Source organism: Acyrthosiphon pisum, chromosome A2 (assembly GCF_005508785.2).
Source record: "Acyrthosiphon pisum isolate AL4f chromosome A2, pea_aphid_22Mar2018_4r6ur, whole genome shotgun sequence".
Classification (NCBI taxonomy): domain Eukaryota; kingdom Metazoa; phylum Arthropoda; class Insecta; order Hemiptera; family Aphididae; genus Acyrthosiphon; species Acyrthosiphon pisum.
In genome coordinates, this window is record NC_042495.1 from 45,978,133 (window position 1) to 46,120,127 (window position 141,995).

Genomic DNA, 141,995 nt, shown 5'->3' on the forward strand with positions numbered 1-141,995 from the left:
AGTAAATTATTTAAGTATAAGTATAGATTTGTTTGAAGAATCTGTTTTTTTTTGTGATTACTTGAGTACAAAATATTTTCTATGAATGGAAATACAGCGTAGAAGTTCATAATATTATTATACATAAATAATGTCTGTCTATAAGTTTTGTTCATAAATAATATTTCATCTTAAAAACTTCATAAATCTCGAAGAAAAAATATTGCATGCAAAATTGAACTAAATTAATTTTTAACACGTAACCTACTTAAACTTTCGTGGTATAATAATATTAATAGCTAGCTCATGGTCATTTTACTAAAATATATTAAAAATAATGAGAAAACTATATTATGGTCGTATACTCTTATGTAGTAAAATACAGTTTAGTTTTATTAGAACCCACTTAGTTTAAAACTTAAGTATAATTTAGTTTTTCAACAGCTTTATGGTTAAATTGTGTTATTAAAAACATTTTATAATTATTCATCAAGTACTAATAACACACGATATATTAGCACTTAAATTTCAAATTTCCAAATAACTATAATAGGTAATAGTATAACATTTAGGTATATAATATTATGTTATAATGAAAATTGATGATAAATAATAATATAATGGGAGTCAATAACAAATTGTTCGAGTGTTGATAGCATTTATTTAACCTACAGTTTTGACACCGTTATTACTTTTATCCTATACCATATTATATTATTGTGATCGTGAAAATGATTAAAATGTCGTTTTTAACAATTGTAAATTAACATTAAGCAATAAAAATATATCAATTGATTAAAGATTAAACAGTTTATGAATGTTTTTAATGGCATTAATATAGCATACTATAATGCATTTAAACAAATTAAAAATACACATTATTAGCAAATAACTCAACAACAAATCGATGTCGTATGTATAATTACAAAATAAATGCGCCATTTTATGTCTCGAATCATCTCTTTAATCAAACTTAAAAGTTTAAACAGTTTCAGAAGTAATCTACAAACTCTTTCCGTTCTTTTTTTTAAAACTTAAGCGGTTTTATTTTAAAAACGAATATTATAGCATAATAATAAATTATAAACCTACCTAATAAAAATAATAATAACAATAATAAACATAACCGATGTTAATAATATTAATAAATAAATAGAAACCTAGTTAAAATATAAAAATAATATGTTTTGTAGTCTCGATATCAGTATGAATCGTGTATGTACCATGAAAACGAAAGAAAATATAATATTTGAGAATAAATAGTAATTCTCTGGTATCGAATATTAATAATATTAAGTATTCATTAGGTACAGCATTTTTAATTTTACCAAGTTATACATTTATAATTTATTATATAAAAATTTTTATAGAATTTCTATCAGTGTTAAATTATTTGTTACTGAATATTTCCCTAAATATTTCCCTGAATATATTATGATTTATCGTAATTGAAATTTCAGTTACTTTCATATTATTAATAATTACTTACCTAGTATACCTACAATTCATTATGCATTTACACATTCTTGTGTTAATGGAAAATTACTTTTTATGATTGAACTCTAAATAAGTTTAATTGCAAATTATATAAATGTCCTATAAATTATTTGTTATAGCGACGAAAAATGTATTTTGAATAACCAATTCTGATCTTATATCATTAATAGTCTCACAGTTTAATATCAATCACCTTGCAAATTATTCATACGCACGGGTCCTTACTCTTGACTCCGATAATATCCCTGATAATCCTTTGACAAAGTTTTGTAAAATAAGAAATTGATGTAGAGACTTAGCATTAAAAAAATAAAATAATATAAAATCACGTACGCCTAAACAGTGTTAATGGTGGATAATATTTTTTAAATCATCCTACGTGTTCGTATAAATTACCTACTTACATATTATATTTACTATAAATAGATACGGGTTTAAAAAAGTATTATTTAAAAATTGTACATATAGGTAGTATCAAATAAATGTTCAAAAAAAAAAATTCTTAAATACGTACGGTATCATTTTATATCCAATGTTATAGTTTATAATTTACGATTACGGGTAGATAATACCCGTCTATAAAGGGGAATGCCCTTAATAATACTAACAATAAAACAAATTATAGGAACCTATATTATATAATATATATATTCTTTAGAGCTATATAATATTTTATACTGTTATTTTTTTCATTCGTCCTAAACACAGCCATAATAACACAATATATATACAATAATAAGAACACGTAACAATTTTTTTAAAATGATATATTAAATACCGACTTTAATAAGAGGGCTTATTTGTACTTGATTTATTATTTCACATTGAAACTTTATATTATGTTATAATAATCCGATAACGCGTACATTTATTGCTCTTTAAACGGATACAACATTTATGTAGTAGGTATGAATAACGGGCGACTTAACACACATTATATAATTAACTCTGTTGACAGTTTAATTATATAAAAAAAAAAATTTTAATCAATATTCATAATTTACAAATTGAAGATAGCGTGTATACGATATAATATTATTGTAACTTGTAAGTAACATAAAATGTTTTGTTATTTTTATGAAAGTATGTTATATGTACCTATATTATGACGTACCCACTGAAGCTCTTGGTATACCGTTTACATATTATATTACGTTATTACCATTATTATTCATATATTATTATAATAACTATTAAGTCAAGTTTGGATAATATATTATTTATTTGCTTCGAATTGTGGTCGCTGTGAAAAGTTTTTTGTCAACCTAACTATACCTACCTATAGGTACAGTGCACGTATCCCAATACCTCATAATCCGTTGAATAATATTTTTATTTATTTCAAATAAATGTATTTAATAAAATATCAGTTAAAGACTAAAAAAATTGTACACGTTAAATGTTGATGTAGGTAAATTATTTATTTATTTATTTAATTTCATATTCATAAGAATACTGGGCCACAATGCGAAGACTCTTGACATTATATATCAACTACCTACTATAATGACATTATTGTATTAAGTAGTTACAACTTAATAAAAAATAATGATTGGATAATTAGATATCCTCAACTTCAAGTTAATTGACATACTTTTATCTCTAGTAATATCTTTGAAATAATTACAAATTAGTAATATATTACAATAATTGAATTATACCTGCATAATATACATATTATATGTAGGTACCTTTCTTTTAATTACAAAACCAATATCTATTTACAATGTGCATAACATTAAAACAATGAAATCATGCAGTAGTATTTCCGCATCAGAAATGTTTTGTAAATCTATAGGAAATTTGTCAACAATCGCACGCTGTTAATTAATAATATTTTATATTTATTTAAAACGAAATACGTAAATTGTTCTATTATTCAATTATAATTGGGAAATAATAATAATTAATAATCAACAATATGCATATTATTATAAAAACAATATAATTATATATATGTTTTCATGAACACAGATAATCACGTGGCAGTATTCTCCGTGAAACGCCACACTCACCCACACACATGTATGGCAGCACAAATTACATCGGATTCAGTTGTTTGCGGTATACCCCACTATTATAATCGGAATTGGAATTCAATTTCTGTCATCGACGAAATACTATCAAAAAAGTCAATAAGAATAATATAATCTAAGAATTGATACGTATTATAATTGCAGTGGTAATAATATAAAACTTAATTTTATATAAATTTTAATTGTTAACTGTTAAGTACTATGCAATTCTAATAATAAATGTTAAAATATGAAATATTACTTCTAATAAATGTACCTATAGGAAAATCATAAATATACGTATTTCTCAAGATACATCATTCGTTAATATTTTTTTTACCCGCAGATAATACAATAGTTGTAATTTAATGATGGACAAATACATTTTAAAGCTATAGGAAAAACAAAACATTATACGACGAGGGAATGAGGTAAATATTATAGTAACCATTTATGGATTTAAAATGCACATAAACTTCGGGGCAAAATAAACGTCGAAGCAAGTATTGGTATATTATTTTGAGAGAAAATTGTGTTGGTTTATTAATTAAGTTGTACGTAAAAGTTCTAAGTTTACTATAATATTATAATAATTTGTTTTTCAAACAAAATTTTAAGTAACTAAATGAATTTTTTTTTATCCTGTTTCTACTTTTATATAAATCAATAACTTTTAAATAAGTAAATAGCCGTGTACCTATATATTTAATTTTATTCAAATTTAGAGTTTTACCTATATGGACTTATTAAAGCTGGTGTTTGGTGCGAGGACGTCGGCAGGGAGACGACTTAATAATATTCAAATGTATTTGATGCTTCTGTGAGGAATGTATACGTAAACGTTTAGGGTAGGTGTGGACTGTGGACCAATTATTATTAAGTTTCACAGAGCCTGATATTGGCCATGTTAACAAAATCTATCGCTATTATCATTGGAGTAAAAATTGCAGGTACTTGTAATTTGTGCCCAAAAAGCTAATATTTTGAATTTCATGTATGTTATAATAAATACTAGGTATACATTGTTAATTATTATTATCAAATTAATTGAATACTGATGCTATTTATGTATTGTTTTTTATATATCTTATATTAATACATTTAGTAATTGAATACTATCGCGTTGATAAATTGCCCATGGTTTTATTTAATAATCATTCGTTTATAATTGTTCTTCGAATTAAATTCGTATTATTTTAATAATCATATCGAGTATGATTAAAAAAAAAGAAACTATGTGAATTGATTCGTGATGAGTTAGGTGTTAAAATATAGTAAAATTAAATTCCAATATTATTTTATAGCATTAAACATTAAGAATTATGTTGTCTGTAGGTACATTTTGTGAGTATCAATAAATATGGTATAATGCAGATTTAGTTACATTAATAGTTTAATAGAAAAAGTTGATTTTTATGTTGGTGTGACCACGCATTTAATAAAATGTTAACTTGATTAAAAATGTTGCTATTAAAAATTAAAGACACGATTCTCCGTTTTTATAAAGTCCATTTTATCGATATAAACCCAAAACAACGAAATATGATTCATTCGCGGTATTGGGTAGACGAAAATATAATATTCTCATTATTCTTTATTCAACTGGACGAGACTATAGGAAGATTGTGTACCTGAGTGTTATTCAGATACTCCGATACTTCTGCAGCAGATAGTGATTACAGATACAAAACTCCAGCACTTGGTGTGGCATGTATCACATGCATTTACTCCGGCCATCGGTAGCAACGTAGCAAATTATAATTTATTAAACACGTTTAACGTGTAACACATAAATCGCATTGCAATAATCGCCGCAGTCGGTGATCAGAGAGACTTGCACGGTGCGCTTTTATCGCCGCAGAGTTGGGCGAAAATGTCGTTTACACGAGCGCTGGATGCTCGCCGCCGCCCCGATTTCATAAGCCACATATATATATACGGCATAATATGCGCTATATTATTATATTAATAATCGTTTCGACCGCATTCTACGAGAATGTAATACAGTGTGTTTAATATTAGTATATGATGTGCCGGCCGCTGCTGCAGGTGAAGTGTAATATCTTATTATAGGTACGTTTTAAATTGTAATTATCGCGCTGTACGCGCTGCACAATCGACCATGTGTGTATGTATAGTTTTAATGATATTCATGACGTGTAATGGGCACCTATAAAGTCGCTGGTAAGCGTTGTGCAAAGTGAATGGATCCATAATACACTCGGTGGGTATAGATATATAACTTGCGGATTTACGCTGCAGCGAATAAATCGTCTCTCCGTTCGCTTTTATTATAATAATATATTACACGCATTCGATCGTGTCGAAATAATATCGTTTTACGGTGTGGCGTCACGAGTGCGGAGTGTATTTTATAATATTATATACGTTAATTAATAATATCAGCGTGGTCAGCAACTCGGTCATAGGCATACACAACTATTAAACTATCATCGAAACATGTGTGATGGAGAGAACTCTCATCGTGGGGGTAAGACACGCGTTTCGATGTTACGATTTGACAGTAGGTTCAAATTAAAATGTGCGCGTGTGTGTTTTTTGTATTGTAAATTTCTAAATGAACCGATTGTCTGCAGTATATAATACGAATCGAAACACAAATCCTTGTACAAATATTATAGTTTAATTTATTAGAACTATACCTACACGCATATATATCATTAATAATGGTCTTGGGAAAATAAAAGGGCCCGAAATCCTAACGATTGTTGATTAGAACGTTGCGACCGTACCCGCGGCTCGCATGTAATAAACGTCGCTGTGAACCCGTCGTCTGGAAAATGTTTAAATTTTTAGAGCAAACTGATTTTGAACTGCACTTCGAGTTCATTTGCAATTTAAAGTCTGAGCTAGCTATAAAAACCAAAAGTAAAAATGGCCACCATTAACAGCGTTATCGCCGAATTAATTGAAGAGATCATAATGAAGAGTGTTGACGAATGGATTACGACGATGGAAGAAGAAGATCCCAAACCAGAAGATAAAAATTTAGATCCAAAACTCGACGACGGTGATGACGAAGACGTTATATTATGTGACATTATTGTTACATTGATTGACGTCGTATGCATGACGGAGAAAGGCAGCGGTAGTACTGCAGGCGCCCTCCGAGACGCTTGGATCAACCGATCGCCCTGATGCACTGCAGAAACCGGCGACGACGTGCAGGTGCAAGACGAGGCAGACATGATACCATCTATGAGAATTGAAGAAGAGAGGGGCACTGCTATACTGGACAGGAATAAAGAACCGGAGATAACCACAGTTACAAGCAACACATACGTGGACGGACAAGGCGTTTTTTCGACACCACGTGGAAAGGCGCAAAGTACCTGCTACTGTGTGGTTGTCACCGAAGAACTTAAAACCCGCAGTGTAGTACCCCCACGTTTCATATGCCCACGAATGATATTTTTAAATTACAACAAAATAACTGAAAACGTTATTCTTGGACCTTGGTTTTAATACCTTTGAAATTTACTAAAAGGATGAATGTACGATGTCGTTGACGACAATCCTTACAACTGTTTATGAGAATATTTTTTTTAACCTTCCAATCCTTAGCTATAAAAATTGAACATCTTATAATTATTTAGTTACAATAATAAATTGATAATTTTTGAGATTTTGATAAATTTAGTCAAAATATAAACTTTAAATACTTATCAAAAAAATTTTACCTACGGATCTTTAATATTTATCAAATACTATTATAACAATTTTTAAGCAACCTTGATTCAATTTTCAAGATTTTTAACCCAACGAATAAAATTGTATTCACATTTATAGAACAGAAAAAGAGAAACAACTGGACACAAATTAAAAAAAAAAAACACATTGTAAAATTAATACGAATATGCGTGTGTGTGTTTTTTGGATTGTACATTTCAAAACGAACCGATTGTTATTGTAACAGTGTAATCATTTTTAAACGGACCTCGTTTAGGCTAATATATTCGTATACGATCCGTTGTATATCGGCGGGATTAATTTTCTCTATAATAACCTATACAATTACATTTAAATACTATTATCCGTATTCCGTTGTATTTATATAGAGAATAGACTACAACATCTAAATACGGTCTGCTACCGAAATTATTGTACTGATCATACCAATTAAGCAAAAAATATAAAACATATTATACAGTATAACCGGCTGAGAACAAAAATGATATCAGCAGATGTAGCTTTGAAGTGGAATAGCTTTAGTGAACAAAAAAGTTGAATAAAAGTTAATTTTTTTTTTATATTAAAAAAAAAATGTTTAAATTTGTTTGTAATTTGTTTGTAATTTTACGGAGAATAGGTATGGCACATATTTTCTGTAACGTTTAGGTATATTGAAGTAAATGAGAAAAAAACATAATTTATTTCTCATCAATTAGATACTATTATGATTATTAATATGTTGGCCGGTAAAACGTGTAAAGAGCGCATAATATGCGAGTGACGATTGTTTGAATAAAAATAGTTTCAAGAACGGCTCTTAAGAGCTTTTACATTTAAATAATTTACATATTATTATAATATTATACTCGAAGTCGGCAAATGTGCTCATTATTCACGTAGTATAATGAATGTTAAACGCGTACATATACAATATATAATATATAATATATCATCTACGTGGAGATACAGGTTAGAGCTAAGTATGGTCTCAAATGTTTTCACATTTTATTATAATTTGTTAATTAACTGTACAGTGACATATAAGACAATAAGTCGTCCGATCACCAAATGGTACGAGAACAAAGTTGTAAATCATACGGAATTTTTTTTGATTGGATAATTTTATTTGTTTAAAATACAGTTATCTTTATATACATAATTCTACTATTATACGTGTGTTGTGATCAGTGTTGAGCAGTATCTAGATAAATAAGATATTAGGTATCTGATCGTCATCAAGAATTCAACACTGTCCTAACTCCTAATATTATATCTATAACTTTAACTATACTATTACTATTACTATTATTACTGTATAAGAAATTTAATACATTATTACTGTATTTATCTATAGGAGCTCTGTATCCCAGATATGAGCTGAGCGCAGTTCGTATACGGTATACGTATCAGCTCTTAATAATATTATTATTGTATTATATTTGAATTATTCTGAATAAATAAAAAAAAAATCACTTGGAAATGATTTAAAGTGTAAATGTTGATAAAAATAATTCTTAAAAATAAAATCCAATATTTAGTTTTGAGTATTAAATGTATTATGTAGTACCTATGTACCCAATATAATAATACATAATATATATATATTTTTTTTTATATCTTACGCCCGGCATCTATGGCCATTAGCTGTATTGGTTCTGTACGTTTTAATGTCGGTAGGGGGGGGGGGCCCGTGTGTGTTAGGTTTGGCAGAATTTTTGATTGGGCATCCGTAGGTATCTGCCATGCTCGGGTGGCGGATGGCGGCACTTGTTCTCCGGACACCGTGACTTGCCCAAAGAAAAATGCCGCACGTGACCAAGGAATCGGGCCAGCGTCGGCTGCGTCGCAACCGACGCCTTAGACCGCTCGGCCACTCTGTCCCCCATATAATAATATAATTTATATCTATGTCTATGTGTCACATATTAAAATATATTTTTTGAACTTATAAATAGTTATAATTAATAATATTAATTATTAATTATTCATATTATTTAAATAATAATTTAATAAAAATGAAAAAATAATTTCCTGTAAGATATTATGTTTATATCTATAGAGAGTATATAGGTAGTAATATACTATAGTAAACAAGATTAATTGTAATATATAATTATGAGTTATACTGTTGTAGCTATCTATATGAGTTAAGTACAGTTTTACAAATATAATACCTACACAAAAACATTTGTCTTATATTGGAATAAAAATGTGTGTACGTTAATCTACAGACTAACATGGAAAAAAAGAGAAAATCATTTCATATTTTAAGTGATTTTTTTATTAGTTCTATCGCCTCAAAATCCTAATATTATAACTATATTTTATTCGTTAACAATTTGTAAAAAAAGTTTAAAACTGAGTTTTTAAATACATAGGTATTATTATATTTGAGATTAAAATTACTAAAAAAAAAAAGTAAATTTCCCATCAAATTAATGATGACTTTGTGCGGTTTAAGGACATTGTTTCTAACATGATAAGAAATCATATAATGGAAACAAATTGTAGTAGATTAAAAATACGTTAAGATATTATAGGGGAAAGGAAAGGGTTAATAATAAATAGTAAAAATAGTTAGAATTATATATTAAAAAGGGGAGTGTTATATTAAGGGTATACATATTATGTCATCGGTGTTCTGATATTATTTGACGTTAATTAGTGATTTTATATCTTTAGTTTAAAGGCTATACCTATACGTATAATTATTCTACTACTCTATTATATTTCGTATCTTATAATAATGTATATACATAAATGTATTATGAAATATTATAATTAGTTTACCTGAGTATGTAGTCGTATTCGTGGATACGGGGTTGAGTTCGATGCTCAAAGTAACTGCGGTGTATATATATATATATATGTATATTACGTGTCTTGATTTGTATGTTTAATACTTAGTATATTAAGAGATATTTTTTGTTGAGTTCTACGTATGATATTGATGTGATTCGAACACTAATATTATATGAATTTGTTATCTATGATTTGGGACGTAACTATTATCGTATGCCTTCAAAATCCCTACAACCGTAGCAAGAGTACATAATATATTAATATGTTACTATATTATAGTCAATTCGCCAACCGAATGCAATTTAAGTTAATGAGCACTTATTATTATACTTGTATTCTAAATAGGCAGTTTCATAACTGTATAATAATATTATAGCTGGACTATGATACGATGATAATCACAGAACTTTATATTATTGCAAAGAGTAAATATATAGGAGAATAAATAATTAACAAGGTGAATTTGTTCGATAATACAAAATAATTAATTTAGACAGTCATACCGAATGCTGGAATAACTCAATATACATACATAAATAAACCCACTCGCTTCGAATGGCAAGAATATTGTCGAAGTGCATACTGGCGTGGACGTTGTGCATCGGATCCTCTTGTTTGGAAGACAGACGTAGAAGTTGATTCTGTATGATCCTATTATATAGAGTGATTTTTGTGTAATCCTTTATTTTGATATGCATCGATTAATACATAATATTATTATATTTTTTTAGAAAATAAATCGAATTGGCTACAAACTTAATAGTTATGCGTTGTTTTCGTTGTCCAGGAAATATAATTCTATATTATTAGGTATGTAATATGTTTACACGTTTTTCCGATTGCGAATAAAATTTTCGTCTTCAGTATTGTTTTAATTTCGTACACATTATTTTCAAGTATAAAAAAAGTTATTTTAGTGACAATTTATAACAACTCAATTTGTGTATACATTTTTTTACAAAATTAAATTTTAAAATAATTTGAACGAGAAACCACGGTACTATTGATGTACTACGACGACTAGCTACAACTACGGATATCATGAATGTTCCATCATCTGCGGTAATTTCTCACAATTTATTGACATAGTATCATCGTTAAAACCAATAAATTAGACTTTTATATAGGAACGATGAATCTATTGGTTTTACAATGATTTGTGGTTTTTTAATTCTATTTTTTAGTTTTTAAATCAAAAAAATCAATAATTAAGAATTGTAGATATGTATTTTTTGAAAAAAGATTGAACAAACATAATGTTCAGGCGCGTTTCACCCCCACCTTAATAATTTTTAATGTATATAACGACTCATTGTCAACAAAATAGTAATGATCAACATTTTAATTTATCGATATACCTAAGTAGAAAAACTAATCACCTCAAAGATAATAATAATAATTATTATCTATGATAACCATTACAGTTTGGATAAAGATAATAAGTAATTGTACTTAATTATATTAAGAACACTAAAAATTAAACATTAAAGGTGAATTTATGAAACAATACTTTGTTACGTAAACTTATGTGTAATGTAGTCACTTTAAAAAAAAAAATAAAGTCAGTCAAATTGACTTAAGGTCGCCCAAACTATTAAAAAATACGCATAGGGTAATTTATTGATTTAAAAAATAGATTTGCCCCCCTCCTCTAGAAAACTGTCTGGGGACGTCCCTGATTAATTTCTTAATAATATTTTTAAATATATATACCTAGGTAACATTATAAAAGAAAAGTTTTCGTGGTGGGTATTAAGATAATTATAATATTAATTATACAATAATAGTTAAAATAAATAAACTTCGGTGCCAAATTTTTGTAGTCAGTATCTGTAGCCACAAAATCATTAAAAAAAATAAACGATAATATTATATTTTATGATGTATAATATGTACAGCAGGTAGATAATTATATTAATTATTCTATAATATTATACTGTATTAGCTCTCAATGTTGTACTGTTGTGTGAATTTGAAATTTCTTTAAAATATATAATGAAAAAATATGACCTATAAAATGTTTTATTGAAATTAAGTTTTTTGTTTATCATAATAAAAATAATATTAATATAATTATTTTGCTATTCAAATTATGTTGTTTTTTGTTTAAAGATTCCAATCAGAAGCAGTTCGTACCCAGGCGGATTTAAAATGTAATTAAAGATTAGCGCTAGGCATTGATAAAAATATTCTAAAAATGATTAAAATTAACATTTACCAAAAATACGTATTAGCCCCGTCAGTGGTATTGTTCAAATTAAAAAGTGTGAACATTTTAGAAATTGAGCAAAACTATTGAAATCTAATAATATGGGGTAGGTATACAGTAGGTAAAATCTATCTATTACGGAATCACTTGGGATTAAAAACTGTTTCCGTTATAAAGAGTTTTCCGTTATAGGGAGACCAAAATATACGGTACATATACAGGGTGTAACAGATAGACCTGACTTTTGGAATAACTTTTGTTTTGATCAATATTTAAAAATTTTTTTTTATATATATAATTTATAGCCACTTGCGCTACACGTGTAATAAAAAAAATTTTATTTTATTTTTTAATACCGAAAATGAAAAATTTTAAATTTGATTAAATTAATTTGGAACGCTATAACTTTTTTAAAAATATTATTTTTGGAAATTTACTAAAATGGCTATATTTCTAAAACTATTTACTAATCCTATAATGTTATCAATTTTTGTCATAAGTTTAAGTAGCATAATTTTTTTTTTTTTTTGGTCAGTTCTTTCTGTTACACTCTGTATATATATGTATAATATAATATTAGAATTTCAATTATTATACCTATATGTTATTCGAGAACGTTGTCATTTTCTGTTCTAGGGAGATTTCCGTCTTATAGAGTGTCCGTTATAAAGAGGTTTAACTGTATTATTTTGTATATTTGGAAATAATATAGACCGGCTACAACACTCGTACGCGTTCTTCGTTGTCCAGGAGACTTCATGTAATGTTTATTCTATGTTTATTATTTATTTTATTTTTGATTTTATCGACGGTATAGTCGGTATTTCTTATAATACAAAATTAGAGATCGATACGGGCTGTAGGAAGTCTTCTTCTTTCAGATAAAAGAATAGTAATCAAAATTCGACAAATCTACAAAGCATGAGAGTCATTTTTCGGAAAAGTCTTAAAAATGAGGTGGAAACTTAAATATAAAATTTAATTTTCAACTTTTCTAGAATTGTGGACAATTTGAAAACTGGCACACTTGCCCATACCATATGCCAAAGATATATTCGATATATTTAGATTAGTTTCAAGGCAATAATTGTTCAAACCATTCTACGGTGCGTCGGCACTGTCTTGAGTTAGTTGAGTAGATATAACAGCTATTTAAATTTTATGAAATAATTTCATGATTATAATTATCTTGTAATTGTGATTTTTTTAGCTTCGGTAAATCTCAAATTCGGCGAACCCAATTTAAAAAATGCAACGACAAAAACAAAATTTGTTTATTATATAAACGGATGCAATCCCGTGTGCATGGGCATGACATCGGGCGCGTCCCCGGGTTGCGGATGGGGGAACGTCCTGTAGATATACAGGGTAGCCGCGAAATAAGCCATACCTTTGGGATGGACGAATAAGCGGTCGCGGACAAGCTCACCACCGGGGGATTGATCGACCCCCGGTGTCCCGGTAGATCACACCGGAAGACGGTCATATGACGTGAGGCTGGAGACCAAGCCTACCTGAAGACGAAAATAAAGTACACAAACCAAACAGAGTAGTTGCCTCTTGAAGAGTGCAGGAAAACCAGATAATCGATCTGCTAGATCCCAGGAGCAAATATGGTTATACCAGGTCTCTGCTCCTGGTCGAGAAATTGTCTAGTTTCGCACCCATAGTGGGCAGTACTGGGCACTCAAAAATATATATCAGAGGTAATGATGAGTACTATGGTACGTAAGTATAAACATTTTACTTAATGCTTGAGAGGCGGAATATCTAATGATAGTAGAAAGATTTTCTTTAACACGTGCAGCGCACACGGGCCCCGAGGCTTATTACAGGGGCCCACCCTAGAGTTATATCTTAATATATTTGACTTCATCTTTTTTACAATTTTTAAATTTTAGCTAGTATATTATTACTTATTATGCATTAATGATTACATTTTAAAACGTATCTATAAGTTATTATTTTTCTACCTACTATTATTCATGTTTTATTAAAATTTTTATTAATCTTAATGTTTATCTTTTCTACTTATTATCTTAGTTTTTTTTTTCAACTTTTTTGAAATTTTTTAGTTTTAGTTAGTATGTAGTATTATTTATTATGCACATTATATTTTAAAACGTAAAAGTAATTATTTTTCTACCTATTATTATTCATGTTTTATTTAACTTTTTCATAATTTAATGTTAATCTTTTTTGTAAACTTATAACTAAGTTATTTTTCGTAGCTAATTATTATTTTATTTCAAAATATTAGTCTAGAAATTAATCTATTTATGAACAAATTCCAATAACCTGGAAACACGCTATTGTTATATATATCCCAGAACCCGAAAAATAAAAATGAATCACAGAAAAAAGCATTGATACTCGTGTGAGATGGTTTATCGATAAAATAAATTCTTTTTCTCTCTAACCTAACAAACTGGTTGTCGCAAACATCGAAGCACAAACAATTATACAAAAATATACACGTCATTCAAAATGAAAAATTTAAAAACCTCCCAAACCAAACCAGTTCTAGGGATAGTTTCCCCCGATATACCAAAAGCCCCGCTAAAAGCATTTAAGTATATTATTATGACACTACCTGGCGCCCTCTGTTCTACTGGATACCGTTTCTTTGCACCGAAATATCACAAATTGAAACTTAAGTAGCATTAGAGCCCAACTTGAAATTGCAAAAAATCTTAATGAAGAACTTAGAGTCTGAGTCCAGATCCAGACAACACCATTTTTTTTTTAATTAACTAAATTATACAAGCCAGTATCTTTAAAAAAATAAAATTTTCAAAATTCTTGAAAAAAGCATTGATATTCAGTTGAAATGGTTTCTCGATAAAATAAATTATTTTTCTCCCTAAAAAATTGGCTGTCACAAACATCGAAGAACATACTTACAAGTATATACAGCAATCTACATGACATTCAAAACAAAAATTTAAAAAACCTCCGAAACCAAACCAGTTCTAACTTCTAGGGCTAGTTTCCCTCAATGTACCAAAATCATTTAACCATATTATGACATTACCTAGCTCCCTCGAATACTATAATGGATATTGTTTCTCTGCACCAAAATATCACAAATTAAAACTTCAATATCATTAGAGTCCAGCTTGAAATCACAGAAAATATTGATGAAGCACTGAACGTCAGAGTCCAGATCCAGATAACACCAATTTTTTTTTTAAATTAACTAAATTGTATAAGCCAGTATCTTTTTAAAAATACAATGTTCAAAATTCTCGAAAAAAGCATTGATACCTGGTTGAGATGGTTCTCGATAAAATAAATTCTCATTCTCCCTAACAAACTGGTTGTCATCAACATCGAAGCACATACAAGTATACAACAACCTACACGTAGCTCAAAACGAAAATTTTAAAAACCTATTCGTAACCAAACCAGTTCTAAGGCTAGTATGCCTTGGTATACCAAAAGCATTTAACCATATTATGACACTACATGGCGCCCTCGGATACTACTGGATATCGTTTATCTGCACCAAAATATCACAAATTGAAACATCAGTAGCATTAGAAGCCGCTTGAAATCGCAGAAAATACTGATGAAGCACCAAGTCCAGATCCAGACAACAACAACATTTTTTTAAATATTTAAAATTAACTAAATTATACAAGCCAGTATGAGTATCTTTACTAAATAGGTACCTACAACGTTCAAAATTAACGAAAAAAGCATTGATACTCGATTGAGACGGTTTATCGATAAAATAAATTCATTTTCTTTCTAACAAACTGGTTGTCGCAAACATCGAAGCACATACATGTATACGTACAACAATATACACGTCATTCAAAACAAAATTTTTCAGAACAACCGAAACCAAATCAGTTTTAGGTTTAGTTTCCCTCGATATACCAAAACCATTTAACCATATTATGATTTATGAAACTACCTACCTGGCGCCCTCGAATACTACTATGGATACCGTTTCTCTGCACCAAAATATCACAAATTGAAACATCAGTATCATTAGAGCCTAGCTTGAAATCGCAGAAAATCTTGATAAAGCACTGAGTCCAGATCCAGACAATACCAACATTTTTTTAAATATATAAAATTAACTTAAATTGTACAACTTAATGTAACAGGTCAAATTGTATGTATCATAATCGTACTATAAATTATTGTTGTTGTTGTTATTGTCAATGTTGTTGTGGCTTAAATAAAAAAAATGTATGTATTTCGGTTTTTTTTTTGTTTAATTGTAACAGTTATAACTTATAAATTACAATATTGTATATAATAGCCGTCCATACAATATAATACAATTTATTTATTAAATAAATAATAAAATATAATTTATCGTGGCGATTCGTCCTGGGCAATGACGCCATGCCATATAATAGCAATATACCTAGTGTTTGAAGTATGAAATATTTCATGTGAAAATAATTATTTCACTATATGGTGAAGTATTTCACAAAAACGTGAAACATTGAAATTTTTTTTAGCATAAATAAATACACAATTTATCTTTTTTTTTAACGCAATGTTCAGTATTTCTAAATTCTAATGTGAGAATTCAGTAGGTATATAATATACATGTAAAATATTGTATACCTATTTGTATCATTTAAACATTAAAATATTTAAAAAATGTTGAATAACATTTTAAATGTATAATACCAAAGGTTGGGTATACATATAGGTACCATACAATTATGAAGATGATTTATGACAGTTATATGTAAATATACAACTTGTTTAAAAAATAAAATTTATTAAAATCCTGAAATATTTCAAGAAATATATCATTTTTTTAAATTTCATTACATTTTACGAAAACTGGGTACTCTCTATAATTCACTTTCCTGTCTAAATTACTCAGTACTAGATACCCTACACATATTTTAAAATTTTACTAGCAGAAGATAGTTTCATGTCCCGCAACAGAATTAAAAAATATATGTATAAGGTACAGTCTGTAGCAGTATACACATGGTTTAGTAGTAAGTATAGAATATATCAATATTATACTTGAACTAATTTAATGCACATAACTAGAATATATTCAAAAGAATTCTTATAAAAATATAAAATATATTAACATTATATTTTTCCTCCAACAATATTTTTTGTACAACAAAAAATCTGATAATAAAATGACAACGAATTAATTTTAGTCAAATTGTCGATTTTTCATTATTATTATTTTCTGGATAATAATATTATAATAGAATAAACTAAATGGGTTTATGTACATAGATATTATAAGTAATGAGTTCTCTGTAATTGTTTATGTTTTTCACTCAAAACTCAATGTTTGCTCAATATTACTACCTGAACAATTGTTGTGAACAAATTAGTGTAAATGTATTTTTAACTGTAAGAAGGAATTACATTACAATTTCATTCTTTTTGATCCAACAAATAAAATCTTCTTGATATTTATAGAAAAAAAAACTAAAAAAATTGAAAATTGAAAATGTCCGTAAACAAATCGAAACGAGTCAATACGCATTTTGAAAATGTTATCAAGTAATTTATAAAATAAACATATAATATAAATTTCAAGCGTGTTTATAATCATTTGTTTTTGAATATTACAATAAAATATAAAATCACTATTTGAGATATCGATGGAATATCCAATGTGAACTTCAAACGTTCTTATATTTATTTTGATTTTCTTATAGACATTTTTTATTTATTTTGAGGTCGTTAGATAACCTTGGAAGGAATCTTGTATTACATTTTAAATCCTTAGATACATTGATGAAACGAATAAATATATGTTGATATTTATAGAAAAAAATTAATTCGACCGATAGGAGCTCAAAACAAGTCGAAATGCGTACAGAAAATGCTAATGTAAACATTCAGTAAAAATTCTATGTATATTATGTCCTTACCAAAATTGATATTTCGTAAAAATGCCCGTTTTTCTTAATTTTAATTTTGTTTTTCCTTGCAATTTTGAAAACTATTAGGAATGATCTCTCCGATGCAACAATTAGATTCACTTTCCAATCTAACAAAATCGTGTTGAAGAAAATCGAAACAGTTTTATTGCCCCAAACGAAAATGACAGACATAAAAGTAAGAAATAAAAAAATGAGATAAAATTAAAAAAACACACGTCATTATAAAATCAATACATTCATCGCTTTGCTTAGAATCTAAAACAAAGTACAATTTATTTGTCAACAAATTCACAGCCATATAGTAAAATCACATTATTATCTATGTGTACCTACATGGCACATAGGTTATTTGGTTAAACATTTTTTTTAAAAATAATGTCAGTGGTGTAATAATTACTAATTTATTTCCTAGAGAACACATCATTAAATCATGGGCTTTAGTCAGGAATTCTGACATATTTATTCAAGACCTGACTGTTAATGATGTACACTACAATAACATACCTACCAGTGGTGTGTTTAGGAATTTGTGATGGGGAGGGTCCAGATCATTTTTAGAACACAGAGCCGTGGGAGCTTATAAGTCCATGTACAATTGTTGGGTTTTTAATCATCTAATATATAAAAATCTCGTATCACGGTGGTAGTGTACGAACTCCTCCGTAACGGCTCAACTGCTTTGGATAAAATGTTTACAAATTGAAGCGACAAAAAGTTTTTACAAATTCCTTTGTATCATATGATAAAACTTTTTTTTCTTAATCATTTAAAAACACAAAATTTAACATGTACAAGACACGAGTTAATGGGAGGGGTCCGGACCCCATGGGTCCCACCCCCCTGTAAATACGCCCTGATATCTTCATGTAAATGTCCAATGCAGATGCAAGTGGTATAATAATTAATAAAGAAAATCATGCAAATAGGGGACTTGTTGCAGTTTTTCCGTATAGTAACAATTATTAAAATATAGGCCATTAGTATATTTTGTATCCACTGTTATGAGTTATGAGTAACATATCAAAATCAAAAAACAAATGAGTAGTTATTGAATTCATTATTTTTGTGTTCATAGATCATATTATCCACGATAATGGGTTTGGAAGATATGGAGCCAATGGTGATTTTAAAATAATAGTAATTATTAATTAATAATAATCCATCAACATTTACAATTAGTAATAATTTCCTAGTGTAACATAATATACTAGATCCAATAAAACATCTATTCAAAATGTTTTTACAACTTTTTTATGAACTAATAATCGTTCATAATATGAATTATTATAGGTACCAATATTAACATTTTCAGAAAAATTATCCACTTAATAATTAAAAAATAACGAATGATCTCATTTGAAGAACAGAAATGATTATTATATATTAATTTCTTTTACTACTAGTAATACTGTTGGTTGGATTAATTATTGACGAAGACATTGTGTTTGAAAATGTTATTGTGTGTAAAAATTATGATATACTTTAAAAGTTTCAAGTATCTATAAATATTTTTTTTAAAATATTTTTAAGTGGGTACCACTCTGCTGTACAGTAGTTGTAACGGATGTGTTATATTTGAACACAATGATAAACCATTGTATACGAAAAACGATTCTGAGCGCTTAGCGTAGTCCTTAAAATATTATTATTTTTTATTCATTGCTTTGGGGATAAACAGATCGTTAGAAATTAAAATGTCATTTTTAACGGTTTTTCGTAATTTGTCGGTAGTTTTTCTTTACGCTTTCTAAAACTACTTGGGATTTTCAATTCCACCCAAGGAATTTGACTTGACCTCTTAAAAGTACTAACTAGGTTCACTTTTCTGTCTGAAAAGATGCTGATCTCAAAAATCGAAGCATGCTTATAAGTATACTATCCAAAATATTGCTGACAGACAGAAAAAAAACACACACATCACTGTAAAACCAATATATTATTTTGATCCGCTCAGAATCTAAAAATAACTAAAATCGTCAATCTCTAATTACCTCTTAAATTTCGTGAAATTGTAATATTATTTGTTATATGTTATATTTAATTAATAATTCGAAAATTATGGTTAGGTATACATTTGTTTAGCTATAGTTTTTGGTTCCAGTATTAACTACTTATGATAAACCTTGATTTAAATGTTCATTTCTTAGCAACAGATAATTAAAATACAAATAAATATACTAATACATTTTTAGCTAGATACAAATCACTATTTACAAATTTTCATTATAATTATGAAAATATAACAAAACCTTTTAATAAAACATTCAAAAACTAAAAAATAAATTAAGATACTAAAATATAATATAAGAAAACATGGTACTGGTCTAGTTGACCCCCGTCAATAAAATATTCCCCCCGCCACTTAGGTTTAGTCGACGCCCTGCACTTAAATCTCGAATCTTAAATCTGTATAAAAAACAAATATAATTTGCTTTGCTTATATTAATAGTATAAGTTATAAAGTAAGTATACCTATAGGCTATATTATACAAGTAATACGAACAAAAAAAAGATGGGAAAATGGGTACTGCTCTGCTGTACTCTAGGTATTACATGTGAGTCACTGACCACTGTAAAGGATATGTTAAATTTGAATTTAATGATATAAAATATGATACGAAATACGATTCTGAGTTAAGACGGCTTATTATTATCAGCCTATATATTACTAAATATAATGTATATTATTAAGTAGGTATATTATATTAGGTAAAGCAGTAATACCAGGTAAAGCAGTAATTTATTTTACTAACAGAAAAATAGTAGGTTGAATTTGTTTTTGCCGAAAAAATCTCATTTGTTGTAGGTAGATACTTCAAAAATTTCAAGTAGGTACCCACAAACAATATTTTTAAATTACAAAAAAAAATTACTAAGACTATTATTCTCCGTTTGAAAATATAATTTCGTCCAAATTTGAACTTAAAATATTATCTATTAAAAAACACTGTGTTTATATAATTTTTAGACTTTTTGGTTACAGTAATAAATACAATATGAGAAACATTGTTTCAATACACCAAAAAATAAAATTCCCATTAATTTCCTTCATTTTTTTTTTTTTGTTTGTTTTATCCGATGCTTTCGAAAACTACTTGGAGTTTTCAATTTTGAACTCCAGAATGCACCAACTAGAAAAACACTATAGCACCTGCCACTCGATATTTTTCTTCTATGAAACAAATAAATGTTTTTGTTAATAAGTAACCATGACAATGAAAACATTAGAAAAAATTGGTTAGAAAATAAAATATCTGTACCCAGCCTAAAAACATATTATATATAATGTTAAAAACACACACATACCATTGTAAATACGATATATTCATTCGCTACGCTCATAATCTAAAATAATACACATCATTATAAAGTCAATAAATTCATATCGCTTTGCTCAAATGTATATTACAATGTGGAAATTCGTACATAATATTTTATAATTTTTTACTCAGTAAAAACTATAAATCGTCAACAATCAATATTAGGTAAGTAAAATTAGAAACAAAATTAATTTATTATATACTCATGTTATAACCTCATGTTAATACTTAATAGTAAACTAGTTGATTAAAATTGAACTTTGGTGACTACTGACTATTATTCAATTGTTTTATTTCTTATCTCATTTTGGCGGCGCTTATATCAACCATCGGCGGACCGACCTACATATTATACTGCCCCGTGGATATACTTACCTGTAAGATTCGCTGTTAACAATAATAACATAGATAACAACAGGAATGTTATATTATTATAATTTGCATAATATGTTACAATACCAACAGCGGTAAATCTACAGAAAACCACCTGTGATACCTACAATCACATATTATAATTATAATAGGTAGTTGGTACCTAACAATAATAATAATAATATATAACGCCGCCGTAAGGGATTTGTTATCGTCATCGTTTCCGATGTACATATTAAAATAATCTGATAATCGATACGGTATAATAAAAAGTGTGTGTGTGTTACCAGTACGCGCGCGGGAAGTGAAACTTCTTTTTAACGCTACACGTGAGTGAGTGAAAAATAAAGAAAGGCATGGATAGACTAGGGAATGAGGATAATAAAGAAAGAAAAGAAAAAATATAAATTATATTTTTTAGATTATTTTTTTATTTTTTCATTCTAATGATCGATTATCATTTTTGCTCAATCGGTATAGTAGTTATGATTGGCATATGATAACTGAAATACGAAACGTACATTTGCGACTGAACATTATCGATATATCGTAAATAATTTTTTTCTCTTCATTAAATTATTTCATTTAATATAGTTATTTGAAAAACAAAAAAGCACTATATAAATCATAGCTCCTTAACAAATAGTTGAATAACGTTGATATCGGTTCCGATATCAGTGTATAGCCCTCTATAAGGCTCGACTACAAAAACGGCTCGACGTACCGAAAAAAAAGTGTCCGTGCAGAAACACTCCGAAAAACACAAATTTTGAACTTTCGGGGCCCCGGAAGACGGGGAAAAACGTCTCGTACAGTCTTGACACAAGATGCCGAATTTCATCACCGACCTACATACTATAAGAAAGCTTGAGTTTCAGAAACGTGGGACGACACCTCGAGATTTTCCGAAATAGCTTTGAGAGGGGGGGGGGGTCAAAAGTACACCGACTATGTGGAGGCTTTTCAGAGGGTCTAATGACAAAATTTTTCATGGTAAAACGGGGTACCCATGTTGAAACCGGACCGAGATATACTTAAATCAAAAAAAAAGGGGGGGGGGGGTAACTTTTGGTATGTTGTACACGTGGCCGCCCACAATCCATAGCCGTTTACAAAATATAGCTACGACAATCCGCGGCTGCGCACACGGACATGTACGCGTTCGCGTTCGTACGGCCGCCCGTTCGCTTTTTTTTCCTCACTACCCTGCGTAAAGAAGTTTAACTTCAATAATATTACGATATTATATCGTGTAGGTTTACCTACATAGAAAACGCGTCCATCTCGAATGACGGCGGCTAAACATAATAATAATATATTATTATGATTGACGCCGCCTGTCATTTATTGATTAATGTTCGAGAGACAAGTCACCGGTCGGACTCAACAGTAATAAGCCCTCGTAGGACATCGCAGGGCAATACGTAATAATAGATAAATCGCCCGATGACGGTGCCGGTGCAGCCGCGATGATTACTGGCCTCGAGATCTTAAAATACGAATAATTATTATTATACATGCACAGGCCACAGGGTACACATAATATTATATTATAATATATAGCGTAATGCTTATGTTCCGCGTCACGAGTCACCACATTGACTTACAAGTTACAATCGAAAGCATTTCTTCGATGACTCGACGCGTTTTCAAATCGTTAATAATATAGGTACACTCGAGTTCGCTGCTGTATAAAGGAGACCAATTACGCGTGTTTATCTGCTCGTGTACCTATATAATATAATTATTATTTTTTGTTATTATATATTATTATGTACAGTAATATAAACAAACGGTGTGACGGTCAAATACCATTTGATTGGAGAACGTTATCCCTACAACGACTGTTTTAATGATTTACCTATACCGTGTTACTACAGCGCTTTATATACCTATTATATATACCTAATCTATACAATATAATACACACATATACTCATAAATCCACTTGTCGCGTGAAATCGATTATTCATCGTTATACAATTATTGTTAGCACCAACTATTATACTTATATCTTAGTTGTATAGAAGTTATTTGTTTATAGTTTTTGAACATCACAATGCCATAAGGAATTATATAATACATTCCGGACCATCTGTATGACTAGCGGAGCCCGGGGCGAATAAAAAAATTGTTGGTTCCAAAATGGTAGATTAATACAGACAAAAACCTCGATGAGGTGTGGACCAAAAATTAAAATCTTGTATAGTTACCTAGATAGTATATATAATATAATATAACAGCAAAAATTTAACTTTTTATCGACATTTGAAAAGTAAACCTAATTATAATATAATAATAAAATAATAATATTGTATTATTATTATATTGCCACTACAAATTTATATATTTTTAAAGGATTTTAACGAATTTAAAGGGAAATTATATCATAGTATAATTTCTCCCATAGGATTTTCAGATGTTTTAGTTTTTAATCAAGTTATGTGCATTTTAAAATTGTTAATTTATGTTATAGTAATATTGGATGATTAATAGGCGTTTATAAGTGCTGTAGAATATGATTAGATAGTAATATAACGATTTGTGAGCATATAATTAAACCGCGTAGGTATCTATAAATATTAGTTAATAACTATAGTTATTAGTTAATATTTATTATCATAGGCAATGCAACTTTTTAAAATGTTTATTCGATATTCGGTTGTTACCGTTAAATCAATCTGTGACACGAGGTATTATCTAGTTCCTTTTAAATTATGTAATCAATAATCGGAAAAGATTTTTAAATTAATTATTAAACGTTTATTGCATTAAAGGCTTGGAAAATAAAATATAACGCGAAGCTTATTGACGAATACGCACATTCAACGAATCAATCACACCTATTCTACATAGTGAATTATTTGGACATTATTATATATAATGCAGATTTCTAGGATGCATCGAGATCAATATTTTACTTAAAACACGATGAATATTGATACTAAAGTGCATATAAAATATAGAAACGCGTTCTGATCAATCGTCCAAATATAATGTACTTGTCTAACTAGTAACTACTAATTATAAGTGACAATGAGACTTCAATTATAAATTATATATATATACTAGCTGATCCCGTGCACTTCATTACCCGTTAAATGTACAAACTGTATATGACTCAAACTTTGTTCAATGCGTTATTTAATATTCGGTGTGTGATTTTCTAGATTCATCTTAACTTTTCTGTTGCCTAAGATAAAAATTCTGATTCATAGCAGTACATTATCAGGCAGGCAATGTACCTGTGGTAGATCGCGGACCCCGTACTGTTTGTACGTAAGTGTATGATTTAACTCAAAAGTATTAAAGTTATACCAAGTTTGGCGTTTTTACTTAATTCTATCTACGATGGATTAATATAATCAATTAATACAAAATCCTAATCTATCCGTATTAAAATCAGATGAGTAAAAAAAAACAAATTTAACCCTTTTTAAATTAGCCTATCTTTTTCCCAGTGGTCTTATCTACACACAAACATTCATTTATATATAATATATAAATATTGATAAAAAATAATAATACAAATCAACGAACATGCCCGATTAACCAATAGAAACCAATATATAATATACAATATTATTATTTTAATAATAATATTTTTTTATTTTTTTCTGGACAACCCTTATCACTTAGGGGTATGAAAAATAGATGTTGGCCGATTCTCATACCTACTGAATATGCATAAAAAATTTCATAAAAATTGGTCAAGCCGTTTCGGCGGAGTATCGAGACTAACATTGTGACACGAGAATTTTATATATTAGATATATACACACATTTACCTTGTATATTAATTTGGTTTTAAATGCCAAAGAAAGTATATTTAAAGAGCTGTAGCGTTTAACAAAATTAACGTAGGTACCCAATATTTAAATCCATGTAATATTCCTGAAATACCTACCCAGTGAAATGTCTACGTATTTCAGTATATTATTATAAAATCATACAATCGGATTTTCTGAATTTATAACATAATAATATGTCTTTAGATATCGCTGCAGATCAGATTGTATTGTAATCATTACTCACCATAAAGTTCTGTAACGTAAAACTGGAATAATCCTTTCGCGTTTAGTATAATTATTATGTGTGCGCATATATTATAACTATTCTGTATCTATTGTGACGCATACGCATTGAACAGTTGTACAGCGTTATATATTTTTAATCCATTCAAAATGCTTTCAATCAATTTAGCAGTCGAATATGACAATAAGACATTTAAACTAGTAATGAGTTCTGAAAAATGCAATTAAATGTCTATATTCTATATATCTTATAGTGGGTACTTCATAAAAATTGTCATACAGTTCGATAAAAATTTCAAAAACACAACTCATCATCACGGTTTAAAATATTGTTTTATAAATGAATATATTTAATATTAACACTAACACTCCTTTAAAATACATCCGTTCGAACGGTGAACCCACCTACCTAATAAATACTTGCAGTGCCCTACCTACGTGCAAATAATATCAGTTTACTCACTTTCAGGAGCAAAAATAATACTATCTAATCATTTGTTAGTATGAAAAGCGGCATGACTAAAAATGTGTTGATTGTAAAAAGAAAGTTATGTGACTGTTAAAAATAATGAATTGTTGAAACAAATAATGAAGAATGTAAACTATATCAAAATATTAAGATTGTTTTCAAATGTAAATATAAAATAATATATTATTATATTATAAACCTATTATGTAACATGATAACACTATAATAACACCAGGTTAGAGGTAGCAGAATTTAATAATTTTTAATTAATTTGATTAATTGCTTTTACATATATAGGTTTAATGTTTTTACAGTGTTATAAAATAATATTACTTATATATACTTGTGGACCACCAAGGTCGTTATAGCAAAGTTATAAATTATACAGTATACATTATGTACCTATATTGGAAAAAAAAGTAGAGAAATTTGGTCATAATCATTAATAACGGTTGGTTTTGTCTTCGTGGTCTTCAATATAGGAAGTTTCCTTGTAGTAAGCGTGATTTTAGCCAATGTTTGCATGTTTTTGCGCAGAAATGAAGAGCGCCTTCATATAACAACAAAAACGACTACATCAGAAATTGAGTGAATATCCAATTTTGTAAAAATATGAACTTCAAACGCTCATAAAAATTTAATTTGATTTGCTTGTAGAAATTTTTTTTTGTAAAGGTAGACAAACTTATGAATAATCTTATATTAAATTTTCAAATCTTAGATTTAAAAAGAACAATTTTTATGAATTCTCAACTCAAAATAATTTGCAAATTTTCGTGATTTTTCAGTATTTTGTAAAGATTTGAACTTTAAACGCTTATAAAAAAAACTGACTAAGGATTTTTAACATTATTCAAATCTCATTGTAACAATATAGTAGGAGCGTTGTATTACATTTTCAAGCATTTCTCAACAAATGAAGTTTTATTGACATTCATAGAAAAAAAACCTAATAAAATTGGAAATGAAAATGTCCCTAAATAGTTCAAAACAAATCAAAATCTTTTGAAAATTTTATCGTGTATAGAAAATGCGAATATAAACAACCAGTTAAAATGTCATGTATATTCGTTCATTTTTTTAAGTTACATGAAAAACCAATATCGATTTTGTCGAAAACAGTTTTTGCGTAAAAATTCCCGTTTTCCCTTAATTGTTATGTTGTTTTTCCCGGCGCTTTTGAAAACTATTGGGAATTTTAAATTGTGACCTTCTCATGCAACTAGATACACTAGATCGAACAAGATACTGTTGAAGAAAACCGAAGCAGTTTTACTGCCCCAAACCGTGATGATAGACACAAAAAAAAAATTAAGGAATGAATGAAGGAAAAAATAAATAAATAAAAATACAAGCATCATTGTAAAATAAATACATTCATCGTTCCACTCAGAATTTTAAACAAATATTTAAAATACCTATGATTCAAATATCAAATACTTCAAAATAAAAGGTATTTAAAAAAGTATTAAATACGGAAAAATGTATTTGAATACTTTTACTCAAATACTTTAACTAAAATATTTTTACAACACTGAGTATTGGATTCTGAAAGTTGTACCATATCCGTAATCGGATAGAATGTTGGCAACGTGTAAAGTATCCCTCTTTGTTACGAAATTATATAAACGGAAACAATCCTTTGACCACGGACGACGGCCGTTTTAATTTATTCAAAGTTTTTTATGTTTGGTATTGTCAGTTTCAGTACCTATAATTTTTAATTTTGCTACAAAATATGAATTAAAATTATAATATTGTTATTTGACATTTTTCATATTAAGCATGTCATAAATGTTTTTTTAAAAATGTTGATGTGCCTAACTCAAAAACAAGTAGTTTACGAGTTATTAAAATGTTTATATACTAAGGATAATTAGTCCTTAAAAATGGTTTTATAAAAATGTAAAGTAGATGTAGTATTTAGGTACTATACTTATACCATATTTAAAAATGAATAATGATAGATTAATATTAATCACTTAAATATTCAAATTACCATGATACTTATCCATAGTCCCAGTGGCGGATCAAGTGAGAGGGCAAAGGGGGAATTTGCCCCTTCCCCCAATCGTCGTAGTTTTCCTTTGTTTTACACTGTGTTTAGCCAATTTTGGAACTTTTTGTACTTTTGCGTTTACTTTTACTTTGACACGTCGAAATGTTCAGACAAATTATCCGGTAAATAATTTTTAGTAGAAAAAGAAAAGGGAGGAGGGTTCTCATTCCTTATATAGTACAAAAAAATCTCGAGAATTGTACGGGGGTAAAATAATGATAGCGACTGTATGTACTATTATTCTTCGTTGTCAATGTGCCCGAACGAATTTATTACGTCTGCGGACATAGGAAACGTTTCATATGCAAAAAAAAAATAAACAGCCGATGGCGAATTTCATATTATTATTATTATTATTGTTGTTGATGCTGTTGCTGTTTGTATATACAGTCGTTATATCACGTCGAATCCGTTTACATGTATCGGATACACACTACACACGACTGGGCGATATTATATTATGTTTACAACCTATTTTCTACATGTGCGTCGGACGGAGGAAACGCCCTGGAACAACCCGCACGTATTATATACATTACTTATAATATATATTATATTATGCATACGTAATAATCTTTGCGGATCCGAGTGCAGTGCTCTGGGCGAGAACCGCATAAGGTTATTAAAAAAATATAATATACATAATATTAGTGTACCTAGAATAATATATTATATATAGGCCTCCTCCGCGGATGTACACGGGGCTGTGAACTCGACGGTATTTCGCATACCCACCGATTTGTATCGGGAATCGCAATTAATAACATACAGAACAGCTGATGATAGATACGAATCTGATTAGGGTCGCAGATCGTTCTAAATATGAAATGTTTTCTGTTTTGCACATTTATTAACAGACGTAATAACGCGTGCTGCGCGTTATATAATATTAATGCATGATGTGCCCAACTGTTTTTATTATTATTATTAATATTATTGTTATCATAAATTGTTGTTGCATATTTTGTTAAAAAGTAAACGGGAAAGAGTTATCGAATTGTGCCAACTGCACAAGGCGATTGTACACATGCTGTATATCTCTTAATATATGGTATATTACATTACACGTGTGTATATATTATAATATAATAATAATTTATGGATGGAATATCATAAACGTTAATTTTCTACAAGTTGTATTAAAAAACGAAAAAAAATATTACATAGTACAAAAAATCTTATATTGCACGTATTTGAACAATTTTCAGTCTACAATATTAGTGTACCTACCTATATTATATTGTACCTACATAATATTGTCATATTGAACAATTTCTCAAGTCATTAAATTGCTCCATACTACATATATATATATATAGACCTTTCAAATGTTGTATCGCAAAAATGGTGGGAATTAGGTCAAGTTCTTTTTAAAAATTTAGAACATCATACAAGTTATACTTTTTTTATCATTCAAATAAAAGAAAAAAATATATACTTAAACAATGTAATTACGAGTTTATTTGGATTTTTGTTACCAAACAAGTACTTATACCTACCTAGTTTTTAAGTTTTGAATTAATAATTGGATAATGCTATAAATTGCATAGAGCAATTGATCTTGAGCTTATAAATAGATACAGGGTCGAGTATTAGTATTTGAACTATGATTTATAGTTTCGATCTCAAATTACTTACATTGAGTATTGAAGACAACGTTTTATGCTAAAAAACATATAAAACCAATAACATTATTATAATCTAATGTGACTATGGGAATTGTTTACGACTTTATGCCGCAATCTGATTTATTTTTGGTAATCCTTAAACGAGACTTTTATATTAAATTTATTTAACATTGTAAGTAACACTTTGTTTACGAATTACGTAGATATGTAGGCGATTCCTATTAAAAACAATATTGTGACTTCCGTTGGGGTTTTCATGAAAAACACTGCAATGTTGTATGTTGTACGATAGATACAACAACTATAGAATTTATCAAGATAGACATTTTCAGACTCCGTAAATTGTCAATGGTATTTTAGGCATAAAAAAACTGGACGGATGAGAAAATTATATTTTCTACACTTCTACAGTATTTACCTACATCTAATATTAGCTATTGCAACACTTGAGATGTAAATATTTCGCTTAAAAAACGGGTGTAATTAATTTTGTGCGTGTTTGTTTTGTTTTTTTTTTTTATACGATTTGTTTACCATTTACTTATAATTTTGAACATTTTTAGTGAAATAATTTGTTTGGCGCAAACAATAATAAAATAATATAAATTATACATTACAATGTATTTGTTCGTAGACCGTAGTTCATGGGATATAATGCGCCGATTAGACTTGCTGCAGTTGCAGGCGGAGAGACTCCATTGTATAACTTTACATTGTATTGCGTTATTGCACATTAATTAAAAAACTACAAGAATCGTGAAAATACATCTCACAGTTGTGTAATTTTCATAGTTGATTTCCCCGACTAGAAATAAATGTTTTCGAGATTAATTAAATAGCTGTGTGTTGAATGCGAATTGTTAGTTAGGTATTCGTTACTTTGAATGCGTTAAGATTAGAATGTTTAGATAAAAGTCTAAAAGAAAAATGTGATAATCATAAAGCGTAATATAGATTAACGTAATACATACTGTTAATTAATTGATGAGTTTTGAAATATGAGTGTATTTGAAAAGAAAATCAACAAAACATATTAGAAGATAGAACTTTAAATATATGGGTATACCTAAAATACATATTTCTTCATCTCTAAACTCATTAGATTAGGTTAGGATGTATCCAAGAAACTGAATTTTTTTATCCAAAAAATCGAAATAAACAATAAATTAAGTGATAAAAAAGAGACTTTCTGTGTGATTAATGGCACTAAAAAATAACAAAAGAAGTTCATTTATTTTATACATACTCTGCAGTCACATTAGCTGCAGCGAAAAACTGTCTCGACAAACAATCATAATACATTTTTCAGGTGCTTTCCGAAGTCGTATTGAAAAAAATATTCAAGTATATAGTATAACGTTCTGTATATCTACAGCGAATCTATCAGGAACCCACTATATCCTGCCTCAAATATACGATGCACCAAATATATTATACTGAAAAATGTTTGGAGTCGTCCAATCCATATATTCAATATCTGCATAATGTTATAATATATACGAGATTGTCTTGAGTGACTGATTCATAATCAACGCAGGGCCAAACGATTAGAGCTATCGATTTGAAATGTTGTGGGTAGATTAATATTATAATTTCACCGTGCACTCAGAAAGGATTTTAAGGGGTTAAAATCGGCAAAAACAAAATTATACTTGTGAATTGTATACCTATTTATACTTAATGGTTATAGGAGAAATAATTCGTAGATATAAGTATTTTTTAATAATCGTTGCCATTGGTTATTCGGGTGGATTAGGTACAAGCGTGCATCAAATTGAATATTCGAACATTGCTTACCAAGGTGGATGAGTCGCACTTTGTCCACGATCCGACGTAGATAGATTGCCTAGCAGGGTGGCCGAGTTGCACTTACTGCAACGAGTTACACCCAAAAAGGAGTTGAACAGTCACAATTTTTTTAAGAGTTGTCATTTTTTAATGGCAATGAAGTGCGTGGGATCAGCTAGTATATAATATTTATGTACTAGCTGGTATCTATTAGTTTGAAATGTTTCTCCGTCGTCGTTGTTTCCGAAGTATGGTGAAACACAAAAAAGCGTTGAATTGCAGTATATTATAATAATACATGTGGTGGTGATCTTTGAGGATACTTTTGGCAGTTAATAATAATGAGCAGAGAAATGGCCCACCTCATCATCAAAAAATAAGACCGACGAATTCGTCGATCACGCGTGGAGAGTTGAACGAATGGCAAACGCAATATGTATAATTCAGTCGCCAAGTCCGCGGATGTATGTAATATTATAATAAATCTACAAATCACACACGCGAACGACGATTCGGTAATCCATAAACTGTGGCAGTGACGAAATGCATAATAACGCGGTCATAAAAACGTGGTTATACCTATAGGCTTACCTGATACCGCGAGCGCTCGCTCAGTAGACATACGGTCTGCGGCGAGAGGCCAGGTGAACCGGTGGCGACGGCGACGGCTTCACGGTGGGGGTCCGCCGCCGCGTTATCAAAGAGTCCGCCGCAATACTGCACGCAGTACTACCCGTGACGTTGCGCCCGTCGGACACGCGTGTTTTACGGTTTTTTTTTGATCCCATCTCCTCATTACGACTACCCCCGTCGGATGCACTTGGTCTAGGTCTAATCGGCCAGTTCCGCCGCCGGCGGGTAAATTCTCCCAACAGTGAATCGCGAGTGTCGTAAAAATACAGAAAATCGAATAAACATTATTTTTTTTCGATCGACAAATAGCGTAAATCTTTTAATATATACATACATTTATAGTACTGCATCGAATGTCGTTTAGTCGCGTTTTCATGGTACAGCAAGTAATGATCCGGACTTGGCGGCCGACCGCGGATTGTTGACGACCGCCGCCACCAATCCATATTACCATAACCGTGGGTGTGCATTGCAGCTACATCAAATCGCGTCGCGGACTTTTTGAGGATCGACGTCGCTCAGGTTGGTTTTATTTTTCGCTCTCGATAGGATTACGCGTCCTTTGGGGATCGTATGTAATATTAGGTGTAAGGTACACTATGATATATTGTAATATAAACGGCCGAATAAGAAATCCACCTCTGGTCACTAATCACTGAACACACCCGAAATGACTATTTAAAGGATGATTACGTACGCGTCTGCGTACAAATTTTTATTATTTTTTTAGTTGTTCATATTCTCCTACGTCTTATGCACATTTGCGTGCATTCTGATATAATAATGTCATGGCATTACTGTTTTAATTAATACATTATGTTGTAAGAATATAATAATATAAGTACACCGTGTAGTATTTTATTACATGGGTATACGCCTATTAATTTACAAATATTGTCAATATTGTATTATACGATATTGGTTCTTTAATATTTCATAGTCCTATAATACAATAATACATATAAGTTTTAAGTTATAATGACAATAATGAAAAAGAAATGTTTACTTTTCGAAAATATCCTTATCTTTGTTTGGATAAGAGTGCATATATATACAGTATACACCTATACATGTTCTGTGTCATATACTCCAAGAAGTTAACGTAAATCTTTCGATAAGATCTAATAAACACACTTTTTTCTTATCTTTTCTGTTAAAAATTTAAATTTGGATATGGTATTTACACAAATTTTTCCATAAGCTCAATTTTACTGATATGAATATAAGTAATATAATACATTTTTAAAGACGTACTGTTAGTAAATAGTAGGTACCTACCTAGAATAAAATTATCATTTAAACGAAAAAGTATGAAAAAAAGTTACGAGGAAAAGTAAACATTTTAATTCCTGATAGAACATGTTCTATAATAATATACAAAACGACTGTCATTCATATAAAATACAAAATATAAATGACTGTACCTACTAAATTTGCACGAGTTTGTGGTATTTTCGTAAAATGAAAATCTATATAATCACATTAACCGTAAATATATTTCGATAAATGTTTTTTTTTTTATTATTATTAAATATTGATACAGTTGTTGCTCCTGAGGGCTTCGGATTATTTTCCACACGATAAAACGTGACGTTTTTTTTCCTCCTTTAATTTCAACTGTGAACAAGTTACTGACCCCAGATAGTATATTATTAGGTTTTATCAAGACACGAACGAATATGGTCGAAGTGTCCGAAAAATCGTTAGCAATACGAATTTTATACACGAAAACCATTATAATATGAGTAAATTTAAAAATGTTAAGTTAAAACTGTATACGTGTTGTACAACCAAACAAGTGAAATTACATATTTTATATATTATATATTATATATTATATATTTTAATTATATATTTTTGAAATCATATTTTAGAAATTAGGTCTTACATAAATAATTAATGTTAATAAATTATAATACATAGCTATACAAAATATTAATATCGATTTTTTTAATTGCCTTATTGACTATTGTGTGCACATTTATTGGTGTACACAAATTTTACGTAATAAAAAACTTTGCTTCGTTACGAAAAAAAATAAAACCCTCGGACCACTATATCAATAATACGATCTAATATTATAACAAAAAGATTTCTATAGTAACACGCATATTATTCTAGACGGTAGAGTTTATTATGTATTTTCGTATCGTGATGGTCATAACTCGTAAGTCACAAGATATAAAATATTACAACAATAGGCGAGAAATGCGACACACTTGAGATGGGTGGGCCACTATAATAAGCATGGCGCCTTTAAATGGTCGATGAATCGTAGTTCGCGTTTCAAATTACGATTTCGAACGGATTTCGGTATCCCGGAAAACGATAAAGATAAGAAAACGGGTGCGATCTAATCGTCTGGCATACCTATTCCTATGTTTCGTGTTTGATTTACAAAAAAAATTACCAATTTTGATCCCGATACCCGCGCGTTTTCGATCCAGTTAGATTGTAGGGCGGCTAGACGTGACTTTTTCAGTTTTTAATTTTTACTTCCTACCGAATACGTTTTTACGTTATTTTCTTCGGATCCACCAAACGCGTATACGACTACCGTATTATTATCATTTTGTGGAACACCTAATAATGTGAAGGTTTGCAGAACGACCCGCAGTCCCCCGACTCCGACGAGACATTTACCGCCGAAATCGGGAGACGCGGACGGTGCTCTTCCCGTTCCCACGGTCAGGTCCACGTCGCGCGACCAGTCCGAACGAGGGCGGTTACGATGGCGATGTACCTGTACGGCCTACGCTGCAATTACATAACTGCGGTGGCCATTTGTGTTTTATTTTATCGCATGTATATAATATATTATATTGTCGCCAGAAGCCGTCTCGACGACCGACGGGTATTATCGTTATTATTGTTGCCGGTAGTATAGTACGCGTAGTGCGCAGCAATTTATAGTAGCTATACCAAGTGGTATACAGCTATAACAATAATATTAGAGTAATAATAATAATAATAATAATAATAATAATAATAATAATAATAGTACCTACGACAGAGTATATAATAATATTATTACAGTGTTGGTACGGAGATGACGACGACGGGCGGGGTAACTCTGATGCGGCACTGTATGTACATCATGATGCGTATTCCGGCTGTTCGTTCGGGTTCGTGTGTACTGTCTACTGTCTAGTGTCTGTACAGAGGGACGGGGGAATAAAGTAGAAAAAAAAGATTATATAGGTACTGTCCGACAATAACACAATAATAATAATAATAACACTGTCGTAAGGTGGCCAATATTACTGCAGTGTTGCAGACGGGGGAGGGTCGGTCGTTAGGAGAAAAAAACGTATATAATAAAATAAATACGGGGTGCGGTCGAAATTGTAACGATCTGACACGCCGGGCGTGTGGTCTTCTTGCCTCTATCATTATATAAATACGCATATTACGATATAGCGGTACACACGTACATATACTGATATATATATAGGTACAACTGCTATAAGATGAGTCAAATAATACTATAAAAGTATAAGGTATGAACTAAGACCACTATATTCGTGTTTCTATGTATTGGTTTTTTTTATGGTACTTCAATTTTTAAGCGAGTTATGAATATAATATAGTATATGATATTATTGATTTATTCGTTACGATTTAAAATGTTCATATAACTCGCTTAAAAATTAAAATATCTTGAAAACCGATATTCAATCACCGATATTGTTCTTATCTGTGGACATTGGACATGATGTCATAATATATTTTAGTTAACGAAAATTGGTTCTGCTGAACGCAAATTTGCCATGCTGTACGTTTGTAAGACGGCGCGAGTACAAAATGGTATAGTTCGAATAAACGTATAGACGTGCAATTTCTTCATATTGATCATAAAATGTAAAAGGCGTCGATTACATTGCTCATGGGTTCTACGGCAGTTGTATACCCTTGTACTAAGACGCAAAAAAAGTATGTTTGATGATAGAAGACGCGAACTTAAAATACTGAATCATAATTTAGGCCATTTATGGTTGATTAGTTCTTATTTTATGTTAATATATGTACAGTACAAACCATAATTAAATATGTGATTATTGAAAGAGGGGGGGGGGGGCAAAGTTCCTAATAATTACGCAATCTGTGGTCATAAGAATATATAACTGAACAAATAGAAGACTTCAATACTCCCTTTTTTCATTGTAATAACTGGTGACGATATTTCGATTTTGACAGTCCAAAACTCCAATTTATATTTTATTTGTATATACTTTGACGACGGCCGGTGGAAAATACTACATCGTACATTATAATGTACTTACCTAGTGACTAGTACAACCATATACCAACGAGAAATGAGCCGACGCGTCGTTACATTTTGTTCTTCTGCACAGTATTATCGATCGAAATTTGTCACGTACGATAAGTAATAAATTATTACTAATAATTATTAAAATATTAGATCTATTATACTATTATGTATACTTACACATTATATTATGTGAGCTAGTATAGTTGGTGAAACAGAAATCGATCTGTTGACGGCGGTATGTACCTATATATGATACGCATAATTTATATTATTATTTCTTGTGGATTTCCGTCGTCGCCTGTCTTGCAGGTGTTCGGATCTATATAGTATTTATATCTATATCCATCTAATATATTATAGTCTCGACTCACCGGACTGGACGGGAAATTTAGGGGCGTGGTTGAAGGTTGGAATATTGTAATATTGAAAAACCGTACCTGCGGCTATAATAGCGTTTCACGTAAATATATACATAATACATTAAATTGTTACGTTAGCGACTATTTTTGTGCGAAATCACAGGACGTGTGGTTTTAATATGAGCTTTAATGGTGTTCAGGGTCTACCAACGCCGAGTTTTTGTAACCACTTATAGAGATTTAATTTGAATCGGTGCGAAATCACGGGCGTTGGTGAACATTGGTTATAACACGTGGTATGGTATAGAGATCTATCCTGTATTACTATCTAAAATTACGAGGCGCCGGAAACGACAGACCGGAAACGTTTACATACATAATAATATGTACATCCCGATTAATAAAATGCACTCGAAGACGTAGCAAATAAAATCTAACAAGCTGACGCCACATACTATAGCGATAAACGAAGATCTCTCGAGGTCTGTCGATTATTCTTGTAATATTTTATATGACATTACGATAAATTTATTGTTATATTATTATCTCGCGATGTTACGATTTTCCGTATTGCCATTTCGGTTTTTTTTTATTTTACTTGGAAAATGTGTGACTTTCGCGTTTGGTTTTTTTCTTCGTATAACATTTTGAAGGTCACCGGACACACCATATTATGTACGCGAAATCTTCATTTCCGCAAAAAAAAAATAAGAATATCATACACTTTTTCGATATAATACCACATTATGCAGTATAATGTGTATTGTTCGACGCACTCTTCTTATGTATTTAAACATAATTGTTACGCGTCCTCGTCATATTATTATTATTGTACACATAATGGTGGACACGCGATCGATTTATTTATTTGATTACCTAACAGCGATACGATTTTACGTGATCTCTCTGCTGTATGACCGTCGACAATTATAGACTATTATTATTCTTTCCGTCAATGTCCGCCGTAGGCACTTGTTTTGACGACGACCTTGCTGCCGTCGTTGAGTCACTCAGACAATATATTATAATATATGCACATATATAAAATTGGATCAAATACGTAGAAATTTGATTTGTGATTCATAATAATAATATGTGTAAACGACTGTTGCATATACATTGTGGTTGAAACGGACTCGTCGATATTCCAATTTGGCTTTTACGCATATTATTATATCGTATATTATCTGTTCGTAGACTGTATAATAAGTACTACGTTTCGCAGTTTCATAACGAACAGTTAGATACGAAAACTGAATATCGTAGGCACGTATTATTCTTTATTCATCGAAAAACCACGTGTGTATCGTTTTATTTGAAATCGGTGTTAATAACGAAGACGGCGTCGAATGACGTCTTTTGCTTTTCCCATCCGGCCGGCAGTACATCTTACGCATTAATTGAATAATAAAATATTATTTATGTTTATCGCACGATCACGCCCGAATTCCGTCGAAACGGGATGGCACGCGCGCGTCTGTAAACGAGAACGAGAAATACAAAAAAAGAGTTAATAAAATAAACCGAATATTGTGTACACTTTTTTCTGGTTCACCATACGGCCAAAAAACAATATAACAACACGGAACAGTGCGACGATGACGTTTTTATGCGTTTCTGAACTATTCTAAACAGGTGGCTGGTGTGTAATTTATAATAGTACCTACATACATAATATTATTATTATTATTATTATATACTGGTAGCTGGCGGTACGTCTATATATTATTATAATATACGACTATAGAGCCGCGACGTTTTGTTTTCACTGCGGCGCTGGTCACCGTATATTATGTACCTATATATAATATTAATATACGTGTTATACACACTTATATAACACAACAGGTGTGGTCCGGTTGACTGTGGTCACGGGCGACATACAAACGGGCAATAAGATATTAAATGTCGGACACGCGGCTTTGTGCATCGCGTGATGGTTGTACACATACATCATCGCACGCTGACGTCAATCTAACGCTGCAGTAGTAGGTCACATATTTTTTTTATCCTGCACTGCTATTAGTCGTTGTCCGCGACCTCCTGAATTCTATTTTACGGATGAATGAGTTTAGGGGGTAACTCGCAGTGTGGGGATGGCGACACAGGAGACGGAACCTTTACAACAACGTGCATGTCTGTATAATCGAATAATATATATGCAATTGAACTCGAACATCGGGGTTTTTTGTACCCATGTATATTTTATGACACCGAATTTGCGATTCGCGGGTTTAAAACGATTTGTAACAAAAATGTGATTCTATGGAAAATGAAAATTCGATAAGTATAATAACTATATTATACTATTAATATATGTTTTATTAGTGACTTGTGTGTTATTATTACATTACAATTTACAATTTATATGGGGCGTTGATTATAATTTATTGAATTAATAATATATTGATGATATAGAACTCCTTTAAAACTAAAAACAACGATAACAGAATTTTAGTGAATTTCTCTATTCTAAAAGGTAATTTGCAAAAAAAAAATAGAAAACCACATAGTATTAGGCATATAACTTGTACACTTGCATCGTGTCCGCAGACGCGTTTTCGAGATTTATACTATCGACTGAGCTGGCGTGTTTGATTGTCCTGCACGGCTGAACCCTTTTAACTATCTGTACGACGCATATCCATGTATCTATTATACTCGTTTCCACGATCGATTACGGTGTCACCACGCGACAATGTCATATTTTAATGCTCACACGCGAATAATACCACACGTATACAATACACTGGTAAGTGTTCCCAACTTGTATGGTGCGCGTGGTACGTGCACATAACAATCATGAAATAGCAGCCCCGCACTCTTGGTATTCATTGTATGATATTATATACACGACTTATCACGGTAACGTGTTGAAATGATAACAGAAAATGTGTTGATCGCCTGAAAATATTATTCAAAGACGAACCCACGAGAATGGCGAATTGAGGGATTTCGCACTGTATAATATTATGCAGAAATAGTTATTTGCCTACAAATGATAGACAATTCACATTTAAAATCCTATTTATGTTACAACCATCCCAATCATGGCATTTTACTGAGAACTTTTTAGATGTCATACAATATATATAGGTATATTGTAAACGTCTTAGTTCATACAATTTAAAAAAGAAAATGTTTTTACTGCAATCTATTGTAAAAAAAAACCTATTAAAATGTGCCAATACGGTTGTACGCAATATCTAGATACCTGAAATGTTGGTTAGCCGTGCAAATAATCTTAAGTACATTTAAAGTTTTTCAACTATTTGAAATAATGTTGACTTTTGTTAGGTATATAGTTAATAAATGTATTATTAATTTATTATAATATGCATGGTACCTTTATGCGTGCGTGATGACGAAATAATTTTATAACTCCACCAACCAAAAAGTTAATTTCCGCATCAATGGAAACAAGGGTAAAATTGAAAAGTGGCCTAAAAGTACCTGATATTTGCTCGGTAATAATTTTAGAACCACTCCGTTCATGTATAGGCACTAAGTGGTTAACCACGCCGAGCATAAGAGTACATACTAATTTTTTATTTATGCACACTTACAGGAGACCGTACACTCTCTCATAGTCACACATATGACATATTATATATAGGTAAAAGTACATCGAATAAACTTATTAAATTTTTTCTCGTAGGTATACGAACGCGTTGAATATTTTGAAATGCGTGGTCGTATATATCGACCAGAGAATCTATACGACAACGTGTTATTATTTTTCAGACGTTATTATATTATATCGATACTCGATATCACGCCTGTCTGGCGCTGAGGTGGTCGTTACACATGCATATATTCATTTACCTATTTCCATTTGTGCATATGTCCATCAGGTGTTCTCGGTATTATGTTACTGGTGTATCCTTCAAAGAGTATACATAACATTATAATATACGACGACGGTAATAATACTAACAAATATAATAATAATAACAATTTTTATTATTATTGTCTTTATAGCCGTATCGGACATGGTGAACCATCGCGTATAGTGGTACACGGCTGCAGCCGCGTACTCAGTCCACGATAAAACGGACGCCCTCCCGGCCAGGCCGACGGATAATGATAATAAAATATTAGAATATATATTACGTGCGCATAGCGCATACTTATTATAATATTATACCATACGTGTACCTACCTATACGAGGGCCGGAAAACGCGGTCTCCACCATTTTCCGATCGACCGGACGATTAATATACCATGTTATAGGTGCACCTGCAACGTGTCTATATAATATTATGTACTGTACTGTAGCCTACAAAAGTGTATTTCGATTAATCTGGCGGCGGCCAAGACGGACGGCGCGTAATTCATTTATTATATTTTTTTCGTTTGGAAAAAAAACTGAACGTCACGATCTCACGATTTTTTTGGAAGCTCCGGCAGGGAACCGATACTGTTATAATATTATATTGTATTATTACACGCGCGGTGTGATTCGGCGCCCGGCCAGGCGATTTACCCGAAGGTCCGACCAGTCCAAGTACGAAACCTCTGCGTCACCCTGTATAATATCGTATAATTATTACTAATAATTTATTAGTATAATATGCGTCGCCACTGTCGAGGTATGAAGTGTCGGGGGTAATGAGCCGGAGAAGACAAAGACCAGAATATACGATGCACACAGAAGTCCCGAAGTCCCGAAGTCACCGCCGCACGCATATATATAATATATATCAGCTCACAGAGTTCCACCTATCTATGTGTACTATAGTATAATCGTATTTAATATGTGTTCGCACTGCAGGGCCGATGAACCGCGAGTTGGTTGAACTTTGATCTTTGCCATAGTGGCCGGTGAAATGGCTGGGAGGGGGGAGGGGTACCTACGCCACCGTAGTATTAATATTATTATTATTATCGTCGCATATAATACAGTCGCCGCGTTTATATACTATATACAAAGTCATCGGAGTCCGTACCCTTGTACACGAGCATATATACCTATATAGAGGATACCACGTGGCGTATATTATATTATTATACTTATACGTAAAATATATATATATATATATATATATATATATAATATATGCGCTGCACTATATTGTACCGCGGTATGCGACGACGACGAAGACGGCGACAGCGATTGCGCTCGGTTATATTATTTTGTATATAATAATATAAGTCCCCGACTGCGGTGGCACCGGCTTGAAGTGGGGGGGGGGGGGATCGAAGAGATAAAAATAAAAAATAAGGAGCACGTCGTAATAACATATTATACGCGTATCTCCTCTCCTCGGTTCGCGGCGTTCGGGTGGGAACATCGGGGCGTGTGTAAACCGAGATAAAATATCTGGTTAGATAATGCGCTAAATCAACCAGTCCCGACCATGTTTGGTCATACCGAACTAGTCTCCTCCGGCCCCGTATTATACGCTCGCCGCAGCATATTATAAAGGCCAACCACTACTATACACCTATATGTGTATATACTTATATATTATGTGGGTTTTTGTTTTATATATTTTTTTTCGATCTCGCGCATAGTAGTACGACCGTTTGGCTGACACACGACCGAAAACCTGTATGTTACTTAATTTCTTTATGCTTACGGTTTTTATTTTTTTTTTCTTTTGAAATAGCGCGCGACGTTTATATGTAATAAAAACGATAACAATAAATCCAAACAAAACGCATCGCGCTCCCGCGAAATCCAATTATTCATATGTATTTTTACATATAAGTACTATAATATACGGCTGACACGGCAATTATATTTGTTGTCGCGTACTCACGTCCCGCGCGATTACCGCAGCGGTCCGCCCGAGTAATAATTTCAATCCGTATACCTACGCGTTTCGTTGTATTGACACGTCAAAATATCCAAAGTCTTCGGCGAGGACGTGCCCACGTCGTGGCCGAGCCCATTAAAGTTATTCCGCGCAGGACTCGGGTGGCTAACAATAACGCCAAACGTTTGAAATATTTAAACGTTAGATAACTCATCGTTATATATTTATACATATTTTATACGTGGTGTAAATATTCAAAATATGATTTACTTGATTATGGACACACAAATGTATACAGGGTGATTCTCCAATCATCCTCACCCCCTTTATTTCTTCAATAGTGCAGTTATTTAAAATTTACTTTTCGAAATTCTCAAATATCTTACTTGAAGACTATATTTTCAAATTCTTGAAATTCTTTGTAGGTACTATACTTAATGAGTTCCTAAAAACTTTTGTTTTTCAAATAAACACCCGCTTTTTAAGCGGATAATTTTTCTGAAAAATTTGACGTATCAGAATCAAAATATGTACGAGTAGTTTTTGAGTTATTTTACATTTTGTTCCAAGTATAAAAAGTCCATGGCAATGGATTCATAAGATATAGGGGCTATTGTGATTTGAAAATAAAAATTATTAATATTAATCTATCAACATTAATAACTTGTAAAAATGTCCCAAATATAACAAATACTAGTCTAATATTTACCACGTCTATTTGATATTTTCATAAAACAATGTTTAAGTACTATTATCCTTTGTACAAAAATTTTAATAACTAAGAAACTACGCATTCGAATGTTGAACTAGATACCTTCGTCAAATTTTCAAAAAAAATATCCATTAAATAATTTACAGTAAAAATGTGAGGTTTTAATTTGAAAAGTCGAAGTGACACATGACTCCTGCGTATTAGTTAGTACAAAAAAATTCAAAAATTTGAAAAATTGTCTTTGAGTGAATTTTAAAAATTCTAAATATCAGCATTTGAATATATTAAAAAATGAGGGAAGCACGCTTGGTGAATCACCCTGTATAATGTAATGGATGAATACTTTGAGTTTTTTCTGTGTTTAATTTCAAACAAATCGTTTTTTTTTATGAATTTGCATTTAAGGATCTGGCGAGGAATGAAATGACTGCAAGCCAAAATAGGGGTATCTCACCAAGTCTCCATCGTCTGCTAATATTTGATTGAATATATTTTACAATCTTAATGTAACCTTTTTTAAAAGATGCATGATAGTATTCAGCCTAGGTATCTAAAAATAAAACTGCTGATAGGTAATGAAACATATGTATATATAATATAATATATACCTATTATATTCGGTCTATTAATTATACAAAATATTTATAGAATAAATAGAATCATTATTCATCAGTTGCTTCTTCAAAAAACAGTTGGTTGATTGATTAACGATTAAATGTTATTTTATATTTGAAAAAAGTCAATATTTCTCGAAATAATTAAGTGTACAGTGTGTAAAACTTAAAAGTAAGTAGTAACTCACTGTGTATACTTATAGGTAGTAGCATTATAATGGTCTAGATTACTCACAAGTTCCCGAGAAATGGAATGACTCGAATATTACCATGACGTGTTAGTGCGGTGCACCTATATAGATTATAATCGTAGGCGCGTCTGTACATACGAGTCGACATTGCAGTGACGCATTTTGTATTTATAGACGATACACATATTCGTTAAATCGACGACCGATAAACTCTTCATATATTAATTAATATGATCAACCTGCAACAAACGTTAAAAAAATAATTCGATAAAGTACCTGAGTCCTAAACATTAAACGTACGCGTTTAAATGTTGTCGAAGGTAGAAATGCGTACCTCATAATGTCTACTACGGTACACCTGCAGCTACAGTGTTCTTCGTATACATGTTTAAGTTGTCCGTATAGACTGCGGTTACTGCTGAATTTTTTATATTGAAATTACACCGTCATACTCTACTCTGCAGTGTGCATTTCTACTATTACTAGCAAATTAAACAAATCATTATTATGGTATATAGGTACCAGATACCAGGATACACCCCGCGCATGTTCTCAAATTATTTTTATATTGAAGTTGATCGGTGTATAATAATATAATATGCAATATACATTGTCGTCGGCTGCGCGCCAGGAGACGACCATGCGGGGGTCTCGTACCTGCCTATATACGATCACCGCGGAATGATACAAACGGAACTCATCATCAGTAGTCGGAGGATATCACGCTCTGGTGTGGGATATGGCGGCGCCCGAGTAAACCAGTCGTCGGCTGTCATTATATATAATACGCAACATATTAAAATACTAATATAATATGTAATTATTGCGCACCGCTGCAGGTGTAACGGCCGAGCCGGGTCTTGTTCGTATATGAAATGACTTGCGAGTCCGCCGGAGATCGACGGCTGCGAGCGTATTATAATATATATAGGTACCTATATGGTAGGCTAAGTTGTCGATTATTAAAAACGTAATTCACATTGTACTTAACACGACAACCGGCTCAGACGTCTTCCGGCAATGCGTACAATATGAAATGGTACGTCAAACACATAGACGACGACCTGTAGATCGCAACTGCTGCAGCTGTGTAAAAGGCGGAGTGGCGCGACACGCGGGCGCGGTCGGGTTATTATAATATAAATAATTAGTGTTATCACGTCGTGTGATCTGCGCGCGTGTGCCGTATTAATGGGCTCATATGTCTTGTATAATATTATTATGATGTAATAAGCATAATACTAGCTAGGTACCTATATGTACCCATTGTCGGCGACGACTTCAAAAAACGACACATTTCTCTCTCGACAGGAAAACCGGCGACGTTCAATTAATTTTATTTTACTGTTGTTGCTGTCATCGTCGTTATATTCTTCCGTGTAAAACGACACTAAAATATTATAATTTAGTTACCCTGCACTACTGCTACACTATAATGTCTCTCGATATCACAAAAATAAGAACCAGTGTAATATAGGTACGTGATTTTGAAAATTCGGCGGACGAAAGAGATCGATTACTCGATATTTTTTACTACCTATTCACTGAGGTATATATACTTATGTTGGGTTTCGTTAAAAAAAAAATGTTGGTATCAATAATTTTTTTGACACATGCCATTTTTACACCACTGTTCGTACATAACAGGGTCGGTATTGCAATTGATTTTGATTATATTATAATGTGACAACATGTCTCTCTCCTGTTTGACTCCGAACAAGGGTTTATTACGATACGTGTTATTATTATTATTGTCGTATATGGTTTTATGATGATAATATTTTTTTACTCGCAACTATAATAATATTACAATCGTCGAATATAATGTATACATATACATAGAGAAAAATTATAAGCGATATTACTGTTGTAACCAGCTGGATAGGTATCATATGTAAGTACCTGCATAGTAATATTATGTACAAGTTTCGCGACATTGGCAAAAAAAAAAAACGATACCTATTCAGAAGACTTTTTAATAACGAGGTAAAAATTAAATCACAAGTCAAGGTCGGTTAAAATATCACTGCGTAGACTCGACAATTTAATGCTGCATATTATTACACTATGATATACCTATATAGTTATTCCAGGTCGTCGCGTGTAGCGTAAATAGCCATCGGTCTCATGGTCAACCCTTTTATGCGGCGGCGCTGGTTGATTGCGTATACTGTACCCGTATGTATGCAGTTGGATTCTGTTCAGCTTTGACGAACAGATTGATTTTTTATTGGGCTTTTTTTCTTCCTCCGGCGCAGTAATCCGTGCGAAATCTGTAGGAAGTCTGCACCGGTGTAATGCGTTTACACAAAACGCCAAGGATATAACCTACCTCGTCATCATCATCATCGTCGTCGTCGTCTTCGTCTTCGTCAGCCATTGTTCTGTCGCTGCCGGGAAAACACCACATAGACACGTTTTTTATAAAATAATAATAACAATATAATATATATTACATTATAGGAAGTGTCTGCTGTATAGTCATCGGGCATGCTATATATATATTATATATAAATTATTATTGTTTATAATATAATGTGCATGTAGTAGTCGCTTTTTTAAACGCGTGGCGCGTGGAATAGAAGCAGGAGTCGAATCGAAAAAAAAATTGTCTGCTCGGATGAAAAACAAAAAACCGACACGATTATAATACTGAATTACAGTGACCCAGGGTATTATATTATATTATACACGTATGTAATAATATCAAATATATGGTACGATTCGTCCTACGCAAGAAATTCATTCAGTGGCGTATATTTTATGCAATTTCAGGAACAATGCTAAAATCCAAAAGGACTCCTTTTCTGTTCAATTAACATTTAAAATGTGAGATCACAATTAATACGATATGTCTAATAATGCAATTGTCAATATATTTTTATTGAATTAAATATGTATACATATGAAATCTAATTACCTTTATAAAAGTAGGTACTGTTCTTTTTATTATACCTATGTTTATTTTAACATGATTTTTGGTATACTGTTGTTATTTGGCGTCTTAGAAATATCATTATAGGATCAATAAAAAAAGTTTTTGATTTTGGAAATGTTGTCAATATTGAGCTGCAAGTTCATCATTTAATTTTTAAAGTACCTAATATTATTTCTGTTAATTACTTAAAAAATACTCAATATGTACTCCAAAAGCATCCATGGACACGGAATCAGGTGCGCGAGTCAGTGACTTCTAAGTCCTAATGCAGTCGCGTTGCCTGCAATGATCTATTTATGCCATTGAACTCATTTCAGAGTTATTTAGATTTGAATCGTTCCCGATGCCGTCGACATATTTTTTAACGTCATTTGATGACGTTAAAGAGCACTCATTAAAAATGAAAAATATTGATATGATGAAAAGATAATTAATTGTGTTGTCAGTGTGTGTGAATACCTCCAAATATCTGCGAAAAAAGCATAATATACATATTTTGGTGTCGAGAGTACGCGCTGCATCGGTATAACGAAGTGATGAACCGGCTTATATTACGGTATAAGTGTAATAATATGTATATTGAACACCGTTAAGGCAATGTGAGGGCAGAAAGGTCAATTATTATTATTAATATTATCGATCTCATTAATCGACGGTCTATTGTTTCGGCGCGACCGAAATGAGAATATTATTATTGCTCTGCCAAATCTCCCCCTTCCATGTTCCTTCTCCTTCTCCTACCAACCAAAGGGGTGATTATACGCTTGCGGCGACTAGTGTAGGATACATTATAAGTGACACGGCTCATTGTGCTCGAGCGTGTGTATAATATTATTATAATAATATGAACACTGTACTATTATAATATCTATAGTTGTACTCATTCATCGTTGTGTGTACGACGAAGACGACCCGAGCCGTCGACCCAATACTCAGCGTGCACGACCTGCGTGCCCGACACACGTGATTAGAGAATAAAAATTCTTTTATGTCCTTCCACAAGACTTATACCTACGCTGAACAGCTCCAGGACGAACGAGTGTATGGTTTTTGTTTCGGGATTCTTATAAAGACTTCGCCGTCGCAACATTTGATTGGAACCACGGACTCCGACGGGCGAGCGCGCGCGCGTTATTCCTCGCCGCATGCGCCAGTAATTATAATCATTATAATATAATATTGTAACAGGCCCGCAGGGGTACTCGTTGTCAGGTCTCGGAGGCGCATAATACAGGTTGTAGATCCTATTTTGTATCATACGACCCATTATTATATTATTGTAGTCCTCGCGCATAATAGACAAATATTAGAATATAATATATAATAATATGATGCCTATATACTTTTTGAAATGTACGAAATAATTGTCTTTGATTTGTATAATGAGCATCCCGCGGTTTCTGTCGAGTCGGAATGCTGCCGATCGAACGGATATTGTATACAATAATAATTTGGATTTAGAATACTCGTGATTCTGTAGAGAACTCTGAGTAGAATTTCGGTAATTCAAACTGTATATAGTACGTAGCACTAATATAATATAATATAATATGGTACATATAATACGATTTATAATATTTTTAATATCCGTTATATGAAAAAAATAGTAAAATTGTTGCCGGAATGTCATTCTTCAGTAGTTGGCACAATACGAAAATATATACATCAATTTTACCCAATCGTCTGGATAGTATTTATGTATGTGTAATGTGTATATTATGTAGGTAATAATATATTATTGTATGTACCTATTATACTAAATGTTTGAAACTGTAAATGAGTGTAAAAAATGTGAGAAAATATTATACTCATATCATATAATATTATGATGGATATCGGATTGCATTTAATATATTAATAATTTATATATAATATCCGCAATGTCCCATATAATATTATATAGGTACCTACGCACTGCATGTTGTAGGCGGCCACTCACGGCCGAAGAAAATACGGCTGTTGGCGGTTTTGCGCGAATAAAATACAATCATCTCGAGTAAATGTCATTATTACGAATTTTCAGAGGGTCAACAACATTTTTGAAACGTTCACTTTTACCGAATGTGTGCCGCCAATTGGGAGCAGTTCCTTGTAAGGACAAATCGTAACGTCACATTACTTATAGGTACACGCGCACATAATATAGTGTCGCAGCTAGGTACTATATAGTTGTCACAATAATTATAATCGGTCGACCGTTCAAAAAACCTCGAGAAACACGAATCCGTGCGGGCACGTGAATAACATAATATACCTTTGTACATTATTATATAAACGCGAAAAAGCACACACAATGGTCACAATGGAACGGACGCCACGCGCGTTGTGGCCATATCAAAATAAACGCATTATTATTGTAACTTTAAGTATATTAAACTGAGGTGGCTTGGATTTTGCAATATTATGTCATGAGTTTTTTGTATATAAGTACACCCGGTGTTCGGGTAATAGTATCATTTAAAGTCGGTCAAAACATGTATAGTATAGGTAATGGTTCTCGTTAGTGCACACAAATTGGAGAGCGTGCACGGATGTGTACGGATTTTATTTCAAATTTTACAGTAGGTATTGGTTTTCGGTAAAATGGCTGTGGCCCTGTCGTTGTGGATTATAATTTATAAATAGACAGTTTGCGGAGCTGCACGCAGGTATATATAGTATGTATGTATAATATATATACTTACCTATATGTTGCGTAACCGTACGCCAGGAAAAACGCAATTACATAAATGGAATTCCAATAGTTTATTTGCAGTGGGGTTTATTTTCCGTAGGGAGGTAAAGGAAACAAATTTTTATGTATGTAATTCGTACAGACGAGAGTTTTTATCGTCGTGAAACGGCAACGATGGTTTTATATAAACAAGTGCACGCATCACGGATCAGTACCTCGCGCGTTATTCAACTGCGCGGATATATTGTATACTATATATATATGTGTATGATATCTATATGTACGTGTATATTATATTGTGTACAAAATACAAACACACATTATTATATTATACCTACACAATTATTGTTTTCTCTGCTTTCTTCGTCGCGCCCGCGAAGGAAATTTGCGGAAATGTGAAAAGGGTTTTTTCCGTTTTTCTATCCGATATAATGCGTCGCGACGGCTACAGTGACGACACCACGTTCGTCACCAGTGCTCGCAAATAGACCAACACATATCGCTGATGTGTAATATATTAATATTATATAAGATACTGTGAAGGTTTTTTTTATATTTGTCCTTTCGTCACTTTATCCGCTACCATCATGAGTACAAAACGTGCTAATAAATTATCGCAACGCCGTCGTCGGTCGCGTTAAAGTCTCCGGATTTTTATCGATCGTGAGGGGGGGGGGAGGGAACGATACACATAAACAAACGGACACCAGACATGTCCAATTTGTATGCGTCTTGCACTCGGCTGCATGTTGCACGCACCCCCGACCAGAACACCTGCAAGGTTGTTGTTATACACACACGCGCGTAAACATATACGATGTAGTCTGAGAGACATTGTATTATTATTATTTTTATTATTGCGCCGTACGTCTTAGGTACAGTATTGTCATCGTCCTCGTAAGTTATGTGCCGTCCGATGCGATGGAATCCGAGAAAAACCGTATATAATAATATATAACACCGAGCTTAGAATGAAATATAATAGGTACACCGAACACACGTCGTGGAGTTGGGACGGATAAAAATATGTAAAAAAGAACGAAATAACAGTTTACGTCCGACACGACGACAGATTTAATATACAAGCACGTCACCATAATATTAAAATTGTACACTCATTATATTATACTATTATAAAGTGTGTAGTATACTTTAGTGTGAGCGTTTTATGGAAACGTAGTCAGTTTGTTATAGTGGCCTGTTTAACAAAATGTAAAAAATAAAATACATTCTTGCATTGTAGGTATTTAAGTATTGAAGACAAGTCTAAAATGTACTTCTCTATAATATAACTGTCATCTAATCGACAACTACAATAATAAGTAAAAGTATTTTTTATTTTTTATTTATTAAATTTAAAATGTGTCAATATAATATAGTAAAATCAATGATATAACAAGATTGGTCATTTTAGTAATTATATTGTATATAATAATAGAATATTAAAAGTTTAAGATTTAGTGAAAAAAAGTGTGTTGTGACAATATTTTATGTGTGCAATGTATTTCTCGTCATCGTAAGAGTTGTCAGTGTCATATTATAGGAGTAGGTGTATCTTGGCGTATTATAATGGTAGCTGAGGTTATAAGTGACTATATTATATACTCTATATTCTTTGTTTTGGATCCTATAGGTTGTATAACAGGCTACTTTATTCAGATGAAAAAACCTTCTTAAATTAGTTGTAAAAACAACCATAAATACAAATTGATTTATGTATTTGTAAATGTATGATCATAAATATATAGGGTTAGGATTTTGATGACTTTTAATTTTTTTTTTCTTCCAGCTGTGTACGATGCAGATCAAAATATAAATCCATTTGAATCCATAAACAGTAATATTACATTTTGTTTCGTATAACTTTGCATTTTTAATATTAAGGTATAATTTTTTCTACTTTTCCTAAATTTTAGATTTCAAAGAACATTTTTTTAGGAATAGATTATTACCATGTAATACAAAGGTATCCTACGCATGCTTTTACTGACATACGCACGTAGGATATACTACCTTTATGGGAGGTATATGTATTATATTGTTGGCATTATATTCCTAACTTTGTTATAGATTCTATTAATAATATAATCGAATTAAGAATATTTGTATATTATAATATATTATGAAATATATTAATTATTATAGTATATTATATCAAATCAATAAAACGGCAAATTTGAACGCATTTAATCATGTGATTTTTGATTTTGTTAAGGACATATAGGTACCTACTATGATATGTTTCGAGTATAATATTTGTCATGCAATTGTTTTTGAAGTCATGAACATCCTAACCCCGAGTACATCAATAACCACGGTTCGGATACTGTATTATAACATAACAATTTATCAAATAAATTGTTAAGTAAAATAAAATAAAAAAAAGGCTCGGGGAAGGGATGATAAATTACCGTTGTCTCCCGCCGTCTCTGCACCGCTTGTAAATGCACCACTATATACCCCCGGATTTTTATATAATTTGTATTAATAAATATAATTATACTAATATCGTATTAAAACGTCACGGTGAACATTCTACAGCAGCGAATCAGCAGTAACATCTGTGTAGGAAACTGTACCTATATAAGATAAGATTATAAGAAGATTATTCACCGGAGACGTTAATGCTGCAGGACGCTGTGCCCTGCGAGTTTTCTTAACACACTTGTGCACTGACCCCGACACCGCCTTTTTGTGTATTTACTTGCATAATGTTTCATTAAAATGTTATCTTCCCGTCCATCGCAAACAGACGCGTCTATATAGTATATCTTAATTTATCATAATATTTTATACATACGCGTATACCTTTATTTTTGGTACCTACCTAGTTATATATTTTCAACACAGTAACGTTTTTAATCTGTCATAATTATACGGGGCTTGCTCTAAGATTTTTTTCAGCCGAAAAGATCTCCGGCGTGATATAAACGCACTAGAATTGGAGTTTCGGGACATGATTTGCATAGTCCGATAATTTACGACATAAATATTAATATACTAAGAAAACATATATGCAATAAAATTAAAAAATTTATTTGCTATAATATTATATTTCTGCTCCACGGACAGAACAATATTATTTTATCACAGATCCCATATCCGCTATCTGTATAATTTTGTATAATTTAGATTTTTTTTTAAATAAGACGACAGCCCTTATTAAAATATTTTATAATTTATGCGTAAATAGATTCTTACACACGATATGATTATAGCACGTACGTGTTTCACAAAACGTTCACCAAGGCCGAATTGGTGCATTTTTAAAATTAATATAATATGTTCTATATAGTTTCGGAATTACAGTGATCTTTTTATACAATCCACTTTAATTAATAACACAAAGGAAGGTCAATGATTATCAAACAGAAATGATTGTATAGGTACATTGAATCTTTATTAGTTCATACACCTATATAGTTGCAGATTAACACGACTTACTATTATGTATAGATATGTCGACCGTCGGTGTTCTGCGGCATTTAATAACGTGGAAGGAAGAATAATAAAGTTGCTGATTTGCAGATGAAATTACCAGTCGTTAAAAAAAAAAATATTTATATTTACCGAAGTAATCTTTGGTCATCAATTTCCTGTGAACTATTTCGTTTTAACTTTAAAGCGTTTGCTATATACATATAATATAATGACGTATATATAAGTCTCTTCTAACGTTTGCCTACAGTTCTGTACGCGTATAATAACCCGTTGGAATGTACCTATTTCACATCGTCTCATTACTTGTAGTAGACATCGTAGCTAGGTAGGCATATAATAGGTTCGTTCTAATGGTCATTGTTACTCAACTACTTGTTAAGGAATTCTGATTTTACGGCGCAGGATTCAAATCGATGTGAAAATCGTGTTTAAAAGTGTTTATCTCTATTCTGTTTATTGACGTTTCGTATTCAAATATAGTGACCGATGGTCAATATGTTTTTTTTTCTCAGTGCAATTACCTAATTTAAATACATTATAATAGATTGTTTTTTTGAAAAATTCACAATCTAGCTTGTATACGCCTACGTGATGCAGAATTATAGGTACCTATAATATCTACTCGAATTTATTCTAAACAAATCTATATATAGGTAAACGATTATACAGATTTGTTTTTACGCCAAAAATTGGATATGTTTCTGTTAGATGTATGAGTTAAATCACATAAAAATAAAAACCAATAAGGAAATCGTAAATACATTTTTAATTTTACAGGATCGTATAAACCACGCACGGGCGTTCGTATAATTATTTTGAACGGTTTATTGCCGTTGATTCGGGCGTGGTAAAGGAAACAAAGATCGAATTGCAGCTGCATTATAATAATTATACGATAATATGCAACACGAGGATGATAATAATAATATGATAATATGCAAAAAGGTTGATAATGAAGACGCTAATGAAAAAATACATTACGTTCGTATTTATCGCATGGCCGGGGACGAATATAATATTATAAAGCAGAGCGTTTTATACGAATGACGGAAGACGACAGTGGCTGTCGATTCGCACACGGATCGTCGGTGGCTTCGTATTGCTCCGAGTGTCATGTTGGTTTCTATATGTCGCAAATTCCTGCGGAAATCTCTAGTGATCTGAACGATAATATTATTTAATAAAATAATACAAATATTTTTTTTACATAATTTTTATTTTCGTGCAAATTTACAAAGAACCAAAGTCGAATCGTGTGCCACCACCACCGATGACGTCTCCTGGGTTTGATGACCTCTCCAGTAACGCGATTTTACCGGCGTGGGCTGTCGTCGGAGATCGGCAAGGATTTTTCGGCCTACGCTGCTGTTACAATCGTATATATTCGTATAATATAATATTAATGTGCATTTATTTCTCGAAACACCGCACTACTCCTTTTTCACAATAATAATAATAATAACAATATATTATCTCGAGTGTCTCCGGGATGTTGTTTAGCATAAACGTTATTACAATATACGCGTACCTATAATATTATTGCCCACGTACGATACCCGCCGATGCCATTTGCAGCCCGGCGTCTCCCCACGTGCGGTAATCATGTTATTATTACGAAGGTTTTCGTCGGGACTTGATTTTTTTTTAAATTTCGTTTCATTTATTCGCACGTGGGTCGTGGCTGCCGCTCTGGCGATTATTATTATAATGTACTCGGCGAGGATCGAAAGCATATGTTACATAGGAATTATATACTTGCAGAACATAGGAAGGTACATTGTACATACGGGCTAAACGGGTTTCTAATTCACTAATAACAATGGACGGTCGCCACTTGGAAATTAATCGCGTATATTATTATGTACATGATATTGCAAAAGTGTAAACTTCGCAGTCGTATAGATACATAATATTATATATTTGTAATACTAATTGGTTTTTACTCGTAAATTATGATACAATATTATAATATGATTGGCATATGCTACAGGTTTTTATAATAATTAGGTTTCCACCATATATATATAGATAAGTATAAGTGCGTGAAGTGTATACGCAGTTTGAGAATACCTACTATAATATTATATTGTATTATAGCAGTAGATTATGTAATAATAACTAATTAAAGCTGTACGCAGCTTTCTTGTCAAATAATATCATCATGAAACCGATTGATTAATATTTAATACGAATTAATTTTTTTTGGCACACTGGAGATATTGTTGATGTTCAACACACACAGATAAATAAAGATTTTAACGAATTAGTTTAAAGAGTGTGGACATCGTGTTCCATCTGACCATATCTATATTATAAAATATAATATTTGGATACTTCATGCATGTCGATGAACTTTTGGAGTACTTACCTACTTTGCTACTAAAAATACAAACTAGCATTTACAAAACCATAAATGGCTCGAAATAAAAAAATGTTTCCACGCAGGCTCGCGAAATGATCAATCCCGTGGTTCGTGTCTAAACCGATGTTACATTGCACACCGCACACGTATATACATAACATGACCACAAAGACTTATTAGCTTTGTGCTGTGATGTTTACCAAAAATTTTGTTGATCTTATAATACATTTAAAAACAAAATATTATTCTTCAACGATATTCTTACTCAATAAATTTACACAATTCTATAATGTATTGTCAACACTCAACAATATTGCAGAATGTGATATATTTATTTAATAAATTCGTTTTTATATATTTTAGTATTTTACTACCTACCTATTCAAACATCACCGGATTGACTCAAGCATGGAATATTTTCTTCGCGCATGTTTGTAAATGTATAACAAGTTTACCATTTTATTGTTCTAACCATATTATATTTTAAACTTGAACAATATATTGTTATATCGAATTCAATCATAGAAATATGACGTTTTGGTTATTGTTTAAATTGTATAATAGACACAAGCAATAAATTAAATATAAAGAAAACAGTTGGTAGAAAAATATCGACATGCTGGCAGAGCGTGCTTTTCTTTATACACGTTAAAGGCTTATCAAAATTCAAAATCGTTTCAGTGGAACTGTTTGTTGCCGATTTCTCCGTTTGTTTTTATTCTACAATAGTTACAAACATGCCGGTAAATATATAACTTATTATGCAGAGAAAATGAATATTTATATTTTCTTGATACCTTACATAAAATGCATTTGTGCTTTGCCATTACCAGTACTTAGATATTGAAAATGATGGGGAGATCTTCATTTCTGAAAGGCAGTGGTTCTCTAGTCACGTCTTTTCTGAAAGAGATTAGAAGAAATTATTGAAATTAAATGTTCCATGTTGGCAATAATGAAGGACTACTACTGGAGGAAACATTACAGTCTTAAATTTGGATCTACAGGGACGTTAGACACGAACAATATCGCATTCCATTTAATGTCGTCATTATTGAGGTATATAACTTTATACAATATTTGCAAACATTTATCGGATCATATTATATGTTAGCTGGTACACATATACGTAGTCGTCAAAATGAAATACTGTTGTTGGCATTTTGTTCGATATAGGATATTATATTCTCGTCTGAAACTACGGTGAACGTTCTGCGATTGTTATATTATTATAATATGCTGTACGCGGTTTTTCGTATACGTTTAATACTATACATAATATAATATGACTGTTATACCTATATTGGCATGGAATTTTATTCAAATTTCATAAAAATTTCACATAACGATAATAGTAGGTATATTAGAATTCGATAAAAAAAATAATTTAAATACTACACGATATGATAATATGTAGTATAAGGTAGGTAATAATATAGTAATAATAATTTCAGATAAATTCCACGATGACGAAAACGCACATCTAAATCTTATATTATCGTAGATGCCTATTGGTTATACGTAACTTAAAAGGCACCTATCGGTTTCAACGTCAAATCACTCGAAAAATATTTTTAAAACAAATAACCTAACAGCAGATTATAATAATACTATACTTACTATTAAATTAATATTATAATATTGTATTTTATGTTTAAATAAAAACAGGTACTTATTATTTTTTTAAACTTAACTCGCCGTTCGGTTTTTCAATGTCTATATATTGCTGGTGACATCGATACATATCACCATCGATATCGGTGTATTATAATAATATAATATTGTTATAAATCGATATAAATCGGCTTAAGTTACAAAAATCGTTAAATATTGCCGAGTAATAAAATTCTGCAAAATTCTTCTGACGTGCATATTTTTCAACGTAAAAGATAATACGAGTATCATATTGCTCTAAAGTCTAAGGGCTAACAAGGTACCTGTGTGTAAGTACAATATTTTATTATTGTTATGCTAAATACTCGCCTCGTATCGTTATGACGTGTAATATTGATAACAATTCGTTTATTGCGATCATAATATTATAATATACTGGTATTAAAGGCTATACTACAATAACAATAATAATAATAATAGTAATGGTCCGTTGCCAGCGTTGTTTTCATCATGCGTACCTATGTTATAGTATACCTAATAATATTAAAATGTAAGACATAAAAACACAATATTTGAATAATATTATTATGCGTATAATGGTAAAAAGGACGCGGTTTCAAAATTATACCGTGGAAACGAACAATAGCTATATCTGCATCGTTCTGTTTGTACATCAACGATATTATTATATGTGTTTGCAGAGACTCGCATAGAATATCATACCTATTTTTATATTATACACCCGAGGTACACGTTTAGACTGTATATATTATGTCTAACGCGTAAATATTATACGTTCTCGCAGGTATATATTATATTATTATTATTGAGGAAGAACGGCGGCGCGCGTTGCATAAGTAGGTCGTTGCAATTAGCAATAGAGGCGGCGGCGGCAGCAGCAGCGTTGGTCGTAGGAAAAAATAAAATAAAAAGTGAAAGTGAAACAAAAGGATGAAGATAATACGGACTATACACGGGCGCGTATATTATGCATAACGTGTGTGTGTGTGTGTGTGTGTGTGTGTGTGTGTGTGTGTGTGTGTGTGTGTGTGTGTGTTTGTAGGTTTTTACGATTTTTTTCACGACGCGTATGAATGGGTTATATTATTTTATTATTATTTTTTTTTTTAATAATATTCGTCCTTGAACGGTTATTACAAATTTGACGATAATCTCTGAAAAACATGCCGTTTCCAATAAAAATAATGTCGGCCACGTGAGCGTTGTGTTATACGATGATATTATTCGGTGGTATTCACAGGTTCGGCCAGCTGCTGTAAAGTACACGCGTTGAGCTATAAAACTACATAAATCCGAGTTTTTTTCTACTACGATTCGAAAGTGATTGATTATTATTGTAGATTTCCACGAATAAATGCATTACATGAATAAATATAGGGCCCACAAATGAATATTATATATTATACACTATGCAGACTAAATTATTCGCGCAAGTACGGTGAGATAACGTGCATAATAATAATTAATACCTACGTACAAAATTATCATCGTCGGGTACACGACCCGGATGGATTATAAAACCGTTTTGCTATGACCCTCGCAGCCAGCTGCACTCATCATCATAACTACCAGAAATTCCCGGAATCAAATTATTCCGGCAGTTAAACCCGTCGCTGGACTGCCAGCCGAACTCTCGGTGGTTTTGACACGTCGCTAAATATTTTATTTTCCACCGTTTTGCCTGCCATACAATAATAAAAACTCTAATATTCACGTACAGTCACCGTAAAACCCGACCAGCATAAGTCATGTACGGTACCTCTACTTTAGTCTACTCACTATAGTCGCTATACGCACACTTTTATAATATAATATAATATTATAAAGTACTCGAAGTTCCTCCAGTTGTAAGATTGATTCTTCATCCTGGGAAACAATATAACTAATTATAATATAGTCAGTCAGTAGCCTATATTATAGGTATCACAATAACTTGTTGTTCTAATACCTATACGGGTTAATTCACCAAGCATGCTCACCCCCGTTCTATCTTTAAAAATATTATATTATATCTTCTACACCTCTTATCATTGACTATTATCCTTATCACTTAAAGTTTAATAACTTAGAAACTAGATGTTCAAATTTTGATTAAATTTACATACGTCATAAATTTGAAAAAAATCAATAATTTACAAAAGAAGATGGTTGTTTTATTTTAAAGAAGAAGTGCGTATATCGCTACAAGACAATCCTTAAATTGCATAATATTTAAATTTAATTGTATTATTATAAGAATAATTTGGGGTGGTGAACATACCAAATTGTAGGCATTATGTAACATTATTTTGAAGGTATATAATAAACTAATAAAACAAATTATAACATTATGTGCGTATTGGTATTTCAATATATTGTTTATACTGTCATGATAATAATATAATAAATATTTTGAATGACAACATTTATAACAACTGATGCATTATTTTATTATTTAAGCAACTGTATCGCGAAGTCGAGTGTGTATGTCATCAGCAGTGTTTCGTAATAATAAACGAGATATTGCATAATTTATATATTATTTTTTTTTAAATTCAAATTGTATTTATTTATCTTCATTTTATAATTTTTTTTTTTACATATAAATGACACTTAACCCGCCGTTCGTCTATCCGCGTAAGGAAATGTTGACGCGCGTGGGCAGTCGCATATATTATTAATATAATATCGGCGGTCTGCCCTCGCCGGCATGTACGTTAGTAGGAGGTCGTCCTCGAGCGGACCGAACAGATGGCCCGAGACGGTCGTCTTGCTCACGAAAACAACATCGACTTTTATACCTGTGCAGTGTGCTTGTTGACACACTCGCACACGCACTCAGTGCTTACTGCGAAACTTAAGACCGTATAAATTATATAATTTGAATCGGTATAAACATACAGTGCATACAAATTGCGGATTGAGGACCGCTAAATGTGAAAAAAATGTCAGTTTGAGCAGCCTGCGACTACAGTTTTAAATCAATACAACGTGGTGTCCGTTAGGGGCAAGATCAGAAGTCGTGGAGTACAGCGAAAATTAAAGTATAATAAATACGATCACTCGCTCGCAACCATCCGAAACCGAGCAACAGGTATAATACGCCACCCGTTTACAACTTATCACGGCTCACTTTCGTCATATTTACGAGAGTATATACAACGACTGCACCTATAATATACGTTATAATCATATAATATATTATTATTTATTATGTAGTAAGTTGGGTCCCAAAGCGATATTAGGTACTATACACCGGAAAATTTCGATAATACCGACGATATTGCGGTTTTCGTTCGGCTGTGTAACATAATATTACTATTATTACTACGGTTTTCAGTGAAACCGAAAACCATGTAGGTTGCACTGTACAGCATTATAAATACAATAATAGAAATTATGTTGGAAAGCGTACCATGAGTATTTTTGCATCATATTGCACCTACGTGTCTCCGTTAATGTTGTTTTTTCTCCAATTAATATTTTAAAAAATATTATCAAATTATAAGTGCTCACAATGGAAGACTTCTTTAAATCCGTTTTTCCAGGCCATCAAATCACTAATTTTTTTTTATTTATTGTTTGTAACAGATTGTAAATTGTATTATGAAAAGTAAAAATAAAATAAAATATTTATTGGAATTTATGACCACATTTTATTTATTTATTTTTTTGTTGGTTTCCCAAACTTAATAGGTCATGATTTTCTATTAAGTATTCAAGCACGTATAAGTTAGGTAAATGTACATTTTAAAATATTGGCTAGAAGTGGAGACAGGACTGTGTGTTTATATAATATTATATAGTTGTTAGGCAGGCGGACAGATATGAACGATATATCAGCGACAGCGTACCGTGTGCAGTAAAATATAATGTTGTTTTAATAATAATTATAATAATTTTAACTCATTATATCAATAATCATATATTTCAACGTACTCAATTTACGCAATATGTAGTTACACCTATATTACATATTATTTTATATCACAATTTGAAAGGCATAGAAGTGGTTTAAACTTTGCTGGAATCAATAAATAATAATTATTGATTCAACCGATATATTATAATATATATAGGTAAGAGCAAAGTGCTATACCCCTTCAATTACGCCAAATCGGTTTTCTATAAACTCTCAATAATGATAATAATAACAATAAAATATAACGTCAAATACACTATAACAATTTATAACCACATCATAATAAGCATATGCATATATTATTATAAAATATTTATCACTTATAGAACAGATATTTTATAGAACAGATGCAGGTTCACGATGTGAAATGAAAATCTCACCAACCCTCTGTTTTAGTTTTCTACGTCAGACTTTTAAGGATGTGAGTTAAATAAAAAGACACAAGACAAGAAAGTGTTGTTATTATTATTACTAAAAGGTACTCGTACGGTAAAAATTACCGGGACACAATATTCATCGTTGCCGATTAATATAGATAATAGAGATATTATATTAGTAAATATTAATATTATTAATCTCTCTCTGCATAATATAATAATATATTATTTATTATTTCATGGACTACGTCATAAACGGAAAGCGCGCGACGATTTAGAACTCGCTCCGATTTTTTGGTACCTAAAATAATTTAATATGACGTATTTGTGTGCCGTTCCCGTGTTTATGTGTCACAATGCGATCGCGTAAGCACGTCTTCCGTATAATGGTAATGTGCGATTTTATTTTGTATTTGTCCCCGGCGATCATTGTTTTGGGTGCAGTGTACGGTTTTTTGTTTATTATTAGTTTTTTTTTCATACGATTGAAATTCGATATAATTTCTTCTCCCCCCCCCCCCCCCACAAACAACTATTGAAATAACACCATTAATGCCGTTATAACACAAAAACACGTTTTGCCCGATTTTTTTTCTTCCGTCCAACACCGCGCGTGCGGGACACTTTTCGAACAGATTGAAACATTTAAATCAAACGGACGAATACCAACGCGTTCAATTCACATACATGTCAATAATATATTTTCATATTTTTATATTTGATAAAAGTAAGTTCAATTACAGCGGTTTTTAGCCCAAATTAACAGCTATTAATAGCTAAAAATAAATATTTATATAAATTAATAATAATTATATCTTATTGTAACACCATGTTTGATAAATTTACAATTTTTGTCGATAAAAAAATCTATTGTATCATGGACAAATGTACAGATTGCTACAGGGGTTTCTTAATTTGAGGGCTTGATGTAAACAATAATAATTATATAATATTATGTGCGTACTTATTCATATATACATTCGCGATGAGGTTGTTACATTAAATCATATTATTTAAAAGCGATTATATAAAAAGTAAAAACCGTATAAAAAATTTAAGGAAAATGTTCATTAAATCAAGATTAAAAAGAATGCTCCTAGTAATTTTCATATCTTAACTATAGGTGGAAATTAAAAACAGAGAGTTGTAAAATCATTATTATATACCTACGATTTATTTTATTCTTAACTTTCCGGTACCGTGGATCCGAACAATAACGAACACGTGAAATTCGTGTAGCTACATAATATATGACGTCTAACGTAACCTATGTTTTATGTTTTTATAGCTTTAATAAAAGGAAAAATAAAAATGAAAACTTGACGTATTTATAAATTGTGCCTGCGTTAACTTCACCCAAATCCCAATTCTTCTGCTTATTGTTATTTCTTCTTGGACAATAATTTTGAAATAGTCATGCAGTATTTCGTGTTCGGAATACCAAGTTAAAAATCGTTTGCTGAAGTACGTTTATCGACTCGATTATGACGTGGTGAAAATTATTTAATGCAACAGACGTCCAATCACTTATTCTGTGTTGTTGAAATTATATTCACGAGTCACACGATGAGATTGTTAGATATATGTATATGAACCATAACATATAGGTACATAATATAGTTAAATAATCATACAGTTTTTGACATACAATCTGCACCATACACTTCATAACCTGGTGGTAATGTATGATATTATAACCGCATGGTAATTAATTGACGTAAGTATTCGTTTTGCGTGACGAATACCTAGAGAAGATTATATTGTATTAAGTAACCCAGACAGCATTTTGTAATGATAATATTATAATAGTATTATAATAACGTTATACTAATATTAATTCGTTATTTTAATGTTATAATAATATTGAATAATATTAAATTGCTGTATGGGAAAGAGTAGTCATGTCCGACAACGATCAAATTAATAATTATTCCTGTTTTTGGTTATTATAGCTGTTTAATGTTTATATGGTACCTATGAATTATACTATATTATTATATTATATATAGGTACACAAGTTGCCGAAAACCGAAAGTGGTCAAACTCGATTCCCGCAATGATTGTCATAACAACTTTCGCAGCAGCCAGTGCATTATTGGCATATATACAGAATAATATAGTCACATAGACTTCAAGTACGAAAACTCGCGTATGTGCGAATATGGGACGGATAAAAAAATTGGTTGTGTTATTTTTGCTCGTGATTCACGCGTTTTTCGAGCCTTCGAGATTACGAGCGACCGTGATGGACTTTATGACGGGGTGGGTTAAGGTAAGGGTGACGGCGTGGGTCAGAGTGAAGGATGTCCGGAATTCTTGGACAACAAATAAATATAATAGTTGGAGTGAAAATACCATTTATATTATACTATTATACATTATTATTATTGTCATCATTGGCACAAGCCGACTTTCTCACGGTCCACTGCTCTCATGGTTGCGTTCATACACTATCGTTGATGTCACGTAAGTGTATAACAAAGGCGAAGGGCGACATGGCGGTGAAATATTTTTTTTTCATAAGACGAAGCGGCTATTTAAATTCCCGGCTAGGTTTAAAAAAAAAAAAAATAATTTTTAGAGAAAAATATAAAAAAAAAAATAATAATAATAAAATGCTTGAGCGGATGGAATGCATCTCCGCGTCTTCGAGCATCGTATATATATTCAAACAAGTATACCGTCGAAACGGAATGTATCGATAAAATTATAATAAGTAATAACCATTGAAGTTATGTTTCGCACCTATACATGTACGCGTGACGTCTTAGATATTATTTTATCGGCGTCTATTAATATATTATAGTAAGTACTAAGTACACACATGTACCTACTTGTAATGTATTTAATACATTTCCGCACGTGATATTAATATTAATTTTTTTTTTCAATGAATGAAAAATTAAATTGCAATTCTCGTATTTATATATTATGGCCGGTGATTAAAATATTAATCGATTTTGAATACAAAAAACACCAACGAATACAATAAATTCATGCCCTACCTATGTGTCAAAATATTTAACGTCACTGTGTTTCATCACGAAAAGATAATTTATTATCTTACTCATCACCGTATTTAGCCTAAATTGGTTTTTTTTATTAAATGTTATTTTTCTCGTATGCCAAAGGTACGCAGAAAGTAGATCGTATAGTTAGGTGTACATACGCAGCGAATGCAAAAGTTAGTACAATTATTATTAACACGTTTTCACAATATTAATTTAGTTCATAATAAAAGCCTTTCATTTACTCATAACTGAAGTAAGCATGTCTTAAAGGCTTTTTTTCTAAACTGTATGTGAACAGTTTTTAAAACTTTGTTGGGAACCCCGGCTGATCTATAACATAACGTAATACCCCGTACTAAGATGCTTTATAATATCTAAACTTTTAATATGGATTTAAGTATTACAATAATTTATAAACGATGATCGAGATTCACAGCGAGAAAATGGTGAATATAATCTCGTTTTTAATCTGGTTTTTGTCTTCTTAATCTCGAACTGTAATTTTGCAAAAGTGCACAACACATAATCATATATTGACGCGTAATTACCATAATATCAGCAGCTACCGATTATAAAATCGTGAATAACTCGTTTTTGTTTAAAAAATAATCCGTCCGGGTGGCGTTAACGAGCGCGGTTGTTAAAAGAAAAACCACGCGCGTTACGCCTGAAAACAATATTATATTATTAATATTATTAAAACGATAGTAATATTTATAATATACGTCTCGCTCGCCGACGTCGATCTAAATACATATTATTATTATTATTATTATTATATAGGTATCATATATAATTATGTCTACACGTATATGGCGACGCTGTGTTCATTTTAACTATAGGCATGTATATTGTACATAATATATCTTAACCGACCAGAACAAAAACATCGGCATCGGTGGCTGCGCGGAGTAGCAGGAAAACACTGCAACGTCCCGGGGCAAATCTTTACGCCTACGGTTTTTGCACACACACACACACACACACACACACACACACACACACACACACACACACACACACACAAACACACGCATTCATATATTATACTCTTTTAAATACACAAGATAAGGCGTGGCACAGATTTTCAATATTATTATAATGTCCGCGCAACAACAACAAGGTCGATAGACTATTTACACGACACACACACTCACACACGTGTATCATATTATATTATTTTTTTATGAATATCGCGGGTTCGCCGACTTCCTGGTGTAGATTCGACGGTGCAGAGACGGCTCGCGTTTATCACGCATTGAAGTATTATAGGTATACCTACATTTTAATATCATACAATTGTAATACGCTCGACAGACTTATATATTATGTATTATAAATCGTATTAAGGCGCGCGCGATTATTATAATATATTATTATAGTAATATTATTTATACGTCCGCGCCGCGGGCGGGACATCGTGTTATGTAAAAAAAGAAGCGCCGTTTTGCTCGGGTTCCCCCGCAACGGCGCTAACGAACTTTCACCTCCCCCCCAACCAGATTTTTGCCGACGAAGATTTTTGCCGTCACGCGCGTTCGTTGCGTACGATTTGTGGTGGTCCGTGACGGTACCGCTGCTCCGCGTGTGTATAAGTTTATAGGTATAACTAACACTACGCACCGCGTACCTACCTATACCTACTATATGATAATGATAATAATATTTATAACATTTCGAGTACACACCTGATAATAATATTACGGCACGTGTTCACGCGAATGTGTATGGGCGTGTTGCTCGAGATGATTTACGAAAATCGGATTAGAATAATGTGATATTGTTTAAAATATAATTGATTCACTGTATAGGCCGAGGGATTCGTCGTTGTCTCCAACGCACGCGCACCATAGATAATATAAGAATATTATTACATATTACATAATATATGATCATAGTATTATTATATCGAAGCTTACAGCTATTTAGTTTCCCGCGTGACCGCAGAGACGACACCATCACGGACGATGCACCGATGCAGTGGTTTTCTCGGAACGACATCGAATGGCATGAATGACAATCGCGACCGGGAAACACCAGACTTCCATTGTATATTGTATTCGTTGGTGGGTGGGTGGGTGGGTTGGCGGGTACGTAAGGAAGTCGCCACAAAACCGCAATGCTCAGCAATAGGTATATATTATGTATATCGTACAGAGGTACGCGTGAATACTTAAATAAAAAAAAAACTTAATATTATTATTATGTATATAGCCGATTATGCAAACGATATAATATTATATATATAGCTAGTCGTCTGGGCTGCTGCTCCCGCGGTTATGAGCACCCAAAGTCCTTCATAACACAAAGCAACGATACATATCGTTATCATAATAATATCATTTGCGCAAATTACTCCCACGTTGTATCGGATGGGAGTTAACACTGTTTTTGCGTCTCGCGTAATATATGCGATGTATATTTATAATAATATATGTATCATGAGCTATTCATTTCGCAACTATAATTCTACAGCAAATAGTATATATAAGTACCCAGTTCACAATCTGCAATATTATATTAATTTCATACGACGCGAACGCCGAGTAATATTTTGGATTCGGGTGGTGTCGAAGTCAATATATTATTATCATTAATACTGCAGTGTATAAGGTTAGTTTAGTATACAACGCGTAGTCTGTCAACCTGAAGTCGATAAAACTGTTTTACTTGAGGCGTTTTCGATCGATATAATTTGTTAACCTTGTGTTTGAAAAACAATTAAGTTCCTTATGAATATATTACAAAATAATTGTACGTTTACGGTACGGACAATAGGTACTGCACGGACATATATTTAGTGTATCTTATAAAGTGCGGTTCTCTGTGCTGAGACGAGTGAGTATTTTTTTTTTAAGGTTTTCGTCATTAGTTTTTGAATTTGAAAAATAAATTCAAACTCTTTCAACCTGCTTCTTTTTTTTAGTGTTGGGTCGGATTGCCATGAATTCAGTGACGAGATTGGATATCATAGTTATACCTGTAATATAGTCCGAACGCATAACAATAAAACACAAATATTATATAACTGTCGAGATCGATCGATGAAAACGATGTAAACGATCGTGAGGTCGACTCTGTCAAAATAAAGAATATAATAAAACAACGGATTATACCTATACCTATAGGACGAGAAAAGAATGTGGTTTTTTATTTTTATTTTTCTCTCTACCCCTTCCCCACCCCCTCAAAACGTCATGAGTGAACGTTTCGTTCGTAATATCTGAGTCCGGAGGCGGCGCCGAGTTGACACTATTTATGGCGTTGTATTTCTCGGTACACGCCGCCGCCACACACTTGAGTAACTATAAGTACATAGGTATTATATTATACCGTGCAGTCGACAACGTTTCGTCACAAGACGTCGCCAGAGAACACAACTTTTCGGCTGGCACGCGTTTTTGGGATGAGGTCATATTATTTTATTTATTGTTGCCGGGCCCCGTCTATCGGCCTCAGTGTAAATATGCTGGACGACATTTGCATGACAAACACATACACACATAGGTACATAAGAGTTGTTATTATAATAATAGCTATCAGGCGCGCTGTAGGTATCCACACACACGCGCGAACGGAATGCCTAATGAACTGTTTAGTGCTCGCGCTCGAAAATTGACTTGCGTTAAACCGAATGACTCGGCAACGTCATCGTAAGTCTCTTGCGCCAACCCCCTCTTTCCCACCGTCACCGGAGTATAAATAATAATGATAATAATGATTTCGGTCGTTTAGTTTTTCAAGGTAGGCTCACGCTGGGTTAGCTTTATGCATGTATCAGGGCGATTGGAATTTAAAAGATCTTATGCTGGGTTAAGTTCTGGTTTGGGATCTTGAATGCGACAAATCAAGGTATTTTCAATAACGGCTCTTTTGGTTCATATACCATCACGAACGGTATAATAGTTCCAATTTATCATTCATATTTTAAGACTTAGGAAAAAAATTAGGGATATCTACCTATTATACTTGACATAATGATTAATTCACTGTAATATTATATAATTATGTCTGTGGACTGTGTTTTATTTTTATTATCTTTAGTTCAGTTTTGTACTTGTATATATATAATATATTATAATATATTATATATATATACAAGTACAAAATATATATTGAAATCGTGTGAATTGTTATTCAATCTTAATTTTATAACGATGAGAAGCGACCGAATTCAACATAATATAGTGATTTAAAAAAGATGTACCCCGCAATTGACGGGGTTCCTACTTCCTATAATATTATTATGAAAATTAATTATATTAAAATATATCGTTATTACTTATTATTTATGAGTAGGTACAGCTCACGTGTGGTTGTGACGACTGCAGGAGGCAGGTATACAGGAATACCCCCCGCTGGAACCATGGCGATTTATATTGTTCGTAAAAAATAATAACAAATCCCTCTCGTTATAATAATAATCAGTGATTATCATTTACAATAATTATTTACTGTATCGTTCAATAACGTTGAGTGCGGTAACGTATACCGTATACCGAGTCCATCACAATAATATCGTTACACCACATTTATCCTATGACATAATATACCTTTTAAATATCTATATGACTTGCCGCCGTATACCAAGTGGTTATAACCACTGGCTGTGCACCGTTTTCTGATGGAAAATTGCCGAGTGTGAAGGGGTCGATATACGCCCGAGGTCTCGACGACCCACTCGAATGGAAGAGTAAAACGGAAAAATTGTAACAAACATGAAAACATACACAACGGCTACGTGATATTGTTATCACTTAAACAGGTGCAGGCGTCTTTGTGTGATCCAGAAGTGTGTGCGTAGAAGTTTTGCGATGCAGGAGGCTTGATTATAATATAATTTTAAAAGCGTCTGTAGAAGCCCACGCTTGCGAAGTTACGCCACTTTCATGTTACGTGGTGTTCTCTAAACTTTCGAAAATATTTTGTGAATTCATTTTTAGAATATTAGCAACGTTTTTAATTTTTTTTTATTAAAGTGGTCGTATCAGTTTGACAGACATGTAAAATTAGAATCGGTGGCGTCACACGCCGTTTTAAATTGCGTATAATTTCATACCGTATATATAATAATATAATATCTCTTCGGTAGTACCCTTTTTTAAATAGCACACCCGAATTTAACGATATCGTGATCTGAGATGTCATTGCTTAGTGCTTATAGTCGGTGTCGTTCGGATAAATTAATTAAAATTTCCGTAGTTTTTGTGAATTAAACAAAATATATTGTCACATATTATGTTATCTCGTCGATGGAACGAAACATTAATGTATAGTGTTGCAGACTATATTTTAATTCTGGTTTTTGTACACAGGGCGTATACAACCGTGTTTCGTTTTCGATTAGTCAGTTACCGAGAACTGTAGTTAATATTAATTATTAAAATTTTAAAATGTATAGTTTATTAGTGACCACACACCCAACACATTTCCAGTTGCACTCGTTAGTCACATATGACCCTCACAATGTACACTGCTCATGAGATCGGAAAAGGGTAACGATGAAAATATATTCAATACATTTTATTATGCGTTGTTATATCATTAATAATATTTAAAGTATTTTTTTTCTGGTTTACGACAACATTATAATGGTTTTATAGTCTTTGTTGTTTACCCATCAATGATCAATTCATCACGAATATCCTATCTCCACATATCCGAAGGTAAATAGAACTAAATTATAATTCGAAAGAATACGTCCACGTCATAATATTACATGGGTATGCTATTACTATGTATTATGTAATTCTATCATTATCATTATTTTTTTTTTTGAATTCATAATTTTTGATTTATGTACCTACACTACATTATATAGTGCTTCAGTGACTTGTGAATGTTAAATATATTTTATAGTCACGTTATTTAGATGATGTTACTCGAATGTGAGATCTACACCGAAGACGATCATAAATAAAATCTTCGAATATATAAACAGTAAAAATATTATTCAATATTATATGTATACATATGTACCTACGTATAGACTTTAGATATCAACAAGACGGATACGGGATAAGCATCACATCGCACATTATAAAGGGGTTTATACGTGATACGCGTAATATTTAAGACAAAATATTTTGATCTTAATTTACTGTTGTTTCCTGCGTGACACGCGAGTGATTTATCGAGAAAAAGCTTGTGTGACCTACGTTAAAGTGCGTAATATCCGTTGAATGAATCGCATTATAAAATATATATTCAAGAAGACACTTCGAGGTTATTCGTATACCTAAAGTCACATATATAGTTGCGATATAGTAATATAATACTATGTATAAATGGTGTGCGTTTCGAATTTAAATCTGAATGAATTGTAAATAGAGACGACGCGCTGCATATTTTACATGTACATACGGTGTCCAATGTCCATGTTAGGAGTATTGTTATGTGTTAATTGCAGGTATGCGATATTTATTACTTTTTTTTTATAGTGCTTAACAAAGAGAATTAAACGTAATTGCAGCCGCTCTTAAAATTCGCAAAACGTTCAACCTCCAAGTTGTCGCGAGTCGGTGAAAAGTTTAGGAGGGAAATGTATAAAGCAACAATAACATGATAATATTCCATTAAAATATTATGTAAAATTGAATTTCGTAACGATATAGTTAATATGTTCGTATAATATATAATAATATGATTATTATATGATTCGACGAACCGCGGCGATCGGATTCGTTTAATCTATACGATAAAATAACATATTATCATAAATTGGAATACGCGTGGCCCGAAACGCTTATAAATTAAAACATGATATATTATGTATAATAAAAATAATAATAATAACCCATATCGTACTGACCTCGTCTAGAGAAGGATAGATATATAATACATCCGACCGATGATCGATTACGCGAGCACGCCCGCCGCGGGATGTGCACATCTGCACCGAGCGTACTGCATATAGCGCGTCGTAAGCGTAGGTCGCGGGCGAACGATCTTTGAACCTTCCGACTGTGCCGTCGTCGACCGGCGGAGACTTTAACGAACGCCGCTATGCTGCAATGTTGCGGCAGCTCGACGACGAGTATAAAAATATTATAATACAGTGTGGGTACTGCAGGGTATTCACCGTGTTTGTACTCGCATTTGACCGCTTTATATATATACCTATATATGTACGAAATATAATATGCACACCTCTAATCTCTATCCTAAGGCACATGACCTGCCTATAAACATAATATTTTAAAGTCAAATTATACTTCCCTAAACGGCTATATATACTAATATACTATAATTACCTATTATTTTAAAAATTAGTGAATATCAATAATTTATATCTTTAAGTTGTAACATAAATAATCCCTACAGATCAGAATGTCAGAGTTTTTCCACCAACATTGCGAGACATCTTGTACATTGGTCATTGATACTTAAATATTATGCGATAGTATGTTTGCAGGTACATATTGGGCGCAGTAATACCTAGGATTTTACACATAATATTCTATTCACTTACGTTTGTATATCTTCGCTCTGCTCTCGCTGAACACACTAATACTAATATATTATTATGATACCAAAGAGTTCTAAAATTAATATTTAAAAATAACGTAATCTATTATATAATACAACAATTATTATTACTTTTTTTTTTATTGATCCTGAAGCCCGGCAACTGTGGCCATTAGCTGTTTATTTTTGTTTGTAGGGGAGGAATTGTATGTTTAGAAAACACGTGTGTTTTGGTTTGGTAGATTTTTTAGTGGGCACCTGTAGGTATCTGCCATGTCCGGGTGGGGGATGGCAGCACTTCTCTCCGGATACCGTGACTTGCCCGAAGAAAAATGACGCCCGCGGACGGATTTGGACCGGCGCCGGTGTGCTCGGCCACTCTGTATCCCAATTATTATTACTACAACTTATAGAAAACTTTGTTTTCCATTAAACAAAAAAGTGCTGCATACTTTTATGTAGGCCTGCCTATTTCGAATTATTATTTTAATCACTAAAATAGTCATTATACTTCTTGTTGACTTCCAATTAATATTATAATTTATAACCATATTTATGAAATTAAAATATTGAAAAATACCTACGCAGCAGGTCTTTAGCTGATTAACCCTATATAAAATACGTAGTTCATTCGTATAAGTTGTTTACATTTTCAGCCCTCGCGGGCATAGTGTAGAATATAGTGTATACCCACGCATACCTAATATTGTTAGATATTATAGTATTTATACAGACAATATAGTATATATCGTATCGTATTATTATTATAATACCTCGCAGCAGTTGATAGTTTTAACCTGATTAAATTCATCCGCCGATTTTGGGCGATACGATTTTGAAGACTGCTCATCATCCACTCCGGTCTCAGTATATAAGTCTTAACTTCTATAACTTCGAAAACTATATTCTCGTTGTCAAACAGCTATCGGCGGTGTTAACGACGCCGCTGCACTTGCGCGGTCCTTTTCACTCCCATAGCATAGGTAAGTATATTTTTGTCTGCTTATATCCGACCGGAGGTGACTCTTGTAGATTCTACGATATTATTTAATATTAAACATATATTTTATAGTATATTAATATTTTATAAAGCCGTGGTATAGTGGTTAGGTTAATTGACTCGTGACCGCTAGGGAAGTGCGGGAAACGTTTTTCCGTAATTCTTCTCCTCGTTCTACATCAACGTCGATCGTGCAGCACAACGAGAGCTGATATAATAATACCCTCCCATGTAAAACATGTAACCGAGACCAATCGTTGTTTCCTCCCGTTCATCCGACGGTTGTTATTTTGGGGTCAAAAGCCCCGTGCCGCCGAGCAGAGGTCTCGCTGCAGGTGAAACAGGATGATAGTCGTTTGCTCGCGTCACTAAATATTTTATAAGATGTAATAGATGTACAGGATGTCTGTTCGTTTAGTTTATCCTCATACTACAGTTACAATAAATATTGTGCCTTCTTTAAAGATCAGATATCAACGCTATTTTATCTATCATCTATATCATCGACCCTAAACTTTAAAACTTACAAAATTAAAACGGATACCGAATACCCTCAATGGATATATAGATATTTTAGATTTTATTTAAATGTACCTAAACATACCTATATTATACTATAGTAGTTCAAATTGTACTATTATGAAAATAATAATTAGTTGTTAGTATAATTTTATTACGAGCTATTGTATGGGGTAAACAACATAAACTATATAACTATGATAATAAATAATAACATAAAAATTGTTTTAAGAATTATTAATTGGAAAAAAAGTAGTTGACGAGCACAAACGTGGCGAGACACCCTGTTTATTATGCAGTCAATACCGTCAATACCAATCTATTATTATTATTATATTGCTAAAAACCCCGTATAACGAATACTCATTTCGTTCATGCATATACTCGTTAGCACCGCCGGAAATTCGCTCACCGGCGAGACGAAAAAACCGTCGGCGCGCGACATACGCGTATATATATAGGTGCATATATTATTAATTATTCGTCGTCTTTCGGGACGCGTCTCTCGATGGAAATAACTCAGCGCTGTCGCATAGTGTATCGCAGGCAAAGCATTTTATTATACTGTAACATACCCGCGCGACGTGACGAGAAAACCGTTTAATATATAATATACAAAGTATAATCGCATAATATTATTATTATGTTATACAGACGGAATCGTGCGAGCCCCGCGAAGCATCTAAACACGTCAATACACTAATACACACTAATACAATATGAAAGAGAGTCGTTGTTTTTTTTAATTTCGTATCGTAAAATACTATAACGAATTTGCACATTTGGCTACGATAATAACAACAAAAAACAACAATAAGAAATACGACATGACGTTTTCCAACAGTTTCCGCGGTATTAGATACGTGAACTTGAATCGTGATAACAATATTGTCTCTCTCTCACTCTCTCTCTCTCTAGATGTGATAAAAAGCCGCGATAATATTATACTCACTCGAAAGGTATACACTATATATAATAATATGCATAAAATATTATTTAACTGTATGTGCCGATGACGTTTAACATTTTTTTTTCGTTTTGTTGGTTCCTTAACGCACATAATGATATTATTTATATTTTATTATCATTATAATATTACTATATTATTATTTAATTCGTTTAGTCGTGTACTCGTGTGTAACGCACGATGTCACGACGATGTCACGACGATGTCAACTCCTACCACGCGCGAATCGATTAAATAATAATATACAACAATATTATATTAATCGCTTAAATATAATCGTTGTGGCATTGCATAACGTGAGTTTATTGGCAGCAAGAACGAGGAAAAGAACGACGGTAATAATATTATATATTATTGTGATCACAGTGTATAATATAGGTAACAGACATATGCCTATATGAACAATACATATATTGTGTCCACAAGACCTGCAGCAGTTCCTACATAATATAATATATAATGATATAATATGCCTGCACGCAACCGATTGTCCATCGTAAATCAATCTAGCGTCATACACATATTATTATGCCTCCAAGTTCATGTTCCAGCTTACAGGAGTAAAGTACAAACGACATTATTGTACATACACCTGGGGAGGAAAACTGTTATAATATATTATTATTATTATTATATTGACTATTGTCGTATCACGAACAATGAACATAATATATTTTATTATATAATAATGATATAATATATATAATACCATGATTTCCTCGAGCTAACATCACATATTGCACGTATATATAGTGAAGGTATAATATATTGTAATGCAGTACTATTATAATCAGCTGAAACACGAGCTCGTGTCTGTGACTGCAAATTGTGTTCAGCTCGGTCGTATACGGGAATCATTTTTTTTCGAAAATTGATTTTTTATCAAAATAGGTTATACCCAAGTGCATTTTTTTCAGGCGTTTCGTTACACCACTGTAAAAACAAAACAAAACAGGACTTTTTTTCAAAATCGTTTTCGTATATTATTTGGTAGGTAGTGTATCGATTTATGATAATATTTTTTAAAAATTCTTATTGTAATAGGCAAATATATTAAGATATAAAATTGTCAGTAAAATATAGGGATTATAATATATGCGCGTGTACAGATATTTTAAATTTCGTACCTACTTTTAAGCCATCGATCGACCGTTTAGTGTTTGTCCATCCATGACCTATAATAGCCTAAGCGTATAATATGTAATAATGTTATTTATAATATCATAAGCAAGAAACGGAGTTTACCGTAATAATACAACGTTATGGATTCTCAAGGACGTTTTCAGGGTCACGTCATCTGCACGGGTTCGTGCAGTATACGTAATAATATATGCATATAATATGATGTTGCATAATACACACGATATCGACAGATTTTTGATATTACTCGTATGATTATTGTGAGCACGTCTATACGTATCGTAAAATCACTGCGTCCGAATATAATAGATTAGGTACATCTATAATATATACGTATCTACGCGGTTGGACTATAACTCAATGGATCACAGTGCAATGATTGACCCCCAGGCTCCTACAGAAATCCGGATATGCGTGTAAAACATAATGTGGAACGTGGCCAGGTGTTTTTTTTTCCATAGAATTTGTCCGTTTTAAAGTCAAAAAACATAAATGGCATACCAACCCATGTAATATTATGGTTATAAAACTATAGTATATATGTGTAATATTGTACGACGCGTGATAGTGATAGACGACGTTTATATTCTGTCATAATATTCATACGAGTTCATATTGCACCAATTAACGTATTATATTAATAATATAATAAAAATTAACATTTACCATTATATAATATAATTACAACATATAATATTATATAATGGTAAATTTTTATTTTTACCAAACGAAAAAGGTGACCATTTTATTCGATACACGGTTGCTGCAAGTAGGTACCATAATATTATGTAGAGGTTATAACCATGGAGCACGGGCATAGGTTTTTAGCGCAGAGTTCAAAACAGTACAGATTGATGTTATGGGCGATAAAAAAAAGTTTATTCAAGAATCAGAATGTGCGGTTATTAGCTATAAGTCACATAAAATTGTTATGTACCCTGTGCCCTGGAAGTGACACGGTTCGACTGACTGACTGACTGACCGACCTACAAATAATAGAATAAATTATTGTCAAATATAGGAAATAATGAATAACAATAACCTAAGGGTTCAGACGAAACCGAAACCGGCCAAGACTGGCCGCGAATAATTGCGTAAGTGTGGTAAAATTGAATTAGAGAGTTCCATTTTATGGGCCAGTCACGCTTCGATTTATGATAACTGTTTATCCATGTTATTATACTTATACCGGTAATAAACATCTATATATATATATACATATGCTATGCAGATTTATTAGATAAGACAGTGTAAGATATTCAAACGGTTACAGCATCAATATCGCTATATCATTACGTTTATATTATAATATATTAAATAATATATTCAGTGTAGGAACCATTATTATTATTAGGTATATCATACGAACGCTTTTTCACTTTTATAGAATGATCATTGTTTTTTTATAATAGCATTTGGTGTAGTATTATACAGGTACCTATAAGTTACAGTGAAGTGTTTATAATGTACAGGCCACAGGCGTACAGCGTACGACACTATATTAGTGAATAATATTATGAATAGTTGACGAAACCACGAATGTTGATGGCCACAGATCGGTGCAGGACCGCGTGTAAATCGAACGTTTTACACGCTGTCGCCGCTTATTATTGAGTTGTGTAATGGCCATACGAGAAGGTCTCGTAAGACCACGTTTGACGTGAATTTTTTATTCCTTACACCCGTCCAGCTATATATTTTCTTATCTTAATAATAATTTATTAATAGAACAAATGTTATATTATTATGTATGTATACGAAATACAACTATTGTCATTATATTTGTCACAGTCGCCGACGAAATTCGGTCCCACGAAGACGCCTCAATGGTGCAGGTCGGGTCAGAAGAGGTCTTCGATCCTTATTTTTGTTTTTTTATTTTATAAAATCGGTGAAAAGGGGGCAGAGATCCACACGAAAATCCATTATACGCATATAAACGTATCCGCATATCCCGCAGGATTCGTCGATTGAGGGCAAGCCATTGCGAAGGACTCTGGTTGACGGTTGTATATGAACGAAATGCTTACACCATATAAAGATTTCAATATTATTAAATGAGACATTATAATTCATAGTAAATTATTACGTATACCGCAACTACTAATTAACAAGGTAAATAGTTGGTTAATAGAATTAAATTGGTGAATACTGAACTTATCGAATCATTGAAATATGACAAAACTGAGTAAATAATGGTAACAACAATAATATTATTATACCTATACCTATAAACGTTCGGGCGTTTGAAGGGGATAGAATTCGAGCTATGCTTTGTCTCTTTTCCGCTGCAGGATAATATATGTAGGTACTATGTACGATGAAACTACTAATAATTATTAGTACAATAAATAATATGTAATTACTGTTATAACAGGCGGTCGGTATTCTATACGTACATTATGCATTTAGACGTTCGCATCACTAAACTGCCTATAGGATGGGTAGTAAAACTGCACGTTATACAATAATAATATTATATTACGATCGTAATAATGTTGTGCAATTACGAGGTACACGGACGACCGTTTAACTGCAGCAGTAGCATCGTCGGCGGTGGAACCGAAATTTAATATTACAGTACTCACGGCGACCGTGGCAATGACAATAACAATATATTATTATTATTATAGGCATAATATGTGTGCAGAAGAATAGGACGTCGTAAAATAAAAAATAAAAAAACCATACACGCGCACAATTTATTTCTTTCCGACAATTATCATTACCATTATGAATCGTACGTGCGTATCTAACACCACGAATTAGTCGTGAACGATGTGCCCGACTAGTTGTGTACGACGCGTGTGTTATTGGGTTTTGCGGACATAGGTGAGCGTATTGTGCGGCGGTCTCCGTCGATGGGCGGGAGGTGGAGGTCCTTGGACGTGGCGCTCGTCTATATACCGTCGGTCGATATCATAATAATAATATATTAATAGGTTAAGTGCGGTTTTTTACATTTTTTTTTTCATTTTTTGAAAACCTGCTTTTATACATACCTAGTATATATGCGTACTTCGTCGTGGCAGTCGATGTAGAGTTCGATATGCAAACTCATAAGCGTTATCAAACCGTCAATGCATTATATATAATGGTACATTGTGCATATGATATTAATATAGTTTATTTTTCTTCATAATATACAACTTGTTACGCTGCACCTCTAGCCTTAACCGTCATTCGTGTCACCCCCATCCCCCCCCTCGAATTACGCGTAGGTAAATATAATATTGTAAAAATAAGAATAATATTATTGTAAGGCCGGCCCAAACGAGTTTATAATTATCTTTCGGTGACTAGACATATATAAATGCGATGAGAAAATGCGTCGCCTGATGTATCGTTAAAGCAGTTGTCGTGGAAGATTTTCACGAGCATAACGACGACGGAAAAAAATCGCACGCCCCCCCTCCAATTTGCACGTACATTACAATCACACTGGAACTGTCGTTAGTTGTGCGTGGTGTAAGAACTTTGGTGTTTAAATGTCATACTCGGAAATCGATATGACCGTGTGAATAATGCTTCCATCGTACAACCATCGTTTGATGTAGTTGTCTTATCGTAAAATATATATATTATTAATACTAACGCGTGTTTTACAGTCATCCGATCGAAAAAGTCTATTGTGCTGCTTGTAATTTTTTGCGTCTTAAAAACAGTATTGCTGAACGATTCTTAATCGAATTTAACTACACCTTGTAAGAGAAAAATAATATTACTTGCTATTGATGGGATTTTGACATTCGTGTCTACACAATCCGATTTTTGACACAGCGATGTCGGACAAGAATTCTAATTTGACAGAGTTATAACGATCAATGAGTAACGATTGCATCGCCATTAGGTACTGTGTTGAAAACAAATTAATAAAATTAATAATATATTATAATGTGTTGTGTAAAGTACTCGACGGTTTGTAATAACTGACAACTATATGGTTAGAAGCTTCAATTTAAAGGTGTAAGAACGCATTAGTTCTGCACGTAAAAATCAAAAATATGCACGGAAAACAGCATATTTAATGGACTGAAAAATCGTAAAAGCTGTAAATATGCCCTTGAAATCAAAAAATCTCTAAGCACGCAAATATACGGCCTTAGAAACACTTTTGATATTTTATTTGTAAAGTCGTGAAATTAATTTACAGCTTACTCTCGGCAATAAATCTAATAAGTCGTAAAAAAAAAAAAACAAAAACGTGCAAATTTAAAAATGTTATAGTTCACACGCGATCGCTACCAAAGTAGCATACACAGTACACACCCACTATAATACAATACAAGAATAATCTAGTTAATATAAGCATTATAATAAGTTATGGTAGGTATATATCTCAAGATTCGTTTTCGTGATCACGGTGTCCTCCTCGAAAGGGCGTCTTTGCATGGCAGCACCCATACTGCACCATCTCTCGGAGTAGGTAGTCAAACTGTCGACGACTGTGTGTAAGTCGTGTGTATGTGTGTGTGACGTATGTGTGCAAGGATATAGGCGGGTGGAACAGTTCGCATGAAATCGTGTGTACACACAGACACGTATTTTTAACAGCGTCGGGTAGAACGGTGGGTGGATGTGCGCGGAGCGTTGTGCAATGTCGCGGCGGTATATGCTCCAGTGAATGGTAAAAATCATGAGATATATATATATATATATATGGTAAACAGTAATCCGCCCTTGACAAGATAGACGTTTCACTTTCGACTTGCGTTGCTCGCTGTGTTTATCACTGCGGTTCGACAAGGTATAGGCAGGCGCGTTGGCGCGAATAAAACAACCTTAACGCGCCAGGCGTGTAAATAATATTATTATTATAATATATAGCATCGTCTCGCAAATCAAAGATTTGCGTTTATGTATAAATATATTTAAATTAATAATCACGAATGAGTTGCAGAAAAAACTGATATTCTGGATGTTATTATTTTTCCAGGACTGAAAATGTCTAAAAACGGCGACGTGTCACTGCCACTACGGCTTTTGTTGCTGTCGTCGGCCTTGGCGACGGCGGCCGTAGCCCAGTCGAACTACGATCAGGTTGAAAACAGCATCGATTTCCCGAGTCCAGACCGGGGCCTGCCCGAGTCCACGGTGCTGGACGGCAAGGTCACCAAGCTGGACGAATTGTCGCCAGTGATATTTCTGAACAGGACCAAAGCGGCGCTAAACTGTGCCGCCGGATTTATGCAGGTTAGCCGTGCACATCATATATAATATAGTATTACGATAATAAATAATATAATACGTTAATGGCAATATTAAAATATGGTTATTGTTTCGACGTACATTACATTTTAATTTACATTGGTCCGTGCTTCGTTTTCAGATTGAACTCAAGTTCGAAGAACCGTTCTATGGTAGGGCTTACGCGGACTTCGACCGGAGCAGCGCTTGCATGGTGACTGGAAAAGGTAACAACTCGGCCAGGATCGACTTGCCGCTAAAAGGATGCGGTACAAGACAAGTGCGTGGGAGAATATCCGATATAATTATAAAATTAAATTATTTTCTTCTATCTTTAATTTAAATCGATGTTTTGTTTTGTATTTTATCAATTTAGGATCCACAAAGAGTTTTTACCAACAACATCGTAGTCAGGTTCCACCCCTTCCTAGAAATGGACGGTGACGAAGTGGTAACTATAGTGTGCAGGTATCCACCACCCATCGCTCCACCGCCGGCTGGTATTCCTAACAAAATGTAAGTGAATATAAGCGTTAACGTATTTTTGGTGTATAATAACTAGTACTTATATATAATTTTTCATAATTTTTTCTAAAATCATAAATATTTATACGAACTCATATCATAAAATAAACATCATAGTATTGTCATTGAAAGCAGACATCGGCTGTATAATATTCAAGTTATACATTGATCAAGGTTATATAATAATACCTAATGTATAATACAGGTAGTTAATACAACTGACTCGACATTATTTTTAATTAAATTATTGATCTTTATAAATTAAAAATGTATTGAAATGTAACGAAAACTAATTTAATACCAATACAATAATAATTTATGTGTCGAGTGCTTTATCTTAAAGAATCAAAATTGACGGGAAGTATACGTACTTACTGATAATAACAATTATTATAATATTTCGTTTTTTTTTTGGTCCAAGGATTTATGTAAAAACGTATCTACATAATTAAAGGTTAGGTGCAACGTGCATTATATTATAATGCATATATTCGAATGATATAAAAATATATAACGAACTGTTTTTAAATTCGGTACTTTCAAGGATTCAAATGATAAATGTATATTTTAATGATTAACAATGCCCCTTCCCACTCAATTAGCACACCTTTAGACATACTGTGTATACATTCACCCAAACGCAAATATCCAACTTGTCTTTTTTTGTTCGTGTAGCATTGATTTACCGTCGACTCCACTGGAACCACCACTGAAGGGTTTCCAGATCCTGCTGATCGTTTGCGGCATATTGTTCCTGTCACTGGTCTTGCTGGGTCTTGGTTGTTCGTACTACTGCCTGCGCAACCAGCAAGTGCAGGTAGTTCGCCGGCACCCACTATCGTCTGTTGGGTCTGATAAACTGTCTGACTCCAGCTTGTCGATGTTCGATGGCCTGAAGATACCACGGGCTCGAGCCCCGACCCTGGACAGCTCTTCTGGTTCGGAAATGGCTCTGGTCAGCGCTGGCGACACGCTGCCCAGTGACTATCCGTCCGAATCACCCAGTTCTGGACACTCAGAAGCGGAAGACGTGGACGGTCGCAGTTTGAGACGGTCACCAAGTTCCGGTGGATCATACGAGAATCGGGCGTTCCAGCAAGAATACTACGGAGAACGGTATCAACACTTGCCTGCGCCGACCATCACGCCACCGCCACCACCAGTCCAACCGAAGTTTGACGTTCAGCTCCGGGTGAAACGGGCCCCACCGCCCACGCCCAGCCCTACGCCACCACCGTCCGAGTCTGAGGCAAGCGTGGCGGCGTTGGAACGGAACCTGACCACCATCCTTGAAAAGGACGAGACGATGTCGACAACCACGACGACGGCAGGGGCCGAGGAACGGTATCGACCGGTGTACTCGACGGTGGTGCGCAAGGACAGAGACGAGACCGAATGGTATAGGACGGAGGAGAACGTGATGGCTACCAATGATGATATAAGAAGGTCACCGCCGCCACCCCCGCCACAGGTGCAACTGCATACAATGGACAACAACCATCGGTATGCCACCACGTCCAAGTACACGACCGAGATGCAAATGGACGTCGTCGAACCACCTGTGGTACCGACCAAACGTCCAGAAATCACGTCACATACAGTTGATGACGTGTTCCTGAAGACGATCACCGAGAAGAAAACAATTGAGGATATCGAACGGCATCGCCGCGAGGTGGTTGAGTACAAGCCACGACCAGTACCGCCGCCGGCCAGCTGGGACGTGACCATCAAGAACTACCCGAACCCAGACGCGTTGTACCCACAGTCGGGTGAAGACACGGCAACGGATTGGGATAGTTACTCCGAGGCGTCTTCGGTGACTGGTTATCCGCCGGCTGGCGTCGATCGCCAGTCCAGGATTCAGTCGTACAATAGCAACATGATGTCAGCAGCAGCCACTTCTGAGGAGAATAACATCAGGTACCTAAGCACCATGGACGTGCCTGTGCCCAGGCCAGACAATTGGGAATCGTTGGTCCGAGTCCTGGAACCGGAACCGGAGCTGGAACCCAACGCCAGGTACAGGGTCGAGCAAACACTGACGCTGGACGACAAACGTAAATGGCGGCAGATTATAACCACTGAGTCGACGCTCCGGCAGCTCATCACTGAGGCAACCGTTCGGGAGGACTTTGAGCGCATCCGCAGCGATCCCAAGTACGAGAGGATATTTGAACCAGAAAAGTGGGACGTTATCATACGCGTGATCGCACCGCCACAGCACTACGACCAGAAGGCCGCTGGGTCATCCAACAGGTACACCAAGAAGAAGACCGAGTTTGAAGGGGCCAGAACCAGAAGAAACTCGCTACCCACCGTCTACGAATACGATTCTGACGGTGGGTCTAGCGTGAGGACGTTGACTGCGGTCGACGACCATGGCCCAATGGGACCAGCCCGATCCAGGAGAACATCTAGATCGAGCTTCAAATCCGACATGGATGTCAGGTAAGATATTGAGTGCATAGTATTTGACTTTACATCGCCACACTGAGTGATAATGACATTTGGCAGTGTATACATTTTGTGGATAACTCGTCTAGTTCAAAATCGCGTGGTTGTAATACAATTAAAGTTTGATTTAACTATGTTTTTTTAAATATCTTAAGAAATGAAACAATATTCTTTTGTGTTCTATTGGACCGTACGTGAGATATGATTAATTCAGCAAAATTTACAGTCAAACTTTGTAGTTAGGAATGATTTATGTGTTAACGATCTATTTTTCCAACTCACGGTCACATCCTGAGGCTAATTTATCGTGGCTAGCAATTAAAAGGTAAGGTTTCGTTTTAATTTATTGGTCGAATTAACTATACTCTATAGCATATGAAAGATTTATAAAAATTAATGCATATCGATACGTGATAACAGATAACCTGACGCGAACACATTATAATTATAAACTATAAATAGGTATATTTTAAGATGCATAAATGTTTGTGTATTAAAAATCGAATTTATAGTGATATGTATATAGAATCTTATAACAGACGTTAGCAGTGTATTATTATTATTTTTTAATTTGAACAAACCCTTTACAGAATTTGAAAAAAATAGACGATGGTGGATACTTTTAATGTATAGTTTGCCGAATCTCTTATAGTAGTCATCATAAATAACAATAATATAATTTAAGCAGATGGTAATTTCTACTTATCACGCAAACATTATATAATACCGAACAAATCATGTCATTATCTCGATTATGGAAAAATTCCAATCCTGTCTCATTTCCCAACCCCAAAATCCTCTCAAGATGGTTATGTTGACTCTAATTATTGTTCAGTAGGTTTTGGTTCGGAAAGAGGGTAATTGTTTTATATTTGTACGACAAAATTATATGTTTAAGAATATTTAGAAGCGTTAATAGCTTTTCACCATTTATTTGAATCTTTTAAAATGCTCTTTGAGTGTAGAGCAATCGTATGGTAATAGTAATATTATCTACAATCACAAAATATACGATGTAGGACACGTTCATATACATCTATAACACATAGGTCCATTTTTCAAAGTTACGTTTAATGTAAATCAGTGAGAGACAGAGATGAGAGAGAGAGATGTTTGCGTGCGTGTGTGTTTCCAAATCGTATAATGATATTACAAAATCGAGTAATTTTTGATGTGTTTTTATTTTCGCGTTCGCAGGTCGATGAGCGAGATGATGGTGGACTTCCGACGACCGGAAATTCCGGACAACTACAGTGACGTGAGCTCGGCGTACAACTACAACTACCAGCAGAACCAGCACCAGTACCAGTACCGCCGGGGTGGTTCGTCTTATTACGTGGACGACGACGGCGGCAGTCTTGTCCGGTCACTCAGCCAACCATCGCTGGCTCGCTCCGCATCCGAGTTCACAGAGAACAACTGGGGACTCCGGATCCGGTCGTACGAGGACGGAGATGACCTGAGCAGCCCAGACCACACGCCCAGGTCTTCGTTCAGGTCAACTCGTGGTCCACGTCACCAGCAACAGCAGCTACAGCAGGATCAGCACCAGCAACAGCAGTCGTATTCCGCCGAGACGGAGTTCGACGGATCTCGCACCACCGCCACGAGCACGCACGCCACTACGACTGGCCGGAGGAGGATGTTCGGTGGTCGCACAGTGTCTGCGGCAGAATGGTTCCACGACTCGGATGAAAACGACGCCACTTACAGATGAACGAAAACCACCCACACACCCGCCAGCTGCAGACAATATAATATATATATAAATAATTTTATATAGCGAGAATTTACCCTCTGCTGTACTCGCATATATATATATATATATATAAATACTAAATAATGTGTACCTCATACATATTCGATAGCCCCTGCCTCCCCCCGACCCAACACTGTTCCAGCAATTGTTTTGCAATTCTTTTTCGATTTTCGTTTTGTACGATTATTAATTTTATGATTATTATTATTATTACTATATATATTATTATTATTGTTATTATTTCGACGGGGCACATTGTTTAGTGTGTGTCCCAGCTGGTCAGGTGCAATAATACGCGTACTATACGTCATATAATAAATTATGTCGAGTGAACCCTCCCTAATCTCTCCCCACCCCTCTAACAGTGGCCCGTACGCAGCTCATTATAATATATAATATATATATATATGTAAAACCATATATTATATCGCCCACACTACGACTCACGCGACATATTATTATTATTTTGATTGTCATTATATTGATTAATTGTTTTATTAATTTTTACTAACTATACTATATTCATATAATAATATATTATACTTATACGGTAGGTAATACATTAAACACGTGAAACAGACTAAATATCGATGACCGTTACATCGCCATTGATTGTACGGGAGCTTATCGATATAATAATACAATTATTATTATTATTATTTTAACAAAGTTAGGTTTACAATCAGGATACCACGCGATCCACAATGTGCCAAACTAACTAATAATGTTATAATATTATATATTATATAATATTCAAGCCGCTGGACTCGTACTCGTTATACGCATACCGTTATTCTACACATGCGTAGCAGTATTAAAAACAGAGTTTTTATTCTATCGTGAACACCTAGGGCTACCGATTGCGATATCGTGAGAAATCGTTTTTGTAATAATTATTTTGTTAATTTTTCATATATTTTCTTAGACACTGCCTATAGGTTCACGATAATATAATCACCCCTCGTACTGGTAAAATTATTATAATATAATATTATGCGCGCGTGTGTTTATACGTTCCGACGTTGACACTTTTTTTTGTTTTTTTTTTTTTTATCTTTCGATTTTACACTCGTCGATTTCGCTGCGATAAATCGTTTCGTGTTCCTAGCCATATTATATTATAACAGACGAATATCGTGTTTAACCGATTTTTATTTTCAAACGAAACTGTGATAATGTGGGCGCAATCGTTTAATCGAAATCCAAACGCGAATGGCCCATGTCCGTGTACATCCTTTACTTCTGCACAACAATATATTATAATGTTAATATACTATTAACCATTACCTTTAATATAATAACTTTGTACTTTATTTTGCTGGTTTATATTCAACGACGATTCTATACTTTTCGCTTGGTACTTATATATAATACGTGTCGGTTGTTGACTTGCAGTTGTACATTGCGTAACGAGTACAATTAAATACAAAGTGTCTTAAAAGTCATATTATTATTAAAGTTAATAACTTATTAACGATTAGTTTGTAAGTTTAATGAAATCTAAAAAAAAGTTCAATAAGAATTTTCATTGTTCACTTGTACTAATTTTTTGTTTGTGTTTTTTTTTTTTAAAGTGAAAACTGGAAAATCTTAATTGACTATAAACAGTGAATAGACTATTAATTATTATACATTATTAATAATATTGTAATATTTATAATAATATGCAAAATAATAAATCAAAATATTTATCATTGTGAAATGACCATCTTTATTGAATTCATTTTATCCTTATAACCTTTTCAAACATTCATTTAATAATTTATATAATTCATATGTATGAACAATATCATTTTGTAAATTGACATTTACTACATTATTGGATTCATATTATAGTACCTATTAAAATTAATACCTATATAATACTTATAAAAAAAAATATAATAAATATTAATGAAATTGTATTGTGATATAATATATTTGACACTAACATAGGTATGTTATGTTACTATAATATAATAATAATTAAATTATGACTATAATAATAATACCAGGGGGGTTAAAACCATCACGACGTAACACAATTTTAAATGCACTTCAACAATATTTTCCTTTACCGAGTTGTTGATAATACTCAAATTAATTATCTGGTTAACCTTTTAATTATGCAGTGGTAAAAACATACAAAAACATAAAATCGATTTTAGTGCACATGTTATATAAAATATTTGATAATATTGCTGCAAGCTTGTTGAATATTATAGTATTAATAATTATTATGATGTATCTTTATCTTTAAGATCTTACATTTTATAAAATGTATTTTGAAGTAACTGGCTTTAACCACGTTAAATAATATATATACCAAGTGCTAAATATAATCTTCGATTTGTGGTTGCCCATTTAGGTCAACTAATTTCACAAATCCACTAGCTAGGTACACTGACAACGATTTTTTCGTGAACGAAGGGAGGTAACAAAATTACATACATTTATAAAAAATTATATTTCAACCAAGAAATACCGAAAAAATTTAAAAAGGAAATGTGTACTATTGAATCCTGCGTGACATATTATATCGAACTTCTATAAGTGCTAGACCCGAATGTAAGAATTAGAATAAAAGATGCAAATGCATCAAGTTCCGAGCCAATGAATGAAAAAATAAACAAATCCTAACTAAATCAATTAAACGTGTACTGGGTATAGCAGTCGGATTAGACCGATATGGAGCTTATTATATTGTGATTTAATAAAATTACGGTTTGAACCGTGAATTTTAAAATTAATTGTATTCAATAAACGTTCACGGCGTGAAATTAATTCACGTAGGTGAAGTAGGGCATGTAAATAAACGGGGTAAATGCCTAAACCGCATATCAGTTATTGTACTTTGTTATATAATCGCTTTGAAGATAGAAAAACAACTGTCCGCATGTTAAAAATCGATGATAAATTTTTTTGTTTTATTGGCGGACAATAAACGTTTTTTGAAGACTTATTGATTTATTGTAAAATTATTATTTTTCGCTCCTTTTATTATAATAGATACAAGAAAGAAAACTCTGCTTGCAGTTATATTTATTGCCTATCGAGTACGCCTTGCAATTTAAAGTAGGTACATGATATCGTGTCTTTCCACGAGTTACGGCAAAAACAATTATTACAAGAAACAATCAAGTCAATACGACCTTAAAAATGCCTCATTCTGTTTTAAATTGGTACAATACTTAATTATAAATCGTTGAACAATTTGCAGATCGGTTGACTGTAAAATCTACACATTTTGTTCTTTAATCAAAATGAATTGCTTTAAAAGTCAGGAAATAAAATGTCATTGATTGACAATCAATTGATTAACAACATGTAAAAAGTTGAAAAAGTACGTACCTTGTGAAGTCTGTGAATCCCTAAAAGCATATTATTATATTCTTATAAAATATGAGCTTGGAATAAACTCTGGAAGTCCATAAATAGTCTACGTTACCAGTAATTTCTTTAAGATCTCAGCAGGCTCTAAACAAATATAATTTATACATTCTGCATAATATTGTAAAATAATTGTTTTCATTGTCCGTTAAAATTGGTCTGAGACTCGAAGTACACCAAATGCACATTTTATTGTTATTACTATATACGTCTACAACATGTCAACATTTTAGAAGGTGACAGAATCCCCATTTATCTTAACGGTAAACTCGCCGATTTTCTCAAAGATTAATAAAAAAAACTATTTGTTCAATACTTTTTTTTTCATACTTCAAATTTTCGTTAAAATGCTTGACCAAGAGTTAATTTTTTTAGATCCCAAGAATAGCCTTTTAAATAAAACCTTTTTGAAAATTATTGTGTTATTTCTATAGTTGTATTTTAGATATTGTACGTGTTATAAGATAAGCAAAAAAAAAATAAATTTAGTTGAAAATCTTCGGTTTTGCCACCCGATACGTTGCAGCACACTCTGACATATACAAACATTTTGCGTCACGTGAACCATAATCTCATACCTCGTTTTATACTTAAAAACCATGGTTATAGAACTTGAATTTTTAACGTTTTATGCATAACTCATAATAAGTTTACCATTCTAAAAACTCTAACATGACAATCATTTTACAAATTCGTATTTATATTGAAGGAGTCTGTAAAAAGACTAAATCTTAATGACAGCCAGGAATAAAAGACTTCTTGAGTCCCACATGAATAGTCAGATATTGAATTTCAATCTGCCAACACTGTATGATAATATTGTGTCCTTTGCATACGTGTGGCCCCTGTGCGCCCTTAATCCGGTTTTGCCTGAATGGCTGAATGTATGACTAACAAATATCATTATCAATCGGCCATAATACAATTATAATTGATAATGGTTTTCCAACCAAACGTGGAAAAACGTTTTTATAATCACCTCTGTGACAGTACAATGTATAATGAATGCGTATAAGAATCGTTTGGTTTCGAGTTCGTGGCGCTATTCTATACATAACGTCCAATTATTTTAAAATCTATATAATATATTATAGGAACACTCTAAACAATGTAAACCGACTGTACAGTGGTTATGTATTTAACAGAAATTATGAAAATTATTATAATAGTTAAAATATTAATATTTTTTTTAAAAAAATGGTTGAATTAAGAATACAAAATATTGAATCTCTAAGTTGGTCTGTTATTTGTTATTTTTTTTTCGGTAAATTTAAAACGCTTCGATGCTATAATAATACATTCAATATTTCTTGTTAGAGCTTAAAAATTGTCTGTCTTTAAAAACTAAAGATTAAAATCTGTGGATTTTCAAAAGATTTTTTATTTAGGATAGTAATATTGTATTACATAATTGTTAATTAAATATATTATGCATTTCCAGTGCTATTTATTTGAAGATTATTCTGAAAATGCAATGCAATTATTTTTATTTCAGTATTTATGAATCAAATGTAATATTAAAAAATCAATTTTGTATTTATTGAACGTATGTAAAAACAATTCCGGAGTTATAATTACCCAATGCTATAATTATACGACTATCTGTTATTTCCGTTATGCTGGAGTTGTAGTTGGTCTCGTTTGCAAAATTGACCTCAATAATGTTCAAACCCTTTATTATGAAAAGTTAAAACACATATCCTATCCGCCACGAAGCAACACTAATAATTATTTTTTTATTTTATCAGTTGTGTAAAAACGTATAAACAATTTTTTTTTTAAATACTATCTAGGTAGGTGCGTATTGATAAAATATTATCGTCTACAACTGTAGCTGTAGACTATAAAATATTGCAAAAACTATCTACGAAAAAAACGAACTTGGTTTTCGATTGCACAGTATTGTAGTTACTGTTGTATACATACCTATGTAGGCATGGGCGGATAGGCCATTTTTGGACTACCGGGAAATTTTAAAAAGGGGCCCGCACATGAAAAAAAAAGAAATTTGGGGGGGGGGGCGGGTGTGCACTTGCACACCCTGTAATTTTGTTGTCCACAATTGGCCTAGGCCTAATTAATACTATGGCCAGATGGCCTTTAATTATGCATGCACCGCAGCTATTCACTGATAATCATAAATAATATTATAATATTGTCTTCTTTAATTTGATAATTGATAAATTGATATCGGTATCATTTTATCCACTGGCACACATAAATATGTGTAAATGGTAAGTGGCTACTACTTACTGATAGACAAAAGACATAATAATAATAATATGCATCTATTCTATCTAAAAATATCTTTACTATACACTATATACAGTATATACACAGAATGTATGAACGGTAAAATGCAATGTGTTAACTATAAAAATATGTTTTTATTAAGTATGTTTTTGATACTGTAATGAATCTGTAATGAAAAACTGAAAACACTAGAAACGTTTTTTTAACGATTGGCCTGGAGGTGGGAAAAAATTGGCCTCTTTAATTGTTTGCACACCTTAAAAAAAAACTGAAATGGCGCCCCTGTTGTAATTGTATAATATTAATGAGTTATTGCGTTAACCAAAAAAGGGCCCCATTGCTGAAATACGAAGGGGGGGCCCACCAGGAAATTCCCGGTTTCCCGGTAGGCCTATCCGCCCATGTATGTAGGCACTTTTATGTATGTAGGTAAGAAAAACATTTGACAGAGATAATATTGAAATCATGTATATATATATATAGGTAAGTGAAGTAACTTGATTTAATATTGGATTTCGGGGAAAAAATTAAAATAAATATCAAGTGTACCCATGTATATTTTATATTAATTAATATTTTTTATTTATTTATTTTTTAAATCATAGAGACCAGTTTACAGATACAGAATAGTTTCTTCAATCAAGTCAATAATGCCTGATTATTTTTCCCTTGTGCTTATTGTAAAAATATATTATACAGATTGAACAAATTAAAAATATTCTATTTATTGATGCGAACGCGTGGGATTGTGATTTAAATTTTTTTTAAATTAAAATCATTTATTAAATTCAATAGGTATTTTTGGTTTGGTTGTCTACCTTTGTTCACTGTACAGTCTCAATAAGATAATAAACCAAGAAATTTAAAGTATTTTCATTTCAAATCATATCTGAGTCCTATAAAAGCAATATAATATTGTATAACATTATTATACACTGACACCGGCAAGTACGATTCTCACAACACACTGACGAGTGTTGACTTGGTGAAGGAAATGATTTGAAAATTATTCAATTAACGTTTGATCTCTAATGTGTTTATATGTAAATTGAACTTTATAATTGATGTATATTGCTTGTATGTATTAAAAAGGGCTCGACCGTTTAAAAATTAAAATCAATTACGTATTTTAAGTTCAGATAAGCGGAATTAAGTACCACAGGTTACTCCAAATATGTTTTGTTAGACTTTGTCTGCTACTTTGTTAATCCGAACTTAAATAACTATAACCAGGTAATATTACTCTGTTGAAATTCTATTTTTATAATTAAAAATAATCAGACTACCAATCTACTGTGGAATATTAAATTAAAAATATATGTTGTCTAAAAAAAATGTTGTTTTGCAATAAATTCAAATGAATAATGTAAAAAATATATATTCTTGAACGCTTGTTTTTAAAAAGAATAAGTGTCTACTCTAAATGAATCACCCACTATAAAATGGTGCTTAAAGATACAATTTTTTAAATAGATATAAAGATAAAGAAAAAAAGATTTAAAATTAGATAATTTTTTAATAGGTAGTTACAATTTACCACAGAAATGATTGCTTAAAGTGTTCCAGATTACACGTTATCTAACTTTCAGAATAGTTGTGTGTTTAATGTTATTTTAATGATTTTTAACTAAAGCTTAAAAAGTAAGACCAGTGACAATTTTTAATACACCACAAAATGTGGTGTTGAAAAGTAAATGTTGAAAGCTATATAATTAGAACATATTATATATTATATGTATTGTATAGAATTGAAAATCCAACAAAATAACGAAAGAACTAATACATTAAATGAACAAATTTTTGATTTCAATCAAAATATAACTACCTGTATAGTATAATTTTATATTATGTGATGTCTATACAATTTAGAAAATTAAGATAATTTTGTTTATACAACTTATCATATTAGTTTTTTTGATGAATGAATGTTTGACAAGTTAGAAAAAATAATTTTAATAAATAAAGTAAATTATTAATTTCCAAAAAAACTTTACTCAAAAATTGTATCATTCATAAATATATAGTTTTTATATAATTATTAATTAGTATAATATATAACATTTAATTTCATATTTATTTCATGTTCTAAGACGTATTTATTACACACCTTTTCATAAAATCTAGATAACTGCAGTACATATTGTGATATGAGAATTATTTTTAAATAAAATAAAATTGAAGAAGAATTAAAATATCAGGAATAGTAAAACAAAGTATATCTGTCACTTGACAATCATAAACTATCATGTAGGTAATTTGATTGGCTGCGTAGGAGTTGAGTCCTGGGTACTTTTTCTACATTCTTCTACTAAATGTCGAAATGCATCAGTATAAAAAATAGTTGACTTTGATGGCAGTAAAAAATAAACAAGTGGGATATAATTATTATTTAACACACCATGAATAGTAAAGAGTTGATAAAATAATTTTGGGCAACTTTTTAAAGTACCGTCTAGAAATATCGTGTTCAAGCTGCATACAGCTTGTAAATTACGAACTGTCGAGAAACCTAATATATTTGTTTTGTTATTATTCACTAACAAAAAGTCTTCACCTTTAATTGCCTTAAATTCAATATTTTTGATGGTCTAATAAACATTTCATCAACTGCTTTCCGTTTTAAATTTTTACTAATATTTTGTCTAGTTAAAGTACTTTAATACGTAATTTCTGGTAATGGCTTATGGTAATGTTTATTAAAAATTTAAATTTCATTATCAATAAGACTATTTAATTTTGGAAAACACTTACACGTTTTGCCGGTGCAACACCAACATAATTTATTAAAAACTTGTTAAAACGAAACTTATGACCAGCAATCACTTTTAATGATTTATTTTTTTCACTTTGCATTGTATTAAAATTTATCACGTTCATTTTCAAAAATGTTGACGTGCACTCGTATAGAACGGTTATCGGTGAACTTATATCTGTTCATCGTTATAATGTTACTACAGTACAATTTAACAGATAGAGAACCGGATATATTCTTTTGATACTAGTCGTTATTACCCAGACATCAATAAAAATGAAAAACATAAATGTTAGTTTTACGGATTTTCCGTTGGACGCGATTAACGTATACATGATAGAAACACGGGCTGCAACTTACGTATGTACCTGAGAAATACCGGGTCGCAACTTTCGTATGTTGTTATCGGAATATTTTTTTTTTGGGACGCAACTTACATTTACCGACCTGTTTACCTGCACTGATACCGTTGAGTTGATTCCCTGGTCATTATATATTATTTTCAATATTTAGTCAAATATTCAGCCTATTAGCCTATCCTAAGAATCCCCACGAGAAAGTTTTCTGAGAAGTTTCTCAAAAATATTGTTCTTTTTAGTTTTTTCATATTTTGAAAATCATTCAATTTTTTGTTAAAAATGATTAGTAAAAAAATTATTATTAAAAAAATTTAGTTATTCGGTAAAAATGTATAACATATTGTTTTTAAAAATTAGTATCTGGTAATATGATTGCTAGTATACCGTGACATAATGACCCGGGAATCAAATCGTACATACCTCTTGATGACCCAGAAATCAACTCATACATACTTAATAATGACCCGGGAATCAACTAATACATAAAGTAGATCTCAGGAATCAAGTCACCTACTGCGATTTTATTTGTAGGTATTTTAGGTAGCGACTAGTAAATTAAGGTAGGTACCTACCACTTAAATATTAAATATTTTTCAGGATAAAATATAAAGAATCCGTTATTATAATCGTAATGATCGTATAAAATGTACACATATTAAGTAAATCATATTCGTATAATATCGCGTCATTATATCGTTTAATACCAAAGTAAGGAACACACGAATTATTACTTTCATTTTACCGTGTTGTACATAATAATATATACTATTGACCCAACCGCGTAATCCGCTGCCACGGATTTATGTTTCTACTGAATAATAATATGAAGTGGGATCGAGAAAGCAGTCCATATACATATATGATTTTCGTTAATATCACTGCGTTGTTATATAGATCCAGCCCTCTATTGGGAATACACTACTGCGGGATTAGCCGAGGATTTCCGTCCGATTACCAATATACACACAACCAACGTGGTCTTACTAACTTTAATCCGACGTTGGGGCATCCGTTCGTATAATAATATAGAATATTATCCAGTCTTCATGTTTGGCTTGTCTCGAGGTTGAATATTAAAATATAATTCATTCGCACTACGTTTAATAATATTGTTATTTATATTTTATATTAGGTATACAATATTATTATTATTATTATTATTATTATTATTAATATTATAATATTATATGAGTTATCAAACGTCACAATAGCGACGCGCTGCGTGGGCGATCCATCGTTATATAGTATAAAAATAAAAGAGCGCCTTAAAATGCACACACATAGGCAATGAAACATGCGAAAACTAGCCACATATTATAATCACGGGAAACAACTAATGGCAATCAATATAAAAAAAAATAAAAATACTAATTCTACTATTACTGTTAAAATCTGTAACCAATGGAAACAATTTATACATTTATTCTATAAAATTATTATTTTTTTTTTAGAACAAAATTGTAAAAACAATATGTGTTTCCGAAATAAAAAGATATCAACGAAAATTGAGTGATATCTCAACTAAAACAATCCGCTGAATGCCGTGTAAAAAAACGGCTCTAAAAGTTGTGATATCATTTTATAACTAATTTTTTGAATTATAGGTAATGTCTTCATAATTCTAAGCGGTTTTTTTTTTTTAATGTTAAGGTGATCCCTTGGTCAATTCCATTTAAGACGGCGGGGTGGGTTATCAAGATTCAAAAAGAGTAAGAGACGAGAGGTTTGAAATTAGAGGATTTGAATGGTTGAAAGTGTTTTTATGAAATGATTTATAATAATGGGTAGCTAGTGTATGAATGGTTGGGATTTTGAGGTCAGAATGGAGGGTGAGATTGCTGACGTACCAGTGGACGAACACTATAATTTTATTTTTTTTTTAACATTCAGTTTATTGCTCAACAATTATTATATAATATTATAACATATTGGGTAAACATGAGATAAGAAATATAACTACCTAATTTTAATTAGGATACAAAGATTTAATATCGGTATATGTATTTAAAACATTAGTGGGATATAAACTATAAGTATAATAACCATGGATAGACTATTATGTTATAATGAGGATAATTTTACGAAAATAACTATGGAGATAAGGAAACTTTGGAGATTAGTGCGTTAAGAACTGAGGAGAGGAGAGTAATTAGTGGACTGATTAGAGAGTTGAGGTTAGTAATAAAATTAGATAGTATGACGGAAGTGTGATCTGTGGATGAATCTTGAACCCTGGTGGCTTCAACGTAAGATTTCGGATTTGAATGATGGTTTGACTCTGGATCTTTGGCTGGAGGTGCTTTTGAAGATCTTATTTTTTTTTTTGAGCTCTTTTGAAAACTAGGTATCCCCTGAAGTTTGCGGTATGGTCTCCGGAGAAAAGTGCATACTTGGCAGGACTTTTCGAGTCCTTGGTGCACTCGTTGGTATGATGTTCCGAACCACATTTTACGCAGCGGGAAACGTGGTTGCAATAGTTTTTGCGTATGGCAAAACGCTTGGCATTTATGAAATTTTGAAAGGCTATGGCTCTTTTTGTGGGGTTTTTCGATAGCTACTTTGGTATTAAGCATCGACTTAATATTGTGAATGTCCTCGTTATTTTCATTAGGGTAGATATCCACAAAGAAAAGTGGAAGGGGACGTTTATTTTTGTCTTTGGCGTTGTAAATGTGTTTTACTTGATGTCCTAGTTCATCCAGAGTGGAGGAAATATTGGTACCTAAGGTCGAGGGGTGTACATTTCTGATGACGATCCTGTAGGGACGTTGGAAGTGAGGTGAAAATGAATGAAAACTGGCGTCAGAAAATTTTGTTGAAGCTATTACGACCTGAAGGTTGGATGGTGAGACGAGAAGCCGAAGCCTTGCAAGTAAAGGCGTTTGGGCCGATAATACTTGTCAAAATAGAGTTGAAGGCGGAGTAATTTGCAATGTTTTTTTTTTGTAGATTGGCGGAGACGGCGGATCAAAATCCTGGACAGTGTGAGGTGACATAGTGGAGTCGTCTTTAGAGCTGATTGAAGGTGTGGAAATATCGCTATTTTCACAGTTATTGTTATTGACTAGGACGGAAAATTTGTTTGGAGAAACGACAAATTTTGATTTTTTATCATTCTGATAGGTAACAGAGACAAATTCGACAAATTACGTTTTGAGGAGCTGCGTGTAGTTGGCAAATTTGAACCAATTTTTTTAGTGTTTTTATTCGTTGACATTGTTATTTGAAAACGACCGATAGTATACACTAATGAGCGCACTGCTGCGATAAAGGAGCGAGATAATACAAAGTACGTGTGTTCATGTTGAACGTTACAGGCGAACTGAACACAATAATTTATAATAGAAAAATGCTTAGATTTACAAATTGAAGCATGGTTTCTGGTAAAAAAAAATTTATGTTATTGGTGATTAGGATGGTAACGAATCTATTTACACCATTTTTTCGCTACAGTATTGGCTTACATCTAAATTAATAACATGCAGTAATTATATTTAAAACAATAATATACTAATAATAACTAAGTATACAACATAATAATATGTGAGTTGGTTTTGGAAAGTTTAATATTCTTTATAACTAAATACTAATAGAATAACAAATAATTACTTATAGCAATATACATTTATTATAAAATATCGTCAGAAGAAAAGGCTGACGGTCAACAAACAGTTCTGTTTCCGCACAGAATCATTTTTCACATGCAATTATAAATGTATCTTTGAACTTAAATTTAACACAAATTTTACAGTGACATAATCAATGAGAGGTACATGACGTTTTTTAAACAGCATGGTAACTAAAAAAAAAATATTTTGCCATTTATCAAATTTATTGTAAAAACTGGCTTTTCTTGAAATAATTTAGATTTTTATCGTAATTTCATCTAATAAATAATAAATAGTATAATAATGTTGAAACAGACCATTTTATTCTCACTGAAACTCAAATTTTTCACTCGATCACAGTTTATACCAAATAATAATATAATAATGTATACGCACGTGTTTAATGAATTATTTATATACTTGGATGGTTATAAAATATTTAAGTCTGCGGTCCGGTTAAGCTCGTACGTCATTAGTCAAGTTTTTCAGTCCATCGGTCAAACCGAAATTATTATTTAATAGTATTATTGCCTCAGTGTTTGTTTATAATTCGTCAAAACTAATTTATTAGACCAGCACTATATAATATTGTTTACGTCATAATATCACCGTGTTAAAAAGTTAAACGCGTACATAAAATTATTTTCGTTTAATAATAATAATAATAATAATAATAATAATAATAATAATAATAATAATAATAATAATAGTAAGAAGAACTTTATTTCAGAAATAATTTAATTATTTTATTTTAAAAATACTTTCAGACCTAACCTCGAGGTAAACTTGTCTTAGGTTGGGTGAGTATTAATAATGAAAATAAGGTAAATTATAAAAAAAGTAATAATACTTTGTATTATATATTTTTATCTTATTTAAATATTTAATACATAATATAAAGAATTAATTTTCATCAAACGAGGTTATACCTCAGTAGTGAATACTAAATTGGGCCAAATACTATTGTTATAATATAAAATGGTTAATTAATATTTTAGTAACTAGGCATGTGTTATTTTTTAGACATTATTACTATTTAAATATGTTCAAACGGTTTCCAGGCCAAATAAAGAATAATTTATTTAATTTAAATTTTTAAATTTTTATTTTTTTCTTTTATGGATATATAGACTATCTATTCTTATTAGGTACAAAAAGAGTATTAGATAAACTAAAATTAATAGCATAAATACTTGTACCTACACTAGTTTTCAGTTGAATCAACTTAGGGCCGCTTATAAAATGTCCAGTTAAAGTTAACCAACATTTAACGTTGACTCCAAAAACCGCACACTTTTGATAAAATATAGGGCAAAACCGCACACTTTTGGTAGATTAAAACCGCACACATTTAATAGGTTAAAACCACACAATTTTAAATATTGTCGTATCCAAAAACCGCACAGTTATGATTTTGACCCCGAAAAGGTCGATAAACAAAAAACGCATATGTATAATTAATTATTTGTTCTCATTATTCTCATAGTTCATCAAAAAAAAATGTATATATTTAAAAATTGTATACCTATAATATAAATTAATTTCAACTTAAAAATGTATATATTCAATAATTTAAAATATTAATTTAAAAAAAAAATGTAAAGCTAAAAATTTATAGGTATTTCAAAAATTTAAAATATTAATTTAAAAAAAATTTAAAACTTTTAAAGTTTATTGGCTGAAACCGACTGCCGACGATTTTTAAAAACTTTATACAATTTCTTTATAGTAATAAGCACTTGCCCCCTCTGTTACTTTCAATAATTTTAAAATCTATTATAAAAATTTAATATATTAACGTTTTAACACTAAATTATAAACGTAGGTACACTAACCGAATCGAGACCGGCTAATAACGAGTGACAACTAAATACTTGATTATTGAATAGTACATATCTTATAATCTTATCTTTTCACTATATTCACTAAAAATAGAGTGCGGTTTTAACCCACTATTAATGTACGGTAATTTGTTATACAATGACTGATTAGCTGTGCGGTTTTTGGCTATCGACCCTTTAAGGGTCAAAATCAAAAGTGTGCGGTTTTTGGATGCAACCGCATTTAACCGGCCAAATTCTTCCGGTAATTAAGTCTGTTATTAATCGGTTAGCTTAATCGTTTTCAATTAATGTTGACAACTGCTCCGTATGTTTCCGCGTTACAATCGAACAGACCGTTGTCATACATGTTATAAGGTGCTCGAGGACGTTATAAAGTATTCATACACTACTATTACACTCATGTAATATATTATAAATGTTGTACATTTGCTTTATGACTTAATTTTTAATCTTGCTGGTTTTATCGGAGAACACCGGAAATGTCTTAATATACCTTAGATATTTCAGTGTTCCTGGAACGGCGTCGCGTCGTAAAGCAGCATCGTTAATCTATTACAGACACATCCTTACGGGAAATCAATGGCAGCACTACGGCATTGAAGACGGCAACCGTTTTATTTATGTATGTCGCTTTCGTAGATTTGTTTTCCTGGTATTTTACAAAGTTATGATTATAATATTATTAATGTTGCAAAGTTAATGTAAATGTATATTTATTGAGACAATATAACATGTCGTCTTAGACAGGAAATTTAGTTACACCATTCTCGAAGGTATTTCTTCCCAGTAGCTCATAATTATTAAAATTTTTTTTAAAAATAATATTAAATGTTCTTATAATATTCAACCCTTAATTCTCATAAATGTTTATTAAGAATACATTTTTTTGTTACAGGTTATAAATTGTACAATCGACTTGACTGAGCATGTAAAAAATAGTGTTTAATATCGGCAAATTATATTTATATGCATATTAAAAACTCCGTTCACTATAATTTATAAGTTAGTGATTGATCTCGTGTACCTACTTCGTTGCCCGTAAAAAATGACAATTTTTAAAAAAATTGTGATTGTTCAACTCTTTTTGGGTGTAACTTGCTGCATTTAGTGCAACTTAGCCACCCTGCAGGTAGGAAAGTGCGGACAATGTCATTGGCCTATGTCCTTAGTAGGATATAATGTATAAATCACATAATAACTATGAAAATTACTGATATTTTAATTTTATTTCCTATATTGACATAATTATACATTATCATTCAAAAAATAACTATTGATATAGCCTAAATACAGTTTTTAAACATCGTAAAATACACGTTATTGAAAATATATAGTAGTAATATTATAGTCTTATCAATAACTATTATAGTAATTGACTTATTATACTTAAAAATTCCAAAAACCAGAATTTTAATAAATCCTTAACTAGCATTCAAATTGGGTGAGCGTGCAATAGGTACACGATTAGATCACAAATTATTTATAACAAAACCTATAGATTAATTTTTAAAAAGTGGGTCGAAGACAAGACGTTTAGGTAAACGTAAGTATACCTATAATATTATTACATTATCGTAGTTTCTTTATTCAACAGGTAGTTGTGTGCAAATTTCCACACCCCCTTTGCTCAAAAACGACAACGTTGAAACACATAGGCTATTTTATTTTTAATGTGGTATCCCCGTTAAGGCCTAATCTACACACACAAATAATGTGTCCATTTTATCCACACTTTCACTACAAAGTAATTTACTATTAAAGTGGTTTCACACTATACGTTTTAGACGCAAGCGAACGCGCGTTTTAAAAACGCTCCGTTTTGAACGCATGCGTTTATTAGTTGCACACTAGACGCACGTAACCGGATGATCAGCGTAGTATACCTATTAAAAATATTGTTGCCTAGTAATATATTTAATGTACATAGGTATATTATTTATAATTATTAAAATTTATATTAAAATCATTATTGACTATTTTGGCATGGGGTAGATTTGAATCTTCATTAATGGGGTACATACAGGTTTATTTATTTATTATTAAAATAAAGAAAAAGTTTAATTTAATTTAATATTTATTTATGTTCAACATTCAAATGTGGCCCTTTAACTGTATAAGACACATATTTAAATATATCTCCTGCACGTTCAAAGTTAACCTAACCTAACCTTATCGGGCTTATGTATGGGGTACTTTTGAATAAAAATATACTCAACTTTATAGTAATAAATTAAATTGGTTATTGAATTATATAAGGTTGTTATGAGTCAAATAGTAGGTATTCACGACCATCTAGATTCTAGACTACAGATTGCAATTATCAAATACAAAATTTGTCAAAAAATTAAAATAATTAAATGTAAATTTCATTCAAATCTGCCCCACTCCCTCCCCCCTATCTACCTTTCAATGAAACATTTTTTTGAAATAAACGTTGTATGTTATTCTAAAAATGTATTACAATACAAAATACTTGATACTTACCAGACTTGTAATCATAGTCAATAGCATGCGCAGAGTTTGAATGCAGGGGGGGGGGAGTACCATATAAAAAGAGCCCATTTTGGCTAACTTCTAAGTAAGTAGGTAATATAGCAATTATTGAGTTTCATATTATAGTTGTCATGATATAGTACTTAACCAGCTGCTTATACAGGTAGTTATATTAAAAATAACATTACTTACCTTTATTCCAGATCGCCTCTTCTGCTTGAACTTCAAAAATGAATTTCTCCATGTCAAACATGGTCAAAATTTAAATATTTAAATATGTGACTTGACTGGAGAAACGCATGCGTTTAATCGCATAGTGTGAATGATGTCGGTTTAAAGTATTATTTAATTTTAGATTGCGGGTACGTTCGAACGCACCAAATTAAACCAGTCCGATCGTATGCGATCAGACGCGATCGACCGCACGTTTTTTCCCCTAGTGTGAAAGCATTTATTCATTCGCGGCAATCTAACGATCAATGGTGGATCCATTTTTGTTTTTAATATACCTATATAAGAATTGTTTAATAGATATATATTTTGACGTAAGACGATCGAAGTTGACAATAGTTAGAAAAATAATAATTTAATGATGGTAAAATTTTAAAAAGTCTGTCCATGATTGGATTGAACATTATGGAATTCAATGATGCAGCTTGAATTTTTTTTATATGGTGAATTTGTGGATTTAATTTTAAATCAATTAGAAATATAATAATACTTTGTTTATTTAAATAAAATTATTAAACGCACGCACTGGTGAATTTTTATTCAAAATAATTTATTTTAATAGGTAACTACTTTTAATTTTATCAGCCAACACTCATATAGTTATAAGTTACATGGGTTTATTATTATAAGGAACTTCATTTTTTAATACTTACGTAATATGGATATTTGTGAAAAATGTAACAGTAACAATAAACCAACATTAGAATAGTGGCAGTAAATATATAAACCGTTCAAGTAATTTTATATAAATAAAATTGACACTTCATTTGCACTTAAACTGCTGTAAAGTAGCGGCCTGTACAAATATGTCTATTATAAGTAAGCTATAAGTTATAACTATAGTACTAGGAAATTATAGGAGCTAAAAAGGAAAAATATGAATGTAAATATGCACAAAAAATTGTAAAATATGCATGAAAAAATTTCAAACATGCAAATTGTTTGATTAATGTTCATATAAATTTAAAACTGCAAAAAACCCATTTTCTGTTGCTATCAAATATATATTGTACTAAATGAAATCTTAAATTTGGAAAAATAAATTTATAATATTTAAAATATGGCAAAAAACTGTATGGAATTTTGACATTTTATTGAACTGAACAATATAATATGTAATTACAAAATACATTCGAAAAGATAGTACATCGGAATATATAGGCGCGATAGCAATTAAATGCGCATCGCATCGTTTTCGTTAAACGAAAAGTCGATTGCGGTGATATGGAGTAATATACTAATATATATTCAATACTATTACTAAAATAGGTACACAGCTTAAGAAAGAAAAAGATCAATATATTTTTTAGAAAATATTAAATATGCAAAATAAATTAATATGCGTATGAAGATCAAGAAATATGCACTTTTCCCCTAAAATCGAAGAAATATGCATTTTAAATTTTCGATTTTTAAACTGATCATTGTCTAGCTTGGATTCTTCTATCTTATAGTATGTTCTATATATCGAGAGCATATCGAATAATATACAACTATTACAACTTCCAAGCCCCAATAATTATAACATTTAAAATACTATCCTCGTCACCAACTATTTTCATATATACTATTATTAGGTACTATGAAATATTTTTAAGTCATTAATGCATTATTATTAATTTCATTCTTATCGATAACTACTAAAAATGTGAAAAAATAAAAAAAAAATAAAAATGTTCTCACTCATGCATGTTCTAATCATAACCAGCGAGATGGGATAGAGCAGTAAAATATGGACTTCCTTATACGACCTACAGTGTTGAATGTTGATTATTTTAGGTGGGGGAAAATTAATTAACTAATTTATAACTTTACTTTTAAGTTGAAACACTCAATATTCAATCTAAAATTCAAAAAATCAAAACTTATTGGGTACATTAAAACAATTCACTGTTGTAATATTATGGTATAAATAAATAAATAAATTCTATTCGATTAAACATTTACACAGTGTATCATACAAGACAATATTATATTCTTCTTATTTTTAGCCAGCATGGTATTACACTTATGTTTAATTACTATAGTAAATGCCTTAATCCACTCGTTCTCTCCGTCCCCTTCACATTATAATTTATATCATTATATTTATGTATATTGTATATCATTCACATTTTTCATACTCAATGCATTTGAAACAGTTTAAACCTAGTTTAATGTAATGATTAAAACTAAAATTAAATTAAAAATAATACAATCTGCATTGAATCTTGTCACACCTGACAGCTAATTTACAAAATCATTTATAACGTATTATCTTGGTGCAATAATTAGAAAATATCAATAAATCCCTCTAAAAGTGTAAGCGTTTTGTTCATTCTACGTCGTAACCGTATTTCACCCTCGCTAAATTTTAATTCTTAACAATATAGCTATCCTTATTCGTAGTCGACTGGCAAATATCTTGGTGTAACGTTGGAAAAAATATCAACTTGATTGTTGCACTTATCCTCTAAACATCAACAAGCCAAGCAATGCTTTTCCCAATTCTAAAGATGAAGTCTACATCACAGAAAAAATGATCGAATAATTATCTACACAATTCCGGTCTAAGGCTAGCTTCCGGGCCATTATTTAAATCCATTCCAATTTCCAACATACTCAATATTCCCCATACGCCATCTTTATGTCTAATGTGAAAAAAAATACCATGATACGTTTAACATGCTAAATGCATTTTTTAAAAGGGTATATTTTCGATATTTTTAGAGAATTTAAAGCCGAGCCCTAGTAACAACTAATAACATTAATTATTGTGCACGTAATTCGCGTTGTCTCCTAGCGCGTGTTTTGACCGCCCGCCGCATACCTATATATAATATTATCATTATACCACCTATTTTTCAACCATCCAACCGCCAGTCACCAATGAGCTGCAGCAGTCGTTCGCACAGTTTCGGCAACGGTCGGTCTTTTTTTTTTTTTGGGGGGGGGGTGGGGGGGGTGTATGGTTTGCAGGTATATGTTTGCGGTTGGTGGGTGGGTGAGCTGCGAAGGAGTCGTGACGAGGGGAAGGTGTGATCGACCAGGTGGGAAAGTGCGTTCGGTGATCGTGGGGGAGGGGTCGCTGCCGACGACGCCGCCGCTACCTGTTACACGGAAAGCCGTTTCCGAAAGGATTTCGTTTCAGTAGCGCCGAATTAACGGTCTGAATCGTGTTGTGAGCCGCGACGTACTCGTAGGTGGGTAAATGATTATTATAATATTTAGCCGTAGACAAAATAATCGTAATTTCTCATACATTGACCATCGTAAAAGTATTGTAAATGATTGTGTCACATTCCCGCAAGTGTACGACAATAATATTATTAATCGCTCGCTTCGGGGGGGTTGCGTTGACTGAAAAAAATAACCAAAAACAATTTTTGTTCGACTTGCTTGTGCTGTGCATAAAATTATAATTTTTTACACATATTTACAATACAATAATAATATATGACGTATAAAGTGTGTGACTTCATGATAACAGTGACTTCTGCGCCGAAAACACATTGCCGCAACCAGGTCAGTACAATAACAGCAGAAATAGTTTTGTATATTATATTATTAATTATTTGATTAAAGCCGCGACAACGGTGGTTATTATTGGCTCATAGATTATTATATTATTATACTATATAAATATAATATATTATATAGGTAAAAGTGATATGTCTATACGTTGCGGTCACTGTCAATCGGATTTGAAAAGAACTAAGTGCAGCTATTTGTGCTCACCCTGTAGGTACTAGGCATACTAGCGTTTGAAAATGTATACGCCAAAAATGCGTATTTGAACGTGCAATAATAATATATACTATTACACCGTTTACTGAGTCATTTACATTAATTGTTATGCTACAATATACCTCGGCGTAATGCAGGTGTGGGCACAATCGCAGTTCCAGATCACATGATGTTATACAACCTTCGACCGGCTTACATAATATTATAATATTATATGATACTAGCAAAAAAATAAAACCTAATCGGGAAACTATTAAACGAAGATGGTGGACCACCATAATCAACCAAATGGATTATTTTTGTTTTGTATACTACTCGTATAATGTAAAATAATATATTTCTTTTAGATTCGGAGTGGAACGATGAATGTATTGATTTTACAACAATGTGTGTATTATTTTATATTTTTTTTTGTGTGTGTCTGGAGACACTTTTTATAGTAAAAAAAATGCTTTGATTTTCAACTTCAGCATCTCTTCTGATAGGAAAGTGAATCTAGCTGGTACTTTAGGGAATCAAAAGTAAAAAAATTCCAAGAACTCTTCCTAATTATCTGGAAAAACAAAAAAGGAAAATTAGGAAAATATGCATATTTTACACATCTATTTTTTTTTTTTAGGTAATTCAATAACGAATACGTAGATACTTGAAATTTTCACTCAATGTTTATAATTTATATCAACTATTCTATACAAAATATTTTAATTTTAAAAATATTTTGACTCTTTTTAAGATATTTATAGGCGCGATTACTTTTCTATTTTTTAGGTTTTTTTTTTTAAAAATAATTAACGATAAAAATTAAAAATTTAAAACAGGGTTTCTCATAAGTGGTTTTTAGTGGAATTAAAAAAAAGGTTGAGCGTTATTTCATAAATATTTATTATGAGCGTCTGAAGTATACATTTTGACGACAAAATCACGGATATTTTAAAATTATTTTATTATTAAAAATGCATGAAATGTTTGATATTCAAGCGCTAAGATTTGAAAATTGAATACAATAATGTTCCTCGTTAGTTGTTATTGTTGGAATTTTATTTTAATGCACCTATATATTATTATAATATATTTTATACACAAATGACATTTTCAAATTCAATGTTTTCGGAAATCATTAATTCAACATACCACGTATTACTATTAATAATGATAAATTAAATTACTTTCATAACATGGACAATGGACATAAATGATATATATCATAAAATATACTTATAGTAATATAGTCAGACAGGCCGTATTCGACCGTATTCGTTCGGAATCTTTTTTCGTGCGCGATGATTGAACAAATTTGAATTTAAATTTAACACAATATACATTTTTGCAGTGAATTACTCAATGACTACACTCGGCACCTACAACAGTGCAGCAGAGCCACGGCGGCTTCCTACTCTTCTCTTTTCTTTTTTTTTTTTACATTGGAATTAAACGCGTCGGAAAACAATTTAGAACCCGAACGTGGGACGTGTGCATACACGCGAAATAATATGTAAATACGCGAGCGATCCAAACACACCTGGGATCAACATTTAAAAACTAATTTGTCCGCTGGTGCAGTTATAGCATGTCATATTATATACATACGTACATATATTGTCTATAGGTACTTACCTATATATTGTGGTTGCACTCATTTGTACGTACGCATTGGCACATGTGCGTTTTATCGTGACCTCAGTTGCGATTGTATGCGCGTGTTCTTTTGTTTTTAAAAATTACACTAGCCCATATTATAATTAATTGTAATTATTTGTATACACCTAAAAGTCCATTTCGTGAATTGTCGTTTGCCGCGAGTCGAAAAAAATAAACCGTTTGACTAGTTATGCGCAGGTGTAGTTGCGAGATTTCTCTTTCAAACTATCGACAATCTACTACTTAATAATATATAATATACCGGTACCGAAACCATACACGATAATGATATTGTTTATATTATAATTTACGTTATAATTTATTATGTGAACCTATATATTGTTGTAGCTGCAAGTATCGTATTTGCGCATCACATCGAATTATAATCATTTTCGTTTCGACGTTTCGTTGGATTCGTGTTTTTTCGTATCACGACTTATCCGATACATTACCCGCCGATTACTATCAAACTGAACAGCTCGTACAGTGTACCATCTACACCGTATACTACTGACGTGGTTTATAAACGCCACAAAGCTCTAAACATTGTACATGCCCTCAGAAATTTGAGGATGGGGGCGATCCGTGGGTAATTATAACAGTATAATAATAATAATATTTTTGTTGCTAAAAATCAGATTCTGCACGCCACTACAAAATAAATTCTCGCCGATATTATGTATGTGGCCTGTAGTGTAAACCGAACACTATTATAAAATAGTGTTTTATAATATCATAGTTGGCGCGGGTGGGTACGAAAATAATTGATAAACCGTGGCTACGTATATTTATTTAAATTTTCCACCCGATCCGTTATAGGGGTTGCATGCATATTATATACATACTTGTGTACGTGTGTTTGTATATATGTATATACTATTCATATTTTATGTCGAGCACTCAACCACACCGTGTTGCCCGTCCCGTTCCAAGTACGTGACTATGGCCCACGTACAGGGTTTTCTCCAGAACCCTCCCGCCATCGACTGTCTAGTCGATCTTCCATATCGGAAGGGTGCGTGTGTGTGTGGTGTGTACCAAAAATGAAAATACGTGAGGTGGTTTTATTTTTTTCATTTTTCTCGAGTGTGGTGAGAAATATTCCAAAACTAACCACATCATGTCTTTTAAACGTTTTCGAAACGAGAACGAAATAATTCATTAATAATTTTTATAATATTATATTATGATATCGGGGGACGTTACCGAAACGAATCGAACGCATCGCATGAAACCTCTAGAATTCGATTTCCGAAATTAAAATGATACGAAACATATTATTACAATATAAAATACGAGTACGTTCGGTTTAATATAATAATCGATGTTTTTATATCATGTGAATCAGCTGGTTCTGTGACGGTAACCGTCATAATATTATTATATTCGGAACGTTGAGGCGAAAGAAAATCTGTAAATGGATTTCGTAGATAAATATTGAAGAAAACTGTATATTATTTCGGATTATTGTTATTATTACTATTAGGTATAACGCCCGCGACCCGAGCTGTGTTTCAATTGCCGTAGTCAAATTGACTACACAACGCGCCGTTCGATAACGGGAAATGATTTTTCAACCGTAACCGAATGCGCGGAAATCGCTAGGGAGGTCACAAATACACCGTAAAAAATCATTACTTTTTTGGTACTCATTTCGGAATATTGGATGATCTGAGTCGTCAACGCTGGGACCCATTTGAGCATTGTGTCGATTTTGGCAATTTTGTGCGTCACACGCCAGTTTATATAATTTATATCAAATGCAATATTATGGCATAATATTACATACATGTATATAAAATATAACAAATATACTATTAATAATTCAAGTCACTCAAGATATTTTACTATGCTATGCTTTTTTTTTATGTTTTTAACCATATTGTATTATTTACAAAACGTATATTATAATAACATAGAATTAATGCATTTGATATAAAATGACATACTAGATTACTTAATAATATTAAGTACAATAATAATCGATATGAATACATATTTAACGTTTATGGTGGTATTATTATCAGACACGTATAGTGGTAATAATTTCGTAAAATTGATTTTTAAAGTGTTTTTACTCAAGTTTAATAATACAAATTATTTACAAATAACATACATCAAAATGAGGACATGATACAAAACTGTTATAAATTGAGTCTTATTTGAAGTTTAACGTTTGAGTAATTTAATCTATAGCACAATTGAGTATTAACACCATGTTTATCGCGAATGTATAAATTATAAAATAAAATTTGACAAAAAGTGTAATTTATTATAATTTAATTTGTTTGGAAACTGTATTGCAATGATATTAATAGTTATATACTTATATTATATTGGTACGTACATAAATTAGTATATTATTATATTATCATTTTGTAGATATCTGTGTACAAGAGACTGATTAATACACTATTGCTACCTCTTGGAATTTTGTTTGGTGATTCTACTAAACTTTTATTTTGTATCCATGAATAATAATTTTGAGGACATAATATACTTTAATATAATATTTTGATATACTTATACCTACTGGCTACTTAAAATACATATTTGTAAAGACATATAGTCTTACTTGACTCATTACTCTAATACATGCATAGCGGTAAGACAAATAAGACAAATAATCTAGGTAGACAGGCAAAAGGAAAAATATAATTGTAATACTTAATTGCTACATAATGACGCATCGGTTATCTACAAGTCTATGATTTATAAGTCGATAAAAAGAAATTGACCATTAATTTCATTTAATTATTTAAAGCGATTTTCAGGCAGAATAATCTATGTAACCGTTATACATTGTATGTAACTTTGATCGCAAGTAAAATTATTTAGTGAATTGAATCAATTTTATATTTGGATATGAGTTGACATAATTAATTAGATTTTAAAACTTACGAGCGTCGACTAAAGGTGACATTATATATATATATATTTCAACGCAAGGTGGGGAATATATTATAATTATAATATCATCCACGTAGAAAATAACAATTTAAATGGATCAATTCTATTCTGCGGTCCTGCGAATCTCCGATATTATAATATTAATATCTCACGCACTAATGACAATTATCGCATTTACTGTCGGGTGGAAATTCAGTGGACGCGGAATTGATTGTCTACTTTATTGCCTGCTTATTTACTCGTTCATAATATTATATAAATTGAACGTACACGCGTTTACAGATATGAGAAATTATGCCGATCGGATCGATATGATTAGTTTCGGTTAGTGTCACAAAATATTATATTATATTGTGAATTTGTGAATATGTTTATAATTCACACTGGAAAAACAGTGGATGTACTCAAATGATTTTTACAAATTACTCATACCATTATGCGAATCACGGGCTTTACGTTGTCTAATTTTCATGTTAAACAATCCGATTGTTTTGCAATATTATATAATCACATATAATATAAACGCTATACGAGGTGATGGGACACCGCTTTTTTCATGTTTTTGTTGATTGAAGTCCAACACCGAAATCACGCAATTATAGTATAGTGAGAAAAAATGTCCAAGAATAATAATAAAGTCTGTACTAAAATATCAAAGATAAATAAATCAAGCGGATAAAACGAATAATTCAAGTAACGAAAAAAAAAATGTTAAGTTGTCAGCTTCAAGAATATAATATTTTATAATAATAACATTGTTTTTATAATCTATATATTAGGTAGGTATATAAATGTGAAAATGGTAGCTAGGTACCAAAGATCTTGGGAACCATTCATCCGATAGTCATGCGGTTTGTTTTTAAATGATAGAGTATACCGTGGATAAGTTTTTATTGGTTTTTACCCTATTTCCACCCCCATAGGTATAAAATGGGTAGCTCACACATGCATTTGTTTTCAGCTCATAAAAAATAAATTTTTTTTTTGTTTATTTATAAGGTTTCTATAGTATGGTGACAGTCTACAGTTAATAATCATTTTACCATGAGAAATGCTAGACGGGATGGCTAGTTTGCAAATAAAAATGTAAAATGTTCAAGTCATAATCATTCAAGTTTAGCCAGTTTAGGTAAATCAGATAAAAAAGATATTTAGTTTTGTAATGATTAATAAGTGTTATAAGCTATAAAATAAATTATAGTGCATTACAATAATGAATACATGCTAGTATCTAAGTAAATAACAATATGTAACATTTCAAATTTCATAAAATAAAATAAAATAAAAACATTACAATTTACAAGCAACAAACAATATCTTTGGTTATTGATGTTATACAAGAATCATATTTAAATCGATATCGTTTAAGTTAAGTTACAGTCATAATGGTTCAGTTTAAGCAGACAATTATATCACCGTTTTTATAGTTTAATGGTTAATGATATTCTCTATCTTATTAATGATTTATTGTCTATTTTTTTTTTAAACAGGCTATTTATAAATGAAATAGATTTTAATACAAATCATACCTACTCAAATAATATTAGCATTTATTTTTGTTATTATTTACACCTAAGTCATACGCTGCAATATATTATTAGAATTTGACTATCATACTCAAGCAATAGCTATTTATTTATTATTTTTATAATGTTGTATACCTATTAAATATGATTTATTATTATATACATTTTTATATTATTATATTTTTTGTTATTTGTATTTTTTTCCTATTAGTTGGTTTTTGTTACCCTGGATTCTTCTTCGTTGGATATTCAATATAGAATATTTTCACCTAGATTAGATCTGTACATATTATTATTGTAATATAGGGGCTTTATGTTAATGTAATGAACTATTAATTGACTTGTACAACAAATGTAAAGTAAATAAATATATATTACACTATAATTAGGTTTTGAAATTATTTGGTTAAATAATATTGGTAACTACTGTTTTGACGGTTAAGTGATAATACAATATTACGATGAAATAGCGTTATTCGATTTGTTCGAATAGCCAGGATAAACTACGGATGTATGTTATTGGTAGGTACGCGAAACATCAGAACACGCGTTATAGAAATATTATTAATACAATTAAAGGTAGGTAACACTCCAGACGAGAAGCTTCTATAAATAAATGGTTGTCGATACCCGATAGAAATACGAAGAATTTTTTATGCTCCCAAGGGTAGATTTTTCTCAAAAACAAGTACTTTTTTTATAATTAAAATTCCAATAATAATTCTTAATCAGATAAAAATATTATTTGCATCCACTTTTGACTTACTTTTATCTAATGCGTATTAAAAAACTGTAACATTATTTATTTTTAAATCTATAATATTACAGTGAACTTGTACCGTATTCTATATATTATATATCAGGGATGGAGGGATAGGCAACTCAAAGTTACTAGAGTGCTAATTTTTAAAATCTAGTGGGCTAGAGTATATAAAAAAAAAAGCTCATTAAAAACAACTAATTATAATTATTATTTATTTTGTATAATTTGTACAACTTACATATTTATTGAAGAATCACACAACATAAACAATGAATTGATACAATGATATAATATTATATCATACCTAGGTAAACATTATGTGTCATTAAAATTAATATTATTTTAATATTATGTTTTGAGATTCTCCTCAATGAAAATTGTTTTTGCCTTTTGGATTCTAAATAAAGTGATAAAGAGCATATCTATATATATAAAAATGGAGCCAAAAATGTATAACAATTCATCAATTAAGAACGGTCGAACCGATTTGTCTCAAATTTTTTTTTAGATGTTCGTAATTTCCAGTAGAAAGGTTCTTTCGTAAAGAAAGAAAATTTTAGGAAAATCCACCGGAAAAGTAGGAAATCTGGATGTCAAAAATACAACAGTGTATTATTATATTGGTTGCTATTGGTAATCGGGTATGGTTGTTGATTTGTAATAATTTTTTGTCAATATATATATATATTTCTATACTCTATACTCTATTATATAAAGAGGAGTAATTAGTTACCGTTGTTGAAAGTAATCTCTAGAACTACTGAACCTATTTCGAAAATTCTTTTACCAAACCTTTGAATTAGTAGGGACGACCTACGGAAAGAATGTTTTACTCATGGCCAAATGTATTTTATAATTGTTTAAAATATACGGCAATCGCATTGTCGGGTCAGCCATCTTATACCATTATAAAAAATCCCGTGTCACGATGTTTGTCCGACAATCAAAACGACAAACATAGTATAACATTGATACTCTAGATTGAAATCATACACTTATATACAATGCAAAACTCGCATATGCAAATTGTCAGCACGAGTTCCGCGATCTACCGCAGGTAGATTGCCTACTTGACAATATACTGCTGCGAATCAGATTTCTTACTCCGGGCAACGAAAAAGTTAAGATACGTTTTGAACGCCAAATATTAAATAACGAATTGAACAAAGCTTGGATCATATAGAGTTGGTACATTTAACGAGCAACGAAGTGCACGGGGTCAGCTAGTAATCATATAATTATACAATGTATTCGAATTTCTATCAAGATTCTATTAAGGTTTTACGGATTATTCGAATTCTTATCATATCCCATGGGTTTGTTCATTTCGTTTCGATCCATTCAGGAAAAAACAGTAATGCCAAGCTATGATTGTCTATTAACATCGTGAAATTGAATAAATCGTTGAAATATTTTATGAAAATCCATATTACGTGTATTTATATACTGCAGGCTTATTGTTGGAATGGATCACAACACAATGTGTGAATAAGAAATAAATTGTAAAATGTAACGCGGAAAACTCCAACTTAACGTACACGTTTAAATTGACAATTTATTGTTGCGATGGGTATACTATTATATTTTAGTGACTTCGTGGGGTATTTAAAGTAATGATTATATAATCGTTTTTTTAATATTATAGAAGACAAACAAGGCTAAAACAGTTTTCTCTCTCTCTCTAAAAGTGTCTCTCTGCTGTACGAATTTCTATAATTTATTTTTTAATACGATCCACATACGTACTGTACATACTATAATGTACAACATAAAAACCAGGAATTGCACTTTTGGATTCGCGGTGGACACTATAATAGGTATATTGTTTTATTACATGTGGACTCAGGTCAGGCACGCCGGAGACAGCACACGCAGTGGCAGTTTTCTCGGCGGGTTATAAAAATGAGTATGGCGACGTAAAAAAATATTTTTATTTATGTGATCGTAGTTTATTCATTTTTTTTGTCCCCGGAATTTCGATAAAGAATATTATAGATCACATAAAGTATGGAGAAAAAAAATAACCATGATGGAAAAATAAATAAAATCATCTGCATCTTAAGCCTTAAGGTCATTACTGCTGTACCTACAGTGTACTTTTAAATTTAATCTCTCAAACAAAACATAGCACCAATACCACGTTAAACAGAAAAATACGTTTTGTTGAAGTGGCGAAAGTATAATAACAAAAAAAAAAAAAATGAACTATATACATATAAGTCATAAACTAGTTATAACCGGATGGATTTAGTTTTGTTCTGTGACGACCATTTTTGATGTAGTTATATAATCTATATAGTATCTATTTATGTATTTATTATATATAGGTATATAATAAAGGTTTATGATTATATTATTTCTAAGGTAACGAATCTTCGAAAATGAACGTTGACAATTACTAATCTAATTAGCTTACGGATTGCGGAGTTTGGAAGTCATGACATTAAAATTATTTTGTGTTAAAGCAAACGGTTTCTGTTTTCAAAGAATAAATTATAATATTATTTATCATGCGTAGACGTCCTGTATAATATACATTATACGTATACGATAACGAAGGGACGATCGTTTTATAAATAAATCGTTACTGATTACAGTAAAAAAAGCAAGGAAAACGTGTCAGTAAAACGTTTTTATTAAACCTCTCGTAATTGAAAAAAATTAACATTGTCCACGAAGTAATATTGGTGTGCTGATATTTTTTATTTGAAAAACATAATATTGGTAAAAGTTGGTAATAATAAACTGATATAATAGCATAATCTATATATTATATAATCCGAATACCACTAGCTCACTCCCTCACTCATTTACACAATTATTTATCGCTATATCTCAAAAACGTACGATCTCGAAATTTGGAATGGTGGTGCCTCTAATGATCTAGATGAGCAATAAGGAAGGATATTCCGATCTTCGCATTTTAAAGAGGCGGTCAAACAGGAGTCTTGAGATTCATGATGGAAATTAAAATTTTTATTTTGTTTATAAATGGTTGCCATTGGGTACTCAAGCACATTCAGTACAAGTATATCATCAAATTGTCACGCTCACGTCTTCAAACATAGACGCTATATCTTATAACCAAATGTATGTATGTAGCTTATATGCTCAAAAACGACTTAATTTTACGAAAATCTCAGAAATTGTTTTTAGAGATGTCAGAAAAGTTTAGAGAGTTATTAGTTTAAACCACGTTAAAAACATACCAAGTGATATAATTCGTGACTTGTAGTTGCCCATCTTCGTCGAATTATTTCTGAAAGCTAGGTATACACTGACGCCGATTTGTTCGTGAACTGAGGTGAACTGCCGATAACTGAGATACACACAAACCGAAATACACTTATATAGTTATACAGCGTATACCTAGTTTGGCGTATACCACGCCTGTGTCTGGAATAGATCACTTGCAGCCCTTGCCGCACAAAATACTATTTAGATAGAAATGCATAATAAATGTTTTTTATTTCTACCTAGGATTTGAAAATGTAGTACAATTTTGCTCACAAGTGAGGACCTTGTAACCTTGTATCAGGGACCGGTAACCCACGGCCGCAGTGATGGAACGGACCCACCAGATACCGCTCGTTGTAGAGTGAAGAGATTCGTTGTTTACATGTTATGTTGAGTGGCTTGGTAATGTGGCCCACCGACTTCGCACAATCCATTAAAAATCTATGCTAACATTTTGGGAGTAATTCCTTCCACTCCTATAAAATGGTGGCCCAACATCAGGTAGCCCACCCACCTTACGCAAAACAATCCAATATAATATCAAAAGTTTTGTCTTAATTTGCTAGTACCAGTACTCACACAGTAATTTCCAATATTAATTTAAGTGGCTTGTGAAAATCATGACTATATTGTACAAGTATACTTTCGGTTTGTTATTTTTGATATAGGCAATATGAAGTAGTTATGCTTATAGGTAGGGTGCGGATTTATATGTATTTAAAACTCAAAAATATGTAAATATATAATATGTATTTATTTGTATCCAAATATGTAGTTAAAAATATAAGATATGTAAAATTATTATTGTAATTATAATTATATATTACTGTTTATATTGCTATTAACTTGATACTTGGTTTCTCGTCGTCAGCAAAACAATTGGCAACCACGTACTTTTTTAAGTTTTCTAAAGTAAATCTACGTCTGCAGAAGTTTTAGGTCCAAATTTGAAAGCTCCTAATTCAGCAGAACTGAAATCACGGCAAGATTGTTTATTGCTGCCATTGTGAACGTATTCAATAGATACATAATATGTAATATTTAGAACATACAGGAGCGTCGTGGATAGATTAGATAGTCGAGGAACGTACGACTGACGCAGTATATTTTTTACCGGATTTAACGGCGATAACAGCGATTTTTTAAATACAGAGGAATATTGAACAAAAATATTTAATAAAAGTAAATTATGTCAAAATATGTAAGTAAGTTCGAATATGTAAAAATATGTAGTATCAACCATAGCTTAAATTATTTAGATGGCCCTAAAACGTATTTTTATAGAGGAATCGTTCAATTACTATCACAATTAATATGTTTATACATAATAAATCCGCACCCTAAAAATCTAATATTTTCAATAATGATAACTAGTTTTTAAGATTTTTTTAAATATTTTAACAATGGTACTTATATTATACATATTATGATGTGTTAAATATTTTAAAAAAAAATGTTATTTTATTAAAATATAAAATATATATATATTAAAATAGAATTGTTAATGAAAATACTTTTAAAATATCGATATGATAATTGTAAACAATGAAATTAATTTTTTTATCAGAAATGTGGTATTGTACTTTCAATATTATGTAATTGTTAGAATGTATTGTTCCAATTAACACACATAGGTTCTAATAAGCATAATAATGAAAATATGTATTCACAGCTGAAAGAATAGTCATCGTATATAGTTTAGATGTTTAAATAAAAATAACCGTCAAAATATGTAAGTAATAACTTTTATTGTAATTACAACTAATAGTAGGTATCTATTAACATTATAGATTCTGAGTGGATCAATGAATGTCTTGATTCATTAATATGCTGCAGTGGTAAAATAAAATCATAAAAAAAATATTTATTTCAAATTGTGTGTGTCTTTGATATCTTTTGGAGCAGTAAAAATTCTTTGATATTTAACTTTAAAGGTGGTTTTGGTAAAAAACTGGATATAGTTGGTTTTTTGGGACTTTGTGAAGATAAAAGTAAAATATTTTCAGTATTGTTCTTAATAATAATCAATAAAAATGAAAAATAATTAAGGAAAAATGGGAAGTTTTACCCTAAACCAGTTTTAATAAAAATTGGTGTATTGATTTTTTAGTGTAATTTAAAATCAAATAACCGTATGGATACTTTAAAATTGTTCCAATAGCTTAAACTAATATTTTATATACATCATAAATATTTAAAAATATTTTGACTCTTTTTGAGCTGTTTATAGTCATTTTTCATAGTCATTTTCGATTTTTTTTTCACAATTTTTAGCAATACAAAATTTTTTATTTGGGTAAAACTTTGAAAATGTATAGTATAAAGTTCCTCATAAGTTATTATTATTGCAATTTAAAAATACTTATTAAAATAAATAGGCACAACTTTTTATAAGCATTTTTCAAATAATTATTCTCGATAAAAACTTTTACACTTAGTAAAAAAAGCTTGAAAATGTAATGCAAGGTTCCTTATAAGTTTTAAGTTAGTACATAGCTAACATTAGAAATTTTAATTCAAGATTCAAAACAAGTTTTTCTACCTCTATCAAAAAGAAAAAGTTCACCGGAAAGTTACGCTATTAACTAATAGTTATGACATATTTTCGATTTTTATTCATTTTTTTTTAACTATTAAATTTGATTATTTAAGCAAGTATAGTAAGCTTATGCATCTTCTCCGCTCTGATTTGTTTTTGGTATGCAATGATTTATCATTGAATTCAAATAGAACACATTTCATGACACATACGCAACGATATGCTTGACAACTATACTGTACAGCTGAGTGATACCCTTTTGTCCTCCTTTTTTTTAAATTCTCGATTATTTTGAAAAGCTGTGGGCATTTTTTACTATTGACCCCCCCCCCCCCCCGCATAGTAGATCCAATTGTTCAAAAATCACCCCCAAAGTTGAAAGTCAGAACATGTTGTCCACTATAAAAAGTGTCTTCAGACACAAATATTAATAAAATAATACATTTTAAAATTATTACATTCATTACATCACTCAAAGTGTATTGCCTACAACAATTTCTATGTAATAATATAACTTTTTTACGATGTTTTAAAAATTAAGTTAATTTGTTAACCGAATATATTTTAAACGTGGATTACCTACTATTAATTATCACAAGACTGGCTTTGGTGACTTTTTGAATTGCACTGTAGAGTGTAGAGTGTAGGTACATCATTCTTACGACAAATACATCGGTTTCGCAGTTCCTATATTATTGGTTCACGTACATTTAGAAATACTTTAACGTTTCCATTTTTATTTTAAAAAATATGTAAATAATACGTGATACGTAATACGTAAAAGTGTAGTCGTAATAAAATATAAGAGTATTGTGGACGCGTATAGAATCAAGAAAGATGCTGTATTATGTAATTTATACCTATACGTATCGATGCGTAGTGACAAGTGTTAAAACACTACCTGGCTTGCATTCTGGCCGTATGTGTATGGTTTTATTATTATTATTTATTGTTGAATAAATTATGATAAATGTATATTATTATAACGATTAATAATCAATTTAGAGATGGACAACGTTTTAAATTTATTGCCATGTAACAACTATGTTATGAAAATTCGTAATGTTTTATTTAAAAACAATAAGTCAGGCGAGAGTGGGTTATGAGAAATTGTTTAAAGTGCAACTATATAAGTATAAAGCAGTTTGGGGTTTATTCAGATCGTTGGTTTCGTGCGTCGGGGTGTTTTTCATGGGCAAATCGGACCTGCCTGAGAAATCTGCTCTAGTACCCTACTATAATATTAATATGATATATAATCCACAATGCACATACTATAGTTATAAATAATATATCAAATCTTTCCGACTCGTGATACACTCTTATTCGCTATAAAAACAACTGTAATTTCGTGCAGAAACTATAAAAAATTATGTAGACATCTAAAAAAAAAGGTATGGTAGGTACTTATAGAATACCTATAGATACATTTATGACAATATTAACGAAGTATAATACATTGCATGTACCTACATTATAATCTTCCTACAAAGTAAAAATTTAAATGATTACTACAGATAATACAACATACCCATTATAATATTCCATAATATCAAAGGTTGGGAAGCTAATTAAAATAATTAAATTGAGCTAGTTAAGTTAAGTCATTGTTGAGAATGTTATAGGCACTATAAGCCCAGCAAAGTAAACTTGACTTAACAATAGTAGTTTAAAAGTTTAAAGTTAATTTGAGAAAATATCAACTAACCTAGTTAAAAACTACACATACATAATATATATAATAGTGTATAGTGATTGGGTTACTTTAATATGTTTTTTTAAATATAACTAAATATTTCATTAATAATTCATCCTATTATTTCAAAAGTGTATAGCTTAAGCTTAAAAATGTAATAAAAGATTCCTCAAACACGTGGTTCAAAACCAACAAATCTAAAAATAAACAGGCATAATTTTTTTTTTTATAGTTTTTAAAGTTCGAATTTGGACGACAGTATGTATACGAAGAATAACAATGTTAGTTATTTTATTGCTGTAATTCAAAAATATTATGTATTCGTATATAATATACAATATATCATCGAATTCAAATTTAACAAATTCGTTAAAGTGATCCACTAAAATCCTACTGTACGGCAAAGTGGTAACCAACTGCTCATCTTTTGTTTTAAAAATACCTATATGTTATTTATGATTATTATTTCTTAATCATTTTCTGAAAAATGTGTTTTTATATTATATTGATTAGAAGAACAGTTTTAACATAGTATTACATTTGTTGGTTATTTCTGTTAGCACAGTGTGATAGCCTAGCTATCACGAGCGAGAGCATAATATTTTAATATATTAATAATAATCCTAATGTTATTAATAAATATTTAATACTAATAATAATATTCACAATCACTGTAAAATATATTTTAACACAACGACATTTGAATAAATAAGTTTAAAAATTTAAATCACAGAAACGTTCATGAAGCTTCGGAACTTTCGATTTTTTTTTCACATAAAAAAGAGTGTTCTTTCGACTTTAATAACAATAAAAAAAAAAAATTCGTTTAAGTTTAGATTTTCCTAGTATGGGTTATATATACAAAAAAAAAAGCAATATTATACTTGTTATTCATCGAAAAAAAAAATAGAAAAAAATCGTAATGAAAAAGTGATGGGACGTGAAAAAATAACATTAGGTACTCCGTTACGTGCATACACACGCACAAACATGCATAAGGATTATCAAGATATATACCAGCTATACACAGTACACACATACACGCTTCGAATACTGACAAACCACGATCGTGGATCATTGGTATCCTAAATCCATGCATCGCAGCTGATTCGGTTTAACTTAATTATATATATATATATATTAAGATATAAACTCAAGATTGTTTAGAGACATGAATGCAGTTTATTTCTTGTTTTTTGAATTATTCACCTACTTCATAATGTGTGCTTTTCGTATATTGAGGACTATGTCAATGTGCATAGGTAATACAAACGCGGCGAAGGTACGCGATCAGAAAGTATATACATATAGTTTATACTTACGTCTAATAAGAACATCAATATCTATGAGCACTTCAAAAATAAAATATTATATACAAAAATAGTTGCTAATTATTTTAAGTTCGGGTCCGTTTCAAAATTTTAAATTATTATTGATTATAATAACATAATATAGATACTTCTTATTAATTACAATTGATGATAATATATGATGTAATTATACTAGTTTCATTCATTTTTACGGGAATATTTCCCCATATTTTCATTTGCATACATTAATAAATATTAATATAAGTATAACTATAGGTACTAGTTGATATCGGGTTCTAACTCGTCTTACTTAAAATAATATATAATAATTTATAATATCGAAGAAGTGTACTGACAGTTGAGATGCACGATTTTAAATACATATTATTATAACAACGGAATTTAATAATTAGAAAATCCAAATCTTGAACGAAAAAAAAAGTAATATAAACATCATATTATTATATTATTATGTTACGCACGAAGTTCTCCAGATTAAGTCTTAAATCGTACCTGCTTATTGCTGTGCGAGACCGTTATTGAAAAAAAACATTTTCGTAGGAGGTGGTAAAAAATGTTTTCAATATTATATTATCTAGCTACCTACTATACAACTACACGTACAACAGTTGTTAATCAATACTGCTACACATCTTCTGGAATGGAAAGCCAAGTGTCTGTAACGTATAACGGCTGTGGCTAATGGAAAACTAAACTTTTGGAGACGAGTTATTATGTTTGTTGTATTTCGAAAACGGCTCGACGTATAAACAGTACACGCGGGATCGGAAATGGCGACCGAGACGAAACACTCGAACAACCAATCGGATGAATTCCGTCCCGATAGTGCAGTGCACTTATATGCGTAGGTATATTATAATATTATATATTATTAGTATCAGCAGGTACATTATACTTAGGTCAAATTTTTCAAAAATATTTATTTCAACAACAATGTTCATTTCTTTATTTACTTACTAATTGAATTGTCTATTGTAATAAATACGCTTTTCTCAGGTTGTTTTAAAAAAAAAGAGAAACGTGAAATTTTTAAATCCATGTTTATATATATCATTATATCAATAATACTGTGTTGATGGAGTTTTCAGGTTTTTGTAAGAGTGTTCAAATGAACCTTATAGTAAGTTATTATTTAAATAAAAAATTAAAGTTACATAATCACTGTGTGTGACCCAAAACAAATACAATTTATTTATTTTAACTGAGTTTAACGTTTTTACATTGCCTTGAGTTACCTAACACAATTTAATTTGTTTTCGTTTTTTTCCCACATAAAAACCCATTCGAATATCACTGTTTTTTTATTGTAATAAATATGAAATAGGCATCGTCACTGCAACGCTCTTCAATGAATGATGAATAATACTTAGTGTATGTTCATATTATTGATATATTTTTCAGATCGCCACAGAGTCCTATACAGAAATAATTAATGTACCTAGATGCATCCCATAGGTTTTTTTCCTTACCAGATCTAATGAGATGATGATCATCACGCACATAATATTATAGACACACAGTAAAAAATAGGATGGTTATTTTATCATAAGCAATGGACATTTTGTTGTACTACATAATATGTGGAGTGGCCGAGCGGAATACGGCGTCGGTTCCGACGCATACCGTCGCCGGTTTGAATTTTGACCACGGGTGGCTCCTCTCTCTGGGTAGGTAACTGTCTAGAGAGAGAAGCCGCCATCTCCCGAACGGGCATGGTAGAAACCTACGGGTGCCCAATTCGAAATTCTGCCAAAACACACGTGTTTGCCAAAAACCTACAGTACCTACCATCCCTCACAATTGAAAAAAAAAACCACCCAATGGCCTAAGTGTACCGTTACAACTGTAACCCCAACAGTATAGCTAATGGCCATAGTTGCCGGGCTCTAGACCAGTAAAAATAATATAAATATATATATATATATATATATATATATATATATATATATAAGCAATGATAACATGTTTATTGTAAGTTACCTGGAGTTCAAGTATTGTTTTAAATCATGAGGGGATTTATGTATTAATTGTACAACGAAGAATTTTTTTCTACCTGTCTTTACCTTTCGGGGTAGAAAAAGGCTTCGATTTCAAACTTTGAGGGTGGGTTCTGATAACGATTTGGATTTAGTTGGATCATATTATGTTGGGGTTAAAATTAAGAAATTCCAAGCACATATCAAAATAACCAATGAAAACATAAAATTTAGGAAAAGCAGAAATTTGTGCACAAAATGATTATTCGACAAAATTGATTTTATTTTTTTGGTGTAACCCAAAAACGAATAACTTTAGATATTTGAAATTTTTACCAAATATTTATATTTATGTATACCTTGAAGCTTTTCAACTATTTATATAGACATATGAAATTATTATTTTCTTTTAGTTTTTTTTTCTATAAAGGTTGATAACATTTTTGGCTGTTTCAAAAAGTGTGAAAAATGTAATATTTGGTTTCTCATAAATTGTTCATTTAATAATTCAAAAATATCAAAATCACATGGTAACAATATTAATTGTAATATTATTGTTATATATTTGTTTTGCTTTCAACCTGTTTCAAATGCATGCACATAAAACATACCGTAGAAAAAATCTTAATGCGTACTATGTACCTACCAAAATACTGAGAATACATTAATCCAAGAATTCGTTAAATGCATAATACAAAAAATAAATTAAATAAACATAAAATCTTAATAATTGTCTTGTCATGTGGAACTGATGGAGCATTGCTACATAGTTAATAACCTAACCATAAAATGTTATTAATCTAATTACCTATCATTAAACTTACTTTTTATATAATACTTTATATGGTACTTGTCATACTTAACATATATTTTTCTTTCGTTAGTAAAAACAAGGTATTAAATTTAAAAAAAAAAAAAAATTAAAAATGGTATCACATAGAATATTATATGTTCCTATTGTACCTATAACCTTTGTTATTTATTAATTATTATATGATACTGTTATTACAAATAATATTGTAAATGGAGTTGATTTTCGTAATGAAAATTATTATTATTATTATTATATAATGACGTGTGCTTATTCTATAGCAGGTTCCCGTCAAATCATTTGTAACTTAATTGACACGAACTATAATAATATAGTATTATTATGTACACTGTACATAATATTATAACGAGCACTATACTTTTCGCAAGCAACTTGAATAGAATCATCTACTCCACGATGAATATTTTATAGTTTACACAGGCCATCTTAGACAAATACGCGACTGTTTGCTTATTAAATTAAATCAAAACAGAGGTTTGTTTTTTATTCTGAATAGTAGGTACATATATATATATATATATTTTTATCTTAAGTGTATTGTGATGACATACAATGGCATGATTTCAACTTTTAACAAATTATATTTTTCATTCCTGAATTTTTACCACGATCTCATTTGAATGTCGGTAATATTATATTTGTGTTTAAATTACGTACCTACCGAAACAGGTGCTCAGTAGTATTTCAAATTTTCATTTTTCCGTATGGACTAGTTTTGTTAGACAATGCACGAGACAGTATAATATATAGTAATAGAGCAGTATAAAGTTTGAGGTGTCATCTGTGCATTGCGCTATAAGACTATAATGAGAAGTCCGAGGCACTTAGGAGGCACCCCTCCTCAAATTTTGTAATGGACAGTTTAAAAAAAAACACTATTATTCACAAACGGTATTTTGAACAATTATTTACGAAAATAGAAAAATCAGTAAATTATAGTTTTTCCTATTGTAAATACTAAAATACGGTACCTACATTTATAATATAGTTATGTAAATGTTTATTTATTTTTATTTGTTGAAACTCGGAAAAATGGGTCATTAGGTGTGTCGGGGGTAACGGTTGGTTTATATTCGTCAAGAACCCGGGTGGTCACCCATCCGAGAACTGTCCACACTGGACGATACTTAACCACAGCACACATCGATGACTGCGGCCAACCACCACGGCAAGCCAGGCCTATGTTTATTTATATTATCATTAGGTGTAAGATATGTATTGGTATGCATTTTTTTGTTGTTGTACAATTTCCAAAATTATCAAGAATGTTTACGAAATAAACGAATTGTCTGCTATTTATATACAAACTAACTATTTTTATTGTTCGTGAATTAAGTATATTATTATAAATTATTTTAGTTAAGACTAACTATCCCGAGGTTTTATTATTGTTTTCCCGATATTTCTATATTTATACGGAATTATTACAGTGGTTATGCTGGATCTCTGCACATCACAATTATATTACGGCGATAATTTATATTAATGTTGAATTCATCAGTGATTTATTCGTTGATGAAACATATTCAAAATACTTTAGATATTTTATATAGATTTGGCTTAGAGTATATTTATTATTTATTTATTTATATTTATTTCATTTAAAAAATTTCCGTTTTTTCATTTGATCTATTGAAATAGGTTAAAATATAAAATTAAAATATACCCATTATTGGAAGGGCCTTCTATTTTACTTAATTAAAGTTAAGAAATCATTGAAAATTCGTTGAATGTTTTATCATATTTATATTGCATATTTGACTTAATATAATATTTAATTGGCTAAAAACCTAGATCTAATTATATATAAGTCAAACGCAAGTCATATAACAAATAAATACCTGCATCATGATGGTTGTTTGACAAGCAATCTTTGGTGCAAATGTTTTGTATTTGACTTAGCTCGGATACTCGATCAATATAATATTATTATTTTACTCAAATTATTTAGATGCGCGTGCTCTGCAAGATATCTTGTCTCTAGTGCCACACACCGACCTGCCGCTAAAATTATAATATATACAGAGTGATTCACAAAGCATTATCACCATATTTGTTCTTCAATAAAGCAGTTTATCAAAATCTGGTATTTGGAATTTATAAATACTTAAATGCCATATTTTTTAAATTATTGAGATTATTTGTCGGTACTATACCTAGAAGGAGTGTCCTGTGGAGATACAAACTTCAGCTTTTCTCCTTGTCAACTGAAAATTATTCAGTGGATAATATTTCTGAAAAATTTGACGTATCAAAATCAAAATTCATATTAGTAGTTTTAAGTTATAGTTTTAAGTTATTTAACATTGTGTTCTAAGGATAAAATGAAAATTATGGTGATTTGAACATTTTAGTAATTAATATTAACCTACCATTATTAATAATTTGTAAAAATCGGCCATATATTATAATAAATACTAGCTCCAATAGGTATTAGTGTATTACGTTCATTTTATATTTTTATAAAACCATTTTTAACCCTTTCAGACCTGGATTTAATCGGAAGAAGATAGTCAATTTTAGTAAAGAGCTTTTTTCCTTAGAATTCTATGTATATTAATTTTCTGCAAAGGACTTTTATGAATCCTTAGAACAAACATTTTAATAACTAAACTAAACTATTCATTCGAATTTTGGATTGGGTACATACAATTTTTTTTAAAAATCATTTACTAAATAATTTATTGTAAACAAGGGGGTTGTGATTTGAAAAAACAGAAGTTCGTATCTCCACAGGACATTTCACTTCTTATTTCTTAAGTAATACAAACAAAATTCTAGAATTCGAAATATTGACTGAATATAAAAAAATATATTATTATTTAGTTTATTTTTTTCTGGACAGATGGCGCAACTGTTGTATTTTTGCCATCCAGATTTCTTACTTTTCGGTGGATTTTCCTAAAATACTCTTTCATAGGAACCCTGTTTTGACAATTACGAAACAACAGGAAAAATATCAGGCGAATCGATCAAGTCGTTTTTGAGTCTTGGCCAAACTAACGAACAGCTTTTCATTAATATTCACATATATATAATATATATATATATATACAAAGAAGATATAGATATAATATGTGTTAAATAGTAGGTCCATCCCCTCACCTCGCAGTATTATACCGTGTCTAAGACTAAAAATTCGTTTTTTACGTATTTCTCTTACGATTATTATAATTATTAATTATCATTACATATTAATAATGTTATATTAAAGAATAATCGACCTAAAAACTAAACTAACAGTTATAATTAACTTATGAATTATTTACTTTATCGGACTAAATGTATGCCTAAAACCTGCTCCGTGATATCCTCTTAAATTTAAAAATAAACTGCATGGTAATATTGAATGAGCATTTTCGGAGCCAATCCGTAACAAAGATGTCCACTTTTGATTATTTTTGGTTTATATTTTATTATATAGATATATAATATTATAAATGCAATATGATATTATATATATGCATATAATATAATACACAACGCACATATAGTCAATACGACGCACCGCGGAAATGTGCCTGTGTACGTTGTATATTGCGTAGCTCCCTTGTAATACCTACCTATTCGGTTCGGATTTGAATTATTAAGATTCCAAATTATTGCTGTTCAAACATTATTTAAATTCAAACGACCCAGTCAGCGATATGAATAATATAATATAACCGTGTACATGGCATTCTGTAGGTTTATAATGTGTAATAATATTTATATGAATTATATATTATAATTTATAGCACCAGGACGTATTCTAACCGCGAACTATCACAATAATATGTACGTAAGAATATGACTTATGCATGATATAATATTAATTTAATATAGTACGTATCATATTTTTCTTATGTAATTTTTATATACGTTCACTTGTGTGAGTGGAATATTTAAGTTGTCAAAATACAAAGTGTTGATGTACGTACTATTCAAAAACTCTTAAATTCATTTCACCAAAAACTACAATGTATTAAATGTATATATTATAAAAGCTGGTTGATATAATAATAATTGTAACACGTATTCTGACGAAGGGTAAAAGGTAATTCTTACCTATTACTATTTACTATTATTATACTTTGGTAGATCGTAAACAATTTTTTTTTCTCGATGTAAATGCATGTTGTATGTTCTATTTGGTTTTTTGTTAATGTAGACATTTTTTTTTACTTTGTCAAAAAGCTTGTAAATTTAAACATGGTTCACTAACGTTTTTATTATATCAGTTCAAAGTCATTAAATATACATAAACACGATTTTAATTTATAATTATTTAAAGTTCAAATTTTGAGAAAATTCATCTAAGATTCGATAGACTCTACGACTGAGAAGTTTCTCATGCTTAAGAAGTTCAGACAATAACCAAAAAATCTAAAAATAAATATAAACACAGTAAGTTTTATTTTTTGACGCTTTTAAAGTATTTAACTAAGTGGTTAAGTATATTATTCTATTTTCTACATCAAATGGAATTTTAAAACGCAATGTTTTTAGCTAAAATTAATTCAACCTATTTACTGTATTAGTATTAATAACTACTATAGACCTGCAAGGGCCATACATTTTCGGCCCGGTCCGGTCCATCAATTTTATTCTCCAGCCCGGCTCAGTCCGGTCCTAAAAATATTGTAAAAAAAAAAATACCAGGCCCGGCCCTACAATAACTCATAAAAAGCCCGGTCCGTTCCAAACATTTTGTTCTTAAGCCCAACCCGGTCCAAAACACTGAAAAAAAGCCCAGACCAGTCTTAAGTTTTTTTTTGTAGGAATTTAGGACATATATGGTATATAAATAGCTTTATTATATCGGGCATGCCTAACGGTTTACCCTGTACTTACCAAACTTTTTTTTGTTTTTGAAACTTAGAAGAATGTACCTACTGACCTAAAAAAATATTTTATAAACGCATCACAGAACCTTGATTGGAAATCGAAATTTAGAAATAAGAAAAAATGTTGGTATATCGTTGTTACTTTTGCACTTCTGACCACGGCGTGAAAATATTCTTGTAGCTTAAGTTAAGTACGAAGTTTCATTTTATTTTTATGAATCAGTTAGAGTTCGCATGCTGGGGAATCTTGTGATAATGTCGCTTTGTCGTACATTTTATGAATATTACGTGCTGGTACTTTGGATTGTTTGTATGCAGTGAGTGGTGACACTTACATTGGTAATAGACGAAATACGCGTTTGAATTATTTAAATAATATAAAGGTTTATTATGAAACCAAAACTAAAGTTTGTATTGAAATTCAAAAGACGAGTTTTCGCTTATGTGTAAGTGTGTGCGAATGAATACTAAAAGATCAAAAATAATATAGGTGCAAATAAAAAGAGACTCTTATACATGCAGGTAAGTTAAAAATAAAATGCCATTTTGCTTTATACTCGTCGAGGCGTTCAGACGTATAGTCACACAATAATATAATATGTACTGTTGTTGTCATTTTCCATTGGTGATGGCACTTACTATTATTATATTACAGAGACCATTAAACGTACCTGAATAACATTAATTAGTGGGTATTTAGTAGAAAACATATTGGATAGTCGTCCGATATTGTAATATAATTTATAGTTCATGTTATTCTCTCGATCACGCCCGTGTATACAATTATTAAAATGTATAATATAAATTTAATGATGCGCAACAGTTTTGTAAACTATAATTCTTGCACTTAATATTATACGTATAATGCTATTTTAATATGCATATAATATTATTATTATCGTACTTAGGATTATGTTATAAATAATCGTTTCATTGTCGGTCTAACTCAATTTAATATTTCAAAGTTCTTCCACTCGTTGGATATACAGGTGGGTACTTTGACAGTTTACAAATTAATTTTGATTAATTCGATAAATTTAAATTATAAAAGTATTTCAGGTATATTCGTCTAATAAGCAAATCATTCATTATCTATGTTTTTTACCACGTCCCCCGTCGTTTCGTCTTATTTAAAAACCATTAAGATTAATATGATTATAAAAATGTTTTTATACTCTATCTCGCGGGCTACCCCGATAGTTCATTAATTGTCTCACCGTTCGTAACAGCCACCTGTGACTTGACCATTATTATGATAATGACATAATTACGTTATTGGTATCAAATTATGCATATTTTAATTTTTTTTGACACCTAGCTTAACCTGTCTTCGTAATAATAATAGGTACCGATAATAATAATAAATGCTATGGCCGCAATGTATGGGTAAGAATGTTCTTGGTAAGAATGTATGACAGGTCGGTTTTTGAAAATCAAATTTACATAGTTTTTAAAAATGACATGTTTATTTTAATTATTATTACTGGTATTATCGGTAAACCAGTGTATTTTTAGCTTAGCGCACGTTTTGGATTTGTCACGAGTTTAATTAAATAATAATAAAAAAGAAACAAACATGAAACTGATAGAGCTGTTAAAATAATATTCGAAAAGACCAGACGATGATCATAATATTATTATTAATTTTATTATTATTATGGTGTTATTAAAACACGCAATTACTTTTCTTTTTAGATCTGCGTTCTCTGTCACTCGATTTTATTTCGTATATATTTTAATTTACCACTCAACTAAATTACAGATGAAAAAAAACTAACATCTAACAGTAGTTTTTACGTCTTTTATATTTTTTTATACTGTATATTATTATGGATTTGTTTTTTCTCAATACAATCGTCTTCCACCTAGATTTTATTCTTTATATCGTCATTTTGATAATTTCTTCAGCGATTTTATTATTAATATTAAGTACCTACCATAAAAGCGATGTTTAACAATAATAATAATAACTTATGTAACTGATATTACAAAGAGGGATAAAAACCACATTACTTATATATTATGGTAAAAATATGATTTTCAAATTACTTTCAATTATATTGTAGTATATATTATATTATAGCTCTTGATAAAATACTATACTAAAATACATTGTGTGACTCATAGAGCTATAATATTTGGAAACGAAGGTTGATGGTACAACTATGAACTAACCATTGAGTTTAAAAATAAATCGGTTCCGTATAAATTTCAATCTAGGCTAAAAAGTGCATATTTATCATTATTCAACGATAACTTTAAAGCGGTGCACATTATAATATATACTTGTATAGACTTAGATGTACATCATAATATATTTAACGGAATTTTTTTATATTATTGTACGTAGGTACTAGAATATAATGTATACGCAGGATTGAATTTAAAATATAAAAACATTCAAACAGGATACATATAAATCAATGTCAATGTACCTGTACCTGTTATTTAAACTTTAAAATTACGATTAATGTTTGCATTAAAAAAAACCATTCTGGGCGATATTAATAATTATTATACATAGGTAGGTACTTAGCGTGTTTTTTAACGTTTTTTAAATGTCAAATGTGCATGTGGAAAATATAAACGAGTAAATACTTTCAAAATGTATTGAATAATAATAATATTATTAAACAAGTGAATTTGTGTAATAACAATTAATATTATGTACAGCGTAATAATATCAATTCCAAAATATGAATGATCATTTATTAAATATCAAAATGTATGTTAATTGTTAACATCTGACATAATCGACAATTGTATCCTGGAAAAACAAAAACAATTTTAAAGTGTGTTAAAATAAAAATTAAAAATTTCATTGATAATCAAAATGTATTATTATACACATATTAACCCTCACTCGTATAATATGTTTTGCGCTCATTCATAGACCACACCAAGGTTAAACAAATATATTTGTATACCTACCTAGCATTAATATATTGCATAATTTTGTAGAGACTGGGATTTATAATGTTAAAGTCCTTTGATGATAGTGTTTTTATTTAAAATTTAATGACAGTTTCCGCAAAAACGTACTTAAATTTAAATAATAAAATAAAAGTTTTAGTCTTAAACTAAATATACGTATTAAAACACAAGAGAACTAAAATAAACAACACAAAAAAAGGTGGTTATAAAATATAATTAAGAGGATGTCAGAGCACTATTTTGTTTTCTCTCTCCACACGAAACATATTCATACGCAAAACACACTAATGCAAAATAGGTTTTTTTTTATGGTTTTTAGTAATACCTATTGGAGTAAAAAAAATAATAAGCAATAACATAGTACAGAAATTCTTGAGAATATTAAACAATATTTTTGGGGGTTTGACTTACAATTTTATCTAAATGCTGTAAAATGGAATATCCATTTAAATTTACAAAATGTATTTTAATTTTAAAGATCTATATCATAAAATAATACATTTAATATAAAACAAAACATAAAACCTTCACAAATATTACTATCTAAAATTTTTGCAACTGGTAAATTTACTCTATTTTGTTACTCAAAAACCATAAAATAAAATTATGCTTTTGTAAACGCGTTTTCGTATTGTTGGTCAGAGAAAGAAAACAATTAGTGAACGTCCTATTAAAGAAGTACCTATAGTTGAAAGCTAAGTTTATATAAATGTTGAAGATTATGATATTATTAATAATGACGATAAACTGTAACATCATTCTTTCGCGTCGTTCCGTCAAAACCGTTTAAGTTTAAATGTATTCATTAATCTTTTTTTTCTCAAAATGTATAATTTTTTAATTAAATAGAGTTTTTTTGATTTTGTAATTATACAGAAACAATTTACATGGTATGCAAATACATTTTCGTATTTATTCAGTTAAACGGGATATCTGTCTCGGTAAAAACGTTTGTACAGGTCAAGTCATACGTGGTTTGCTCTATACCATCAAATCTCAAGTTGTCTTTTTCGTTGCATAATGTAAGTCATACCTACCTCCTAATTCCCACCTGTACTAGATCGAAATATTATTAATCTTATTATTATAAAATATTTATGGTCGAGAAAACGCCATTTGTACATAAATTTGCAATGAAAATAATATTATGTTTGCTGTTATGCTTTTGTACTCTTCTGGTGGCGACGCGCGCGTGTGTTATCGATTAGTTTTATACCGTAGGTACCATAATATAATGGGACCGAGTAAACTACACGCGCGTATTCGATTTGACAAAAAGTTTTTTAATTTACTAAAAAATGCCATACGAGTACAACTTGATAATGTTATTATATAGGTACATAGTAATACCAAAAATCCATAATAATATATAATATCATTATACCTTCACGCGTTACAGTTGCAGTCACGGCCGGAGGACTATAAGCTTGGGGGAAAAAAATGTTCTCCGATAATATGAGCTTATAATGTGCGGATCCTATTATAAGGTTCCCGAAATCGAACCTGTAAGGTATTACAGTATCTATATGTATATACATTGATTATATTTTTAAACCTATAAGCATTATGTCGTTAAATCATTTATATTCACCCAAATTCGCATAAAGAACTTCCAAAAATGACTACGCGTTAAACTATATTGCATAAATATTATTAGTATATAATCGTATTATTTTAGTTTTCTATCTCTTGTTTTGGAAAATTGAATCGCGTTTGTTAAACTCTGCGGATTTCTATTATAATAGTAGAGTTACGAAAAACGACTCAATAATGAATAAAAATTTAAATCCAACTGTCATCACTTTCACATTTTTCGATTAACAATAGTACCTACCTATTCATTTTAAAGATAAATAATCGATATTATTTTCTATGAAGTTATAGTTAAAGAAGTATAAAGCAGATCAGAAGTATTTGGTCAGACAGAGCCTCCTCTGCTGTCGGTTATAAAAAAAAAAAATATAAGTGCTTGGGTATAATATTGTATTAGTGTACCTAACGTAAAATAAAACACAGTGGTTTTATTGTCTTATTAAAAATAATACCTAACACATATAAACATTCGATGTTTTAAATATTCGAGTATTATACTCGTACATTATACTTTTTTACTTCTTGTATCATAATGTAACTAGAAAGAAGAAATAAAACTGAGAATTTCTATATTTTATAAGGGAATCGATAAGATATTCATGAAGTGCATAGTTTAGGTATCGAGGAGCATATATTTGAAAACGTTTAATATTGAATGAGTCAAATAAAAAATTTAAGAAAGACAGAGTATTTCAAGGCAGTTTGTATAGGAGATTAATGGGCTTATATAGCATTTCGTGTTATGTAACATCGAAGTCTGTGAATATTTAGTCCATTACTAATGTATGCAATTGATATGTTGTTATCAATATTAAACTACAATATTGAATGAAATTTCACGTCGGTATAACAATTAATATTTATTTATACCTTCAAATATGGCTGTTGGTTACAATTTCTACTAATTCCATTTTATCGAACGAAAGAATAATATATGTACAGAAAATGTATATATTATTATAGTCTTAGAATTTCGCAATAATGTGCAGTGTCGTTTCAATCGACTTTATTTTGATTAAAATCGTCTTTTGAAGGTGATAAATGATCGCACAGCGCTTTCAATGCAATATTATATGTTTCAACCCTCGCACGTTTTATTAATTTCAACGAGGAAGGATACTATACGATTTCTTTTGTGAACTAAGCATTGACCCAGTATTTTCTAATTACGGTTGTTTTTAATGTTTTATTCTCGTCCCAGCTATACATAATATAATAAGTTATAATGCACACATGTATAGTGTATACTGTATACCTTACCTCTTATTCGCAGTGAGCTGTTTCTCTGCGTCAACTCTCATTGTTCATTGAGTTTATTGCATAAAAACTATTATTCTAGGTGTTTCTCTCGTCGTATTACATTAGTGTGACAAAAGTCAAAAATCGAAATACCTACATATCACCCATCGCCTAACCAAGAAAATAAATAAATCAAACAATAGTACAAACATCTGCTATATTAAATCCTAAAGCCCATATATAAACTTTGATGTTAAAAGCATGTTTAGAATTTATAAAAATACATTATAATGTTTTCCAATACGCTTAGGTTACGATGTTATATACTCGACTTTAACCGTTTTGTTTATACGTGATTCGTTTTTTTGTAAACATTATTGTTTCGCCTGAAAATATTTATTTTACTCTTGAAAACAATTTTCTAAAGAAATTTAGAGCTATTTCAAGTCTTTGCGTAGTTTAGAATTACGATAAAGGTACAGTGAATTGACCCTCATATACAGATTGATTCACCAAGCATGCTCACCCACATTTTTAATTTAATAACAATTGTATTCAATTAATCATATTTTGTATTACTTTTAAATACGTATACCCTTTTAATGACCTTATTTTCAATTTAAATACTTAGATTTTGAATACTATTTTGGAAATACCCAGTTTTTTTTCAAATGACAATCACTATTTTTTTCTGGTTCATTGTTAAATATATGATTTTTTTGAGAATGTTTATGTATTCTATTTAAAATTTGGACGAGTATTATTTAATTATTTATCTTTGAATATCAAGAATAATAGATCCATGATAATGGGTTGGGAGATATGAGGGGCTATAATGATTTGAAAATAATAATTACGAATATTAATCGATCAATATTTTACATTTTTTTAAAATTGTTTCTGTATAAAAAGTACTATACTACATATTACATAGGTATTAAGTTAAATAAGATAAACGTAGCGATAAAACAATTTTTTAAACCATATAATATAATATTACTTATTAGATTGGTACGATAATATTGGAATTATTACAAATTTTTGGATAGTTTCTCAGGTGTGTTGACGACGTGGGCAAGAAAAAAAACAAAGCCATTTTCGATAAAGGTCTGATCTTAAACATGCTTCACGCGACACGAATATACAATCGAATATTATTTACGATGTTTGTTCGTCTGTTTGACGGTCGGCTTGGTTTAAGGGGAATACAACGTTAGCACGAAGAAAATATAAGCCGCAGATTAATTCAGTTCTCTGTCTCTCGGATTCACTGCATTATTCTTGTGTTGAACCCGCAGACTTCCGATAAATCCTATTTAAAAGGGGACGAACAATGAGGTTTCCGTCTTACGTCGTCACCACGCTAATGGGTCTAACCTCATGTTTTCCAATCATGTTTTTGACGCTTTTAAAAACATATATCCAATGTATATTTTATACGCTCGTTGATATAAAACCTTTGGCTATAGTGAATAGTGATAACATGACAAAATAGACGGGTATCATCATAGTTTTGTGATACACACAGCCCGCTCAAACATTTTTTTCACTTTGCCTATAAAAAACAAATTTAAAACCTCCATCATAATATGCGTCATTCTGTCCTTTCGCAATGCTTATATGTAACAATATAATATTATAATACCTAATTATTGAACTTCCGCTTTACAGGATGCAATCGTAATATTATAACGACGACAAAGTCGGGGACGCGATGTCCAGTGGCGGCGGCACTGGTGGCGGAAACAGTCAGCAGCACAGGTTGGACACGATGACCATGTTGCGTCGGAGAAACCGCGGTAACCGCGGTCGGTTGGTTCGTTGGGAACGCGTATCTGAGTGGACCGGTACCGCGCACGTTACCGCCTGGGACGTAATCGTCCGAGATTCATTGCTGCACATTGCTTGGCCTATGTCGTTGGGATCCGAGCCGGTCGGACCGCCGCTGGACCAGCTGTACGTTACCGGGTAAGCGCATCAATATTATAATTTAATATAATATAATATAATTATAGTAATAATTATATTGTAATCCGACGATTTTGCATCACAATCGGCCACGCATCGTGGTCCGGTGATCGTTACGATTGTGTTTTCGTCAGTCATCGAGTTAGGTGCATTTCACATGACATATTTTTATAAAGCTAGCGAGTGAACTTGTTTTTAATGACGATAATGATATTGTGGAAAAATTATGAAATCGATGATACTAGTCATCCCTCATCAACGTTTTGATACGTAAACTTGAGGAGAGGAGAAGGAAAATTATAATAATTTTGCTCCACAAATTTCAGTATTATACGATTTACAGTTACTTCAGTACCCAAGTGTACATCATTCATTACACTAAGTTCCAAATGTATCCAAATGTATAGCTGCTGATTTGTCTTATTCTATTGACACAACAATTTAATTTTGTACAACTATTAAATCTTTTATCAGTATTTTGTAGACAAGTCGGAGGTGGTTAGTTCGATGATGTTCCGAAAAAGGTAGAACAGTTTTCAAAAGTTTCATCATAAATTAATAACCACATGTTTAATAAATACGTCATAATAGTTGATTTCAATATCAATATTCTATATACCTACCTACATTGATGCATTGTGATGCGTGATGCAAACCAGTAATACGTGGTTATCGGTATAACATATTTTGATAAGATACTATTTATTTATTTATAGTTTAAATAGTGTTTATAAAATAAAATAAATTTGTATTAAATGCCTATAAAAATATTTGTTTTTCATTAAATGGTTTGGTTCTCAAAACATAAGTGAAAATGAGAAAAATATTGTAATTATTCTTGAAGATTTTATTTGCTCATAGCATTTTTTTTTATGAATATGACTATAATATGAACTGCACCTGCTAAATATAGTCTATCACGGTTAGACCGGAGATTTGTATTATTCGGAATATTTTTGGACATTCAGGGTATTCAATAGAAAATACTACCTCAGCGGTTAGATAAATTAAGCTTTTTTTCGTACAAAAGATCAAATAGTTTATTATAAAATGCATTAACCTCATCAATCATCATCCTATTATACTCTTTGAGTAGGATTATATTACAAATCTTATCGAATAGTTAATTAGTTTGTTTATATATTATGTAATACTATATATATATACGTATCTACGTCATAAGTAGGTACTGCAGTTTCAATGTTTTGAGAGATAATCATCAAAGAATAAACATCCCCAAAGGATTAAAGGCGTAGTAAAAAAAAGGGGGTTATAAAATGTACTCCGGTATTAAAGAAGCGTTTATAATCGTTATAGTAATTAACGTTGTGTGGACAATTTATGATGATTTTATAATTAGTGGCACATTTTTTTAGGCGTAATAGCTATAGTTTATAACTATACAGTGTTATGTATGTCGTTGTTATAACTTATAAATTAGAACTAAATGGCATAATATCGTCACGCATAGCTCAATCGTAGCAAATAATACTTAATATTTTAGACGGTTGGTAAAATATTGTTAGACAGTAAACGTATTGCGATTATGTGCAATTTTCATTACGACAAACTTTTGTTTGTATTATAATAAAATTCACGAATAAATTGTGTAAATAAACAAAAAAAAACTTCATGCAAATATTAAATAATATACGATTTACAAGACGCGTTTTACCTAAAATACCACTTACCATTTCAATGTTTAGATGGAGTAAAGCATTGTTGTTGAACAATTTTTTACATTAATATATATCTAAATAATATTTGACAAATCTATATAATATCATAATATTGTCAATGTACCTATTAAAAAAAAGAAAAAGATGGATGGTTAGCTTTATTAGGAAGGTACATTTTAAATATGTATAAGCAATATACTAACCATAATGCCATACATTCATATATATGAATATTACATATCATAATTTTATTGTCAAATAAACGCGTAGTCTAAAACTATATACATAATTATAAATTATACTACGGTAAGCGCGACAGTTGATGGTATTTATACATATTATATAAAATAAAATGAATAATAACGAACAGTTTTAAAATTTTTTAAAAACATCATTATAATACTATTGCTGTTGTGGAAAAATTAGCTAAATCAATATATATATAAATAGGTGCCTTAAATTTTGAAATTCATAAGACCTCTGAAAATCAAAATATGTCATATATGAAATGGTATGTTTACGATTTATCTAAAATAATTTTGTTGACCATGAATAATCAAAATTAACTATTAAGCCAAAAATCACAAGGTGTTAAAAATAACTGCGCGACTTGACCAAATAGGTACCTAACTACAAAAATAACTATGTACAAATTGAAAATAATAATATTTAAGGGTGATTTTCAGAGATAAAAAATAACTATAATTATATAAAAAAAAAAATGATCGTGTTCCGAGAGTTTGTATGTTTTTAGCATTTACTTCTTTTTTTATTACCAACCTATACAAAAATATGTCACTGAAAATGGGAAACGAGTTCACTGTCGATAATTATAATATGAAGGTATTATATACCTGCTTATTAAAACTCTACACCACATTTTATTTTGCATATTGTTTTGCGTACGACCATTAAAGGTGTGTTTATATATTTCTATACATGTATTATTATTGAGTTAACATGCCTTGCTGTTTAATAATTCTGTGAACATTGACACGCAGCGTATAGAACGTCCGTGGAAATTGGCGAAATAAAACGCCTAGTGAGTACACCCCTAGAGGTAGGTACACGTATTAATAATATTATGTACACGGAAATAATAACGTAGACTATTTCAATGTCCATCAATGTCATTTTATCGGGTTACCTGTGTCAGTTAATAACCAATTAAAATACAAATCAATGTACCTCCCAAATATTATATTATTACAATATTGCATACCTAATACGTTTATAAGTTATAATCTTTAATGTAAAGTTTAATTTTAATTCAGATTGTGACAATTATTGTGATTATTGCGATTTTTACTTGTAATATTATTTAATGATTATAAAAGTGTATATGTAATTATGTATTTTGTTAGTAGGTATGCAATACAAAAAGAATAAATAAATTAGTAGGTAGTTATTAAAATCATTTCATTATAAACATTTTCAAAACATTAGCTGTTTCTATAGAGTCAATTGTATCTATAGAAGAGACGCACCATAATAGTTAGTAATATTATACTTCATATACATATATCATATAAGACGTTTGAAGATAATATTATAGTCATTATATACGAAATTTATATTTCATTTTTAGATTCTGAGCGGAGCGAGGAAGCTAATGGTTTTGCAATGATGTTTATTTTTTTTTTATCCTGTAAACAAAATGAATACCAGGAGTGCTCTGATTTCAACATATTATAGTATCTTATCTTTTAGAAAATTGGATCAAGATGTACTTTTAAAAAATTATTTTTTGATTTTCTCTATAGTTTTTTAATGCCATAGTAAAAACCACTAATATTTATTGTCTAACCTATTATTTTCTAACGCCTTGTTAATCACTATAGAAACAAATACAATTTAAAAATTACATAATTCCAACTAGCTTTACTATATACAATTTATGGTTATTTATTAATACATATTTATGATTCATAAATTTTCTTTCGTTTGCTCAGAATCATTTTTTATTGAACAAAATCATTGAATTTTAATCGAATACTATGATAATGCACTAACCGAAGGGACGATGAACAAACTTCTACTACTGCTGCACCTAACCACTTATTATTATTATTATTACTATACAATCTATACATTGGTGGTTTAGTTAGATTTTTATTAGTTGACGTAGAATTTCGGATTTATTGATTACCATTATTATTTTTTTTAAATCGTGTGCGTATTTTAGAAACGTTGTTTTACCGATGATTAGGTACCTAGGTTTTGTTTGTTATATTCATTGTGTGTAATTATCGATAATGAAACTGATTATAAACGTAGATATTTTAGCGATGAGTACCTCGTGTGATTATTATTACTAGTAGTACTATAGTATCTAACTATAATAATATAATTACAGATTTTTTTTTGATTTATTGGACTTCCAGGTTATCCGATTTTCATTTTTTGAGAATTTTTATATTTTATTAACTTCGGTATAATATTCTCTTTAAAGAGAAACGGATAAATAGAAGACGCTAAAATATCATACTAAAAACTTCAAACGACAATATCGATTATGTATTTGATCGATGGATTACACAAAGACAAAAAAAAAAATGCTAGTAAATGTTAATTTTAAAATCATTATAGACCACATACCTAATATTTTTAAATATTTTTAACGAATTATTATCCTTAGTTTGTATATACATTTTAATAATTCAAAAACTACTTATTTAAACTTTTATTGATAAACATCAAAATTAAATAAAAAATTTATCTGCTTAAAAATTTACTGTACAAAAGAAGTTTAAATTACCACAGAATAATACTACTTAATAGCATACAAAAAGTCTAAGTACTTGAAAATATGGTATGTTGTAAGTACCTTTATACATTGTATATTGTATAGTACAATAAAAAATTCTAAAAACTATAATTTGAAGAAATTCATTATTATAGGACAAAATAGGGGTGAAGATACCAGGTGAAGCGGTGAATTACTCTGTATATATTTTTTCAGTTTTATTAATTTTTTGTGTAGTATATAATGTCATACGCTTTATTTCCATT

General features: G+C 31.1%; 2 protein-coding genes across 3 annotated transcripts in view; both read left to right on the top strand.

Annotated features, from left to right (window-relative positions):
* The first annotated feature begins 32,412 nt into the window (after positions 1–32,412).
* Positions 32,413–87,235, top strand: LOC100166230. Of its 2 annotated transcripts, none has more exons than XM_001944642.5 (6): positions 32,413–32,914; positions 80,673–80,929; positions 81,066–81,203; positions 81,300–81,439; positions 82,124–83,896; positions 85,100–87,235. In XM_001944642.5, the coding sequence occupies exons 2-6, from the start codon at positions 80,681–80,683 to the stop codon at positions 85,617–85,619; spliced, it is 2,820 nt and encodes a 939-aa protein (XP_001944677.1). In that variant the 5' UTR covers positions 32,413–32,914; positions 80,673–80,680; the 3' UTR covers positions 85,620–87,235. The 2 variants fall into 2 exon arrangements, with proteins under 2 accessions (XP_001944677.1, XP_029345935.1); XM_029490075.1 differs by lacking the exon at positions 32,413–32,914 and adding an exon at positions 51,663–51,753.
* Positions 87,236–105,587: 18,352 nt separating this feature from the next.
* LOC115034189 overlaps positions 105,588–141,995 on the top strand; it is a 91,406-nt gene continuing 54,998 nt past the window's right edge. The window contains exons 1-2 of the mRNA XM_029490129.1: positions 105,588–106,074; positions 137,008–137,304. Coding sequence (XP_029345989.1) covers positions 137,051–137,304 — 254 coding nt within the window. The 5' untranslated portion in view covers positions 105,588–106,074; positions 137,008–137,050. The remainder of the gene's footprint in view (positions 106,075–137,007; positions 137,305–141,995) is intronic.

Bases quoted from the DNA above. Each gene is read 5' to 3' on its own strand.
- LOC100166230 (XM_029490075.1), top strand. From the start codon at position 51,678: ATGACTTTTAATTTTTTTTTTCTTCCAGCTGTGTACGATGCAGATCAA. The intron at 81,440-82,123 runs GTAAGTGAATAT...TTGTTCGTGTAG, and splicing joins GCTGGTATTCCTAACAAAAT to CATTGATTTACCGTCGACTC. The intron at 83,897-85,099 runs GTAAGATATTGA...TCGCGTTCGCAG, and splicing joins AAATCCGACATGGATGTCAG to GTCGATGAGCGAGATGATGG.